The sequence below is a fragment of the Sminthopsis crassicaudata genome, chromosome 6 (genome assembly GCF_048593235.1).
Source record: "Sminthopsis crassicaudata isolate SCR6 chromosome 6, ASM4859323v1, whole genome shotgun sequence".
In the NCBI taxonomy this organism is placed as follows: domain Eukaryota; kingdom Metazoa; phylum Chordata; class Mammalia; order Dasyuromorphia; family Dasyuridae; genus Sminthopsis; species Sminthopsis crassicaudata.
The window spans coordinates 105,353,268-105,465,444 of record NC_133622.1 but is presented as its reverse complement, the minus strand read 5'-3'; the positions used below and the strand labels follow the sequence as shown (position 1 = coordinate 105,465,444).

Genomic DNA, 112,177 nt, shown 5'->3' with positions numbered 1-112,177 from the left:
ATAACCCTCTCCCCCCCAAAAAATCTAAAATTACCTTTAATCTCATGCAATCCCTGTTTACTTCTGCAATTGTGGGAAAGTATACAAAAGGTGTTAAGGATTATATGGGTTTTACCTGGAAAGACTTAAATGAACTGATGCAAAGTAATGTGAGCGGAACAAGGAGAATACCATACACAGTAATAGCACTGTTATATAAAGATCAATTATGAATGACATAGCTCCATTGAGACATACAATGATCCAAAGGACTCATAATGGAAAATGCTATCCATATCCAGAGAAAAAAATGATGGAGTTGGAATGCAGATGACAGCATACTATCTTTACTTTCTTTATCTTTTCCATGTCTTTTTTTTTTTCCTTTTGGTCTGTTTCTTTTTCCAGAACATTATGGAATGCAAAATGGATAATTTTGATTGTATTAAATTTAAAAGCTTTTGTACAAACAAAACCAACAGTAAAAATTAGAAGGGAAGCATAAAGCTGCCTTCCTAAGATATATAGATAATTGACTCAAATTTATAAGAATACAAGCCATTCCCCAATTAACAAATGGTCAGAGGGTATGGACAATTTTCAGATGAAGAAATTAAAGCCATTTCTAATCATATGAAAAATTCTCTAAATCACTATTGACTAGAGAAATGCAAATTAAGACAACTCTGAGGTACCACTTCACATCTCTCAAATTGGCTAAGATGACAGGAAAAGATAATGATAAATGTTGGAGGGGATGTGGGAAAACTAGGACACTGATGCATTGTTGGTGGAGTTGTGAACTGATTCAACTATTTTGGAGAGCCATTTGGAACTAAGCTGACTTTTTGATCCAGTAGTGTCCATGAGTAGTAAAGACACTGGATCTGTATCCCAAAGATGTCACAAAAAGGGGGAAAGGATCCACATGTGCAAAAATGTTTCTAGTATCCCTTTTTAGTAATGACAAGGAACTGGAAATTGAGTGGATTAGTTGGGGAATGGCTAAATAAGTTAAGGTATATGAATGTTATGGAAAATATCTATAAGAAAAGCAGGATAATTTCAGAAAAGCCTAAGAAAACTTACATGAACTGATGCTAAGTGAAGTGAGTAGAACCAATAGAACATTTTATACTGCAACAAGATTATGTAATTTTCAACTATGATGGACTTGGCTGGTTTTGACAAAGAGGTGATTCAAGGTAATTCCATGTTGTAAAGAGCCATCCACATCCTGAGAGAGGACTGAATATGTATCTCAGCATAGTATTTTCATCTTTTTTGTTGTTGTTGTTTACTTACTTTCCCCCCCCATTTTTCTCCCATTGAGCTGATTTTTCTTGTGTTTAGAAAAAAATGCACATGTTTAACCTATATAAGTTTACTTGCTCTCTTGAAGAGGTGGGGTGGGAGAGGAGGGAAGAAAAATTTGGAATACAAATTTTGCAAAAATGAATGTTGAAAATGGGCTTTACAACTTAGTTCTTCTCAGTGGTTCAGTGATCCAAGGCAATCTTAATAAACTTTGGATAGAAAATGCCATCTACATCCAGAGAAAAAACTATGGAGAATGAATATAAATCAACACATGCTATGTTCATGTTTTTTCTTTTTCTTCTGTTTTTTTCTCTTGTGGTTTTCCCCTTTTGTTCTGATTTTTCTCTCCCAACATGATTCATAAAGAAATGTGTATTTTTAAAAATTAATGTACATGTAAAACTAGAAAAAAGAAGACAATTTTTAAAAGTTAAAAAGAAAGAAAGAAAGAAATCTGTCTTTACATGCATTTGGAAAAATAAAATGCTAGTATGTGGCAAGTGTTTTAAGACTGGATTTGAACTCAGGTCCTCCTGATTTCAGGTCTGGTGCTCTCTGCTTCCCTTCTAATATTGGCTGCATTAATTTTGTTTGTGCAAACTCTTTAATTTAATAAAATCAAAATTATCCTTTTTGCATTTCATAATGTTCCCTAGTTCTTCTTTGGCCATAAATTCCTCTCTTTTCCACAGATCTGAGAGGTAAACTATCCCTTGTTCTCCTTATTGTCTTATAGTATCACCCTTTATGTCTAAATCATAAACCCATTTCAACTGGAGATGTTGGTCAATGTCTAGTTTCTGCCATACTATTTTCTAGTTTTCCCAGTAATTTTTGACAAAAATAGTGAATTCTTATTTCAGACGCTTGAGTCTTTGGGTATATCAAGCACTGGATTGCTATAATCATTGACTATTATAAATTATGAACCTAATTGATTCCACTGATCCACTACTTCATTTCTTAGCTAATATCAAATAGTTTTGATAACCACTGCTTTATAATACAGTTTTATGTCTGGTACAGCTTAGTTACTTTGTTTGTTTTTTTCCATTAATTCCTTTGAAATTCTTGATCTTTTTTTCTTCCAGATGACTTTTGTTATTATTTTATTTAGTTCTATAAAATGCTTTCTTGGCAGTTTGATTAATATGGCACTGAATAAGTAGATTAATTTAGGTAGAATTGTCATTTTTATTGGAGAGATACCATACCTAGTTCATTGATCTTTTGGTATGTTGTCTTATTATTGTCATTCTCTAGGTTGAAATTGTCAATTGTTTCTATGATTTGTGGTTTCACCTACTCATTCTTTATGATTAGATTACTTAGTTTCCAATGAGTTTTGGTTTATTTTTTTCATGGCTCTTTATTATGGGCAATTTTTATTGCAACATGATCTGAAAAGTTTACATTTACTATTTCTGCCTTTTTGCATTTGTTTATGAGGTTTTTATGCCCTAATACATGGTCAATTTTTGTATAAATGCTATGTTTCACTGAGAAAAGGTATATTCTTTTCTGTCCCCATTCAAATTTCTCCAAAGATCTATCATATCTAACTTTTCTAAAATTCTATTTACTTCCTTAACTTCTTATTTATTTTGTGGTTAGATTTATCGAGTTGTAGAATTCTGCTATCTGCTTCTGTTTTATGGAAGAATTCCTCCCATTCACATCCACAGTTAAGATTACTAATTACTATTTATAACATCCTATTTTTCCGAAGTTATACTTTTCTCTCCTTTTAGCTTTTCCCTTCTCACAAGTTTTTCTGCTTCTATCACCTCCCTCAATCTATTCTCACTTTTTTCAGCCCCATCCTTTCTTATTCCTTTCCCCTTCTACTTCTTCCCTCCCTTCTACTAGTCCTTTTCCCTTTTCCTTCCTACTTCCCTGTAGAGTGAGACAAATACTAAGTATGTTTGCCATTCTCTCTTTGAGCCAAATCCAATGAAATTAAGATTCAAACAATGCTCATCCCCCTTCTTTTTTTCTTCAACTATAATAGGTCTTTTGTGCCTCTTCATGTGATGAATTTACCTTTTTTTACCTTCCCTTTTCTCTTCTTCTAGCACAATTTTCTTTTCACCCCTAATTTCTTTTTTATATCATCAAATTAAAGTGAACTTATACTTACACTCTCTCTCCAAGTATACCCCTTCTAACTTATCAGATAAAAATATAGTTCTCAAGAGTTACAAGTAACATCTTCCCATGTAAGGATGTAAACATGTTAATCTTTAAAAATACTTCCCACCCCCCTTCCTTGTTGACCTTTTTATACTTTTCTTGAGTCTTGTATTTGAATATCAAGTTTTCTGTTCAGTTCTGGTCTTTTCATCAGAAATTTATTAAGTCCCAACTAGCTACCTGGAAGTCTCAGGATAAGTAAAAGTCCTTGGTCTTTACAGGGAGAAGTGAAAGAAACAGGCAAACTGCCAGGAGTTTTGCCAAAGATCTATTCTCGATTCTGGAGTCCAGAATCTCCACTTCTCTCTTCCTCTTCCTGCCACCAAGTGACTCTAGCCTGTCTCACCCCACCCTCTAATCTTTGCCTATGATTATCTCAACACCAAACATTGAGCCAGCATCAACGGTGAGAAGAGCCATTTATCCAAACATATGTTAATAGAGTCATTGCCTTATATTGAATAGGTAATTAGCCTTAAGTGCTCCATTATCTGATTCAAGTACACTTTTTCATAGTTTCAGGCCTTTACAGAAATTACTGAAAATTTCCTGTTTCAAAGGTTCTGACAAAGGTCTCATTTCCAAAATATATAGAGAACTGACCATAATTTATAAGAAACCGAACCATTCTCCAATTGATAAATGGTCAAAGGATATGAACAGACAATTCTCAGAGGAAGAAATTGAAACTATATCCACTCACATGAAAGAGTGTTCCAAATCACTACTGATCAGAGAAATGCAAATTAAGACCACTCTGAGATACCACTACACACCTGTCAGATTGGCTAAGATGACAGGAACAAATAATGATAAATGTTGGAGGGGATGTGGGGAAATTGGGACACTAATACATTGCTGGTGGAGTTGTGAAAGAATCCAGCCATTCTGGAGAGCAATCTGGAATTATGCCCAAAAAGTTATCAAACTGTGCATACCCTTTGACCCAGCAGCGCTACTACTGGGATTATATCCCAAAGAAATACTAAAGAGCGGAAAGAGACATATATGTGCCAAAATGTTTGTGGCAGCTCTTTTTGTTGTAGCTAGAAACTGGAAGATGAATGGATGTCCATCAGTTGGAGAATGGTTGGGTAAATTGTGGTATATGAAGGTTATGGAATATTATTGCTCTGTAAGAAATGACCAGCAGGAGGAATACAGAGAGGGTTGGAGAGACTTAAATCAACTGATGCTGAGTGAAATGAGCAGAACCAGAAGATCACTGTATACTTCAACAACAATACTGTATGAGGATGTATTCTGATGGAAGTGGAAATCTTCAACATAAAGAAGATCCAACTCACTTCCAGTTGATCAATGATGGACAGAAATAACTATACCCAGAGAAGGAACACTGGGAAGCGAATGTAAATTGTTAGCACTAATATCTGTCTGCCCAGGTTGCATGTACCTTCGGATTCTAATGTTTATTGTGCAACAAGAAAATGATATTCACACACATGTATTGTACTTAGACTATATTGTAACACATGTAAAATGTATGGTATTGCCTGTCGTCGGGGGGAGGGAATAGAGGGAGGGGGGGCAATTTGGAAAAATGAATACAAGGGATAATATTATAAAATATATATATAATAAAAAAAAAAAAAAAAAAAAAAAAAGAAAATTTCCTGTTTCATTGAATGTTCATCTTTTACCCTGAAAAATAATACTTAATTTTGCTGGGTAGTGGATTCTTGGTTTTTAGTCTAAGATCCTTTGCCTTCTGGAATATCATATATCAAGTCCTCTAATCCTTTAATGTGGAAACTCCTAGATCTTGGGTAATTCTAATTATGGATCCTTGATATTTGAATTGTTTTCTTCTGGTTGCTTGCAGTATTTTCTTTTTAATCTCATAATTCTGGAATTTATTTGCTATATTCCTTGGAGTTTTTATTTTGGGGTCTCTTTGTGATCAGCGAATTCTTTCAATGACTATTTTACCTTCTATCAGGGAAGTTTTACTTGATGATTTTTTGAAAGGTGTTGCCCAGGCTCTTTTTTTTTTTTTTTTTTTTTTTTCCCCATCATGCCTTTCTGGTAGTCCAATTATTCTTATATTGTCTTTTCTTGATCTATTTTCTAGGTCAGATGTTTTTCCAATGAGGTATTCTAGATTTTCTTCTATTTTTTTTTTAATTTTGCATGTATCATTAAATCATTCACTTTCTTTTGTCCAATTCTAATTTTTATTGAATTATTTTCTTTAGTTAACTTTTTTTTTTAAATCTCCTTTTGTATCTGGCCAATTGTACTTTTAAAGAAGTTATTTTATTTAGTGGATTTTTTTTTCCCATTTCTCCAATTCTATTTTTTAAGGAATTGTTTTCTTTTTCCATTTCATCAAATCTACTTTTTAAAGAATTGGCTTTTCTTTCTCCTCTTTTTCTTCTGTTTTCTCTTTTAAGATTCTTTTTTGAACTCTTTTAAAATAACTTTTTGAGCTGGAGACAAGTTCATATCCCCCTTTGAGACTTCACCTGAAGGCTTTTTTTTTTTTTTTTTTTTTTTTTTTTGCTATCCTCTTCCAGGTTTGTGTTCTAATCTAAAGTATATTGCTAAAGTAATTCTTTATGAGCTTTTTTGCTTTTTTGCTCATTGCTAAAAGTTGAGGTCTGCTCCTAGGGCACAAGGAAGCCCTACTGAGCTTCCTCTGCAGGAGGACAGGGACTTCTCATGGACTGTACTGATGCCAGTGTTACTGCAGATTTCCCACTGTGCTGGATGAGCCTGGCCAAGTTCCTCATGTTATGTTGAGGATTGGGGGCTCACAATTTGCCTTCTGTAGTTTTATTAGTGGTTTCTCAACTGGGCTATTGATCCATTGGCATTCTGATTCAGGACAGAGTAGCCAACACTGCTGTAGCTTGGCTAAGAGCTTCTCATCAAATTCCCTGCAGTAGGCCTTCCTGCACTTTGCCTGTGCTGGCCCCTGTTCCTGCCTCCTCAGTGGAGGTAGACCTTTCTTGAAGTCTTTTCAAGATATCTTAAGCTGGAAAATTATCATACTCTGAATATTTGTGGGTTCTGTGATTCCAAAATCCATGTACAAGTTTGATCTACTGCTATTTCTAGGGAAAGCTGGGCAATATCCTATCTACTCTCTGATATCTTGCCTCTAAGTCACTATTGAAAAGAAAAATGCAAATTAAAACAACTTTGAGGTACCACTTCACATCTCTCAGTTTGGCTAAGATGACAGGAAAAGATAATGATAAATGTTGGAGGGGATGTGGGAAAACTGGGACTAATACATTGTTACTGGAGCCACAAACTGATTCAACCATTTTGGAGAATTTGGAACTATGTCCCAAGGGCAATCAACTGTTGATCCATTGTCTCTACTGGGTCTATATATGAAAGATATCATAAAAAGGGAAAAGGACCCAGAGGGCATCATTTTTGTAACAGCCCTTTGTGAAGTGGCAAAGAACTGGAACTTGAGTGGATGCCCATCAGTTGAGGAATGGCTGAATAAGTTATGGTATATGAATATAACATAATATTTTTCTATAAGAAATGATTAGCAGGATGATTTCAGAAAAGTATAGAAAAATTTACAAGAACTGATGCTTTGTGAAATGAGTAGAACCAAGAGAACATCGTACACAGTAACAAGTTATGTGATGATCAATTGTGATGGACTTGGCTCTTTTTTAAAATGTGGTGATGCAAAGAAATGACAATAGACTTGGTATGGAAAATGCATTTGCATCCAGAAAGATTATGAAGACTGAATGTAGATCCAAGCATAGTATTTTGACTTTTTTTTTTTAATATTGTTTTTTGTTTGCTTTTTTTTTCTTTCTTGTAGTTTTTTCCCTTTTGATCAGATTTTTCTTGCACAACCTGACAAATATGGAAACATGTTTAAAAGAATTACACTTTTAACCTATAGAAGTTTGTTTACTGTCTTGAGAAGTGAGGGTTGGGGAAAAAGGGAGAAAATTTTGGAATACTAATTTTGCAAAAATGAATATTGAAAATTGTCTTTACGTGTATTTGGAAAAATAAAATGCTATTTAAAAAGTTAAGACAAACAAATGATAATTACCAATCTGGGAATCATTTTGGAATAAACTGTATTTGAGTGTAAACATGACTTGGTTGAATAGGAAGGAAGGAAGGAATCAAAGATTTATTAAGTACCTCATGTGCCAGGCACTACTAAGAGCTTTACAAATGTTTATTCATTTTATCTTCACAACACAGCTGGGAAGTAGGTGCTATTATCATTCCCATTTTACAAATGAGAAAACTGAGACAGATTGAGAGAAGTTTAATTTCTTTAGAGATAACCAAATGAGGCCATTTTTGAACTCAGTTCTTCCTCACTTCAGGCCCAAGACTATGTCTACAGAACCATCTATCTATTTCCAGAGTAAAGATCAAAATCAACAATTAACTGACCATTCATCAAGCTGTTAATGCTTCATTATTGGAAAATTATAAAGAAACAAACATGGACATAGGCTATAACCTGCTAACCAAACTGATAATAAAACAATCTCCGTAACAAGGAAGGGTATAAGAGTCTGAAAACTTCCTCATTTAGCCAAAGACTGGATGGATCTCCTTGCCCAGAGAAGAAACTTGGCTGCCAAGGACAATACCAGTTTAGAATATGAACATAATTTTCAAAATCTTACAGAAATAACTGGCATTAAGTATTGAAAGCAAGCAAGAAAAATGGTGGAGGGAAAAATTAATTTGAAGAAAGCGTGTTATCTCCCAACCAGGAGCTCTTACAACTTCATTATTTTCCTTTTCAAGAAAAAGTTAAGTTAAACTCCCATGTAGCCACAACTCCCCCTTTTTCCCCCCTGATTTTTGATAACAAGGATGGCAAGACTGATTTCTCCAGCAAAATTTCCCTCACCATTTCTGTGTATTGTTCTTTTTTTCATGGTTTTTCAAGATAGAATAGTTTCAGCATACAAAACATATCTATTAAAAAGAAAAAGAGTTGAAATCAATGCAAAAATAATACAATCTAGAAGAAATAAATGGAGGGAGTCCCCTTTAAAATAACCACAAATTGCATAAAATAACTAGAAATCAATCTAGCAAAGTACATTTAAAACATATTTAAATGTAATTTTAAAATGCTCCTAAAAGTCAAAAAGAAAAAATAACTTAAATAACTAAAGATATATTCAATGGTATTGCTAAGCCATGCTAATATAACAAAAATGACAATCCTACCTAAGTTATTTCACAGACTTGATGCAATAACAATAAATTTGCCAATATGATCCTTGACTAAACTAGACAATTATGTCATATTAAATGAAAAAAACCTTAGGATCTAGAATATCAAGGAAAATAAATAATGAGGAAAAGTGAGGCTGAAAAGAGAATTAAGTAGTTTCAAACTTCATATTGTAAAGTCGTAATCATTAAAACAATTTGCCACTAATTAAATAATAAAACAATGGAACAAGTTATGTAAAGTAAGAATCATAAATAATTGAACTTAATGTAGTATTTGATAAATCTGAAAACATTTTGAAGAATTCTCTAATGAGAATTGTTGGGAATACTGGAAAGCAATTTTGAGAGAAATTAGACTTAGATAAATATTTTCATGCTCCACAATAAATTCAAAAATAGGTATGTGTTCTGAAATTAAAGGTCCTTTCATAAAAAAATTAGAAGTTAAGCAAATTAGATATCTTTTCACAAATATGGCTAAGGGGCAGATTCTTAGCCAAATAAGAAATAGAAGAGATAATAAAAAATAAATGATTTAAATTACATGATATTGCAACAGGAATGAAAGGAAAAAAGCAGAAGACTAAGGGAAAAAATCTTGATATTAAAATATCTCTGAATAAGGTTTGATATGAAAGATTTGTAGGCAACTAATAGAAATATATAAACCAAAAACCATAGACCAATATATAAGTGGTTACCAGATATGAACAAAAAATTGCAAGTGATTAACAATATGAAATCAATGCATCAATAAAAGAAATGCAAATAAAATAAATTGGAAACACAGTAGATATCTATCAGTTGAGAATGATTCAACAAATTATGGTACAGGAATGTAATAAATTATCATTGTCTTGTAGGAAACAATAATAAGATGACTATAGAAAAAGATGGAAATGCTTAGGTTCTTTCTGTAGCTACCAGAAAAGTTACAGTTTACATATTCTATTATAATCATTTTGGCAATAGGCAGCTCAGTGGATAGAGCACCAGGTTTGGAATCAGGAACATACATCTTCATGAGTTCAAATCTGACCTCAGACATTTAGTTTTGTGAATTTAGATAAGTCATGTAATCCTGTTTGCCTCAGTTTCTCATATATAAGATGAGCTAGAAGTAAATGGGAAAAACCTCTCTATTATCTTTGCCAAGAAAACCTGAAATGGGGTCATGAAGTCAGACACTTCTTAAATGACTGAATAACCACAACAAAAAATTATATTAATAAAATTTCCAGTAGAAAAAATGGATAATATTAATAGCAGACAGCTTCAATAAACAGTAAGAATTAGATTGTTTCTTTATGTTTTAAAAACTTTGTCAGAAGAAAGGAAGAAATAATGTACAATAATAAAGATGATCCTTTGATTTTTATGACATTCCTTTCCTTGAATTTTACTACATTTGTTGGAATACAGGACAAATTTGGCTTATATAAAACTTGAATGCAATTTTGCCATGGATATTTTATAATAATAATTTTAATTTTAAATGTACATCTATGAATTTTTGTCCCTTCAGTATTAGAAGATGGCTTATATTTGGATTAACTCATTGCTAAAGTACTGTTATCTAAATTTCTAATCTAACACATTTATTCAAAACTACAGTTAGAACAGGGACAATATTTTAATTAGCAAAAAGGAGGGTTGTCCCTGAGGATGAGAGAGGATGATTCATAGGAGTGAGGACCATATCAATGTGGTGTAGTGAAAAGACTGTTGCACTCTGTCAGAAGTAAATTCAAATGGGATGCCCATTCTTCTCTATGTGACCATGGGCAAGGGCTTGGGTTTTCTCATCTCTTGAATGAGAAAGATGGAGGATGATAGGTAGTTTGACCATTCTGTTACTATAAAATTTCCTGTATTTAGGGCCCAAGGCCCTAACATTCTGTGAATCCTATCTCTTCCTGCCAGGTTACCACCATTTTGTTTGTTTGTTCTAGTGAAATCAGGCTTAAAAATCACCAAAATAGAGAAAAAGATCATTGATCAATTTCCCTAGTGAATATTGATGCAAAAGTTTTAAATAAAATAATGTCAAAGAGATTATAGCAATTTATCCTCAAGATAATATGCTATGACTGGGTAGGATTTATGCCAGGAATACATAGCTGGTTCAATATTAGGAAATATCAGCTTAATGGACTATATTAATAACAAAACTAACAGAAATCACATGATTATCAGAAAAAATTGTTAAAATAAAGCACATATTCATATTAAAAACATTAGAGAGCATAGGAATAAATGGAGTTTTCCTTAAAAGAAATTACCATCAAGGGCATCTCTAAAGGAAAAAAAAAAAAAGGCACAATACAGTTTGTGGAAGAAAAAGGAACAGTGCTACTAGGTTTGCTTTAGTGAAAAGGAGGGAATTTATAATGGTTATAATTCTGTCTACATGTTTGAACTTTAGTTTGTTTTTTTTTTTGAAACACTGTTTGGTTTTATTCTTTCCTAGTCTCCTGGAATGAGCACTAAGTTGCTATCTATGCAACATTTAAGGATTCCCTGGAGGGCAAGGTATAAAAATCTTCAAGTTTATTTATCTGGGCACTTACTTGCTAACACACACACATATATATATAAGAAATATACAACTAATATATATTAATTAGCAATTAATATATAATGCATATTATAAAATACATATGCAATTAGCTACCTCAATAGATGTGTATGTTTATATATGCATACGAATGTGAGTATATACATTTTTTTCCTATCATTCAATTTTCTCCTCTCCATGCCTAGCACCACCAACTCATCTCTACCATTAGGTGTCACTACAGATTATAAGAATCATTGATTATGTGGGGGAATAGGGTATTGTTTTTGTTTTTTTAACACCATAATTATTCAAAGCACTTGTGGTTTATCACAAATTCCCAGATGATTATCACCATTTTACTTTGAAAAAACAGAGAAAGAGATTAAATGACTTTCTCAGGTTAACAGCTATTGTCTGAGGACACATTTTGAACTCATGTCTTCCTGATTTCAGGCCAAGATCTCTGTGTATTGAGCCATCTTTTTTTTCCGTCAAATAAAAACTCCCTTGTCATTGAAAAGCTTTCACAATCTGCTTCCAAGTTACCTTTTCAGATTGTTATCTTGCCACCCAAACAACCCTCTTTGCAGAGATTATTCCTCTTGCTCCAGCATATATCATTTCTTCATGTACTTGGTCTAGATGAGTCATTCTTTCCATCTTTATTTTCTGGGGTTTTTTTTTGTTGTTGTTTGTTTGTTTGTTTGTTTTTTGTTTGTTTGTTTGTTTCGTTTGGTTTGGTTTGGTTTGGTTTAGTTTTGTCCAACTCTTCATGACCCCATTTGGGATTTTTTGGGCAAAGATACCAGAATGGTTTGTCATTTCCTTCTCTAGTTAATTTTACAGATGAGGAAACTGAAGAAAACAGGAAGGAAACCCTAACTCTAATCCTAGGATTTGCCCAGGATTACATAGTAAACCCTCATGTCTTCTGACTCTATGTCCAGCATTCTATTCGTTACATTACCTAACTGCTTCATTTTTTGTATTGCTATTTCTAATTCACTGTGGAGCTCATTATAGACTGACATTACAATTAAATTCTGGTATTCCACTCTGATGGATGGAGAAAATAATTTGTTATAGAAATATGGACAGATATTTTCCATTTTTCTCCTTTTTGTTGTCCTTTCAGTTTCATCCTTAGATGGTCTCAAGATTACCTGACTTAATTGGGCCTCTTACCGAGCTTTCTCTAAAATTGTTTTTCTTCCTACTATTTATCTCTGTTTTGTGAAGCATTAAGATACAGAATCTTTAATGACTTTCCTCTATAAGATTTTATTAATACCTTTGTATGAATATTCCAGTAATTTCTGGATATTCTGTACTCCCCACCTACTCTTGGAATTGAGCCCCCTCTTATACCAATAAGAAAAAATTAAGTAAAATAACTGATACATTGTATATGACAATATATACAACACTGTCTTTACCAAGAGAATTCAAGGATGCAACCAAGATTAGTTATTGCAATTATTCAGTGTTCAGTTTCCTTTTAATATTCTGTTTAATTGTATTATTAAAATAAAATTGTGTATGTTGTTTTTATATTTTTACTCATACCATTCTGCATCAGTTCATACAAATCTTCCCACATTTTTCTGAATTCTTGTTAATTTATTGTAGCACCCAAGGCAAAAATGATTTGAAAATGGAAATCATGCCCTGTTTTTATAGATGAATTTCATAATAAGAGAAGACAGTCCTATAGGAACACATTTCTAAAAAGGAATGAGTTTATAATCCTGTTAGATGCACATTTTAAAAACAGTATCAAAGCACATGCAGCTGCCCTTTTCTACAACCTGGCTGGCATTTACTGTGGTCACTTCTTACAGGAGAGCTGACACCTTTGATGAGGAAACCCCAAAATTCTTAAAACCTCCTTGGACTCTGCCTCAGGGAGGGGACACCACCCTAAACACAAACAGTTTTCATCTTTGTTATCTGGCTCAGTCCAGAAACCCATGGAATTCTATTCAAATTCTAACCCTGGGTGAAACCCAGCCTGAAGCCAACATGGGACTCCACCCATGAGCCCTTCAGCTTGTCCAAAGCCCCCTATTATAAAAGAGCCAAACTGGAGCCCTCTCTTTGCAGAGGTCCCAAACATGGCAGCCTTATGCCTGCCATGTCAAAGGATTTCTGCCCACTGGAACTCTGGTTCTGGTGCTTTTATCTCTACCTTCAACTTTACTAACTAGACTTTACTTCCAAACCCCACAATAAACCTCTTTTATCAATCTAGGTTTTGGGGTATGTAAATTCCTTTAAAGGGGACTCTTGGGCTGCTACTAGACCTCATTTAACTCTATAACCTTGTGCCGAATCCAAAGGGGTTGCAGGGAAGCTCCATTTGACTTCCTGTACCCTGAACCTGCCACTAGACCTCAATTAAACCTAATTTCATTTAGGTACCCCTTATCTAGTTCTCATTATCTTTACCTAGGAAAAACAGATGGGAAATCATAATTTGACTTTAATTAACTTGGTAGTAGTGGCTAAGTTCTTTAAAACCATTTTTGCAGTTCTTCCAACATTGACTATTGCTGTATTTTGTCATATTTTCCAATTTGTTGTGTTTCAGGTGAAATCTCAGAGTTTTTTGGAACCAATTATTCAGAGCATTATTTCATATGGTTGTCAATGATGTATTATTATTTACAAGTTATTTTTTAATTAATAAATAGTTAAAAGATATAAATAGGCAGTTTCAAGATGAACAAACTATCTGTATTAATATGAAAAAATGTTCCCAATTACTATTGATTAAATAAATGCAAATTAAAACAACTCTAAGCCTCATATTCATAGATTGGTTAATATAGAAGAAAAAGGAAATGATAAATATTGAAGAGGATGTAGGAAAACTGGAACATCAATGCACTGCTGGCAAAGTTGTAAACTGGTCCAACAATTCTGCAGAGCAATTTGGAACTATAAACTATGCATGTTATTTGATCTAGTAATAACACTATTCTAGATCTATATCCTAAAGAGATTTTTTTAAAAGAGAAAATAATCTATTTATAAAAAAATATTTAGAAGAGCTCTTTTTGTGGTGGCAAAGAAGTAGAAATTAAGGGGATATTCATCATTTGGGTGAACTAGTTATGGTCTGTGATTGTAATGGACTACTATTGTACTATAAGAAATGAAGAGCAGGATGCTCTCAGAAAAACCTGGACTTAAATGACTTGATGCAAAGTAAAATGAGCAGAACCAGGAGAACATTATGCACAGTAACAGCAATATTGTATAATGATTAACTATGAATGACTTAACTATTCTCAGTAATAGCTGAGATCCAAATAATCCCAAAGGTTCATGATGAAAAATGCTGTCAATCTTCAGAGAAAGAACTGATGAGGTCTAAATGAAGACTGGAGCATACTCTTATTACTTTATCTTTTTTCTGTGTTTTTTTTGGAGAGGCCCTATATTTTCTTTTACAACATGACTAATATAAAAATATGTTTGTATGACATGTATAACATCAATTTTCAGAAGGTAATGAAGGAAGGAAGGGAGAGAATTTGGAGCTCAAAATTTTTAAAAATGAATATTAAAAACTTGGTTATATTTAGAGAATGAAAGAGTGAAAAAGAAATGTCTTGAAAAAAGAATGTTTTAAATCCCAGCTTCTAATAAACTGTGATTTGTGACCCCATATTGGGGTCTCATAACTGAATGTGGAGGTTACAAAATTATGATTATCAACAAATGTTTGATTTGTATATATATTTTATACACTTATGTAGCTGGGGTCATGTAAAAATTTCTCAGGTGAAAAGAGGTCACAAGTGGGAAAAGTTTAAGAATTCCTATTTTTAAACCATCCTTTCTTTGTAAGCCTGAAGTTCCAAAAGGCTGTCCCTTTATTCAGTTTTAATTCTCTGTTAAATAAATAACATAGCCATCAGGTGCCACTGTGTGTATAGTTAATAATATAAGCCGATCTGCTTGGAAAAAAATTAAAGTAGAGAAAAAAAGCAACAGCAGGATGCAGGATGGAAGTGGGTGTATGAATCTCTAGATGGAATTCTTATTTAGTAGCCAGCAAATATCAGTGTGGAGAGCAGTTTGATCGAGGAACATTTTTCTCTCTTCCCTTTCAGGTATTTAGTGAAATTGATTCTTTTCTGGTGGTTGGCCACTACGAATATCTGGGGTTGTAAAATTTCTTAAGTTCCCTACCTTTACTTCATCTGGCCCCCATCTTGAGGCACAAGGGTATTTTAGACAAAGCTCAAAGGCTTTTCCAAGTGACCTATAGACAAAAATAACAACACCTATCACCTATCATTTTCAACTCAGCTCACACCTTTTTCAAATTACCCAAATAATGATGGTTAGGGTAGGTTAGGTTGCTATCCTTCATTTTCAGAGAGCACCAAAATGACATCATTATGTTAGAATCAAGTTACAGTGTGTCTGACTGTGGTTGATCAGATCAATACAAGCTCGGAATGCTCTACCACAGACTAGACACAAATAGTTCATATGAATCTTGGGGTAGCTTCTTTAATTTTGCACATCTCATGTTTCCTTTCGGGCTAATTCAATACTGTTTTTTGTTTGTTTGTTTTTATAGAGCACAGTACTTTCTCTGATGAGGGCACATCATACTGGGGAGTCCTGTGTCAGTGTCTCCCATGCCATACAACTAATTCTAAAGTTCTTAAGAGATATCTTGAGAGGATCTTTATATTGCTTTTTCTGACCACTTTGTGAGCACTTGTCCTATGTGAGTTCTCCATAAAATAATTTTTTTGGCAAGTGTATACTTAGCATTAGAACAATGTGGGCAGCCCAACAGAGTTATGCACTCTCATAAGAATACTGCTAATATTTCATATATATGAAATAAACATTGAGTCCCTTAAAAATGGTCTTTAATATTTATCTTATATTTCTCCTTGATGTTATATGTCAAAATTTCTTTAACTTCTGGGGGTTTTGTCACAAAAACCCGAAAAAAAAAACCCATCTTGAGATTCTACTCAATTTCTTTATCTTACTTAAGAATGCTCTCTTTCCTATTAGTTTTTAAACTAGTCCCTGGTACTGACCGTTGGAGTGTTCTCCCCACTCTGCTCCTATCCTAGGATCCTCTGGATCCTATCCTTTGCATCAATGGATGCAGATATACGACCTACACACACTACTTCTAATGGCATGTACCATGACCCTCTTATTTCCCACACTGCCTTTTGGCCATGCAATACATAGTATGCATAAAACATGAAAAACAAATTACATTTTCATCTATGCTAAGAATCATAGATTTAATAGATTTAATCCTTCTCTGGGAGGAGGTTTCTTTTCTGTAAATCCTTTTCTCTGTAAGCAGGTTTCTTGGGAGGTTTCTGGAGTCTCCAGCCAGAGTGAAGGTAGACTCTCGAATCTTCTTCTTCCTGAATCCTGGCTCTGAATCTCCTTCAGCTTCCCTGAAGTTCTTTGGAGAAGTTTTGTCCTTCCCCAATCCAGACTCCTCCTCCAGATTCAATGTTGCCTCTTTTTATCCTCCCAGAGAATGGGCTTGTGGGAATTACTTACAACCAATGAACTTGCTGCTTTTAAAGGTGTGTGAATTCTGAGCTAGAGTATTGTTAAGTACCAATTTAGCACCTAGTAAGAACCTAACATGGAATAGTTCTAGTTTGTCCCTATTACATGTAATTGCTTACTTATGGTTTTAAATAGATGCTATTAATTATTTTTTAAAAATTTCTTTACATTTTATTTTTGAAAGCTAAGTTGATTGTCACAAGTTTTAACTAACAAATGTTATGTTTGTTCAATGTATATATTTAAAAAAATAATTCAAGACAGATGTCAGGATTAAATTGTTCTCTAAGAACATACCTTTTAAAAATAGTTTTTATTTTTCAAAATACAGAGAGTTTTCAACATTCACTCTTGCAAAACCTTGTGTTCAAATTTTTCTCCCTCCCTTCCCCCACCAGCTCCTTCTAGACAATAAGTAATCCAATATATGTTAAAGTTGCACAATTCTTTCTAAGAACGTTCTAAAGTAATTCTGAAATAGTCTCAAAGACTATTTCAAAGACAGATCTCAAGGGTTCTACTGTCATGGAAAACATTTGAATATTGGCTGCATCTTCTATTTTAAAAAAAACAACAAAAACTAAAAATGGTTATGATCGCTTTTATGAACATCTCCTGATTAATTTTTTATTTACGTTAATCACTAAACAAAAGCTTTCTAAATCCTTCCTTTTCTTTTCTTTTTAAAGCTTTTTATTTTCAAAACATATGCACAGATAATTTTTCAACATTGACCCTCGCATAGCTTTGTGTTTTAGATTTTCCGCTCCTCCCCACCTATAAAGGGCTAGAACTGAGCAATGCACTTGGATAATGAAGCACGTGAGACTAATTGCCAATTGGACAGTTCCCCATTAACTTGTTTGAAGGTTGACCCTCCCCAGCTGTTCTGTGCTGGCTTGATTGGTGGGACAAAGGGGGGAGTGACGTGTTTGGGAGGAGAAGGAGGAGGAAGAGGAAGTGAGACGAAGAAGCTGACTCAGTCTCTCCTGGCGTTTGAGGGAGGAAGGTGTGTGTGAGGCAGCTAGGCCTAACCCCCTGAACTTGACTGTAAAAGATCAAGAATAAAGAAGTTTAGTGATCCTGACTCCAGCTGATTTCTGGGAAGACAGAGTTCCATCACCCACCCCTTCCCCTAGATGGCAAGCAATCCAATACATTTTATATATGTTAAATCCAGTAAACATATTTATATAATTCTCTTGTTGCACAAGAAGAATCAGATCAAAAAGGAAAGTAAACGAGTAAGAAAACAAAATGCAAGCAAACAACAAGAAAATGAGTGAGAATGTTATGTTGTGATCCACATTCAGTTCCCATAATCTTCTCTCTGGGTTCAGATGGCTCTCTTAATCACAAGATCATTGGTACTGGCATCAGTCATCTCATTGCTGGAAAGAGTCACTGTTCATCAGAATTGATCATCATATAATATTGATATTGCCATGGTTCTGCTCATTTCACTTAGCATCAAGTTAATATAAGTCTCTTCAGGCCTCTCTGAAATCACCCTCCTGATCATTTCTTATAGAACAATAATATTCCATAACATTCATATACCATAAACTTATTCAGCCATTCTCCAACTGATGGGCATCCACTCCGTTTCCAATTTCTTGCCACTACAAAAAGGGCTGCCACAAACATTTTTGCACATGTGGGTCCCTTTCCTTCCTTAAAGATCTCTTTGGGATATAAGCCTAGTAGTAGCACTGCTGGATCAAAGGGTATGCACAGTTTGATAACTTTTTGAGCATAGTTCCAAATTACTCTCCAGAGTAGCTGGATCCATTCACAGTTCCACCAACAATGTATTCCCACATCTCCTCCAACATTCATCATTATCTTTTCCTGTCATCTTTTCAATCTGAGAGGTGTGTAATGGTATTTCAGAGTTGTCTTAATTTGCATTTCTCTTATCAATAATGATTTAGAGCACTTTTTCATATGACTAGAAATGGTTTTAATTTCTTCATCTGAAAAGTGTCTGTTCATATCTTTTGACCATTTATCAATTGGAGAATGGCTTGAAGTCTTATAAATTTGAGTCAATTCTCTATATATTTTAGAAATGAGGCCTTTATCAGTACCCTTAAATGTAAAATGATTTCCCAATTAATTCTGATCTTGTCTGCATTAGTTTTGTTTGTACAAAAACTTTTTCACTTAATATAAACAAAATTATCTATTTTGTGTTCAATAATGATCTCCAGTTCTTCTTTGGACACAAATTCCATCTGAGGGGTAAATTATCCTATGTTCTTCTGATTTGCTTATAATATCATTCTTTTGTCTAAATCATGAACTCATTTTGACCATTTTGGAGTTAGATATTAGATGTGGCTAGTTTCCAATTTTCCCAGAAGTTTTTGTGAAACAGTTCTTATCCCAAAAGCAGGGTTTGTCAAACACTACATTGCTATAGTTGTTGACTATTTAGTCCTGTGATCCTAACCTATTCCACTGATTGACTACTCTTATTTATAGTCAGTACCAAACGGTTTTGATGACTGCTGCTTTATAATCTAGTTTTAAGTCTGAAACAGATAGGCTACCTTCATTGGCATTTTTTTTTTCATTAATTCCCTTGAAATTCTTAACTTTTTGTTCTTCCAGATGAACTTTTTTTATTATTTTTTCTAGATCTGTAAAATAATTTCTTGGGAATTTGATTGGTATATCACCAAATAAGTAGATTAATTGAGGTAGTATTTTCATTTTTATTATATCCTCTTACCTACACAAGAGCGCTTGATATTCTTCCAATTGTTTAGATCTGACTTTGTGTGGAAGGTGTTTTGTAGTTGTGTTCATATAGTTCCTGACTTTTCTTTGGCAGATAGATTTGCAGATAGTATTGACAGTTATTTTGAATGGAATTTCTTTTTGTATCTCTTGCTGCTGGACATTGTTGGTAATATATAAAATTGCTGATGACTTATGTGGATTTATTTTGTATCCTGGAACTTTGCTAAAGTTGTGAATTATTTCTAGTAGTTTTTCAGTTGATTTTTAGGGTTCTTTAAGTATACCATCATATTATCGGCAAAGAGTGATAATTTGGTTTCCTCATTACCTATTCCAATTCCTTTAATTTCTTTTTCTTCTTTTATTGCCAAAGCTAACATTTCTAATACAATATTGGATAGTGGGCAACCTTGTTTCACTTCTGACCTTATTGGAAATGGTTCTAGTTTAACCTCATTACATATGATACTTGCTGATGATTTTAAATAAATGTTTAAGGAAAAAGTCCATTTATTTCTATACTCTACAGGGTTTTTAATAAGAATGGGTGTTGGGTTTTATCAAATGCTTTTTCTGCATCTATTGAAATAATCATATGACTTTTGTTAGTTTGGTTAGTTTGTTAGTTTGGTTAGTTTTGGTTAGTTGATATAGTAATTATGCTAATAGTTTTCCTAATATTAAACCAGCCCTGCATTCCTGGTATATATCCTACTTGGTCATGGTGTATTATCCTGGGGATGACTTTCTGTAATCTCGTTGCTAATATTTTATTTAAGATTTTTGCATCAATATTTATGAGGGAAATTGGTCTATAATTTTCTTTCTCTGTTGTCCCCCTATCTGGTTTAGGTATCAGCACCATATTTGCGTCATAAAAAGGATTTGATAGGACTCCTTCTTTCCCTATTTTTTTTTCAAATAGTTTGCATAATATTGGAACTAATTGTTCTTTGAATATTTGGTAGAATTCACATGTAAATCCATCTGGCCCTGAAGATTTTTTCTTAGGGTGTTGATTGTTCTTTTCTTTTTCTTGTTCCTTGTTTCTTGTTCTTTTGCTTGTTCTTTTCTTTTTCTAAAATGGTACTATTTAAGTAATTTATTTCCTCCTCTGTTAATCTGGACAATCTACATTTTTGTAGGTATTCCTTAATTTCACTTAGATTATTAAATTTATTGACATAAAGTTGGGCAAAATGACTCCTAATTATTGCTCTAATTTCCTCTTCATTAGTGGAAAATTCTCCCTTTTCATTTCAGACTAACAATCTGATTTTCTTCTTTCCTTTTTCTAATCAAATTAACTAAAGATTTATCTATTTTGTTGGTTTTTTTTTTTCATAAAATCAACTTTTAGGTTTTTATTTATTAATTCAAATAGATTTCTTACTTTCAATTTTATTGATCTACCCTTTTATTTTCAGAATTTCAAATTTAGTATTGGGAGTTTTAATTTGTTCTTTTTCCAGCTTTTTTAGTTGTAAGCCCAATTCATTGATCTTCTCTTTTTTTATTTTATGTAAGGAAGCATCTAGAGATATAAAATGTCCCCTTATAACCACTTTGGCTGCATCCACAAATTTTGATATGCTGTCTCATTTTTGTCACTCTCTTGGATGAAGTTGCTGATTGTGTCTATGATTTGTTGTTTCACCCATTCATTCTTTAGACAGGTTTATGTTCTTCCAAGGTATCTTCTTCTGGAAATGTGTTGTACTTCAAAGTAAGATTCCTTTCTGATTCCTATTCCCATGAATTCCAATGGGAAATATCTGGGTTCTCCCAGCTCCCATCGGATCTGAGCTAACTTGGGCTGTCCCAGCCCCCATTCTAATGAACTGCTCAGGTTTCCCAACTCCCACCCCAAGCACAAACAGCTTCTTCCTTATCTAAAAACCCATTGAATTCTATTCAAATTCTAACCCTGGCTGAAGCTTAGGCCAGAGGCCAACCTGGGACTCCACTCATGAGCCCCTTCAGATTACCAAAAGCCCCCCATTATAAAAGGGGGAACACCGGAGTCCACTCTTTGCAGAAGTCCCAAACATGGCATCCTTATGCCAGCCATGTCAAGGGTTTCTGCCCACCAGTGCCAGCCCTGGCCTTTGTGTCTTTCTACCTTTCAAACTTACTTCCAAACCCCACAATAAACTCTTTTATCAATCTAGGTTTTTGGGTCTGTAAATTCCTTTACAGAGGACTCTTGTGCTGCTACTAGACCTCATTTAACTCTGTATCCTTGCACTGAATCCAAAGGGGTTGCAGGAGAGCTCTATTTGACTCCCTGTACCCCGAACCTGCCACTAGACCTCAATTAAAACTAATTTCATTTAGATGCTCTTTATCTAGTTCTCATCACTAATATTGAACCAACCCTTCATTCCTGATATAAATCCTACTTGGTCATGGTGTAGTATCCTGTGGATGATTTTCTGTAATTGAATTGCTAATATTGTATTTAAGATTTTTGCATCAATATTCATGAGGGAAATTCATCTAATTTTCTTTCTCTGTTTTTGCCCTACCTGGTTTAGGTATCAGCACCATACCTGTGATATAAAAAGAATTTGGTAGGACTCCTTCTTTTCCTATTTTTTCAAATAGTTTACATAGTATTAGAATTCATTGTTCTTTAAATGTTTGGTAGAATTCACATGCAAATCCATCTGGCCTTGGAGATTTTTTCTTAGGGAGTTGATTAACAGCTTGTTCTATTTCTTTTTCTGAAATGGTAGGTACTATTTAAGTAATTTATTTCCTCTTCTATTAATCTGGACAATCTGTATTTTTGTAGATATTCCTCTATTTCACTTAGATTATTAAATTTATTGACATAAAGTTGGGCAAAGTAACTCCTAATTATTGCACTAATTTTCTCTTCATTGGTGGAAAGTTCTCCCTTTTCATTTTTGAGACTAACAATTTGATTTTCTTTTTCAACTAAACAAGTACTGTGTGTTCAGAATACCTGGATTTTTTTTCCTATACATATTTCTACTTTTATCATGCTGCACAAGAAAAATCAGATCAAAAAGGAAAAAAAAAATTAGAAAGAAAGAAAAACCAAGCAAACAACAAAAATGTTGAAAATACTATGTTGTCATAAAACTTGGATTTCTTAGGAAGAAAGATGCAATCCCATAGTTCCAGTGTGTATAGTGTTAAGAATATTAGACAAAGGAATCAGTAAAGCTGGTATCATGATCAACACCCAAGGACCAGCCTCAGAAAGGGAAAATATATAAACTACTACTGGGGGTTTCCTGTCCTCTATGTATTGAACTAAAAATAATATCTGTTAGGCATGGATTGCCTCACAGGTATTATGACAAAAATATACATAGTACTTTGAATACAATTTATATAGTGTTTTAAACCTTGCAAAGTACTTTAAAAATTCTCATTTCATCCTTGCTACTATAAGAGCTACGTGCTACTAATATACCCATTTTACAGATGAAGTAACTTAGACAAAAAAAATTTAAGTGGTTTGCCCTAGATCACAGAGCTAGTAAATGTCTTAAGACTGGATTTGAATTTAGACTTCCCTGACTCTAAGTCCAAAGCTCAATCTATTTCATCAACTATCTGCTTTGGGCCAAAGTACATCTGCAATCACTCTTTCTGATCATCATCTAGAGTCCAATTACTGGTCAAGGGATAAAACTTGGCAAAAGATTGATTTCTGTACTGGTGGTTATGTGTTGTTGGCAGGTAGCAAAGCTTTTTGCCATGTGGTTGACAGGTATAATTGCATAGGACCTTGGCCCCAGAAAAATAACTATTACTATAGTGGTGGGGCACTTAAGTTCTAGTAACTTAATTCTCTTTTGTTATTTGTGCTAATACTTCTGATGAATTGGTTTTTTTTGGTCCTGGATGGACAACAGTTATCTTATGTATGGTTCTATCTCTTGAGGATTCCAGGTTCTGTTGGTCTTTGTTTATTCAGGGTAGAAGTTCTTCAACTTTTTAGTCTCAGGGCACCTTGTTTATATGATTTAAATTTATCATATTAGGATTTAAAACTAATAAAAATTTAATGTATCTGTATATTTATTAATTTAAAAATAATATTTAATTAATCTACCACATATTAACATGAAACATTTTAATGAAAACAGAATAAATTAATGAGAGTAACATTGTTGTACATACTTTTACAAATCTTTTTAATGTCTGACAACAGAAAACAGACGAATTCTTAAATCTTCTTGTACATTCATTCTGCTGCAAGATGTTTTGGTAAATATAGGGAAAAAAATCTAATCTCACAGAAACATGGCTAGAAAAAGAAGTTGTATTTTCATAGGCAAATAATTTCTTAGTATTATTATGAAAATAATTTTGACCCCCAATCTCTATAACAGAATTTTAGGGACTCCCAGAAGTCTACAGACAATATTTTGAGAAACACTCATGTATATATCTACATGTATTTGTGGATTAATGCAAATACACAAACAGATATATATATATATACATATATATATATACATATGCACATGTATAAATATAAGTATGTATTCATGTGTATGCATGAACACATATATGTTATATAAGTATATGTATTTATACCCTCTGCTCCCCATTTATTTGTTTCACCTGCAAAATGGTAATAATAATTTGCCTTATTGTCTTCCCAGGGCTGCTGTGACAACCAACAAGAAAAGAGATATGAAAGTACTTTTGAAGGTATAACATTCTGTAAAAAAAAAAGTCAGCTCTTTTTATGGTTTTAACAAAAATCTAATTATGTACATTTAGGTTGTTTACACTGCAAATTATCTATGTATATCAGAAAACATCCAGTGCTGCCCAGAAACCCTCCCATCTGGGTCATGTGCCCACTTCCTATAGCAAGTTTCCTTATTATAGAAAACATGGTCTAAGCCCTGCTTAGCTAGGCAGATTATTCATAGTCATCAATGATATGTTATTACTAATTACTCTTTACTAATATGAGTAATTTAGAGATATGTACTTATTGATCTTATTAATCACTACATGACTAATTATAGAATCATTAATAAATAACACCTATTAATAATTTTTCTTTTTAAAATTTCAACAGCATTTTATTTTTCTAAATACTTGTAAAGACAGTTTTCAACATTCATTTGTGTAAGACTTTGTGTTCCAAATTTTTTTCCTCCTTCCTTTCCCTCCTCACTTCCCAAGATAGAAAGTTATTTGATATAAATTAAATATGTGCAATTCTTTTAAACATGTTCCCATATTTGTTATGTTGTGCCAGAAAAATCAGATAAAAAAAAAAAACTATGAGAAAGAAAACAATAAGAGTGAAAATATTAGGCTTCAATCCATACTCTCCCTCCATAATTCTCTGGATGTGGATGGCAGTTTCCATCCCAAGTCTATTGGAATTGCCTTGAATCACCACATTGTTAAGGAGAGTCAAGTCCATCACAGCTGATCATCACACAATTTTATTGTTACCATTATACAGTGTTTCCTGAGGTAGGGCAAGGATTATTATTTCTTAATGAAAAATGAGAAGTTATAGCAATGACTTACCCAAGGTCACACAGCTAGGAAGTGTCAGAGCCAGAAGAAGAACTCAGAGTCTCACCAAAACAAGCAGAACACACTTTACATGAATGAATGAATAAAGCATTAAAAAACCAAAACATTTATTAAACACTTACTTTATGCAAAGGACTTTGTTAAGGTTTGGGTACTGCTTCTGCAATTAACCTGTATGTGCTGATTCAGAGCAGCCTATGCTCTGGACCCCCTGCTAGTTAAATGAGATTCCTTTAACATTAATTGCTCCTATCAGTTAACAGAATGGCTTATGTTTGCACAGTGTTAATAACTGAATTTTTTTTAAGTTTATGGCTGTTTTAAGGCAAAGTCATTTGTGATGCAGTGTCAAAAATTCTATTGCTTATCAATGCAAGAAACTTTTAAGAGATTTGTTAGAACTACAAATTCTCTGAAAATGATTACATCTACCAAGGGCTCCATCTGTCTTCAGCAAAATTATTTAATATTTATTTAAGTGTATAATGGTCACCTTGTTTAATGAATATGATGACAAATATGTTCTATAACTTTCTTGAAGTACCATTTGTATATATACACACATATGTGTGTGTGTGTGTGTGTGTGTGTGTATAGATCTGAAGCGTCTGATTGATGAAACTTCAGATAAAATCTATTCAGATAAAATCTCTTGGGATTATAACTAATATTGTTTTGAGTTTTGAATTTGGAGACGATTGTCTAATAAATTATTAAATCAGTAACTCACCACTTGAGGAAATTATCATAAGCTACAAAGAGAAATGTGACCCTGAATTGTTATAGATGGAAGTCTGTATCTGCACAAGAATTGGGAAAACAACCTTGGCCTCTGCTCAAAGTGGAATCCTTTTGACTCAATTTTCTAGTAATGTCTCTTTGAAAAAGAGCCTACCTAATTATTCCTGAGGCTGGCTATAAGGTGGAATTGTTATAATTGGTTATCAAACTGAGTTAAAGATATTTTATTCTGTCATTTGTATGCTCTTAGCCTGAGGACTGAAGAATCAGTTTTGATGATATAATCATGCCCCTGTTTTTTTCTTCCCATGGCAAATTTCTATCATTCGAGCAAATGGTCAATAAGAACTATGTGCACAATTCAATTATGTAATATCTTGCTGTTTTCAATCGAAAATATGTAGTCATTATCTCCTAAATAATTAGATTATTGAGTATTTGGCCTCATTATCTATCTGATACTAAATGTTTGTGTCTATATGAAATAAGGTCCTTAAAGGTTTCCACAACAATATAAGAACAATTAACATGATTGTCTGTGAGACAATTGTTTATTGAAACATCTTTAATATTTGTCTAAACGGTATGTCCTGTGACACAAATATGTTTTTTTACATGAAAAGTTGGTGGCTAGTCTATATTGGCTTCCCTAAATCTTATAGCAGTCCTTGTGGGCTTGTCTTTTTATCTCAGACTATCCTAACCTCTATCTGTTAGATTTGGTTTTTTATTCTAGATTTTGGTCAGTTATAGCTGCATTGACTAGCTTCAAGGAGCTGAATCAACCCATGGATACTTCAATCAGTCCCAGCTTACCACCCCCTCCAAAAAATGGGACCCTGCAGGATGAGTCAGCTCTACACCCATTCTCAACAGGAAGTAGTCACAAAAGATCAGATCATCTCTCCTGTCCCCAAAGGACTTTGAGCCCTATTGATTTGGGGAGAAACTAGAATTGGTTGGAGAACAGACCCTAAATTATACAGTATTTGGATGGGTCCCCTGTTATAATGTATTTGGGACTTAGGATGGGAAACTCTGGGTTTAGATATAGGTAAATATCACTGAAAAAGAATACACAACTAACAATTCAGTTTGATGTTTGTCAAATTTTATAATGTATGTGGATGTGACTAGATACAGACAAATAATTACAATGAGTATTTGTGCCCTGATGGACAAAGAGATTTTATAGAACTGTCCGTACAATATAGAATAATGCCTATGTTAAGGTATTGGACATCTAAAATAAATCAGCAAATTAATGAATGAATAAATAAATAAATAAACAAACAAACAAATAAATAAATAAATAGATGCAGATCAAGTTAAACATATGGTTGGAGAATAGGTGTAATAAGTATAGGTTCTTAAACCATGAGGAAAGTCAAGAATTTATGATAAATAACTGACACCAATGTCTAAGCAGAATTGATAAAGTACTCTGTAAAGTGTCTGAATAAAAGACGTTTGGGCATTGAGATGCCTATGCTACTGGTTGCCCCATCACCCAAATGGTACCATTTCTTTGGCTATGGAATATCTGAGAACTAAGGGGACACCTGAGCACTGATTAAATCTGGTTATTTCTTTTACCTTGACATTTGAAGAAGAATGCAAGACCAAATTGAGAAGAATTAAGTCAAGGGTAATACCTGGTAGATTCAAGACTAGAAATCCAATTAGTTCTAGCTCTAAGTCATTCCTATTCTGGCAGGTAACTATTATTGAACAAATTATACTACAAAGGAAGTAAAGGATATTGCTGACTACTGGAATACTACAAGCAAGATATATAAACTATGAAAATGTTTTAACCAATTTAACTGCTACTACTGAATAGCTTGCAGATGAAATTGCCTAAAGTTTACAGAACTTCCAAGAACCCCTAGATTCCTTAGCTTATGTCATCCTTAACAATCGAATCTTATTACTTATTAGCTGCAGAAGGAAGAATGTGCATGATCATAAATACCCCATGTTGTGTTTACAGTAATAAATCAGGTGCCATTGAAACTAATATACATAATATTTATGATATTGCATATTGGATGCATGAGATCCAAGAGCAATTATTTTCCTATATATCAAGATGGGACTCACTATGGAAATACTTGCCAAACCCATACCCTATCATTTTGGAATGTTTGTTTTATGCTTTATATCTTGCATTATGAATTGCCTTTCAACTATGGTTTCTTCTAGATTACAAGCTTTGACTATCTATAAATGACTGTGTCATTTATAGACTGTATCTATAAAGCCCTGTTGTTTTATTTGACCAAATTGGGGACATGCCCAATCCTAGGGCCGAATTGTAGAGAATCCTAGAGAGGAGTCCCAGTGAGTGTCAGGTATGCCTTTGTGTAAATTTGTTTGTTGACAACTTTAGAACATGCTCCCGGTTATCTAATAGGTCTCAGGAAGCATTAGGAAGATTGGTCATCTTTCTGGTACCTTGATTAATAAACATCCTTTATGGTAGGGCTGTATATATTTTGGAAACCTGGCCAGTTCCTGGAGTAAACATAATCTCCTAAAGGAATAAAGATGGACCTTTAATGGACCTTTTGTGATAAAACATCTCTGTACCTGAAGGGGGCTATTCTGTCTCAAGGGTCACATATCAAATGAAATATCTAGCATAGTGCCTTCTTTGTCCTCAGCCTACAAAATCCCTTAGTGGAAAGGGACTTTGAGACCTCAATTAGGAGGATTGGTACTACTTGTCTAACACTGGTTCCCACTTGAGACTCTGGATAGCTGTGACCCAGGGTTCTCCCAGTTGCTGAAATTCAGATGTTAGCATTTCCTCATAGTGGTGATAATATGTGTTGTATGTTGTCTGTTATCAGCTTGTTTCTTGTATTGATGATCACCGTGTTTGTTAATTGCATATTACTTTCACGCTATAAGTTTCCTCTTCTCTTATATCTTGTGTAAATCAAGGTTCTGATATGCTCAAAAAGTCATCAAACTATGCATACCTATTGACCCAGGACTGTTACTACTGGGCTTATATCCCAAAGAGATCTTAAAGAAGAGAAAGGGACCCATATGTGGCAGCCCTTTTTGTAGTGGCTAGAAACTAGAAACTGAATGGAGGCCCATCAATTGGAGAATGGCTGAATAGCAATTAATAAGTTATGGTATATGAATATTATGGGATATTATTGCTCTGTAAGAAACAACCAACAGGATGATTTCAGAGAAGCTTGGAGAGACTTACAGGAACTGATGCTAAGTGAAATGAACAGAACCAGGAGATCATTATACACGGCAACAAGAAGACTATACAATGTTCAATTCTGATGGACATGACTCTCTTCAACAATGAAATGATTCAAACCAGTTCCAATCGTTCAGTGATGAAGAGAGCCATCTACACCCAGGGAGAAGATTGTGGAAGCTGAGTGTGGACCACAACATAGCATTTTCACTCTTTCTGTTGTTGTTTGCTTGCATTTTATTTTCTTTCTCATTTTTTTCTTCCTTCTTGATCTGATTTTTCTTGTGCAGCAAGATAACTGTATAATTATGTATACATATGTTGGATTTAACATATACTTTAACATATTTAACATGTATTGGACTATCTGTCATCTAGGGGAGGGAGTGAGGGGAAGGATGGAAAAATTTGGAACAGATGGTTTTGTAAGGCTCAATATTGAAAAATTACCCATGCATATGTCTTATAAATAAAAAGCTTTAACAAAATAAAATAAAATAATAAAAAAAATCAAAATTCTGAGCAGTAATGAACTTGTATCCACTCTCTTTAAGACTATTCTTGTTGAATGCAAATTTTGAATCTAGATTAATCCTACTTGCCTCAGTTTCTCATCTGTGAAAAGAGTTGGAGAAAGAAATCACAACCTACTCCATTATCTTTGCCAAGAAAACACCAAATGGGGTCACCAAGAATTAGACATTATTAAAACATAACAAAAATAAAAATGGAAAATTAATCCCTCTTGAAGAGAAATGGGTGAATTCTTAGTGTTAGTGAAGAAGACTTGATTGAAAGTCTTTCATTCCATTAAAGTTTGTTTCATATATAGAATTATACTCAAAATTTTCCACTTCTTTCCTCCTAAGGATTCCCTCCATGTTTGCTAGTCTATGCCTTCTCTGGTGTTGAAGTCATTCAGAATTACAAGTTGATCCTTTCTTTTTTTTTTTTTTTTTGGCATATTGACAAAAGGGGTATACAGGATTTTTCTTTATCCTCATCAGAGTTTACCATGATAGAAATATATGCACTGATGATGTTGGCAATGGTGCTTTCCTGTAAGTGAAAATCACATTGTCTTAAGTCCATCATTCACTCCTTTTATGAGACAAACCAATTTGTTGATTAGATTGCCAAACCTATCCCAGCTTCATGACACATCATTGTGGCCACTCCAGAAAAACATACATTTAGCTCCAATTTAGGTAAGCTAGCCTTCATTTGTTGGCCTTATTTTATTTAGGACTACTATTTGAATAGTATATCCACTGAGTTTTCACACAAGAACTGTTTGTCTTTCAGGTCTACTGAAATTCATGGTGTCCATAAACATATCCACAAAGTTTTTTGTATTTTCTATGTATTTTGACTACAGCATAGGATTCCTTCCTGCTGTGGTAAGTTGGGTTAAGTGAAGTGGACCATTTTGGGAATATCTTTTCTAGCCCCTTCCTCATGCCAGGTGGTAAGCAGGTGATTCTTAAAAAAGGCTACTCAATACCCAAAAGATTGTTGAATCCTACTGCTGTTTCAGTCCACTGAGAAGACAATCCTAATGTCCTGGGACAACTTGTACAACCTGTGCATAGTTATGACTGTAGTTGCCAGAGTATCCACATCTGCTGCTTTGTCACTTGTCTGTCACGACAGACTTTGAGGTAAATAAGAATGGAAAAACAGTATTGATGAGTCTCACACATAAACTGTATTTAAGTGAGAAAGAGTTGCACAAAGTTTTGGGGCTCATTTTGTCTTCCAGAGTCATTGAAGTCCAGTGACAAAAGTGAAGACAATGGTTATAGCTTGGTATCTTCTATGTCTGACCAAGGTCTAAGTGCTTCACAGTGCCTGCTTCAATGTCTTTATGGTCATTGGAACAAATTGTTCTCCTCTGCCCATTGTGCAGGGAGGAGTTTCATGTACTCAGAATAGATACCACACCTCCTCCCCCCAGTTTACCAATGGGTTTGTGATTCCTTGCTACCTCGAACCTAGTAGCCCATCTGCTGAAATGGTTTACTGGGATGTTGCCACTGTGCATGCTACAGCTTTTTGGAGCCACAGGTGAGTAGTGGGTGAATCAGTTGGACACCAAAGTTGAATGAGAAATCCTTAAAAAGACTTAACAGTCCTCACACTGGAGGAACTAGTTTTTCCAAACGCCTTTCATACCCTACCACTCTATTACCAATAGAATCAAAAATAAAATCTTGTTTGGCTTTTACATCCTGGGTGCCTTTTCAGTTTTGATAAACTTTATTCCTCTCTTCTGATCCGGGGGCATTGAACTTATTACTGTTCCTCTCACAACAGCCTTTCAGTGGCCATCATGTCATGCTTGGGATGCTCTCTCTCAATTCTGTCTCCTGGTTTCCCTTGTTTGTTTCATGCATCAGACTGAATTCTACTTTCTACAAGCTGCCCTCATTCTTGCTACAATTATGGTCTTCCATCTGAGATTTCCTTCCATCTCTTCATATAGAATTGTTTACATGTGATCTCTACCATTAAGCCATGAATTCCTTGATGGCTGGGACCATGTGCTTGTCTTTCTTTGTATCCCCATCACTTATATTGTGCCTGGCATATAATAAGAGCTTAATAAATGCAAAGTTGATTGGTTCTTGACATCCCTCAGAGCCCATTGACACTTGCATTGGCTGAGTCTGAACATAGCTGCTTTTGAACTACACTACTATTCTCCAGGGTTTCCAGTGTGTCACCGCTTGACTCCAGAGGGCAAGATCAACAAATGAAATGGAATTTACAGAAAGGTCAATTTCCACTGGATGTTAATGAGAAACTTTTCAATAATTTGAAGCATTTAAAAGTAAAGTAGAGACTGCCTTGAAAGGTGAGAGAATCCTTCTTATTGGTTATTTCTTTAGTTTTTTAGCAGAGGCTGTGTGGCCACTTATTGGTAAGTTTTAGAAAAGGTACATATTTCAGAAACAAGAAAAGAAGGAACGTTAGAAAGAAGCACAGACAAGCAGGACAGTTTTTAAAATCACTAGTTGAATTTATATTCTTAAAAAGAAAAATAATCTTGATGCAATAGAGATCTGTAGTTTCATCTGCAATCTTTTTCTTTTCTACTATGTATATGGAAATTGTTCAGTCACTTCAGTCACAATCAGCTTTTTGTTTACACATTTGGAGTTTTCTTGGCAAAGATGCTGGAATAGCTTTCCATTTCCTTCTCCAGTTCATTTGACAGAAAAAGCAATTGAGGCAAACAGGGTTAAATAATTTGCCCAAAGCCAGACTGAGGCCAAATTGGAACTCAGGAAGAGGAGACTTCCTGACTCTGGAAACAGCATGCTATCTGTTGCCCATATTACTGCCTGTGTATATGGAAATGCCCTTTAAAAATGAATTTTAAAAATTCATAATACAAATAAATTTATATTTAAATTAGAAGTTTCTCTTGGATTAAATGAAGTTCATGTATGCTTTGGAGTGCTATAATTCTGTGATTTTATTTTCTTTTTTAAAAATTTATTTTATTATAGCTTTTTATTTACAAAACATATACATGAGTAATCTTTCAACACTGACCCTTGAAAAACCTTCTGTTCCAAATTTTCCCCTCCCCTAACCCCCTCCCCAGATGGCAGGTAGTCCAATATATGTTAAATACATTAAATCCAATATATGTATATATATTTATACAGTTATCTCGCTGCACAAGAAAAATAGGATCTAGAAAGTAAAAAAAAACCTGAGAAGGAAAACAAAAATTCAAGCAAACAATAACAGAAAGAGTGAAAATGCTATATTGTGGTTCACATTCTTTTCCCATAGTCCTCTCTCTGGGTGTAGATGACTCTCTTCATTACTGATTTATTAGAACTGGTTTGTATCATCTCATTGTTGAAGAGAGCCATGATCATCAAAATTGATCATTATATAGTCCTGTTGTTGCTGTGTATAATGATCTCTTGGTTCTACTCATTTCACTAAGCATCAGTTCATGTAAGTCCTTCCAGGCCTCTTAGAAAATATCTTGCTGATCATTTCTTTTTTTTTTTTTTTTTTTTTTTTTTTTTTTGAGGTTGGGGTTAAGTGATTTGCCCAGGGTCACACAGCTAGGAAGTGTTAAGTGTCTGAGACCAGATTTGAACTCAGGTCCTCCTGAATTCAAGGCTGTTGCTCTATCTATTGCACCACCTAGCTGCCCCCTGATCATTTCTTACAGAACAATAATATTCTATAAAATTCATATGCCATAATTTATTCAGCCATTCTCCAATTGATGGGCATCCACTCAATTTCCAGTTTCTTGCCACTACAAAAAAGGCTGCCACAAACATTTTTGCACATCTGTGTCCCTTTCTTTCCTTTAAGATTTCTTTGGGATATAAGTTCAGTAGAAATACTGCTGGGTTAAAGGTGTGCACAGTTTGATAACTCTTTAGGCATAGTTCCAAATTGTTCTCCAGAAGAGTTGTATTAGTGCAAAGTTCCACCGACAATGTATCAGTGTCCCAGTTTTCCCACATCTCCTCCAACATTCGTCATTATCTTTTCCTGTCATCTTAGCCAATCTGAGAGGTATGTAGTGGTTCCTTAGAGTTGTCTTAATTTGCATTTCTCTGATCAATAGTGATTTGGAGCACCTTTTCACATGACTAGAAATAGTTTCAATTTCTTCATTTGAAAATTGTCTGTTCATATCCTTTGACCATTTATCAATTGGAGAATGGCTTGATTTATTACAAATTTGAGTCAATTCCATATATATTTTAGAAATGAGACTTTTATTAGAACTTTTGAATGTAAAATGTTTTCCCAGTTTATTGCTTCCCTTCTAATCTTGTCTGTATTAGTTTTGTTTGTACAAAACCTTTTTAACTTAATATAATCAAAATTATCTATTTTGTGATCAATAATGATCTCTAGTTCTTCTTTGGTCACAAATTCCTTCCTCTTCTACAGGTCTGAGAGGTAAACTATCCTATGTTCTTCTAATTTATTTATAATATCATACTTTATGTCTAGATCATGAACCCATTTTTGACTTTATCTTGGTATATGGTGTTAGGTGTGGGTCAATGCCTAGTTTCTGTCATAGTAGTTTCCAATTTTCCCAGCAGTTTTGGTCAAATAGTGTAATTCTGTGATTTTCTTCTTTATAAACATGAACTCAGAAGGAAAAAAGGAAGTTAAAACTAATAAGGAAAACAGCTCAAACAATTTACCACTCCTAATAACATTACCTAGACCATTTGTTGCTGTAAAAGGCATTATTGTGGTTTGGAACAAACTTATCAGATAATGTCTGAGGGTTTGTAAATTTATTATACCATTAACTTGCCTCCAGGTAAAGTTCAACCTATCAGACTCATATAAAACAGCAATAACTCAGGAAAAGGTAAAAACAAAGATGCAGATTTCTATGACCAGATTTAACAAAATCTTGTTTAGTTTGTGGACCTATAAGTAAATTCTGAGCTCTATTATGGAGATTAACTAATTTAATGATGCATTTTGTTCAGATGGATGTGAGACACGAGCTTTAGAAGAAAGTAATATTTCTCAAACTGTGGGTCACAACGCTCTCAAAATGAGGTAGAACAAAAAGGGGGGGGGGAAATCAGAACCCACACCTTCTTTGATGTGGGTACACATGGAATGCTACATGCCAGATGAAAAGCAGAGGCTGTTTGGTGGAATGTTGAAATGCTAAACTCTACTGGGTCTAGACATTAAAGTCCTTTCTTGTAGAGGGCCAGAAATCTGAAAAAGTATGCATAAGGCTCGGTATGATTGATGAGATAATGATTCTCTAGCTAATCACATACTTAGTGTGGTATTTAATGTGATGTAATGATGTAATGTTCTACAACTAGCACGTGCTCAGTATGGTGTAGTGATGTAATCATGTTGAAGTATTTAAGTGTTGGAACAACTGAGAATGCTCTCTCAGCCACAGACACTGGAGAAGATGCCAGACTCCATTTCTGACCAGCCATGTGGTAGCTCTCCTGCCTCCTTCACTCCTCCTACTAAGACCAAGGACTCAGGCTAATCCTGAGGTCCTCCAGAGAGCTAGTCTGGACATTACATTCTCTTTCTCAGTCCTGTCCAGGAGTTCAATGTCTTTCTTATGGCATACTTTCTAGTCCCTGTCCCCTCAATTTCCAGTTTATCCTGAGGTCCCTGTAGTAACCACAATGATCTTATGACTGTTTGTTTTCATCATTGCATATGGCCCTGGGGCAATACAGGAATAGGCTTTTTAATTTAAAGGATTGTTGAAATACTGGTTTTCATGATCACTATGGAAAATTGTGAATGGGGGTGAGGAGGAATCAGGGTTTATAGGATGCCTCTTGGAATGAAGCCATATTTGAACTCAGATTTTCCTGACTCTATCCACCAGGCCAACATTTCTGAAGCAAGCAAGTCATTCAAAGGGCTAATATTATTGTGATAGGTAGTTCTTTCCCCTTTATATCCTTCCAAAAAAAAAATCTAGAGGCTCAAAATATTCAAAAGAATGTTCAAATTGTGTGATAAAAAGCAGAAGAATCCTTATTTTTCCTCATTTCCTCATTCTTCCATAATCTGTATCTAATTATATGCCTTCTGAAATGCTTTCATATCCATTATATTTATTTAGTCCAAATTATTAATGTTGGAAGGGCTTTAAGACTCCCTTAATCTCCCATCCTAACTCAAGATTCTCCCCTATAACATCCCAAACAGATAGAAATCCACACCCTGTTCAAATTAAACTCTCCAGAGGGGAAAGCTCATGACCTTAGAAGATACACCATTCCACTGCAGAGCAGCTCAAAGTGCAGGAAAAGAACTGTTCGTTCTAGTTCTGTCTTTTTAGACACTCAATGTTTGATCATTCCTTTATATCAACTCTTAAAATCACTGAAGTCAGCTATTATGCCTTCTCCCATTCTCACTTCCTGTCACCTCAAATTTCTCTTTCTTCACCATTTTGGCCACATTTCTCTATGTGGCAAGGTATCAATTTTCCTTTCTAAATATATTCCAAGAAAGCACTATTCCAGAGTCTGTCCAGAGCAAAATTTGGTGAAATTATAATATCTCTTGTAATATCTCTTGAGAGAGTATGTTTCTATTAATATAACATCTGGTGGCATTATTCTCCTATGTCACACTTCTGTAGTAGACTGAACCTCTCAGGGCCTTTGCTTTCCCATCTGTAAAGGGAAGAGTTTAAATTTGATGACTTGCAAATTCTCTTTTATTGCTTAATCTATGATTCTAAAACCTCTAACTCTATTTGCACTTGAACTTCTTTCAAACCAGGTTTCCCAAACTTTATACTCAAGCTTTTGATTTCTTGAGCCTAAGTGAAGGACTTGGCATTTATTCATATTATAATGTGGCTTATCTTCCCCCAGGGGTTGCTATGAGAGCAATCTGTCTATTCTTTAGTCAGGATCTCAAGTAGTTAGTATGTTTCATTTTTACCCCCCCTGCTTTTATGTGAATGGCCTATTCTCTCACCTACCTTGGCAGGAGAAAATGAATGCATTTATTTTCATCAATCAGATTGCTCAGCTTATTACTCCCATCTATTTATTCTTTGCCATTTGTCACATCACTGGTTGTGACATTGATGATTCATCTCTTGCTGAACTATTTATTTGTAAAAATTTAATCAGATTAGATAAGAGGTAATAAAAATAAAAAAAATTATTTATCTATAAAATAGCCTATACATTTCATTTGATTCACAGACTCTAACAAAGTCAAAAACCCCTTTCCTAGATGAATTCTTTGTCAGTCTCCAAATCCCAGTGATGAACTCAGATGATAGGGATCAATTTCAGTTCATAATATACCATATTCTAAAATTCAAGTATATGGTTAATTAGTTCTAAATTTATAGAGATAGAGAAACTTGAGATAACTCTCCTGGTCATAACTTCATGGACAAACAGGATATGGGATGTAAGGGAATTTGAAGATAATGGTATTATGTCTTTTACACAAAAATTCTTTGCCTCAGTCTCTAGCTATTTGACAGCTATACCTGTTAAAAAACTATTAATTTACATTGTGTTTGTTTTAGCCTTAGATTCCAATTCATCAAGATATCTGGAGTTATGACATTTCAGTAGAGAGAACTTTGGAATCTATAAAATGTGAAAAGATTTACAAAAGTCTATAAAGTTACATGAATTACTGAATTAATCCAAAATATATGTTGCTCCTGAAGCTAGATCCCTAAAATAAGATTTTTCTGGAAAGAAGAAAGGGATATACAATGTATAAATATGTATATAATAGTATACATATTATATAAAATGTAAAATAGGGATACAATGTAAAATAAACTAATTTGAGGCATGTTCAAGTTGTATGTGAGATAGATTTTTGTGAGGAGGAAGGTGTATGCACTGTATTTAGCCCAATCAGTAATTTGTTCAGTCATCAATAGAGAAATATGTTCTATAATTCTGCTTTTAGAAGACATAGCATAGTTTATAATGTCCTTACATATATACCTATTATATTCTGACCAAACCTATTGTATTGTCCAGCATGTCATATTTCCTTTGAACACAAACCTTCTTGTGGCCAAGCTGTCTAGTGGTGCTTCAAGCCTCTCTCTCAGCATGAAAAAGTTAAAAATCTCAAAAGCAAGGATAGTATAGTGGGATAGAGCACAGGATGAGGTCAAGAGACCTGAGTTTGGACCATACCTCAGATACTATTATCTTTGATAATGGGCCAATCAATCCTTGAGCTTCCATCTGGTATATTCTCTTCAATATCAATCCATTCTTTACCAAATCCTCAATGTCTTCTAACCAGTCATTAGCAGCCCTGATATCAATTTGTCCATTGATATATCGTTTACAAGTGTTAAGGACCATGCCTAAGTATGAAACCCAGAAAGCCTGTAAAAGGTTATGGGAATTGTACCATTAAAGGATGGTTCTCTGAAAGTCCCCTTAGCTGTGAATTCATAAGGAATTGCAAATCAGTCTTTACTGACACAGATGTTGCTTGTGAATTGGGAATGAAATAAATCTGAGACAAGAGGTAAGAAGATAGAGGTCAGAGAATGCAACTGCCTCTAAGTCTTCTTCTATCATTATCATGCTCTCACATGAAGGGATTTATTCTGCGGGACAGAATTAGATCCCCAACAGCCACTAGCAGGTTGCTGTAACAGACAAGTAACATTAATTAAATTTACAAGGGTATATTTACTGATAAGACAAAACTCATGTTTGTGTGTATTCCAAAAATGAGCACATACTATCCTCTACCATGTTGGTCCTGGGAAGAATAAGTTCAAATTTAGCAGTTGCTACAAAATTTCTTTCATCATATTTACCTCTAGATATGGCCCAGCCACTAGAAAAGTCATCTCTCTGCTTGGAATACACCATATCTCTGCTTCTGGGTTAATTCACTGCTGAGCTGATGAGGTCCTAGGTTACTAAGTAGGATTGGCAGAGAGAGTTCAAAGTACTGGTAAAAATTACTCCCTGAGGAAATCACAGAAGAGCACTGATGGGGATCAGTTTAATTTCTATGGAGGTCTTGAATAGTCCCATCTTGCTATGTCCAGTCAAAAATCCAAGTTATGTCAACCCCCAAGATTAAATTCTCCTTATAAATCTATCTGTGGCCTATGACATTTTGGCTGAACTCCTTTTGGGTTAAGCCTGCCACAGTGTTCTGACTCATGGTGTTTTTCCTCTCTCCTACATCATACCTCATGGTGTTTTTCTCCTTCCTATAGCTAACTCTTTTAGGATACTAAATACCTCTATGGATTTAGCTTGGCAGTTCCCACCTCAAGGAGTATTCCTTTTTTGCTAGTTAATTGTGAGTTCCACTAAGGAACTTGTCCTTTCCAGTTAATTTTTGCTTATCTAGTCTTTGACAAACCCAAAGATACCAACATTAGGGATAAAAATTCATTATTTGGAAAAAACTGTTGGGAAAACTGGAAATTAGTATGGCAGAAATTAGATATGGATCCACACTTAACACCATATACCAAGATAAGATCAAAATGGGTCCATGATTTAGGCATAAAGAGTGAGATAATAAATAGATTAGAGGAACAGAGGATAGTCTACCTCTCAGGCCTGTGGAGGAGGAAGGAATTTATGACCAGAGGAGAACTAGAGATCATTATTGATCACAAAATAGAAGATTTTGAGTACATCAAACTAAAAAGTTTCTGTACAAACAATACTAATGCAAACAAGATTAGAAGGGAAGTAACAAATTGGGAAAATATTTTTAAAGTTAAAGGTTCTGATAAAGGTCTCATTTCCAAAATATATAGAGAATTGATCCTAATTTATAAGAAATCAAACCATTCTCCAATTGATAAATGGTCAAATGATATGAATAGACAATTCTCAAATGATGAAATTGAAATTATATCCACTCATATGAAAGAGTGTTCCAAATCACTACTGATCAGAGAAATGCAAATTAAGACAACTCTGCGATACTACTACACACCTGTCAGATTGGCTAAGATGACAGGAACAAATAATGATGAATGTTGGAGGGGATGTGGGAAAACTGGGACACTAATACATTGTTGGTAGAGTTGTGAAAGAATCCAGCCATTCTGGAGAGCAATTTGGAACTATGCCCAAAAAGTTATCAAACTGTGCATACCCTTTGATCCAGCATTGCTGCTACTGGGCTTATATCCCAAAGAAATACTAAAGAGCGGAAAGGGACCTGTATGTGCCAAAATGTTTGTGGCAGCTCTTTTTGTAGTAGCTAGAAACTGGAAGATGAATGGATGTCCATCAATTGGAGAATGGTTGGGTAAATTATGGTATATGAAGGTTATGGAATATTATTGCTCTGTAAGAAATGACCAGCAGGAGGAATACAGAGAGGCTTGGAGAGACTTACATCAACTGATGCTGTGTGAAATGAATAGAACCAGAAGATCACTGTACACTTCAATGCTGTATGAAGATGTATTCTGATGGAAGTGGATATCTTTAACATAAAGAAGATCCAACTCACTTCCAGTTGATCAATGATGGACAAAAATAACTACACCCAGAGAAGGAACACTGGGAAGTGAATGTAAAATATTAGCACTACTGTCTATCTACCCAGGATACTTATACCTTCGGAATCTAATACTTAATGTGCAACAAGAAAATGGTATTTACACACATATATTGTATCTAGGTTATACTGTAACATATGTAAAATGTATGGGATTGCCTGTCATCAAGGGGAAGGAGTAGAGGGAGGGAGGGGATAATTTGGAAAAATGAATACAAGGGATAATGTTATTTAAAAAAATACTCATGCATATATGCTGTGAAAAAAATTATAAAAAAATCCCTTTGCTTTCTAACTATATCCTTTCCTAAATATATTTCATATTTACCATTCCTGGTGTTTATTGTATCTCTTCATTTTGTTTACAAATAAATAAATCTTTTGCCAAAGAGAATAGCCATTGTGATTCTTCACATGTCCAAACCCCAACATTTGTTGCAATTATTTTCCTAAATCACATCAGAGCTTTTAAAATTGAAATTAAAATTTAAAATTTAAATTAATATTAAAATTAACAATTGTCAGCTAAAGCAGACAAGCCTCTTTTTGTCTTCACATAGAAGTGTTTTTTTTTTTTTTTGGTACTTTTTTTAAACTTTCTCATCAAGTTCTAGAAGTTTTACTTTAGATCTTCAGGTGATTTCTAACTACTGGGATAAGGAATTACTATTTGACAATTTGCCTATTTGGGAAATCTGGACAGTAGGACAGAAGAAATTAGATAGGACCGATATCTCACACTTTATACAAAGATTAGTTCCAAATGGATATGGAGATATAAAAAGTTACATTATAAACACATGCAAAAAATTGTTCCTGATTGGAAGGTAGGAGAAAAACTCATGACCAAACAGAAGATATATTGGGCAATTTTGATTACATAAAATGAAAAAAAGGTTTTGCACAAACATATCTAGTAACATTAATAAAAGGGAATTAATTGATTAGGGGAAATATTTGCAGCAAGCTTGATAAAAGTCCTACTTCTAAGATACATGAGGAACTTAAACAAATTTATAGGAAAAAGCCATTTCTTAATCTGTAAATAATTTCAGGAGAAAAACAGGCAGTTCTCGAGAGAAAGAAATCCAGGATACCTACAAATATATGAAAAAAATTCTCCATATCACTAGTAACTAAGAGAAATTCCTATTAAAGTAATTCTGAGATTCCATCTTAATACTTATCAGAGTGCAAGATTTGGGGCTTAAGAGTCCCAAAGATCAAAAAACAAAAAATGAAAAAGTTGGAGAGGCTATGGGAAAACAGGCACATTGATGATTGCTAATGGATTTGTGAAAGGATATTCTTTTTTTTTCCCAGAGTAGATAATTTTTTAAATTTTTAAAAAAGCTTTTTATTTTTAAAACATATGCATGGATAATAGTTTAGCATTAACCCTTACAAAATCTTGTGTTACAATTCCACACCCCCTTCCGTAATCCCTTCCCTTAGATGGCAAATAGTCCAATATATGTCAAACATGGTAGAAATATATGTTAAATCCAATAGATGCATACATATTTATACAATTATCTTGCTGCACAAGAAAAATTGAATCAAACAAGGAAAAAAAAATAAAATGTAAGCAAACAATAACAAAAAGAGTGAAAATATTATGTCGTGATCATGTTCTGTTCCCACAGTCTTCTCTCTGAGTATAGATCATTGAAACTGGTATAGATCACAAGATCATTGAAACTGGTCTGAATCATCTCATTGTTGAAGAGAAATGTCCATCAGAATTGATCATTATATAATCTTGTTGTTACTGTGCACAATAATCTCCTGGCTCTGCTCATTTCACTTAATATCAGTTCATGTAAATCTCTCCAGGTCTCTCTGAAATTGTCTTGTTGATGGTTTCTTAGACAACAATAATATTTCATTTCTTATACCATATATATCATATACTATATATATATATATATATATATATATATATATATATATATATATATATATATATATATATATATATACCCATACTTTATTCAGCTATTTTCCAATTGATGGGCATCCATTCAGTTTCCAGTTTCTTGGCACTACAAAAAGGGCTGCCATAAACATTTTTGCACATGTGGGTCCTTTTCCCTCCTTATGATCTCTTTGGGATACAAGCTCAGTAGAAATACTGCTGGATCAAAGGGTATTCACAGTTTGATAGACCTTTGCACATAGTTCCAAATTGCTCTCCAGAATGCTCTCCACTAACAATGTGTCAGTGTTCTAGTTTTTCCACATCCTTCCAACATTCATCATTATCTTTTCCTGTCATCTTTCCAATCTGAGAAGTGTGTAGTATTATCTCAGAGTTTTCTTAATTCACATTTCTCTGATCAATAGAGACTTAAAGCACTTTTTCATATGACTAGAAATGGTTTTAATTTCTTCATCTGAAAAGTGTCTGTTCATATCTTTTGACCATTTATCAATTGGAGAATGGCTTGAAGTCTTATAAATTTGAGTCAATTCTCTATATATTTTAGAAATGAGGCCTTTATCAGAATCTTTGAATGTAAAAATGTTTTCCCAGTTTATTGCTTCCCTTCTCATCTTGTCTGCATTAGTTTTGTTTATACAAAAACTTTTTAACTTAATATAATCAAAATTACCTATTTTGTGATCAATAATGATCTCCAGTTCTTCTTTGGTCACAAATTTCTTCCTTCTCCAAGATCTGAAAGGTAAAGTATCCTATGTTCTTCTAATTTGCTTATAATATCACTTTTTATGCCTAAATCATGGATCCATTTCGATATTATCTTGGTATATGGTTTTAGATGTGGGTAAATGCCTAGTTTTTGTCATACTAGTTTCCACTTTTCCCCGCAGTTTTTGTCAAATAGTGAGTTCTTATCCCAAAAGCTGGGGGCTTTAGGTTTGTCGAACACTAGATTATTATAGTCATGGACCATTTTGTCCTGTGAACCTAACCTATTCCACTGCTTTACTACTTAGCCAGTACTGAATGTTTTTGATGACTGCTGCTTTATAATATAGTTTAAGATCATATTCATTGGCAATTTTTTAATTAATTTCCTTGAAATTTTTGACCTTTCCTTCTTCCAGATCAACTTTGTTATTATTTTTTCTAGATCTGTAAAATAATTTCTTAGGAGTTTGATTGGTACTAAATAATATGGCATTAAAAATAGATAAATGTAGGTAGTATTGTCATTTTTATTATATCCTCTCACCTACACAAGAGCACTTGATAGTCTTCCAATTGTTTAGATCTGATTTTATTTGTGTAAAAAGTGTTTTGTAGTTGTGTTCATATAGTTCCTGACTTTGCCTTGTCAGGTAGACTCTCAAATATTTTATATTATCCACATTTATTTTAAATGGGATTTCTCTTTGTATCTCTTGCTACTAGACTTTGTTGGTAATATATAAAAATGCTAATGATTTCTGTGGATTTATTTTGAGATACAACCATTCTGAAAAGATTTACTTGACAGTGACCTTTGATCCAGCCATACCCTGCAAATCTAATACCCAAAAAAGATAAAAGAAAAAAGAAAATGGGGGAGGGGAGGGTTGGAAGGCAGAGCTTAGATAGCAGAGAGTAGATAGGACTTTGCTTGGGTTTTTCTGGCTTCCCTCAGAATAAACAACAGATCAAACCTCTGAATGGATTTTGGAGTGACAGAATCCACAAATATTTGAGGTGTAACAAATTTCCAGCAGAAAATATCTTGGAAGGACTTCAGGAAAGATCTGTCTTTTGGGCTGGGGGGCCAGGTTGTGTGTGTGACATAGCTCAGAACAGGTGAAGTGTAGGCAGGCCCAGTGCAGGGAATCTAGTGGGAGGATTTTAGTCAAAATATAACAGAGTTGACTATTATGTCCTGGATCAGTAGACTAGCTGAAAAACTTCCAACAGAATTACAGAAGGCAAATAGTGAGCCCCTGAACATAACAAGTGGGACTTGGCCATGCCCAATCAGCACAGGAAGGAAGCAACAGTCCTAGGGAAGTGGGACTTGGGACAATCTCCCTTTTCCTAGGAGCAGACTTCAACTTTTAAAAATTTGCAAAAAAGACAAAAAAGTTCTGACCATAGATAGCTATTATAAAAACGTAAAGAATAGACCACAGACCTTTAGAACACTAAAGGCAAAATGCCTACAAATGAAGTGTTAAAGGGTGATATGAGTTGGTCTCCAACTCAAAAGGCTCTCTTAGAAGAATTTTTAAAAGATCTTAAAAGAAAGTGAGAAACATCAGGAAAGGAAATGAGAACTTTGCGGGAGAGTCTTTAAAAGGAAACAAATGTGGCAAAATGGAAAAAGAAAACAAGTACTTGAAAAACAGAATTGGTGAAATGGAAAAAAAAATCCAATGAACAAAATAACTCATTTAAAAGTGCAATTGGTCAAATGTAAAAGAAGGTAAAAAAGCTAACTGAAGAAAACAATTCACTAAAAATTAGAATTGAACAAATGGAAGTGAATGACTCAATGAGACATCAAGAATCAGTGAAACAAAACCAAATAATGAAAAAAAAATTAGAAGAAAATATAAAATACTTCATTGGAAAAACAAATGATCTGGAAAATAGATCTAGGAGAGACAATCTAAAAAATATTACAGTACTTGGAAACTATGATGACAAAAAGAGCCTAGACAGCATCTTTCAAGAAATCATCAAAGAAAACTTGCCTAACATTCTAGAAACAGAGAGTAAAATAGCCATTGAAAGAATCCAAGAAAGGGACCCCAAAATGAAAACTCCAAAAAAAAGGATAATATAGGACCAAAATTTAGAGGTCCAAAAATAAAACATATTACCCATTACAGACAGCTGATTGATTTGGGGTACAGAATAAAACATGTTTTTTATTATGCATTTTTTATTTAAAATGTATTTCTCCATTGAGTTGGAGGAAGAAAAAATAGATTTCTAGAAATTTTATTAAATCAAGAGGTGGATGCTATAGGTATCAAATATTACATATACTTCCACTTGGGGTCACTGTGTTATTAGTTTTACTAGCTATTTATCTTTATTAGAAGAGAACTCTCACTATGCAAAAGTAATTTGTAAAGTTTTGTTAAACAACAACAACAACAACAACAACAACAACCAAGAAAGAAAGCCTCAGTAAAATGTGGAATGAAGAAAAGATAAATCTATGACTACTAAATCACTAAGGTGAGCTAAGGAATTATCAACTGCTCAGTTTTATGGCAGAGATAGAAAGACAGAGAGTAAAAAAAAAAAAAAAAGAGTATAAAAAGAAAGAAAGAAAGAAAGAAAGAAAGAAAGAGTGATTCAAAAGATGCAATATAACCCAAATCCCCCAATTACAAAGATGTCTGTCTTTGAATTTCTTATTTCCTGACACTAGAATTAATTAAAATATCATTTGCTTTTGTCCCTTCGAGTGAAGAAACAATATTTATCACATAATAAAGTATCTTGGTGGGCAGCTAAAGCTCTTGTGGATTTTCAAAACACCTCACTTAGGAGGGTCGTTATTGTTATTTCCTCCTTTTAAAAGCTGCTAAGTGGTCCTTCATTTATTTCTCTTCCTTCTTTCCTGGTGTAACCTTTTAGAAGCTTTGATAAAGCTGTGATTTCCTTGGTAAAGTTCTCACTTTCTTGCCTTCCTGCTCTGTGAGATTCTTATCCTTGTTTTCCCTTAAATTCTACAGAAGATCCACCTAATACATTGGGGGCCTTCCTCTATTATTTTTTAATGTCTCAAAAGCATCTCACTGTTCCGCCTCTCATTTTCATTATGTCCATCTCCTTAATAAGACACACCTGTTCTTGATGTTATCTTTTAAATCCCTTGATTAGTACAAGTTGCACTGTCCCCAGCTTTTTAAACTTGCTACATCCTCCTTAGACCCATGCTATTTCTTTCTTCTGCTTTTATATAAAACAAAGAATAGCAAAAACTGTTTTCATTCCCTCTTTTCATCTTTCTTCAGTAATTTTTTGCTTATCTTCTTTGTTTTTCAGTATTTCCATTTACAGTGAATAGGGACATTTACCAATGATCTCAAGGAAAATGGGGGAAGAGAAGGAAAAGGGGATAGAACCTTAAAATTTCATCTATTCATAATCCCTTAATGCTACTTTTGCATTTACAATTTTACTTTTTGGTCTCTTACTACAAGGCCCTTCTCCTTGCCAAGGCAAGTCCCTCTACATGCACAAGTGATTATCTCACTTATCTTCAATCTCTCCCTGTTTACTAGCTGCTTCTCTACTATATATAAAGATGCCCATGTTACCCCATCCTTAAAAACATTCACTTGATCTATTTAATCTCTATTAGCTAGTCTCTTGTGTTTTAACAACTTAAAAAAATGTCTATAATCTGTGCCCCTGTATCCACTCCTATCACACTCTTAGAAACTCTTTATAGTTTCATTATTCCACTGAAACTGCTCTCTCCAAAGATCTCTTGCCAACTTTAATGACTTTTTCTCAATCTTCATCTTTTTTGACCTCTATTCAAAATCTATTAAAATCAGGTCTTTAAAAAAAGTTAGCTATTTATTACTACTATTTTGTTTGATAGTCCTACAAAATTATATTAATATTCTACTCTATGGAATTTTAAAAACTTATGATTAAGGTTTCTTTTTATCTTTTTCTTTTTATCTTAATCATTCTTTTTATCTTAATCTAATAAGATGACATGAAAGAAAAATTGTGTAGAACATATAGAACCTGTGAGCAGTTTTTGTAATTTGCTACCAATGTTACTTTTTTTTCTTCCTACCATTTCAGTAGCATCATCAGGGACAATTCCTCCTTCACTTTTTAAAAAAAAATTTGTTATTTTTTTATTTTATAATTATAACATTTTTGACAGTACATATGCATAGATGATTTTTTACATTATCCCTTGCACTCACTTCTGTTCCGAATTTTCCCCTCCTTCCCCCCACCCCCTCCCCTAGATGACAGGCAGTCTAATACATGTTAAATATGTTATAGTATATCCTAGGTACAATATTTGTGTGCAGAATAGAATTTCTTGTTGCACAGGAAGAATTGGATTCAGAAGGTAAAAATAACCTGTGAAGAAAAACAAAAATGCAAACCGTTTACACTCATTTCCCAGTGTTTCTTCTCTTCGTGTAACTGATTCTGTCCATCATTGATCAATTGGAACTGAATTAGATCTTCTCTTTGTAAAAGATATCCACTTCCTTCATAATACATCCTCATACAAGTATTGTTGAAGTGTCTAGTGATCTCCTGGTTTTGCTCAAAATCAGGTCTTCTTGATTCCAGGCTTAGTATTCTATCCAATAAACTATATAGCTGGCCCAATAAAAAAACCATGAAATAACTGTGTCCCATAAAATTTTGTTGTTGGGCTCATGACAAAGCCAATAAGACCAACTCCTTTTTTTCTTTTCTAAGAACCACCTGCAACCTTTCCTCCCATGTGGGTGCCATATCTTAATGTCTTTTAATTTTTAGCTAGAATGTTAAAATGGATGTGGTTCATTTCTCCTACAATTATATGAATTTGTTGGTCATTGGAAAAGGACCTCATATTTAAAGTATCAAATGTCTTAAAGTTTTTAGCACCTTCTGCTCTCCTTTTCTAAACTCTGCTATTATTTTATATCCAATTAGTTTCCCAATAACCTCTTAACATTTGAACCAAATAACAATAAAAAAACCAACATCCTGGCCTGTCTCATATGTGTCTCATCTTTACCAACAGTACATAACTTCTCTAACAAGAAAATGAATAATTACATTATTTCATACATATTTCTTCTGAGGTCTATAAATCAATTAACCCTTTATCAAATGCCTACAGGCACTGTGTTAGGTATTTGGAATATGAAGACAAAAATGAAGCATTCATTACTCTTAAGTTTATATTCTACAGAAGAAGACATATGTTGATAAATAATATATACAAAAATACATTTAAAATAAACATAAAGTAAATTTTTGGAGAAGAGAGCATTAAGCACTTGGGAAGATCCAGAAAGACTTTACAAGATGGCATCTAAGAAAAATTTTGAAGGGAGAAAGCGTTCTAAGAGCTTTAAAAAACTTTCTAAAGCTGCACAATGATTAGCACATAGTATTTAGAATTCCTTTTTCTTTCTTTTTTTTTTTTTTTTTTTTTTTTTGCTGAGGCAATTGGGGTTAAGTGACTTGCCCAGGGTCACACAGGTAGGAAGTATTAAGTGTCTGAGGTCATATTTGAATTCAGGTCCTCCTGATTTCAGGGCTAGTGCTCTATCCACTGCACCCCCTAGCTGCCCTGGCACATAGTATTTAGTAAATGCTTATTAACTTGTCTCAGCTTGACCTAGTTATACCAAGTCCCTCCTTTTACCTTGAAACCTTTTATAGTCAGATTGTGTAACCATTGTGGATTATATTGACCAATGGCATAATACATTTCTCTGAGTCTATGTTCTAACAAAATGTTTTCTAGTCTTCATAGTAATTTTTGACACATTGGGAAATCTTCCTCTAGTAGCTTGTATTCCTGAGTTTACTAAACATTAAGCTAAAATATTTGATAATTCCAAGATTTTGCTTGTCTAGTGTATTCTTTTCGCCAGATCTTCTATTTTTAACCGGTAACAAATAATTTTATGATTAACTTTGCTTTATGATATATTTTGATAGGTAGTAATAATAGAATCTTTTCATTTCTACTGTTTTTATTCTCTTGATATTCTTCAGTTTCTTTTATTCCTCCAGATGCTTTTTTATCTTATTTAATTCTATAAAATAGTCTATTGTTTAACTGAGGCCTGAGGATTATTTTATATTCTTATTTATATCATGGTTTACCATTGCCAAAGAATTCCTTAGGTAGCACCCAAGCTATAGTTGATGAGCCTCTCTGAAATTCATTAAACTGCTCTGTAGAAACCAGAATCAAACTATTGCTAGAATGTATTCAAAATCTTTCCAGCTGGCAGAATCAAGTTTATATTCTGTTGGTATAGCTATTGGCAACCTGTAATGAAGTATTGAAGTATGTGAAAGAGTTTTGGATATAATTTTGTGTATCTAATTGCATTGAAATTTTCAGTTTCTCTTAAAATATATAATTGAGTGTCATTTTCTGACAATTCTCTTTATCTTCTCTTTGTTAGGAATGCCTCCTTTTCATTCAAAATTCTTTTTTTTTTTTTTTTGGCAATTTGATTTTTATCTCTTTTAAAAATTAGTGATTTACAATTTTCTTTTTTTTTTTTAAAGTCAGGTTTATATCAGACTTAGTTTTTTCTAACTTTGAAAATTATTTATCTAAGAATGATTTTCCCCCTAAGAACTGTTTTGACTATATCCAAATAAATTCTTATCATTTTCTTCATATAATTATTATTTTTATGATTGCTCTCTGATTACTTATTCTTCAGGATTACATTGTTTCTAAATTTAAATGCTTTTTTCTCATTTCCCTCAGTAATTATAATTTTTGAACTATGCTTTGTAAAGAATGTTTTAATTATTTTAGAAACATTTCTGCCTTTCTACATTTATGTTTGTTATGTCCTAGGAAAGGGTCAATTTTTGTAAAGTGCTATGGGAAGCAGCTATTTGCATCAGTCTGGTTGACTCCTTTCTACAAATCTTGTCAAAAACTTTGAAAATGTGGCTATATAAGATGATGGTAGCCCACGAGCACTAACTCCATCTTCTATATAATGTAATCTTCTGTAATGAAGGAAGGGTTGAGATGACCCTAATCCGATCTCTTCATTTGAAACACTGACTAATTAAGATTGTCTTTCTACTATATGGAAATTGCTTACTTCTCTCTATAGAAGGTAGAATTCAAAAGATTGAATCCTGGCTGACCAATCAATAGGTGCTGTGTTGGTGTGTTAATAAATTACTTTTGTTTTACTTCCTGAGTTTGCCTTCATTGATCAGGGTGCGATAGTAACCTAGATGTCTTTTAACAAATCAGACAGGAGTTTAGGGCCTCTTAGCCTATGCAGCTATTACTGAGAAAGTCCATTCTGGTTTGCAACTAATACCAAAGCTTTTGTCTGATCCAGACTCTCCCCTGGTGGTTAGCTAACCATGAAGTAGTTACAGAATTAAACTCTCCAGACTCTGAAAGGATAAGAAAAATTAAATCCCATATTCAAAATTTGATTTTTTTTTTCTTATTTGTGCACAAAGAAACTGAAGCTGAACACGTAAGAGGAGGCAGGATGACTATGAGTCCTTACCCAGTACTGGGTTGTCCAGGAACAGAAAAGTCAGAGGGGTATTAGTACCAATGTTATGCCACAGTCTCCTTGAGCTGTTCTACCTCAGTTTCCCTGCACTAGTTTCCCTTGTTGTCCTGACTGAGTTTCCCTGAATTGTTCTATCTCAGTTTCCTTAACTGTTCTGTCTCAGTCCACTTAAGTTGTAAACCCCCCCATCCCCCCCACCCCCCGGTTCATTAAGACTGAGGACCATTTGCTCTAAGGGTATAAATTGTCAATGGGAGATGAGGAGCAGATCAGACATTCTGGCTCCTAGCTCGCTCTGCTTTCAAAGAATTTTTAACACCGTCCCTCTAAGAGATAAGATCATCCCGGATACTTCAATTGGCATCCTTACTTCTGTTTATTCAAACATGACTCTGGTTTTCAGTAAGATTTTATTGCTTTCCCCATTCTAACAGAACCAAAAGGTTCTGTTTGGATACTTTGAGACAAGAGTCCTGTCCAGTCAATTAAACTCTCCAATTAATAAAATATTAAAAACTCTCTGATCTCTATCTTGCCTCAGTTTCTCCAGTATTACACCAATATGGGAACACAGAGTAAGAAGATTGATGATTCCTGCTTAGGCTTAAAAAAAAAGGCTTAAAAGCTTGGATAAAGGAAAAGACTACAAAACCAGGAACTGGTTGTCCAGCATAGATTGGACTTGGTAATTGACGTTTATGATTGTGGAAACAAATTTGACCAGATAAATGTGATTGCTAGCTGAACATATTAAAAACCAGACTTGAAAAACTAGAGCCTAGGAGGAAAAAAAAAAAAAAAAAAAAAAAGGAAAAAGCAAAGACCATAGCTTAGAAACTTAAGAAAATACTTTTGTAGGAAATAATCAGGAAAAGAAGAGTTTAATGGGCTCCATGAAGAAGATTAAACAGGAAGTGGGATGGGTTTGATAGGCTTCCATTTATATTCAAAGATTTTTTTACCTTGGAGAAGTTTGAAGATGAACACTTTTAAAATTTTTTTTATTTTAGCTTTTTATTTACAAAATATATGCATAAGTAATTTTTCAACATTGACCCTTGCAAAACATTCTGTTCCAACTTTTCCCCTTCTTCCCCCCACCTCCTCCCTTAGATGGCAGGTAGACCAATACATGTTAAATATGTTAAAGTATATGTTAAATACAATATATACATATTTATACAGTTATCTTGCTGCACAAGAAAAATCGGATTTAGAAATAAGGTAAAAATAACTTGAGAAGGAAAACAAAAATGCAAGTGGACAATAACAGAAGGAGTGAAAATGCTATGTGGTCCTCACTCTTTTCCCATAGTTCTTTTGCTGGATGTAGCTGATTCTCTTCATTACTAAGAATTGGAACTGATTTGATTCATCTCATTGTTGAAGAGAGCCACTTCCATCAGAATTGATCCTCATATAGTATTGTTATTGAAGTATATAATGCTCATTTCACTTAACATCAGTTCATCCTGCTGGTCATTTCTATTTTTTTTCTTTTTTTTATTTAATAGTTTATATAGATATATGCATGGGTAATTTTACAACATTGACAATTGCCAAACCTTTTATTCTAATTTTTCCCCTCCTTCCCCCGTCCCCCAGATGGCAGGTTGACAATACATGTTAAATATGTTCAAGTATAAATTAAATACAATATATGTATACATGTCCAGACAATTGTTTTGCTATACAAAAAGAATCGGACTTTGAAATAGTGTACAATTAGCCTGTGAAGGAAATCCAAAATGCAGGTGGACAAAAATACAGGGAATTCTATGTAGTGGTTCATAGTCATCTCCCAGAGTTCTTTCACTGGGTGTAGCTGGTTCATTTCATTACTGCTCTATTGGAACTGATTTGGTTCATCTCATTGTTGAAGATGGAATTCTGTCCATCAGAATTGAGCATCATATAGTATTGTTGTTGAAGTATACAATGATCTCCTGGTCCTGCTCATTTCACTCAGCATCAGTTCATGTAAGTCTCTCCAGGCCTTTCTGAAATCATCCTGCTGGTCATTTCTTACAGGACAATAATATTCCATAGCATTCATATACCACAGTTTACTCAGCCATTCTCCAATTGATGGGCATCCATTCATTTCCAGTTTCTAGCCACTACAAAGAGGGCTGCCACAAACATTCTTGCACATACAGGTCCCTTTCCCTTCTTTAAGATTTCTTTGGGATACAGGCCCAGTAGTAGCACTTCTGGGTCAAAGGGTATGCACAGTTTGATAACTTTTTGATCATAGTTCCAAATTGCTCTCCAGAATGGTTGGATACATTCACAATTCCACCAATAATGTATCATTGTCCCAGTTTGATGAACACTGTTGTTACCCATAAAAACTGTAGTGAGACAGCACTGAAAAAGGAGCTTTAGGATAAAAATAAAATAAGGTCTCCTACTAGTTTTTTTTTTTTTATTACACTTTCAGTGGGAAATAAGGAGGGAGAACTTCTGACATTAATGTCAACTGGATCGTAACCAATCTATAGAAAAGAATAGATGAGATGTTTACCCTCTTAAAGTATGGAGGAGGAGTTGGTTAGAACACAAAATTATTGATTTGGTCCACTGGGTAATTTTAAAGGAACCAAAAAGATTTATGGGGAGGTGGGAATGCCATCAGGAATTTTTGAACGTAAGATAACTGAAGGCAGTGGGCTCTAAATTTTGAAATGTTGGCACTTAATATCCCTTGGGAAAATTGTGATTCTGAATTGTTATTATTTGTGATTATAAATCCAGATTTGCTTTGGTTGAAATTTGTCCTGAAGCTAAATTATAATCTCATTGTAGAGATACACTTTCCTGTTAGGATAATTGTGATAATCAGAACTTAATGCAAAATACATTTGCTAGTTGGCAGTAAGGCATTCTGGGAAAATGCTGGGATCAGGAAAATCTGATCTCAGAATTTTATTAGCTGCATGACTTTTAACAAGTTGCTTTACTTCTGTTTACCAGTTTCCTAATCTATAAAAGGGATGATAATAGCACCTATTTCTCAAGCTCGTTGTGATGATCAAATGACATAGTTGTAAAATGTTTAGTGTAGTCCCTGCCATATGGTAAGCACTGTATCTGTGTTAGTAAATGTAAGTACTCTTACTAAAATGCTATCACTATGGAATGCCAAAGTTATAAAGTGAATAATTTTCTGTGTAAAATAATTTGGAATTGCATTCAACTGAAATGATGTCATTTGTTTTATGTCATATTTTATAGATATGATATTGTGTGTTATTACTGTGTTTCTAAATTTTTTAAATAAAAACTTTTTATGTTATAAAATTTAGGAAAAATAAAAATAAAATAAAAATAATCTAGATACTGTTAGATTATGAGTTGAGCTATTAAAAGAAGTGATCAAAAAATTTGAAAACAGTTAAATATTTAATGAGGTATATTTTGCTTTTAAATGGATAATAATGTCTTACTTTTGGGAAAAAAGCAACAAAAACTTCTTTAGTTATCCTCAACTGTACACTTTCTTGAGACTTTCTGTTTGGGCAAGGCCATAAAATCTTATCTGCTTTATGGATTGCATGTTATAAAATTCTAAGGTAATGAAGTATGAGAAACTAGGACCACTCTCAGCCAAAGTGAGGAAATTTACAAGTTTGCTCAAAGTAAATAATTCACTGAGTAAATAATTCACATATTCATCCTTTATGAAAATTATGAAATTATTTTTCTGCAGTCAATTTTTGAGCCTGACTCATGACTCCATTTGAAGTATTGCTTTTTTTTTTTTTTTGCAAAGATATTGGAGCAAGCTTGCTGTTTTCTTCTCCACCTGTTAATACGTAATATTAAAGTTACATCTTTGAACCAATTTAGAAAGAATAGACCTTAGATTCAAAGATATCATTTATGCCTTTGGGGATTAACAGGTATAAAGATATGTTAGTCTGGAGATTTATTGTAGTTAATGATTTTCTGGGGAGTTTGAGTAAGCTATCATTCACTATATTCACTATATGCATAAAACCCCAAATTGTGATTATTCATTATTTATAATTGAAGGATGAAAAAGATGTACTCATTGTCAACTGTTTCTGCAACATGAGAAAAATAATGACCTAATCCTAAATTCTGATTAGTAAAATCTGGTATTTGAGGTTAAAAGACAAACAAAAAAACTCTTGAGACCTTAATTTTACATGGTTCTATTTTTTTTTCTTTTTTGGCAAGTTGAAAATCTTCTGTTTATATTAACCCCATGTGACTAAAACCTAAATTATGGAATAATAATGTCAACTGTTTGACAAGAGAAAGTTTGAACTTTCTACAGTGACTTACTTTGTTTTGTTACTCTTAAGTAAATGTTTATCTGAATTGTCATTTAAGCCAGTAGTTCACCATTCAAGTGGAATATCATGTGCTGCTCAAAGGGAATGCTATCTGAGAATTGATATGCATAAGAAAATTGGGGGATTGACTATGCATAGGCAAAAGTAGGAACCTCAATTTCCCTGTTGTTCTATTTTCTTCCTGAACAGGAAATTTTCCACCTGGTAAATTCCATCTGGCTATGGAACCCTGTGAACAATGTAGAACTTTGTTGCAAAGATATAAAACTTTAAAAAATTTAAAGTAAACTTTGAGAAAGCAATAAGATTAGACGGTTTTCTCTAAGAATTGGGATGTGTGTGTGTGTATACATATACATATATATTTATATAACTGACTTCCAAATGTTTCTACTGGAATATGTAGACCTTGAATAATATTTTAGTAATAAGTTCTCAAAGTTGGAGTAAGGATTTTACATAAAATTGCATCAATAATTTTGAAGAATTTTCAAATCATCTTCCTTTCATTTTGAACTCTCTGATAACATTAATGGACTCATTTTACAAGTTACACCCTCATGGATTTTTTAAAAAGATTATTCTTTCAGCCTTTCAACAGTGTTGTCTGTATCAGGTACAAGATTTATGTAAAGATAGAAAAAATAAGTATTATGTAAAACCTGAAATTCTCTGAAGTTTTAGGATAATTATGGGTTCCTAATTTTATATTCTTCCTAATATTCTGTCATTAACAGAATTAAATCCATAAGATTTGAGATGTTTTATCATGTTTACTAGGAAAAAAAACATATTTAGAAAATTGTACTAAATTATGTTGTCTTCCTACTACTGGCAGATTTTAAAATTTCCTAGGGAATCTTTGCAAGTGACTTGGAATCAGAAGAGTGGATCTCTTATGAGGAGCCCCTTTCAAAGATACCCTGAGAACAAAGCCTATTCTAGAATGTCTGAATGTGAATTTCCATAATGATATGGAACATTTAAGAATCAAAATCTACTAACTGCATGGACGTTGGGAGTTACAAGGTAACTTTAGATTACTTAATATTGGTGATAATTGCATTACTTTGAGGATTTGCCCCCATAGTGTTTTGTCTAAAAGAGAGGCATGCCCTAATTCCTTTTATTTATTGATTGGGGATAAGGATCATTTCTCCAGTATGTTTTTGGCTAGTTCAAAGTCTTCTGTTTTACAATAACCTGACCAAAACTTTGAATTATGGAATGTCAACTGTTTAATAAATAGAGTTGAGCTTTCTAAAGTGACTTAATTTGTTTTCAACTACTAAATGGGAGTATGTGAAACTCTTATCTAAAATTAGGTCTTTAAATGTAGATTAATCTTTAACCTAACTTATATTTATCTATAGGACTTAACAAGGTTTGTTTCCTTAAGAGATGTATAGAACTATGATTCTACTTAACTATATTCAACTTTGAAATCATTAAAGGAAACATGGGTTATGGTTTTTGTGATAGTCGTGGCCACAGTGTTTCCTGTTGTAAATTTAAGTCCCCTATCTTATAGCCAGTAATATTTACTCAAATTGATTTGACAGAAGTGGCAGAAATTGTGTTACCACCAAAGGGGGATTGTGAAAAGTCAGTTATTTGTAATGAGTCACTCTGGATGACTCCTTTTAAAAAACTTTGTTTAAAACTTTTTAGTACATGGCAGTATAAGACAGTGATAGCAAATGCTCACTAATGCAGTCTTCCCAATGCACTGTAATAACGGAGGAGCTGGGGTGACTCTGAGCCCATCTCTTCACTTGAAATGTGGACAAATAAGATTATCTTTTTGTTATATGGAAATTGCTTACTCCTGTCTATAAAAAGTAGCATACAGATAAATCCTGACTGTCCACCAATGTGTGCAGCTTTGGTGAGTTTTTAATTTGTTCTTTTTCTAGTTTTTTAGATGTATGTCCAATTCATTGATTTCCTCTTTCTCTATTTTAGTCATATAATTATAGATATAAAATTTCCCCTAAGAATTGCTTTGGCTGCATCCCCTAGATTTTAGTATGTTGTCTCATTATTGTCAGTCTCTTGGATGAAACTATTGTTTCTGATTTGTTGTCTGACCCAGTCATTCTTTAGAATAAGATTATTTAATTTCCAACAGCTTTTTAGTCTATCTTTCCCTGGTCCCTTATTGAATATAATCTTTATTGCATTGTGATCCAAAAAGGAAGCATTTACTATTTCTGCTTCTCTGCATTTGATTGTGAAGTCTTTCTGCCCTATTACATGGTCAATTTTTGTGTAGGTGTAGTGTTTTGGTTGTTTTTTTGGAGGTCTCTGGACCAGCCTTTGTTTCAGCAGAGTAATCACCACAAGAATAGCCAGAGATAAAGTCCAAAAATCTTTATTGTCTCCTTCACAGTCTTGTCTTCTTGTCTGGGGCCCAGCCAGCTTTCTGGAGGTTCTCTGTAATGTGTCTTGGTTTCTGTGGGGGAGGCAGGAGGACCACCATGATGATCTCTGTCTTGAAGTCTCCCCGAGTCCAAAAGCTTGTGCTCCCACCTCTAGCCACCACAAAGGTGGGAGATGGAATGAATGTCCTGGCTGAGTTTGTCCCAGCTTATATACTCTATTATAATTATATCATTGTAGATGTGAATCTTGTAGAATAGGAATCTTGTAGAACTATATTAAGTACTAAGAACATGTATTGAACTAGAGAACTATTAATCACCATGCTAAACTAGATAGCCATTGTCTTTATCAATTCCACTGAGTTTAACACCTTTTTGTAAGAATCCTTAGTGTATTTCTCCAGAGTTCCGGCCCATTACATGTAGGTGCCATGTCTATCAAATCTAGGTTTTCTAGAATTCTATTAAGTTCCCTAGTTTTTTGTTTATTTTGTGGTTAGATTTATGTAATTCTGAGATGGGGAGGTTGAAGTCCCTCATTAGTATCGTGTTGCTATTTCTTCCTGTAACTGGCTTAACTTCTTCAATAATTTGGATGCTCTATCACTTGGTGCATATACATTTAGTATCAATACTACTTCATTGTCTATGGTTCCCTTTAACAAGATGCAATTTCCTTTCTTATCTATTTTAATTAGAGATCTTTTAATTATATCTATTGTTATTTTTTGTTTTATCTGAGATCAGAATTGCTACCTTTGCTTTTTTTTTTTTTTTTTTTTTTTGCTGAGGCAATTAGGGTTAAGTGACTTGTCCGGGGTTACACAGCTAGGAAGTGTTAAGTTCTGAGATCAAATTTGAACTCAGGTCCTTTTGACTTTAGGGCTGGTGCTCTAACTACTGCACCACCTAGCTGCCCCCTCTCTCTGCTTTTCTTTGCTTTAGCTGAATCATAATAAATTGTGCTCCAGCTTTTTACCCTTATTCTGTATGTAATTGTTTCTAATGTGTTTCTTATAAACAACATATTGTAGGATTCTGGTTTTTAATGTACTCCATTTGCTTATGTTTTATGGGAAAGTTTCCCATTCACATTGTTACGATTACCAGCTTTGTACTTCCCTCCATTTTATTTTCTTCCCTGTATTTACTTCTCTTTCCACTCTGTCCTTCCTTAATAGTGCTTTTTTTCTAATCCATTCTACTTCAACTTGCCCTCCTTGATCACCCCTCCTCCCTTTTATTTCTTTCTTCCAATTTCTGTCCTCCCTTGTATCCAACCCCTTCTTTTTTTTCCTTTCTCCTTCTCCTTTCTTATAAGGTAAGATAAATTTTTATGCCCAACTCTATTAATATTATTCTCTCTTTCAGCCAAAACTGATGATTTTAAGCTTCAGAACATGCTCATCTCCCTCTCTTCTTTCCCTCTATCATAATAGGTCTTTTGTGGCTCTTCTTGTTATTTAATCGGTCCCATTTTACCTCCACTTTCCTCTTCTCCCAGTACAAACCTTTTCTCCATCCTTTAATGTCCTTTTGTTTACTATCATTACATCAGACTCCAGTCATATCCACATCTTCCATCCATGTATGTCCCCTCTAAATGCCCCAATAAAATAAAAGTTCTCAAGAATTACTGATAACATTTTCCCATATAAACATATGTTTATATATATATATATACACACACATATATGTAATATGTGTATAAGTATATATATAAATCAATTGGAGTATGGCTGAATAAATTGTGGTATATGAATGTTATGGAATATTATTGTTCTGTAAAAAATGACCAACAGTATGATTTCAGAGGGGCTTGGAGATACTTACATGAACTGATGCTGAGTGAAATGAGCAGAACCAGGAGATCATTATACACAGACAAGACAACTACACAATGATCAATTCTTATGGATATGACTCTCTTCGTAAATGAGATGATTCAAACTAGTTCCAAATGTTCAGTGATAAAGAATGCCATATACACCCAGAGAGGCCTATGGGAACTGAGTGTGGACCACAACATAGCTTTTTCACACTTTCTGTTGTTGTTTGCTTGCATTCTGTTTTCCTTCTCAGGTTTTTTTCTTTTTAGATCCAATTTTTCTTGTGTAGCAAGATAACTATATAAATATGTCTACATATATTGAATTTAACATATATTTTAGTGTATTTAACATGTATTAGAGTACCTGCCATCCAGGGAAGGGGGTGGGGATAAGGAGGGGAAAATTTGGAACAGAAAATTTTGCAAGGGTCAATGTTGAAAAATTATTGTAAATAAAACGCTTTAATAAAAAATTATATATATATATATATTTTTTTTTTTTCTCTCCTGTTTACCTTTCTATGCTTCTCTTAAGTCCTGTGTTTGAAGATCAAAATTTCTTTTTAGTTCTGGTTTCTTTCAGTAGAAGTGAAGATCAATCTTCAGTGAAGACCATTTCCTTCTCTGAAAGATGATCCTCAGTCTCACCGAGTAGGTAGTTAATTCTTTATTGTAACCCCAAGTCCTTTGCCTTCTGGAATATGGTATTCCAGGACTTCTGATTCTTTATTATAGAAGCTGCCCAATGTTGGATAATCCTGACTGATTTTTCATGAAGTCCTTATAATCTAATGTGAAGTGGAGAATGGCTTCATTCTAGCAAACTCTGTTCAGAGACTTAGTTTCATGTGGTTTTCAAGGAAAACTGGGAAAACTTGAGTAGCTTTCTGATTTCACTTTAACATCTTGGCTCTACCTCCAAAACTCCCTTTGGTGTGATATTAAATTCCTTTGTCTTTTTTCCTGAGTTTGCCTTAATTGATTAGGGTAAGATATGCATATTCCTTATGATTCATATTTTGTTATCACCAAAGGTCTATCATATGTAGTTTTTCTAATGTTTTGGTTAGATCTTTACCATTTTCCATTTTTTCCTTTTCTGTTGTTTCTTGGATTTATAAGGGGCATATTGAAATCTCCAAAGATTATTGTTTTTCTATTTAGTTTCCCTTACAGTTTGGTTAGCTTTCTCTTTAAACATACCATTTGGTATATACATGTCTAAAAAATATATTGTTTTTATTTAGGATGCCTTCAAGCATAGTGTATTATTTTTAAATTTTCTCCTATCTATCTATAGTTTTACAACAATAAAACACTTGAAACAAGTTAGAAGTGAAGATGGAACAACTGATTCATTTAAGATTAGAAAAAGAGGTATAACAAGATTGTATATGGTCACTGAATTTATCTTATTAGCAGAATGTATCTTGTGAAATGTTAAGTTGGATGAATCAAAAACCAAAATTAAAGTTGGGAGAAATGTGAATAATCTCTGATGGCAGAAAGTGAAGAATGAAGAACCCTTTTACAAGGATAAAAGAGGAAAATGGCAAAAGCTTAACGTTGAAAAAAAAACTCAAAAAATTAAGATCATGGCAACTAGTTCCATCACTTTCTGGCAAAAAGAGGGAGAAAAAATGGAAGTCATGTTAGATTTTATATTCTTGGGCTTAAAGATCACTGTAGATAGTGACTACAGCCAGGAAATTAAAAGATACTTCCTATCCGGAAGAAAAACTATGGCAAATATGGATAGTGTCTAAAAGGCAGAAATATCACCTTGCTGACAAATGCCTATATAATCAAAGCTATGATTTTTTTTTCAGTAGTAGTGAAGGATTATGAGAATTGGATTGTAAGAAAGTCGAACAATCTCAAATTGTGGTGAAGCACACCACTGTCAATACTAAAAGTAATTAATTCAGACTATTCTTTGAAAGGACAAGTCCTCCAGCTTAAAATACACAGCTTAAATACTGTGGCAACATAAGAAGCTAAGATTCATTGATATTGGGAAAGATTGAAGGCAACTGAAGAAAAGGAAAGCAAATGATAAGAGGATAGATTTGTTCTTGTTCAGTCACATATGTCTATTTATGATTTTTGAGGTTTTCTTGGCAAAGATACTAGAGTAGTTTGCCATATTCTTCTCCAGCTCATTTTAAAAATGAGGAAATTGTGATGAATAGGGCTAAGTTACTTGCACAGGTCACACAGCTAATAAGTGTCTAAGATTGGATATGAACTCTAGTCTTTCTGACTCTAGGCCTGACATTCTATCCACTATACTACCTTAAGCTATCTAGACTGATAGATGTCATGAAAGTAATGAACATGAGCTTGGACAGATTTCATAAGATAATGAAGGACAGAAAGGCCTAGAGTGCTACAGTCCATGGATTCAAGAAGAATTAGACACAGGATTGAACAACCAAGCTTTAAGGAATTTTCTGAGACTGGAGGTTAGGGCCATAAAGAGTCAAGATAATGAAGAAAAGCTTGATCCCCTCTTTAGAAGGGAGACTCTCCTAGGACTGAATCTGATCTTTTTGTGAGCTCAGAATTTATAACCCTTAGTGGGAGAAAGTCTCTGAAGTCCTCCCATACCCATTGGTTCTATTCATATATTTGCATGACTATGAAGACTGCATTAAGCCCAAAAACAAACTAGGAAACCTGTAGGCTTAAAACAGATTTTAGCTAAGGTGATTGGGTGACTAGGCATAATTATGTTCATGCTTCTGGGAGCAGAGTTCTTACTAAATGAAATGTTGAGAATTTGATTCTTCTCTTGATTGCTTCTAGTAACTTCAATGTCTTCCTCTTTCTCTAAGTTCTTTTGTTTCCTCTTCATTGCATTCACTGTAGGCTCAAATCAGTTTTGGGATAATCAAGGATTCCTGTGGCATTTCTGATGAAAGTGATAGAAGCTTTGACTACTATGATCTTAGCACTGGGATATAAAAAAGCTACAAGGTAGAAAAGTCTGAAAAACACCATTGTAGACTATAGGGTAGGGTGGGAAAGGAACTGGTTTCGAAGGTAAAAGATTATAGATTTGTAGCTAGAAGGGACCTCAAAGGCCTTCTAGTCTAAGCCCCTTATTTTTCAGATGGTGAAACTGAGGCCCACAGTGGAAATAACTTTTCCACAGCCACATAAGCAGGAAGTGTCAGAGGAAGACAGATTTTCTGAATGCAACATACACACTTTCTATGGCACTACATTGCCTTGGAATCTTTATCATGGCTCTGCTACTTACTTATTCTGTTACCTTGGGTAAATCAGATATTTCTTTTGGGCTTCAGTTTCTTCATCTTCAAAATAATGAGGCTAGATCAGATGAACTCTTAAGATTTTTGCCAGCTCTCATTTCTAGGGTTGTACTGGTCAGGGATATTGTCTTCAAATTAAAATATGATACATTTTACTGAAAAATCTTAAGTTAGAATGACTAGATTGTCCTAATTTGAGAATAATGGTCCATATCAGGATATTTTATTTTTATTGCCAGCCAGACTTGGGTATTTTCTCTCCACATAAGACGTATGTTAAGAATACATCTTGTATCATTTATCTCTTTTTTAATCCTTGCTTTCCCTTAGCATTCTGAATATGAACAAGATTTGGTTTGTATGTAATGGCTGTTGAGCAAATTTGAAAATAAGTGGGTTTGCAGCAGTCAGAATGAGAGGAGTAGCAGGGTTAGAAAATAGAGTGGGAAGCTAACGAGCCATGGAACGGATGAGTCATCACAGTTCAATGTTTCAGAAACAGCTCAGCCTGGCCAGCTGTGTACACAGGCCCCACCATGCCAGAAAACTAATCAATGCAAGGTCCTAGTATATTCCTGAAGAGGTGAGAGATGGGCAGTTCTGATATGAAAACCCATCTAAGGACCATGTCTCTGTGGCAGATGCCTACTCAAGGACTCAAGGATGGAGAAGTAGGTTAAGGTTGTAGGAAAAACATAGAACAAGTCAATATTTTAAAAATTTGATAACTTTCAGAGAAAGTAAGCTAAATGATTTCTTATGTTTCAGATTCAAAGGTGGATCTTTAAGTTTAATCATTTCTCACAATAGAGTATGCAAAGTGCTTATGTCACACATGTGCCAGCCAAATCAACTCCATGTGAAGTGTGTTTTCCATTAAGTATAATTCAAATTCTCAAGCCTTCACCCCAGGATGAACTGAGGACCTCTGACATCAATCAATAGAAGTCTAGATATGCCTATTGCCATGATAATAAGACTCTGAGGAAAAAGTCCTAGACTTAGCAAAAACATTTAAATGGAAAGAAAAAGAAAATTTTAAAGATCCCAAACCAATTAACACTATAAGCATCAATATCATCCCTTTCCCAAATGAGTGTGCTCCCAGGAGAAACCAGTATACAATAAAAGCACCCATAGAATAAAAATAAGGTAAATACAAATAAATACAAGGTAGTTGGAAGGGAAAACACTAGCAATTAATTGATATAGGAGATTGAAGAGCAAATACATTCTAGGTATGTATAATGGTCAGTGCAATGACAGAGACTGGAGATGGAGTGTTCTGTGTGGGGAACAGAAAGCAAGCCAGTTTGACACAGAGTAGGACAAATCATATAGCCTTCTAGTCTTAGTTTCTTCATCCGTAAAATGATTTTAAAATTCCTTTCTATTTCTAATCTATGCTTTTCATCAATCTTTGACATCAAGCAACCTTCAAGAATTGGAATCTCTGGCCATCTCCTTGTTTGCCTTCAGTTTAACTTCTTTTTTTTTTTTTTTTCTCTTCATCATTATAACATTCCTTAAATACTCACATAGCATCTCTTGGGAATTCAGTATTGACCCTCTGCCAAAAAACCTCAATCCTGGTTTCTGGGCCTCATAGAAAATGCAGTTACTTCTAGATGGGCCTGTACCTGTTACATAGCATAATGGGAATTGTAGGCTGCTTCTCATTTGCCTCTCTTCCTTTAAAAAATTTAGGTCTGTGATTTCATCACTGTAGAGAACTTATAATGTAGAGACTTCCTGTACCCATGCAAATTGGTAACGAATTCTAATTTTTAGGCTTAGAGAGTTTCCATGGGATGCTAAGAGAGCAATTTTCTATGGCCACACAACTAGTATATATCAAAGCAGGGCTTGAACTCAGAGCTTTCTCATGCCTCTATCTACCTTGTCATGCTACATCATAGATGAATTAAAATGAGTTAACAAGAAGAATAGACTGAAAAAAAAATAATGTTGCTTTATTTGGCTAAAACTACCATCTAAGGCAAAATTTCTTAACATTGTATCCATGGACCAGATTTTAGGAGGTCTGTGAACTTAGATGGAAAAAAGCTACATCTTTATTTTCACTAAGTTCTAATTAAAATAGAGCATTTCCTTCTATTATGAATGTAAGCAATGAATCATTATTTACCATGTTTTCAAAAAGATCAAAGTCCCCCAAAGTTAAGGATTCAAAATAATAATGTTATCAGAAGAGATTTAGGTCATGAGCCAGAAAGAAGGAAAATAATATGATTATAAGTAGGTTTCAATATCTACACATTAAAGAAGTCTTTCCATAGCCTAACTTGCTATAATGTTCTAGAATCTTAACCAAGGACAAGCTTTGGAAATCCATAGTTCTTTAGAGGAAGTCCTACTGATCTACTACTATTGTCAAATTAAGTTGTTTCTAAATAGGAAGACCTCTAAATTACATAAGGCATCTAATTAGTCAAAAATTGGTTACCAAATGCCTCTTTGTCCTTGATGCCCATCCAAGCTTGTTGGGGGTATTGGAACAAGTTTGCCAATTAAAAAATTAACATCTAAAAACAGCTGGGCTGGTGCTACACATCTGTAATCCCAGTCCCAGAGAAGCTGAGGGGAGTTCAGGAATTCTGAGCTACCATCAGATTGAGCCAATCAGATGTCTACTCTATTGACATTAATATTGAGAGTCTTTGGGAGCAAGGGACCATCAGGGTACCTAAAGAGAGGTAAATTTACCCAGATTAGCACTTCTCAGCTCCCATGCTTATCAGCTGTAGAATTGGCTCCATGCACAGCCCTTATACCACCATCCTTGGTAAAATGAGGAGATCCAGTCTTAAAAAAATCAAAATCAAAGCAACCAATCAACCAACCAACCAATACTACCACCACCAAAAAAACAACCAAACCCTTTCAATTAGAGGGTTACAAAAGCCAGTCAAATCATGTAAAAAAAAAAAAAAAAAAAAAAAAAAAAAAAAAAAAAAAAAGCTACCTCACAAATGATAAATTCAGAGTACACCACCCAACCTGTATTAGAAATTCTGGATGACATTTGTTCTTCTGCTTCTTTGGAATAGCATGGCAATATTTTACATATATAAGTATTCTCATCTCTCAATATAGTTAGTATAGATATGGAATCAGGAAGACTCATGTTCAAATTTAGCCTCAGATACTTAGCTGTGAATTTAATCTGTCTGACTTAATTTCATCATCAGCAAAATGGAAATAAGAGCACTTGCCTCTTAAGTTGTTAAGAGGATTAAACAAGATAATATTTTTAAATGTTTTGTGCACTTTAAAGTGTCAAATGCTAATTAGTAGTAGTAGTATTGCCCAGTACTTACAAGGGAAAAAAGAAAATGTAATTTTTTTACTTTTGTGAAATTTGTTGCCTGCAACATTTATGCTAATACTTTAGTAATGAAGGATATGGTGTTACGAAAATCCATTTTCTTCTTCATCTCTTCATCAGGCTGCAGCAGACTTAATAAAGGATAGGAAGAAGGAGTAGGTGGCCACTATTAATTGCCTGCCCTGAAGGCTTTTGGGACATTCACTTATCATGGGTCCCAAGGGCTAGCAGGTCAAGGAAATTTCAAATTCTCTGAAAAAGTGAAAGGTTTCCTCAAAACTTAATGTAAACCATGAACTGATGCTGAGTGAAATGAGCAGGACCAGGATATCATTATATATTTCAACAACAATACTATACAATGATCAATTCTGATGGATGTGGCCACCAACAGAGCAGTAATGAAATGAACCAGCTACACTCAGCAAAAGAGCTCTGGGAGATGACTATGAACCAATACATAGAATTCCCAATCCCTCTATTTTTGTCCACCTGCATTTTTTTATTTCCTTCACAGGCTAATTGTACGCTATTTCAAAGTCTGATTCCTTTTGTACAGCAAAACAACTGTTCGGACATGTATACATATGTTGTATTTAATTTATACTTTATCATATGTAACATGTATTGGTCAACCTGCCATCTGGGGGAAGGAGTGGGGGGAAGAAGGGGAAAAGTTGGAACAAAAGGTTTTGCAATTGTCAATGCTGAAAAATTACCCATGCATATATCTTGTAAATAAAAAGCTATAATAAAAAAAGAAAGAAAGAAAAAAGCTTAATGTACACTTTTGGATAAGAATGTCATTGAAATAATGCAGGTTGACAGGATCATTTGCTATCTAGATATGTCTAAAAAGGGCACACTGAGCTGAAATTCATTTCTCTGTTCTATATTTCATAATGACTTTAAGGGGTTAAAGGATGAGTTGAAGGGAACATATCTGTGCCTATTTTCTTCTTGTTCACTTATCACAAGTTCTCTTCTACAAGTTGTGTCTCACACTCAACTGACTTCTTTTGCCTCACACTTAGTGTTGAGGGGATCTGAGGAAAACAACTAGTAACAACCTTACTAATTTTAACATTGTGAACCAATAAAATTTGAAAACAAAACAAAACATGGTAGTCAGCATCAAGCACAAGCAGTCACTGATATGCACAGATGAAAATGAATGTACCTCATGTTGTAGAATAACAACACACAGAGATTTAAATAAAATTTTGCTCTTTGAGAAATTCCTGTAGTTGTCTATCAGTTGTCATAGAAGAAACCATTTTCTGTATTCAAGTTTATGGTTTGAGCCAGCCCTGTTGGAATTCTCTGGGAAACAAGTCTTAATATCACAAGTGAGAGATACTATATATGAGTCTGTTGTTCAGTATTCTGAGAACCGTGACAGTTTGGTAAGAAAGGTGGGGGGGAAAAGTGATTCCACCTCCCCCCACACCTATTTTGATTGTAAGAAATGGAGACTCACTGCACCAACAGGTGCAGATGTTTCCTGATTCAAAATAATGGCAGGAGGCTATTGTTTCTTGAGAATCTTGTTAGGGTGAAGGGAAAGGTTGCTTGGAAATAATGGAGTTCTAAGATCCTAGATCTAGATTAAAAGGGAGTTTACAGTTCATCTGGTCCAACTCCTTTATTTTTACTGATGAGGAAACCAAGTCCCAGAGAATTAAAGTGACTTGCTGTAATTATGAAGCACAGAGGGACCAGATGAATCTCCTTTCAGGCATCACAAAAGACAAAGGGATCCTTATTCTTTTGTCCCCAAGAAAAGCTGTGATTTTATTTGGTACAATGAAAAAATAAATGAAGCATTTATTATGCTTGCATTTACTATATGCAAAAGACAGTGCTAAGCACTGGAGATTCAATTAGAAAAGTAACATAGTCCCTAGGACTCATATCTCAACAAGGAAATAGAAGACAGAAGCTTTCAACTGCAACTGAGATGGAGACATCCCCATGGTCCTTAAGCAGATATTAATGCCTCTTCTTTTATTTAATGTTATTATTAAATGTTATCAGGGTCTGAGGGGAGATGCAGTTAAGGTGGTGAAACTGGTTTGACTTAACTGGCACAGGATTCCTATGTCTCATGCTGCTCAGTATTACCTGTTCTGTGTGGGATGATAACCAAAAAAGGCCAAAAACCAAGTGAATTAATACATCCTCTTGCTTTTTAACTGTGGATTACATCCATATTTTCTCGTATAAGAACAACATGGCATAGCGCCTGAAGGGAGAATCTTGAGTTTGAAAATCTGGTTGCAAATCATGCCTCTGTCACATATTAAACTCTGTGTCCCTTGGCACACCATTAAACCTCTCAGCCTCAATTTCCTCAACTGAGGAAACCCACCTCATTGAGTTGTTGTCAGGCTCAAATGGGACAGATAGTGGATCTAAATTATTTTCCAAACTTTAAACCACTATATGAATTTTAATTATTCTTCCCAAGCCCTTTTAATACACTTGCAGATCATTGGCAGATCCAAAGTATAGGCATGAGAGAAAGGGAAAAAACAAGAAATGAGGAAAAAATATACAGAAAGGGATAAGGAAGATATGAAGTGAAAAGAAAAGAAATTTGTATATATGTTGATGAGTGGAAAAGTGCTACCATGACTTTACTAAAGTATAAAGCCATTAGGTTGTTGACTTCAGTGAAGATCTAACCTTGAAAGCAGGAACACTATGACCTCCTTGATCAATTCCAGTCCACATGGAGTCTTGGGAAGCCTATGTCTGTCATGCATAATGGAAGGGCCCTCCCTTCCATTTCAGAGAACATACTAGTGTCCTCTGACAATTTCCTGTCAGCTTACCTCATGGAGATGAAAAATCTTTTAATTGGCTGCTGAGCCAGAACTAAGAGTGCAGAAAAATGGCACAGGCAGACCTCTCACTCCCTTCCCTGTGGGTTGCTGGGTGATGGTGGTGATGGATCCCCACCAAAGCACACAGAGGGAAGCCCTATCTCTGCTCAGCTGCTATGTGCTTTCCTGATTCAATAAATTCTACAGATATGTTGTCAGACAAAGTGCTAAGTGCTGGGGATACGAAATGAGGAAAGACCAGGTTAGTAGCTTTAAAAGATCAGAAGTACTTTTAGAGATCTAGCAACTAGAATTGCTAACACAAGTCTTGCTAGGAGCCCTAGCAGGCGAATCTGTTGAAGTGCCAGTTCTAAGAAGTAATCTGCTTGATTTAAGAATCTACAACCAATGTGTATCCCAAAGAGATCATAAAAGTGGGAAAAGGATCCACATGTTCAAAATGTTGGTAGCAGCCTTTTTTTGTAGTGGCAAGGAACTAGAAACTGAATGGATGCCCATCAGTTGGAGAATAGCTGAATAAGTTAGGGTATATGAATATTATAGAAGAATATTATTATTCTATAAGAAATGATGAGCAAACTGATTTCAGAAAAACCTGCAAAGACTTACATGAACTGATACTGAGTAAAGTGAGCAAAACCAAGAGAACATTGTACATAGACACAACAAGACAGTATGATGGAGTTGGTTGTTTTCAACAATATGCTGATTCAAGGCAATTCTAATATATTTGGGATGGAAAATGCCATCTGCATCTAGAGAGAGAACTATTGAGACTGAATGTAGATCAAAGTATAGTATTTTCACTTTTTGTCATTTGTTTGCTTGGTTTATTTTTTCCTCATGGTTTTTTCCCTTTTAATCTGATTTTTCTTGCACAACATGACCAATATGGACATTTTTTTAAAAAAAGAATTACATATTTAACCTATATCATATTGCTTGTTATCTGAGGGAGAGGAGAAGAGGAAGAAGAAAAATTTAGAACAGAAAGTATTCTCAGAATGAAGAATGTTGAAAACTATCTGTACATGTATTTGAAAAACTAAAATACTAATAAAAACTGGGGGAAAAAGAAATCCACAGCCAAGACACCTGCAAACAAGAGGATGACTCATCTTTTTGCTAAGCCCAGTCCAAATACGAGCTCTATGGGGCACTGTACTGTGGGGGGGAAAAAAGCCAAGAGGGCCTCTTTGGCCACAAGTGACATTAACATCTTAATTTAATATCTTTGTACTTTAAGTGTGCGCTCACCAAGAAGCTTCTGTATGTGGTACAGCTGTGGGGCAGAATGTTATGAACTCATCACTTTAAGTCTGAGCCCACTCCACAGTCAATAAATGATTATTAAGTATCACTCTGTGCCAGGTGCTGTGCTAAGCCATGGGGCCACAAAGACACGCAAAAGATAGTCCTGACCCTAAAAGAGCTCATAAGCTAATAGGGAAGATGATAGAGAAAGAGAAGTTGAAAGAAAAAGAGAAGAAGGAGTGAAGAGTACTCTGTGTGTGGATATGGTGAAGTCTGGAAACCCGGTGGGAAATGATGAGGTATCGCCCTGGGCTGAGTCTTTATGGAAAGGATCAGAGAAAAGACTTTTAATATCAAATAAGCTTGAAAGCATGGTATTTATAAGGGGACAACTATCATAAAGATAGTTGCATCCCAAATCAAAAAGGAATTTCCCAATAGATAATAAGATAGTGCAGATACTTTTGTTTCCCAGTAATAGTGTGCTAATTGCAAAAAAAACAAAATACCAAAGCACATTGTATTTTCTTAAATGAGATACATAATCACTTTAAAGAATTTGGTCTCATTATCTACCTAAGAAAACCAAGTGAATAAATAGCATCCGGACTCTGATGTGCAATCATTACTTATTGAACTTTACATCATTCACATATGCATGTATGTGTATATAGATATATATGTTCATATATAGAAAATGTATATCTGGGGGCAGCTAGGTGGCGCAACAGATAGAGCATCAGCCTTGAATTCAGGAGGACCAGAGTTCAAATCTGGTCTCAGACACTTAACACTTCCTAGCTGTGTGACTCTGGGCAAGTCACTTAACCCCAGCCTCAAAAAAAAAAAAAAAAAAAAAAAGGAAATGTATATCTAAACATATTCAGATAATCTATATCAAGATATGAGATTTTTGCATCTATTTCATATTATGTGTAGATATGAGATTTGGATATCACATAGAACATTTTTATGTTATATATCTATACTAAACATCCATTATATATTTAGATGTACTATTCTGACATTTATATTACATATGTGCATTTATATATATCAAATATATATATATATACATATCTAAATATATGAAGACATATCTAGGTATGTGATATATTTAGGGATATTTAAAAATAAATTTATATATTTTGATATGAACATCTAGAGTTGTTAGGATTCTTACAAAGTGCTAAATTACTGGAATGGATAAGAGAAAATAATTTATCTAATTTAGTATGGTTCAGTATGACTGATCTGATCCTACAAGGAGATGTTATGGGCCAGAACTTGAGACAAGGCAATGTACTTAGTTCACAACTTTAAAGGAGTTCACTCATTAGTTCACACATCAGACTTCACACCTTTAGAGAGCATATAGAGGAGGAAAGGAAAAGCCTGCTCATGGACTTCCAGGAGATTCACAACTAGAATTGACTTCCGGGAGATTCACAAGCCCACCCACAAGCCCACTCTCTGGGAGGAGGAGTCAAGAGTCATTCCAACTTCCACTTTTGTGCTGGCTGGAGACATTCGGAGAGAACTCTGGGAACCAAGGAGAGAGATAGGCCTCTACTAAAGCTAACCAGGCACAGGGAAAGACTCAGGACTTTGAAGGAGAAAATAAAGGATCCGGACTAACTCCTGGCTGCATTTGGGATTATTGAACTGAACTGAAACTAAGGCTACCTCCAGAAGCTCCCCAAGAAACCTGCTCCAAGAGAACTTTATAATTTAGAGAAGAGAACATTACATAGAGAGCTAGATATACATAAAACATACCTCTACATAGTCTATATATCTATGTAAATATAGTTATAAATATTTATATTCTATATGCAAATATCTATATGTGGATTTTTATATAAATGCAGATGAAGGGAAAAGATATCCTACACTCCCCAAAATACCCCAAAAGTCTTAGTGCGGCTTTAAGCTTTAGGATATGTTTAATAGCATTTAAACATGTATATAAATCAATTATATTTAGATATTAGTAGGATCTCCCTTTTTAGAGTCAAAAGGCTTTTCCCCTCTAATGACCTCATCTCCTTTTATATACACAATTAAATATGCATAGATATGCATAACTATGTAGTAGATACCTAGATATCTCTCTATTTCCATATATAAACATTCACACAGTAAAGGCAGCTAGATGGTCTGAGGGCTTGGAGTCAGAAGACTTGAGGTCAAAATTGGGCCTCACACACTTGTGTGACCCTGGCCGAATCACTTAACCTGTTTGAAGGAAATGGCAAACCACTCCAGTATCTTTGGCAAGAAAAACCTATGGAGCAATGGGGTCTCAAAGAGTTGGACACAGCTGAATGTATCTAGGTTTGTGTGTGTGTGTGTGTGTGTGTGTGTGTGTGCATACAAATAATATACCTAAATATATAATGGATATATAGAATATATTATCAAATAGAATAAATTTACATATGTATATGCATATTATATCTAATTTACATATGCATAAACATATATCTAAATATATAGAACAGTTCATATGAATTTGTATATACATGTACACATAAGTACATGCATACACATATCTAAATATATAGGACAGTTCATATAAATTTGCATATTCATGTATACATAAGTACATGCGTAAACATATCATATCTAAATATGTATGAATATGCAATGCCTGTGTGTCTGAATTTCTAACAAGGCAGGCAGGCCAGTGCTGAAGAGGAAGAGTGGAGGGGACCAGGTTTCGGAAATCAGACAGTATTTTTGATGATCCTAAGATTCTCCCGGAAACAAAAGCTCATTGCGGGGGGGAGGGGGGGAAGAACTGTTGATTCTTCACAAGTGTTATGAACAGAACACATAAGAAAATAAAAACCGGAGTTTTTCTAAGGCCAACAAAACTGACAAAGAGGGAGAAAAACCGAAATCCGCAGAATTTAGTTAAGCCCCACATTTGCCGGGCCCCACTGCGCAAGGTTCTCCCAGGCCGGGGACTCTGGGACTCCAGAAGTAGCCAAGCTTCAGGTTCCAGTCGCACCGGGTCTGCAGTGCAAGAGCGGACTCCGAGAGGATCTGCGTGCTCACTTGTCGTAACGTAGGCCGGCGGAGCGCACGCACGCACGCACGCGCACGCACGCACGCGCACGCTCACATACTTTCCTGCGAACGGGCACACAAGGCTGCCGGAAGGGAAAGTGGGCGTCTCCCCAGGGGAGGGCTGCTGCTTGCGCCTCTGGGTCCCTTAGGGGGCGTCTCGGGCTTCGGCCAGTTGAGGAGCCAGGGCCCGGATGGAGCGGGGCTATGGTTGGGAAAGGCTGTGAGGCCCTTGCTGGCGTGACTGATGGAACCGCGGCTGCAGCCCTGGGCGTGCGGAGTGCTTTTCGCCGAATGCTGCTCCTCCGGGGGATGGGGGTGGGGAGCGGAAGAGGATGGACTAAAATCTGGGATGCGGAGGTTCCGTGGAAGAGTTCTTCCAGGGCGGGAGTGTAGAAGAGGACGGATTCATCATAAAGATGGGGAGCCAAAAAAGAGGGGCTCCACATTGGCATGGGAGGCAGAAGTGGACGAGAAGGGGTTAGAGTTCATCAGACTGAGGGGGGACTGGAAAAGGAAGAGCTTATCAGATGGGGGTGGAAAAGAAAAAGATGGACTCATCGCAGGCTTCTGGAGCCAAAAAAGAATGAGCCCTTTATTGGGCCAGAAGTGAATGAGTTCATCCGAGGTGTGGGGGAGGGGTGGCATTTATATAGGAATTGGGGCTAGAAAAGGATGAACTTGTCAGAAAGATGGGGGATGGGAGGGACAGAAAAGGATGCTCTTATCTTAGGGATGAGGAGTATGTGCAGAAGAATGTGGGCCCATCATAGTATTGGGGGGCAGAAAAATAGGTGGGTTAAGGGTGGGATTTTCCCGTCTTTTTTTCTTCCCTTTTTTTTCTTTTCCTTTTCTTTTTTGTTCTCTTCAATTTTCTTTCCCTTCCCCCTTTGGTTTTCTTCTGTTTTTTCTTTCTTTGATTTTTTTTCCCTCTAGTTTTCTAAATAAACTATATTATTTGTATATAAGAATATTTAACAGTTATGTAACTCCTTAAGGTTATTTATGTAACTTTATTTTCATAGATGTAGCCACATATATACATATATATGTATACACATACAAGTATATATATATATATATATATACACACATATGTTTCAATATCAAGTAATATCTGTAAAATAGAGACAGTTTGCAGAATTCTGATTTTCAGATGAGAATAGACATAAAGTGTTAGCAGAGTTTAAAGAGCATATGTAAATGCTAATTTAATTTAATTTATATATAATTTAATTAATACACTGCACATATATGTTTATTTGATCCTCACAAAAGCTCTGGAAAATAGAGGCTATTATTCCTATTTTAGAGATGAAACAAGGTAAAGAAAATAAAAGACTTCTCCAGGATTCAGTGTTTGAGTGATTTGAACTTAGGTTTGAACTGACTCTCAAATCAGAACTCTATTCAATTACCTAGCTGACTTTATACCTCCAAAATAATAGATATTTAGGTCTATTCCTTGTCTATATTCTCTTAATTTTAAAAAAAAACTGTCTAATATTTATAAAACTGAGTTAATGATGGTGATAGTATATTATCTTTGCTTTAGCCCTGTTCATAGTTGGAGAACTTCTAATATTTGTCATCACAAGTACTGCTAGAGCTTTTGTTATTTTTCTTGAAGATTTTGTTTTGTTTTTGGCTTATTTTTTTCTTTCATAATGTGGCTGCTGGTATTTTTTTTTGTATGACTACAGCTAACCCTACATCAGATAGCTTGCCTTCTTTTTTTTTTCCTGAAGCTGGGGTTAAGTGATTTGCCCAGGGACACACAGCTAGGAAGTGTTAAGTGTCTGAGATCAGATTTGAACTTGGGTCCTCCTGAATTCAGGGCTGGTGCTCTATCCACTGCGCCACCTAGCTGCCCCTAGCTTGCCTTCTTGATGAGGGATAGGTGAGGAAAGAATTTAGAACTCAAGATTTTTAAAATGAATGTTAAAAAATTAATTGTACATGTAATTAGGGGAAAATAAAATATCAAATAAAAATTTTTAAGGTAAACATAATGCTAGCTTTTGGAGTCAAATACTTGCTTTAAAAATCTGAAAAATTTTATCAGTGGATGATGTATCTTGAGCTTTTTCTGTTTATAATAACATTGATTTCATATTGGTATTGTAAAGTTTTTTTAGTAAAATAAATGTGTACTTCTAATATGAATTCTACTTAATGATATACATCGTTATACTTTATATTACATTATTTTCATATTTTTACATTATTTTACATATTTTTAGTGATAAAAGCCTTTAGTTTTTTCATTGCTGTCTCTTTATTAGGTTGGGAATCAGGACTGTATTTACCTTCCTAAAATAAACAGTTAAAATGTCACCTTTATTTTATTTTATTTATTAATTTTTTATTTAATAGTTTTTATTTACCAGATATATGCATGAGTTGTCACCTTTATTTTTAAAAATTTACATGGTATATTTTAAAAAAATTCTTTGAAGGATAAAATTAACTTATGAAGATACATCCTGATATATAGTATATAAATATTAATATTATTATTTAAATATTTAAAAGTATATGAGTACTATTTTGGCTGTATTCTATAATTATGCACTTAACTTTATTACTGTAACTTCATAACTTTATAAATATGTATATATGTATAAATATAATAAATAAATTTCTGTAATTTGCTCTCTTAAGCAAACTCTTGTTTTCACATAGTGTACTTAAGCCTGCATTTTTTGGTTCTATTTTTCTTATATTAATCAGTTTTTATTTCTTTTTAAACTGATATTAGAGCAATTAAGAGAACTAACATAACCAGGAAGACCTAGATTCTGGTCCTACCTCTGACATATATCTGATTATGTGACCCTAAGTAAGTTACTTAATATATTTGATCTAGTCACTTCTTCTCTAAGACTGTAAGTAGAAAAGGTGCTAAATAGAAAACATTCTGCCTTGTCACTTATTTGTATCCTACTACATCATTGAATTTTTGTCAATGTTCCATGATTATCTGAAAAAATATGTATGTTTTCCATATTCCTGCTATAAATATATGTCAAATTCAATATCTTGAGCTCTCTATTCAAGATTGCAAATTATTATCTTTTTGTTTGATTTATCATACCTTTTGTACAGTGGCATTTGAGAAAATTTGGAATCATTGGAATGGAGAAGAAAGTATAGTGGAGTTGGAGGTATGATGGGGAAAAAAATTTGAAATGGAGAAACTTGGGGATTTATCCATTTGAATCCCATCTCTCATGATAACAATTGGTTCTGCATTGAATGCAGTGTAGTAATAATAGCAAGCACAATATGAGCTTGCCTTTTGTGATATAAAAAGAATCACTCAGGGTTTTGTTACAGAATTTTTGCTTTATAGTTTTCTCTTCATTCATTCCCATGCTTGTTCAAGTTTTGAAACATTCCAGGAGAGGATCCTATTTAATTTTCTAGCCAGAAATCCTTCCTCATCTTCTGAAGTCATTATAATTATAGAATCATAGGATTGAAATGGAATTTAAGAGATCATCTACTTCTAAGAAAGGGATTTATCTGTAATCCTAGAAAGTTTTAGGCTTAAATGAGGCAATTCTTACTAGAGTTCATAAGATCATAGATGTTAGAGCTATAAAAGACCTTAGAATTTATATTAAGAAAGCAGATTTAGGGAGAATGAAGGGATTTACTTAAGGTTGTATTGGCAGAAAGTGGTAAAACAGATTGAAACCAACATCCTGATTTTTTACCCTATCCCCTCATTTCTTTCTACAGTGCCATGTGACTGCTATGCATTCTCAAACTTTTTTTTTAAATTGATGCATAACACACAGCCCGATAGAATTTTGAATATTTGCTGATATCAACTCTTACCCCTCAAATTCTAGAATGTCCATCGAAAAAGACTTAGTTCAGATGTTGACACATGAATGGTGTCAGAAGGCAGATTTTAAACTAAGGAGTGGCTGACTCTAGACCCAACTCTATTCACTGAGCCTATACATCTAGCTGCTTCTTTAAAGACTTCTTTTAGTAATACTAGGCAAGAGTGATCTTGCCTTCATCTTAACTTCTGGACCTTTTTTGGAGATTTTTCTTATATACTTAGCACATTCAAATATGTATCAAAATTATGTTTTATTACTTACATGAGAGGTAGTTATAGAGAAAAACAACAGGTTAAAAAAACTGAGACATGATACCTTGTCCATAAGAAAAGCATTGTGATTGTAATGGATAGAAAGTTGGTCTTGTAAAGTTTTGCCTCCCAGCATATCACTTTTGAACTTGGGGAATTTAGCATCTCAGTGATTTAGGTAATTCCATAAGTCTATTGCAAGGGGTGATACAGATTGGCACCTGTGGAGAGAATTGCTTCACTGGAAGTTCACATGAAGTCACAAATCTGCCACAAACATTTCTTTTTTGTTTTTTTATTCATATTTAACTTAAATACAAAAAGACCAAAAAAAATTTCCATATGCACACCACAACACAAGAAGGGGATTTAATATTAAATCAAGAATCTTTACTTCAGCTTACTTGCACAAGAAAAGGCCAGTTGGCACACCTGTATATAGGGTTTATGTGTGTGTTGTATGTATATAGTATGTAGATGTGTATATAAATGTGTATATGTATACACATATGTATTCACACATACATATATAAAACCTTACCACACATATTTCTGTTTCTTCGTTCTGTCTCAGAAGATGAAAAACATCTTCCTTCACAGGTCTCTTGTATTTAATTTAAGTATTTATAATACTAAGAATAACTTAGCTGTTCACAATTCTTGTATTCTTGGAACAATACTGCTATTACTATATATACATTGTTTTGTTGGTCCTGCTCACTTCACTCTTTATTATTTCATGTAAATCTTTCCATGTTTTTCTAAAACCTGCCATTTCTTATAGAACAGTTGTATTCTATCACAATCACATACCACAACTTGTTTAGCCATTCCCCGATTAATGGGCATCCCCTCAATTTCTAGTTTTTTTTTTTTTTTTTTTTTTTTTTTGCCACCAAAAAGAAACCTGCTATAAATACTTTAGGACATAAGGGTTCTTTTCCTTTTTCTCTGATTACTCTGGGAAATGGACCTAATAGTAGTATTGTTGAGTCAAAGGGTATAAACAGTTTTGTAACTCTTTGGGTATAATTCCAGATTGTTCTCCAAAGTGGTTAGATCAGTACGTAGTTCTACCAACAGTGTATTAATGTCGCACTTTTTTCATATCCTCTTCAGCATTTATTGTTTTCCCCTTCTTAACGTCTTAAAATTGTTATAATTTATATTTATCTCATCAATAATGACTTAGAGCATTTTTACTTGAATATATAGTCTTGACTTCTTCATTAACCATTTATCAATTGGAGAATGATTTATAGATTATAGATTTGTCTCAGTTCACTATATATTTGAGATGTGAAACCTTTATCCAAGAAACTGTCTATAAAAATTCTCGTTGCCCCTGCCTTCTGCTTTTCTTCTGACTTTGGCTACATTGATTTTATTTTTATAAAATTTTTTAAATTTAATATAATCAAAATAATCTGTTTTATACTTCACAATGCTCTTTGTTTATTCATAAATTCATCAATACATAATGTATTTCATGTTCTTCTAGTTTTCTTATATTATCTCCTTTTATATCTAGGTAATATAACTTACTTTAGTTTGGTAAATGGTGAAAGATGTATACTCATATACTCAATTTCTGCCAGATTGCTTTCCAGTTTTCTCAATAGTTTCAACTAGTTCTCAACTATTTTAACCCAAATAGTGTATTCTTATCCCTGAAGCTTAAATCTTTAAATTTGTCAACTACAAGGTTAGTATAGTAATTTACCATCATATGTTTGTTGTATGTCTACTCTGGTCCACTGATTCACCTTTGCATTTCTTATTTTTAGTACCAGTTAGTTTTGATAATTACTATGTTGTAATATAGTTTGAGATCTAGTACTGCCAGGCCTCCTTCCTTTATATTTTTTCATTAATTCCTTTGCTATTCTTGAACTTTTGTTCTTTCAAATGATTTTTTCCCTAGCTCAATAAAATAACTTTTTGTAATTTATTTTAGATAGCATTGAATAAGTAGATTAGATAGAACTGTCATTTTTATTATATTGGCTCAGCCTGTCCATGGACAATTAATATTTTTCTAATTATTTAAATCTGACTTTATTTGTATAAAAATATTTTATAATTATGTTCATGTAGTTCCTGGTTATGTCAGTCATATTCTTAGATATCTTATACTATCTATAATTATTTTATTTTATTTTTTTGGCTGAGGAAATTGGGGTTAGGTGACTTAGTCAGGGTCACACAACTAGGAAGTTTTAAGTGTCTGAGGCCAGATTTAAACTTAGGTCCTCCTGACTTCAGGGCTGGTACTCTCTCCACTGTACCACTTAGTTGCCCCTCTACAATTATTTTAAATAAAATATCTCTTACTACCCTTCTTGCAAGGTTTGTTGGTGGTTATATAGAAATGCTAATTAATGATTTATGTAGGTTTATTTTATTTCCTGCTCCTTTGCTAAAATTATTGTTTCAACTAACTTTTAGTTAAATTCTATTATTTTCCAAACATATCATTATATTGTTTACAAAAAGAGATAATGTTATTACCTTATTGCCCATTCTGATTCCTTCAGTTTTTTTTTCTTATTATTGCTAATATAGTATTGAATAGTATTAATGTTTATGGGCATTCTTGTCACTCCTGAGTTTTGAAAGGCTTCTAGTTTATCCCCATTAGACATTTGTTTGCTGGTGATTTTAGGTAGATACTTCTTATTTGAAAAAAGAATCCTTTTATATCTATGCTTTCAAGTGTTTTTAATAGGAATGAATATTACATTTTCTCAAAAGCTTTTTTTACATCCATTGCTTTTTGCAATCTACTGTATAATCATGATTTTTATTATTTTTCTTATTGATGTAACAAATTATATTAATAGTTTTCCTTATGATAAATCAGTCCTGCATTCCTGATATAAATACAGTGTATAATCTTTGTGATATTTTGTTGTAGTTTCAGTATTTTATTTAGAATTTTTGCAATTATATCCCATTTTCTGTAATTTTCTTTATTTTTTCTTCCTGTTTTAGAAATGAACACTTTCACAAAAGAATCTCTATTTTTGTTCTTCCTATTTTAGATATGAACACTATATTTCATAAAAGAATTCTTTGCCTATTATTCCAAATGACTTATTTAACATTGGAATTAGTTGTTCTTTACTTATTTGGGGAATAGGTAGGAAGCAGTCAGGGGCTTGCCCAGGGTCACATAACTAATAAGTGTCTGAGACTGGATTTGAACTCAGGTTCTCTTGACTTCAGGGCCAAATTAGTTGATCTTTAAATATTTGATAAAATATATATGTAAATCTATCTGGTCCTAATGCTTTTTTCTAAAGAAGCACATTTATGGCCTGTTCAATTTCTTTTTCTTAAATAGGTTTATTTAATTATTTTATTTCAACTTCTGTTAATCTGTGCATTTTATATTTTTGGAAATATTCTTCCATTTCACTCAAATTATTAAATTTATTGGTATGTAATTAGGCAAAATAAGTGCTAATAGTTGCTGTTATTTCACCTTTTAGTGGTATATTCACTCTTTTCATTTTCGATACTAGTGATTTGGTTTTCTTCTCTTTTAGTCATATTAACCATGATTTTATTTTAGTCTTCCCTCCCCCCATAAAACCAGCTCCTAGTTTTATTTATTAATTTTTTTTAAACTTTCAGTTTCATTAATTTTAACTTTAGTTTTTAGGATTTCCAATTTGGTGTTTAATTGGGAATTTTTAATTTGTTCTTTTCTAAGTTTTTTTTCTCCCAATTTAATGATCTGCTCCCTTTCTATGATTTATTTTTCAAACCACTCATTCTTTTTTATTAGGTTGTTTATTCTATTAATTTTTAATCTGTGTTTCTATGGTCCCTTATCAAATATATTTTTATTTATTATGATTTAAAAAGGACACATATTTTTCCTTCAAAATATTTCTTATCAACTTTAAGCATGGTACAGTAGATTAAGTACTAGAATGGAAGTTGAATAAACCTGGCTTCCAATCTTATCCCTGAAGCTTACTGGCTTTGTGATTGTGAGCAAATGACTTACCTTCTCTGAAACTCAGTTTCCTCATCAGACTTATAATGAATGGACTTGCCAACTCATTACGCCAGATGTGGGACCATTTAACATAACTCCAACATTATTTCCACAAAAGCAGCTCTCACTAGGATCTCCTTAACAATACACCTTCAGAACTTACAAGTCTCTTCCTTACTACTAGATCTTTCCATCCATACTTTAGCCATATCTGTCTTCTAAAGGATTGTTTTGTTTTTTACATATAATCTTTTACCACTTAACAAAATTAGATTTTTATTTTTACACATACATACAAAGATAATTTTCAGTATTCACTTTTGCAAAAACTTTTGTTCCAAATTTTTCTCTCTCCTCCTCTAGACAGCAAGCAATCTAATATAGGTTAAATGTGCAATTCTAAACATTCCCATATTTGTCATGCTGTGCAAGAAAAATCAGATCAAAAGGAAAAAAAAATCAAGCAAGCAACAACAAAAGGTGAAAAATACTCTGTTTTGATTCACATTCAGTCTCCATAGTTCTCTCTGGATGTGAATGGCTCTTTCCATCATAAGTCTAAGAATTGCTTTGAATACCTCATTGTTAAAAAAAGCCAAGTCCATCACAATTGATCATCACATAATCTTGTTGCTGTGTATATTGTTCTCTTGGTTCTACTCACTTCACTTCATATCAGTCTTTCCAGGCTTTTCTTTTTCTTTTTTTTTTTTTTAAATAACTTTCTATTGACAGTACATATGCATGGGTAATTTTTTACAACATTGTCCCTTGCACACACTTCTGTTCCAACTTTTCCTTCCCTCCCTCCATCCCGTCCCCTAGATGGCAGGCAGTCCTATACATGTTAAATATGTTATAATATATCATATCTACAATATATGTGTGCAGAACCTATCAGTTCTCTTGTTGCACAGGAAAAATTGGTTAGAAGGTAAAAATAACCTGAGAAGAAAAACAAAAATGCAAACAGTTCACACTCATTTCCCAGTGTTCCTTCTCTGGGTGTAGCTGATTCTGTCCATCATTGATCACTTGGCACTGAATTAGATCTTCTCTTTGTTGAATATATCCACTTCCATCAGAGTATATCCTCAAACAATATTGTTGAAGTGTATAATGATCTCCTGGTTCTGCTCATTTCACTCAGCATCAGTTCATAGAAGTCTTTCCAAGCCTCTCTATATTTATCCTGCTGGTCATTTCTTACAGAACAATAATATTCCATAGCATCCATATACCACAATTTACCCAACTATTCTCCAATTGATGGGCATACATTCATTTTCCAGTTTCTAGCCACACAAAAAATGGCTGCCACAAACATTTTGGCACGTACAGGTTCTTTCCCTTCTTTAGTATCTCTTTGGGATATAAGCCTAATAGTAACACTACTAGATTAAAGGGTATGCACACTTTGATAACTTTTGGGGCATAATTCCAGATTGCTCTCCAGAATGGTTGGATTCGTTCACAACTCCACCGGCTGCATCAGTGTCCCAGTTTTCCCGTCTCCCCTCCAATATTCATCATTATCTTTTCCTGTCATCTTAGCGAATCTGTTAGGTGTGTAGTGGTATCTCAGAGTTGTCTTAATTTGCATTTCTCTAATCAATAGTGATTTGGAACACTTTCATATGAGTGGAAATAGTTTCATTTTCATCATCTGAAAATTGTCTGTTTATACTTTGACCATTTATTAATTGGAAAATGGCTTAATTTCTTATAGAGTCAATTCTCTATGTATTTTGGAAATGAGACCTTTATCAGAACCTTTAACTGTAAAAATGTTTTCCCAGTTTGTTTCTTCCCTTCTAATCTTGTTTGCATTAGTTGTGTTTGTACAAAGGCTTTTTAAATTGGATATAATAAAAATTTTCTATTTTGTGATCAATAATGATCCCTAGTTCGTCTTTGGTCACAAATTCCTTCCTTCTCCACAAGTCTGAGAGGTAAGCTATACTATGTTTCTCTAATTTATTTATAATCTTGTTCTTTATGCCTAAATAATGGACCCATTTTGATCTTATCTTGGTGTATGGTATTAAGTGTGGGTCCATGCCTAATTTCTGCCAAACTAGTTTCCAGTTTTCCCAGAAGTTTTTGTCAAATAGTGATTTCTTATCCCAAAAGTTGGGATCTTAGGATTTGTCAGACACTGGATAGTTATTGACTATTTTTGTCCTGTGAAACTAACCTATTCCACTGATCAAGTAATCTATTGCTTAGCCAGTACGGAATGATTTTGGTGACTGCTACTTTATAATATAGTTTTAGATCAAGTATAGCTAGGCCACCTTCATTTGATTTTTTTTCCATTAATTCCCTTGAAATTCTCGACCTTGTGTTCTCCTGTTAGGTTCTTACTAAGTACTAAGTCGGTACTTAACAGTTCTCTAGTCCACACCTTTTGGTTCTGGCCTTTAAGGAGAATTTTACCCCTTTGAACTTCTGGGGAGGAGCTTACATGTTTAAGAGGAGCAAGTTCATTGGTAGAAGTAATTTTCCCACAAGCCCTTGTGGTCTCACATGCCCATTCTCTGGGAGGATAAAAGAAGACACCATTGAGCAAGGAGTGAGTCTACTCTAGGACAGAGTCTGGCTGGGAGATTGAGGTGAGACAGCAGATCTCCTCCCAGAGAGTTTCTGGAGACAACAGAACATTACATTTTGGCGCCCAATGTGGGGCAAGGACTTTTGCTTATCCTGACAAGGACTGATTCTGAGCCCTTCAGAGGAGCTAGCTGGGACCTTCACAATTTGGCGCCCAAACAGGGACTGTTCAGGAAGGCTGATTCACCAGTTTGGGTAGAAGAGTGGCCCTTAAGAAGTAATAAAATTCAGGCCTTATTAGACATAGTGCGAGAACATCTTGACCAAGGACACTTGCAGCCTTCTTTAAGTCCTTGGAATTCCCCAGTATTTGTGGTGAGAAAGAAATCCGGAAAATGGAGAATGTTAACTGATCTAAGAAGAGTAAATGAACAGATGGAAACTATGGGAACTCTTCAGCCCAGACTTCCATCTCCTACTCAGTTGCCAAGAGAATGGCCTCTTTGGGTTATAGACATTAAGGATTGTTTCTATTCTATGCCTCTAGATAAGGAGGATATGAAAAGATTTGCTTTTTCAGTGCCTAGTGTTAATTTGGCTGAGCCTTATAAAAGATATGAATGGACAGTTTTGCCACAGGGAATGAAAAGCAGCCCTACTATGTGCCAAATGTATGTTGCTGCTGGTCTTGCTCCAGTAAGAAAAGCATTTCCAAAAGTAATATTGTTACATTATATGGATGATATTTTGGGATGTACACCTGAGGAACAAATGTTAGAAGCATGTCTACAAAAGACCATGGAAACACTAAAGTACTATAAACTGCATATAGCTACTGAAAAAATTCAAAGACATGCTCCTTTTCAATATTTAGGATATGAAGTATATCCTAAGATACTCACAGTACAAAAGCTTTCTTTAAGAATAGAGAAGTTGGACACCTTAAATGATTTCCAAAAATTAATAGGAGGTATCCAATGGATGCATCCAGTGTTAGGCTTAATTACCAATCAACTGCAACCTCTATATGACATTTTAAGGGGAGACAGTGCTCTAAATTTACCATGCCAGCTTACAAAAGAAGCACAAGAGGCTTTGAGAGAAGTTGAACTGGCTTTATCTAATGTGGTTAAGTCACTCAAAAACCCTTGGAAATATCAGTTTTTGCTACAAAAGAGCCACCCACAGTAGTCCTTCATCAAGGAGACAGTGTGATTGAGTGTGTGAACCTCCCAGCACAACCAGAACAAAGCTTTACTCCTTACCCAGTGCTTGTGGCTAGAATTTTATTAAAGGCCATTAAGAGAGTAGTACAGTTATCTAGGATAAGACCTGAAAAATATACACATTCTATACTAACACACAAATTAATGTATGCTATGAGAACATCCCAGAATGGCAAATTTTATTGGCCACAGCTCCAAATTTTGCACATGGGTCTCCATTAAAGATAACCCGGCTACTACATAATTGGCAATGGATTTTTGAAGAAAAGGTTTCTAAGGTTACTCTTAAAGGACCAACAATCTTTACAGATGCCTCCAAAGAAATATTTGTGCTGTGTACTCTCATGATTTAACCATAAAGAGAGAAGTCAGGACTACTTTTCAGTCCACTCAGCAGAATGAATTGTTTGCTATCATGCTAGCTCTTATTACCCAGGAGACGTAAATATAATTACTGATTCAGCCTATTCAGTAGGTGTAAAACAAAGAATTGCCACAGCCCAAATAAAATTTGCAGCCTCTAATATTTATCAGCTCTTTAAGGAACTTCAAGAGCAAGTGAGAAAGCATCCAGGCAAGATTTATATCTTGCATGTCCACTCACATAGTGGACTTCTAGGTCCTATTTTTGATGGAAATTCAAAGGCAGGTAGCCTTTTAACTATGTTAGCCAGTACTCCTTTATTTCAGGAAGCACAAGAATTTCATTCTAAATATCTTCAGGCTGCTCGAGCTTTACGTTTACAATTTGGAATAATAAGAGAGGAAGCTAGGAGCATAGTAAAAAGCTGTACAGCTTCCCTTCCTTTCCATGCTCCTACATTCCCTCCAGGGAAGAATCCTCGTGATTTGAGACCCAATGAAATCTGGCAAATGGATGTGACCCACTATAAATCTTTTGGTCATCTGTCTTTTATCCACATGGTTGTAGATACCTTTTCAGGATTCACTTTTGCAGTGCCAACGTCAAAAGAGACAGCATGAATGGTCATTGAATTCCTTATCCAAGAATTTGCAATTATGGGTGTGCTACAAGAAATAAAAACAGATAATGGACCTGCATATTCTTCTAAACATTTTGCACACTTTTGTGTGCAGTATAAGATTTTACACACCACTGGAATACCTTTTAATCCACAAGGTCAGGCGATAGTAGAGAGAAGAAATAGAGACATTAAGACACTCCTCCAAAAAAAAAAAAAAGGAAAGGGGGAGCCACAGGTAACCCTAGAGAACTTCTAAATTTAGTTCTATACCATTAATTTTCTAATTTCTGACAAAGATGCACTGGCTCCAGCAGACAGGTTTTATAACCCACCAGAAGGGCAGTGTCCAGTGCGAGCAGCTCCACTGTCCTTAGATAATTGCCAGGTGATGTTGAGAGATCCAGAAAGTGGTGAATGGAAGGGACTAGATAGGTTAACTGCCTGGGGGAAAGGGTTTGCTTGTATTTCTTCAGATGGAGAAGGAATCAGATGGGTGCCAACGAGTCATATTCGCCTTGTCCATCAGAAGGAGACAGAAAAAGAGAAAGACCTCAAAACAATGGAGAAGATCTAAAAAACATCTGACACTGAAAGATCATGGCTAATAAAAAGACTGTTAAAGAACTTTAAAACCAGCAGGAATCATTGGATTTCCTAACACAAGATGAGATTAATGGACAATGGATTTATGGACATTTATAAATTCTCAATTTATGATTTTTTGATCATGTTATTTGTTACATACTTCTAGCATGAATTATGTTACTATGTGTTTATGTAATCATGTAATTATGTGTAATACCTCCCATATTGATAGATTTATGTTTCAAGGTCATGACCATCCTATGTTCTAAATCAAAAGAAAGGGGGAGATGTTAGGTTCTTACTAAGTGCTAAGTTGGTACTTAACAATTCTCTAGTTCACACCTTTTGGTTCTGGCCTTTAAGGAGAGTTTTACCCCTTTGAACTTCTGTGGAGGAGCTTACATGTTTAAGAGGAGCAAGTTCATTGGTAGAAGTAATTTTCCCACAAGCCCTTGCATTCTCACATGCCCATTCTCTGGGAGGATAAAAGAAGACACCATTGAGCAAGGAACGAGTCTACTTTAGGACAGAGTCTGGCTGGGAAATTGAGTTGAGACAGCAGATCTCCTCCCAGAGAGCGATGGGCAGTTTCTGGAGACAACAGAACATTACATTCTTCCATATGAATTTTATTTTTTCTAGATTATTAAAATAGTTTCTTGGGAATCTGATTGGTATAGTGCTAAATAAATAGATTAGGGAATATTGTCATCTTTATTATATTCGCTCAGCCTATCCAATAGTATTTAATATTTTCCCAATTACTTAAATCTGACTTTATTCGTGTGGACAGCATTTTATAATTTTGCTCATATAATTCCTGACTTTCCTTTGGTAGATAGATTCCCAAATATTTTATGGTATCAACAGTATTTTGAATGGAATTTCTCTTTGTATCTCTGTTGGATTTTGTTAATGATATATAAGAATGCTGATGATTTATGTGGATTTATTTTGTATCCAGCAACTTTGCTAAAGGTGTGGATTATTGCTAATAGCTTTTTAGTAGAATCTCTTGGTTCTCTAAGTATACCATCATATCATCTGCAAAGAGTGATAATTTGGTTTCCTCATTACCTACTCTAATTCCTCTAATCTCTTTCTCAACTCTTATTGCCAACGCTAGCATTTCTAATACAATATTGAATAATAATGGTGATATAGGCAACCTTGTTTCATTCCTGATCTTACTGTTTATCCCTATTACATATGATGCTTGCTGACGGTTTTAAATATATGCTCCTGACTATTTTAAAGAAAAGTGCATTTATTCCTATTTTTATTAGGAATGGATGTTGGATTTTATCAAATGCTTTTTTCTGCATCTATTGAGATGGTCATATGGTTTTTGCTAATTTGGTTATTGATATAGTCAGTTATGCTAATAGTTTTCCTAATAATGAACAAGCCCTGCATTCCTGGTATAAATCCTACTTGGTCACAGAGTATTGTCCTGGGAATGATTTTCTGTAATCTTTTTGCTAATATTTTATTTAAGATTTTAGCATCAATATTCATTAGGGAGATTGGTCTATGATTTATTTTCTCTGTTTTCAACCTACCTGGTTTAGGTATCAGTACCATGTCTGTGTCATAAAAGGAATTTGGTAGGACTCCTTCAATCCCTATTTTTTCAGATAATTAATATAGTATTCTTTATTGTTTGGTAGAATTCACATGTAAATCCATCTGATCCTGGGGGGTTTTTTCTTAGGGAGTTGATTAATAGCTTGTTCTATTTCTTTTTCTAAGATGGGAGTGTTTAATCAATTTACTTCTTCCTCTGTTAATCTGGACAAGCTATAGTTTTGAAGGTATTCTTCATTTTCATTTAAGTTATCAAATTTATTGGCATAAAGCTGGGCAAAGTAATTCCTAATTATTGCTCTAATTTCCTCTTCATTAGTGGCGAGTTCTCCCTTTTTATTTTTAAGACTAACAATTAGATTTTCCTCTTTCCTTTTTAAAATCAGATTTACTAAGTGTTTGTAATGTTCTGTTGTCTCTATATTGTGATCGTTCTCTGGGAGGTAGGTTTCTTGTGGAGCTTCTGGGGAGGCAGCTTTGGCTTCAGTTTCAGTTCAATAATCCCAAAATGCAGCCAGGAGTTACAGTCCTTTACTGCCTCTTTCCAAGTCTTATCTCCAGATCCTTCATTTTCTCTTTCAAGTCTTGTCTCCTTCACTTGGGGCTCAGCTAGTTTTCTGTTGAGGCCTAGCTCTCTTGTTAGTCCCAGAGCTCTCTCCGAATGTCTCCAGCCAGCATGAAAGTCTAAGTGGGAATGAAATCTGACTCTGCCTCCAAGAGTGTGGGATTGTGGATTTCTGTGTTGTGAATCTCCCGGAAGTCCATGAGCAGGCTTTTCCTTTAGACTTGTGAATCTGCTGGGCTTGTAAATCCACTGAATCCTGGCTCTGAATCTCCTTGAGCTTCCCTGAAATTCTCCTCTTGACTATCTCCTGACTCCCAGAGAGTAAGCTTTTATATCTTCCCAGAAAATGGGCTTGTAAGTACTCCCTGGGCTTGTGGGAGCTCCTTAAAAGTATGCTCTCTTAAAGGTGTGAAGTCTAATGTGTGAACCAATGAGCAAACTCCTTTAAAGTTTTGAACTCCTTTAAAGGTGTGAACTTAGTACATAAGTACCTTGTAAAAATCCTAACAAGGGTTTATCTATTTTGTTGGTTTTTCCATAGAACCAACTCTTAGTTTTATTAATTAATTCAATAGTTTTTTTAATGTTCAATTTTATTAATCTCTCCTTTTATTTTTTAGAATTTTAAGTTTAGTGTTTGACTAGGGGTTTTTAATTTGTTCCTTTTCTAGCATTTTTAGTTGCAAGCACAATTCATTGACCTTTTCTTTCTCTATTTTATGCAAGTAGGCCTGTAGAGATATAAAGTTTCCCCTTATTACCGCTTTGGCTGCATCTCACACATTTTGGTATGATGTCTCATTATTGTCATTTTCTTGGATGAAGTTATTAATTATGTCTATGATTTTTTGTTTCACCCAATCATTCTTTAGTATGAGATTATTTAGTTTCCAATTTTTTTTTTTTGGTTTATTTTCTGCTGGCTTTTTATTGAATGTAATTTTCATTGCATCATCGTCTGAAAAGGATGCATTTACTATTTCTGCCTTACTGCCTTTGAGTTTGAGGTTTTTATGTCCTAATATATGGTCAATTTTTGTACAGGCTCCATGAACTGCTGAGAAGAAAGTGTACTCCTTTCTGCCTCCATTTAGTTTTCTCCAAAGGTCTATCATATCTAACTTTTCTAGTATTCTATTTACCTCTTTGACTTCTTTCTTCTTTATTTTGTGGTTTGATTTATCTAATTCTGAGAGTGCAAGGTTGAGATCTCCTACTATTATAGTTTTGCTGTCTATTTCTTCTTGCAGCACTCTTAAGTTCTCTTTTAAGAATTTAGATGCTACACCACTTGGTGTGCATATGTTTAATATTGATACTGCTTCATTATCTATGCTACCCTTTAGCAAGATAGTGCCCTTCCTTATTATCTCTTTTAATTAGATCAATTTTTAGTTTTGCTTGATCTGAGATCAGGATGGCTACTCCTGCTTTTTTTACTTTCCCTGAAGCATAGTTGGTTCTGCTCCACTCTTTTACTTTTACACTGTATGTATCTCCCTGCTTCAAGTGTGTTTCCTGTAAACAACATATTGTAGGATTCTGGCTTTTAATCCAGTCTTGCTAACCGCTTCCTCTTTATGGGGGAGTTTACCCCATTCATATTTATGGTTAAAATGACCAATTCTGAATTATTGCCATCTTATTAACCTCTGCTTATGCTTTTCTCCTTTCCTTTCTTCTTAACTCTCTCCCCAGTATTAAATTTGTGAGCACCACTTGATTCTCACAGCCCTCTCTTTTTTAGTATCCCTCTCTCTTACCTTTGAGTTCCTTCCCCTTTCTTACCCCCTTTCCTCTCAATTTCTGTATTCCCTTCCCCTTAGCTTACTTGTTCCCTTTTCATTTTTCACTTTTCCCCTCCCACTTTTCAATAAGGTGGGGGAAGTTTCACCATAAATCGAATATGTCTAATATTTTTCTCTTTAAGCCAATTCTATAAGATACACACTATGTTCATCCCCCTCCTTTCTTTCTCTCAGATATAATAGGTTTCCTTTGCCTCTTCATGAGATGTAGTACCCCACTTTACCCTTTTCTGGGTACAATTTCCTTTCCATCTCTAGTTTCTAGAATAAAGTACACATGTGTTCTTTATATATCTTTATAGAAGAAATATAATTCCCAAGATTTCTTTTTTTTTTCTTTTCTTTTGAGCCTGAGATTAAGTGACTTGCCTAGGGTCACACAGCTAGGAAGTGTTAAGTGTCTGAGACCAGATTTGAACTTGGATCCTCCTGAATTCAGGGCTGGTGCTCTATCCACTGCGCCACCTAGCTGCCCCCTATAATTTTATTCACCTAGATGCCCCTCCAAGATTTCTTTTTACCTTTTTAGGTTTCTCTTGAGTTCTATATTTGTAGATCAAACTTTTTCTTTAGTTCCTTTTTTTTTTTTTTTTTTTTTTTTTAGGCTTTTATCAATACATAACATATTTTCAGTGCTCGGTGAAGTGCTTGACACAGAGTGTTTAATAAATGTTATTTTGTTCCACAGTGTATTCTGTTCTGGTTCTTGATCCCAGGTCATCTGAAAGCATTCTTTGCGCTCTTTTTTGTAACCTTGCATTGCCCCTCTCATTTTATCCTCACAACTCTGGAAGGTAGGTGTTATTATTATCCCTATTTTAGAAATGAAGAAAATGAGGTAGAGAAAAGGTTAAATGATTTCCCCAGGGATACACTATCTCATTAGTGCCTCTGGCACTTGAACTAGGGTCTTTCTGAATCATTGTCCAGCCTTTTCCAAGTAAGAGTCTGTCTCTATCCCTGGGCTATTGTTTTCTCCAAGTTAAAATCCCTACTTTTTTCATCAAATAAAATGATCTCCATTTCTTTTACAGTCCCAGAGTCTTTCTTCTGGAAACATTCCCACTTGTCTCTGTTCTAAAATGGGGTGCTTAGAACTAACAATACTCTAGCTATATTTTTAACAAGGGCTGAATCTTAAGGGACATTTACTTCACTTATTAGGGACACTATGACTCAGAGAATCACTCAATATACCTGGAGGATACTATTAGATAAGACATGTTGTCCTGTTGAGTGGAAGAGAATGGAATAAGCACTATGATGCTACCATGGCCAATGTATGCCAAGAATTATGCTAAGCACTTCACAAATATTATCTTATTCTTTCAGGATAATGGCAGTGGGAACAGAGAGGTAGAGAGAACAAGACAGTGCAGGTGTACAATCAACAGAACTTAGTAACTGTCTGGCTGTGAGAAAGAAGGGAGAGTTAAGGGCCTCTGTAAGTTCATGAATTGAGAAAACAGGGTGAATAGTGGTATCTACACAGAAATGGTGAACTTAGAGTGTGGAATAAATTTTTGGTAAATAAATAATAAGCCATATTTAAATAAGCATCCAGGTGGGATTTTTCTACATTGGCATCACTCTGGAATGAAGAGAATACTTATCCTTAGGGGGAAGTGTTAAACTTCCTCTTTCTAGTAGGAATTTATATGAAAAATTATATTTTAAAAGTCATATATATTCATATCTCACATATTGCTTATATTGGTGCTTAATAAAGATACAATGGAAAGAATGCTGGATTTGGATCTTTTTATGAATCCTGGCTCTGCTACTTACTACTTATGTGATCTTGACCAAGTGGTTAAACTCTCTGGGCTTCATTTTCCCCATCTATCAAATGATAGAATTGGCCTTAGTGATTTCTGAAGTCTCTTTCCAGTTCTTAATCTATTATTCCATGCAACTCAGAAACTAGTTTGGGAATAATGTGTGGTCCTTAACCTATATTAGAATGTTTGCTGTTTTGGGGAGAGAAAAAATTTGGAACCCAAAGTCTAACAAAAATGATTGTTGAAAATTATTTTTACATGCATTTGGAAAAATAAAATACTATTGGGAATGATGTGATCTAGAAGAAAGAGTTGGATTTGCTACCTGTGATCTTGGGAAAATCAGTTAATTCTCCTGAGTCTCACTTTGCTTACCTTCATCTTAGTTCTAATTCTTTATTCTGTTTATTATATATTTGGCCTATATATAGCTAACGTGTATATAGTTGTTTGTATGTTGTTTCTTCCTTTAGACTATGTCTAAAGCTCAGAGAACATCTTTTTTTTAGCCTTTCATTGTGTTCTCAGCTCTTTGTATTATCACTGAACTCAGAGTTCCTGACACATAGTAGTCACTTTGTTCAATTGTTTTTCAGTGGTTTCAGCCATGCTCAATTCTTCATGATCTTGATGAGTTAAATAAGACCCCAATAAATAGATTCCAGTTCCTTGATAGCTTTGTGGATCATAGGGAGGGGCAACAGGAGAGGGCCTGAATTTTAATATTTAAGCTACAAGCTGAAGCAAGCAGAGAGGAGCACTGACAAAATAAGTGGATTTTTATAGAAGTAGGCCCTGGTTGAATACTTTGTCAAATGCCTTGCATTGACTTGTCCTCACAGTTTCAGTATCCAACCAGAAGGCCAAGTTATAATTTCATCCCCTGAGGTTTATTTTCCTTCTATAAAAGACCATACTTATATTCCAATTACTTACTGTCACAGTGGCTAATTCCTTTTAGGAACTAACCTGCTAACAAGGGTCACCACAGTGAAGAAAATGTCACAATAGGTTGTTCGTTGGGACTTAGCTTATCTTATTAATGTCTTCCTCCTTGTTAATGGCAAGTTCTGCTAGGTAACTTGACCTCTGTCTTTTCCTTTGTTAATTGCCAACTTCTCTTTTGGAACTTAGCACACCAGTCAATGATATAATAATAAAATGTTTGCCTCTTCATTCAGAGATGCCCCAAGTCTACAAATTCTCTGACACTTTGCAACACTAGTTCCAAACCCCAGTTACATGTCAAGAAAATTTTTAGCATTCATTTTTACAAGATTTTGAGTTCCAATTTTGATATAGCTTATACATTGCTATCATGTAAAATATTTCCAGTGTTGTGAAAGAATAAATAGATCCAAAGGGAGGGAAAACTGTAAGTGTAAGTGAAAAAAAAAAAAAAGCTTCAATATACATTCAGAAGTCCATTAGTTCTTTTTCTGGTTATGGCTAGCTTTCCATAGTGAATCCTTTATACATATGTTGGATCATTGTGTTGTTGAGAAGACCTGAGTCAGTCATAGTTGATCATACAATGTTGCTGAAACTGTGTACAATGCATTAGCTTGTATAAGTCATTTTGCTAATGAAAAGTAATTTAGAATACTTGTATGTCTATAGATAGCTTTGATTCCTTTATCTAAAAATTTCCTGTTCATATTCTTTGACCATTTATTAATTGGGGAATGACTTGCATTCTTATAAATTTGACTCAGTTCTTTATAGATTTGAGGGATGAGATCTTATTTGAAGGACTTAATGTAAAAATTGTTTCCCAGCGTTCTGCTTTCCTTTTAATCTTTGTTTTGTTTTTACCAAAGCTTTTTTTAATCTTAAAATGATAAAAATTATTTATTTTGCATTTTGTAATATCCTCTGTTTTTTATTTGGTCATGAATTCTTCCATTCCCATAAATCTGATAGGTGATCTATTCCTTATTCTACTAACTTATGATGGCTAATATTCTGTTTACCTCCTTAGGGTTGTGTGTGTGTGTGTGTGTGTGTGTGTGTGTGTTTATTTTTTGGTTGAATTTGACAAGTTCTGAGGAGAGACAGTTGAGGTCACTAGTACAGTTTTGCTGTCTGTTTCTTCGTATAACTCACTTCACTTTTTTAAAAGTCTGGATGCCATGCCATTTAGTATATCTATGTGTAGTATTGATATTGCTTTATTGTCTATGGTACCTTTTAGCAAAATGTAGTTTCTTTCCTTATCTTTTTTTAATTAGGTCTGTTTTTGCTTTTTCTATGTCTGAGATCAGGATTGCTATTTGCTTTATATACCTTCAGCTTAAACATAATAGATTCTCTTTAATCTCTTACTTTTACTCTTTTATCTCTTTACTTTAATCTCTTAATCTCTGTGTCTCTGCTTCAAATTTCTTTTAAACAACATATTGTAGGATTCTGCTTTTTGATCCAATCTGTTATCTGCTTCTATTGTATGGGAATTATGATTACTACTTATGTATTTCTTTCCATTCTCTTCTTCCTCCTGTTCTCTTTCCTTTCACCCCTTCCCCCCTCACCAGTGTTTTACTTCTACCACCTCTCTTGATATGCCCTCTCTTTTCTTACTTTTTCTCTTCCATCAACACCTTTCCCTTCCTGCTTTCCTTAACCATCTCCTCTCCTATTTCCCTGTCAATAGATAGATTTCTATTGATTGTATATATTATACATTCTTTGAGACAATACTAATGAGAGTAAGATTCAACACCATTTTAACTTCCCCTTCCTTCTTCACCCAATGTATTCTTCTTTCTCATACCTTAATTTCTTGTGTGTCATTTATTCAAATTCACCTTATACTTATACCCATTGTCTATGTAAATTCTACCTAATTATACTATTAGTGATACAGTTTCCCCCCGCCCCCAGGCTGGGGTTAAGTGACTTGCCCAGGGTCACACAGCTAGGAAGTGTTAAGTGTCTGAGACCACATTTGAACTCGGGTCCTCCTGAATTCAGAGCTGGTGCTCTATCCACTTTGCCACCTAGCTGCCCCAGTGATACAGTTTTTAAGAATTATAAGTATCATCTTCCTATGTGTAGATGTAAACAGTTTAGCTCTGTTGAATTCTTTATGTTTTATTTTCCCTTTTTACCTGTTTATGCTTCTTTTGGGTCTTGATATTGGAAGTCAAGTTGTTTATTTAATTTTGGTCTTTTTCTTATGAAAGCTTGAAATACTTCTACTTCTTTCTTTTTTTCTATTTGTTTGTATGACCTTTTTTTTCTTTGATATATTACATACTTCATTTTGCTGGGTAAGTGATTCTTGTTTGTAGTGCTAGCTCCTTTGCCTTCCAGAATATCATGTTCCATGACCTTCAATTCTTTAAGGATGCAGCTGTGTAATCCTGTTTGTGATTTCCTGATGTTTGAATTGTTTCTTTCTGGCAACTTGTAGTATTTTTTCCCTTGACCTTATGGCTTTTAAATTTGGCTACAATGGTCCTTGGAGTTTTTTTTGGGGATCTCTTTTTTAAGGTGATCTTTGGATTCTTTTAATACCCACTTTGCCCTCAGGTTCCAGAATATCAGAACAGTTTTCCTTGAAAATGTTTTGAAAGATGGTGTCTAGTCCTTTCTTTTGATTACAACTTTTAGGTAGCCCAATGATTCTGATATTGTCTCACCTGGATCTATTTTCCAGATTAGTTGTATTTCCCATGAGGTATTTTACATTTATTTGCATTTTTTCATTCTTTTGAATTTGTTTGATTGATTCTTGATATTTCAATAAGTCATTAGTTTCCATTTGCCTAGTTCTAACTTTCAAGCTGTGGTTTTCCTCAACTGGCTTTTGTACTTTCTTTTCCATATGGCCAGTTGTACTCTTTAAGAAGTTGTTTTCTTCCGTGGATTTTTGCATCTCTTTTTCCATTTGGTCATTTCTAATTTTAAAACAATTTTCCAAGCTATTGACTCTTTTTTTCCCCCAATAATTCTCTTACATCGCTTTTATTTCTTTTCCCAATTTTTCTTCTGTCTCACTTAATCTGATTTTTAAGTTCCTTTTTTTTGAGCTCTTCCAAGAGTTCTTTCTGGGCTTGAGACTACTTCCTGTGTATCCATAGATATTTTGACATTTTTTTCCTCTTCTGTGTTTGTATCTTGGTCTTCCCTGTATCCAAAATAACTTTCCATGGTCAGATTCTTTGTTGTTGTTGTTGTTTTGTATTTCTCTTCATGTTTTGTTTAATTATTTCTCTTTTTCCTTTCTTTTAAATTTGAGTTCTGCTCCCAGTGTGGAAGGATTACTATCTCAGGCTTCTTGTGCCAGTGGCTGTAGGTTCTGGCCACGGGAGACCCTTATGTCTGGTGCTGTACTGAGAGAGCATTGGTGGAGGCTGTAGGTGTCTGGCAGCTTATCTGGTATGGAGCTGGGATTCTAGTAGTGTGCTAGTGGTGTGTGCTGAGACCTGATGGAGTGTTTCTGCATTTTCTTAGGGCTAACTGTTTTGAGTTGAAACTATTAAGAGGACTAGAAACTATTATAGGGTCAATATAGAACACCAAGAGTGGTTTGTATTCTAGCCAAATGGCTAAATTCTTGTTCCCATACATGGCATCCACTTATTGTCTCTGCCTTTGCAAGGCTCTTCCTCAAGCCTGGAATATACTTCTGTCTGTGTCTTAGAATGAATTCATAGCTTCCTTCAGGGCTCAACTTAAGCGACACATCTAAAAGAGGCCTTTACTAATCCTACCTTCTCCACCTCCCTAGTTTTGTTTTGTTTTTGTTTTTTAATACTTTTTATTTACCAGATAAGTGCATGGGTAATTTTACATTGACAATTGCCAAACCTTTTGCTCTAATTTTTCCCCTCCTTCCCCCCACCCCAGATGGCAGGTTGACCAACACATGTTCAATATGTTAAAGCATAAATTAAATACAATATATGTATACATATCCAAACAGTTGTTTTGCTGTACAAAAAGAATTGGACTTTGAAATAGTGTACAATTAGCCGTGAAGTAAATAAAAAATGCAGGTGGACGAAATTAGAGGGATTGGAAATTCTATGTAGTGGTTCATATTCATCTCCTAGAGTTCTTTTGCTGAGTGTAGGGTTCAGTTCATTACTGCTCTGTGGGAACTGATTTGGTTCATCTCACTGTTGAAAATGGCCACGTCAGAATTGATCATCATATAGTTTTGTTGTTGAAATAAACAATGATCTCCTGGTCTTACTCATTTCACTCAGCATCAGTTCATGTAAGTCTCTCCAGGCCTTTCTGAAATCATCCTGTTGATCATTTCTTACAGAACAATAATATTCCATAATATTCATATACTACAATTTATTCAGCAATTCTCCAATTGATGGGCATCCACGTAGTTTCCAGTTTCTAGCCACTACAAAGAGGGCTGCCACAAACATTCCTGCACATACATGTCCCTTTCCCTTCCCCAAGATCTCTTTGGGATATAAGTCCAGTAGTAACACTGCTGGGTCAAAGAGTATGCACAGTTAGACAACTTTTTGAGCATAGCTCCAAATTGCTCTACAGAATGACTAGAAGCATTCACAATTCTACCAACAATGTATCAGTGTCCCTGTTTTTCCACATCCCCTCCAACATTCTGCATTATCTTTCCCTGTCATTCTAGCCAATCTGACAGGTGTGCAGTGGTATCTCAGAGTTGCCTTAATTACATTTCTCTGCTTAATAATTACTTGGAGCATCTTTTCATATGACTAGAAATAGTTTCAATTTCTTCATCTGAGAATTGTCTGTTCATATCCTTTGACCATTTATCAATTGGAGATTGGCTTGATTTCTTATAAATTAGAGTCAATTCTCTATATATTTTGGAAACGCACCTCCCTAGTTTTTAATGTACTCTACAATTTTGACATTCATTTGTTTTAGCCATGTCTCTGACTTCTTATGACCTACTTGGGATTTTCTTGGCAGAGATATTATAGTGGCTTGCCATTTCCTTCTCCAGCTCATTTTACAGATGAGATAACTGAGGCAAAGAAGGTTAAATGACTTGTCCGATATCACACAGCTTGGAAGTATCAGAGGTTAGATTTGAACCCTGAAAGAGAAGTTCTTCTGATTCCAGGTTGTCACCCTATGCACTAAGATGCCACCTAGCTGCCTCTTGTTGGTACTTTGTATTTATTTTATATCATAGAAGCTGGAATTGATTTTCTCTCTCTTTTTTTTTTATCCCTGATGTTTGGCACATTGCATGCCCTCAACAAATACATACTGATGATAATTGATTGAGAGCTAGCCTTAGAATCAGAAGTACTCAGGTTCAGTCCTTCCTCTGAAGCATACTGGCTTTGTGATCTTGGGCAAGCATTTAACTTCAGCATGCTAAGCTAGGGGGCACAGCAAATAGCATGCTAGGCCGACATCAGGAAGACTTGTCTCCCTGAGTTCAACTCTGATTTCCAACACTTCCTAGCTGTGTGACCCTGTGCAAGTTACTTAATCCTGTCTCAGTTTCTTCATCCATAAAATGAGTTGGAGAAGAAAATGGCAAACAACTCTAGTATTTCTACCAAGAAAACCTCAAATGAAGTCACAGAGTTGGCACAATTGAAACAAGTGAAGAACAACCTAAGCCTTTCTAAATTGAAGAACAGTTGCCAATCTGCATTGGTAAAGAGTGTTTCCTATTCCAACAGAGTAACAGGTGCAGACCAAAAAAACCCTTATCTTTATAAGACAGATAAATGTATCATAGTGGCCATTTGTCTAAATCTTAAGTATAATTCAAGGGCATTTTCTTTTTTTTTTAATTATAGCTTTTTATTGACACATATATGCATGGGTAATTTTTACAACATTGTCCCTTGCACTCACTTCTGTTCCAACTTTTCCCTTCCCTCCCTCCACCCCCTCCCCTAGATGGCAGGCAGTCTTATACATGATAAACATGTTAAAGTATATCCTAGATAGAATATATATGTGAAGAACTATATAGTTTTCTTGTTGCACAAGAAGAATTGGATTCAGAAGGTAAAAATAACCTGGGAAGAAAAACAAAAATGCAAGTAGTTTACATTCATTTCTCATTTCTCTGGCGGTAGCTGATTCTGTCCGTTATTGATCAATTAGAACTGAATTAGATCTTCTCTTTGTCAAAGATATCCACTTCCATCAAAATACATATTCATACAGTATTGTTGAAGTGTATAATGATCTGGTTCTGCTCATTTCACTCAGCATCAGTTCATGTAAGTCTCTCCAAGCCTCTCTGTATTCATTCTGCTGGTCATTTCTTACAGAGCAATAATATTTCATATTATTCATATACCACAATTTACCCAACCATTCTCCAATTCATGGGCATCCATTCATTTTCCAGGTTCTAGCCACTACAAAAAGGACTGCCACAAACATTTAGACACATACAGGACCCTTTCCCCTTCTTTAATATCTCTTTGGAATATAAGCCCAGTAAAAACACTGCTGGATCAAAGGGTATGCACAGTTTGATTACTTTTTGGGCATAATTCCAAATTTCTCTCCAGAATGGTTGGATTCATTCACAATTCCACCAACAATGCATCAGTGTCCCAGTTTTCCTGCTTCCCCTCCAACATTCATCATTATCTTTTCCTGTCATCTTAGCCAATCTGAGAGGTTCCTCAGAGTTGTCTTAATTTGCAGTTCTCTGATCAATAGTGATTTGGAGCACCTCTTCATATGACTAGAAATAGTTTCAATTTCTTCATTTGAAAATTAGATGTTCATATCTTTTGACCATTTATCAATTGGATAATGGCTTGATTTCTTACAAATTTGAGTCAATTTTCTATATATTTTGGAAATGAGGCTTTTATCAGAACCTTTGAATGTAAAAATGTTTTCCCAGTTTATTGCTTCTTTTCTAACTTTGTCCTCATTAGTTTTGTTTGTACAGAATCTTTTTAACTTAATATAATCAAAATTATCTATTTTGTGATCAATAATGATCTCTAGTTCTTCTTTGGTCACAAATTCCTTCCTCCTCTATAGGTCTGAAAAGTAAACTATCTTATGTTCTTCTAATTTATTTATAATATCATACTTTATGTCTAGATCATGAACCCATTTTGAACTTATCTTTGTATATGGTGTTAGGTGTAGATCAATGCCTAGTTTCTGCCATCCTAATTTCCAATTTTCCCAGCAGTTTTTGTAAAGCAATGAATTCTTATCCCAAAAGTTGGGATCTTAGGGTTTATCAAACACTAGATTGCTATAGTTATTGACTATTTTGTCTTGTGAACCTAACCTATTCCACTGATCAACTAATCTATTTTTTAGCCAAGGGTATTGTCTTTTTTGACAAACAATCAAGAAGATGCTTCTTGAACCCTTCCTTAATGGGAAATTAGTAACATTATGTTTCAAACAATTAATAACAAGGTAGCATAAATGCTACAAAAAGGTGGACACGATTGAAAATGACTGAACAACAAATAGGGGGTTATAGGATCAGAGTTGGAAAGTATTTTGGAGATGTTATAGTTCAAATGAGAACCCAATTATCAACAAGGAAACTGAGTTCCAGAGTGGTTTAGTGAATTTTCTAAGGTCACAAGTTAATATCATAGTTTAAATCTAAACCCAGATGTTCTTAGATTGTATATTCTTTCCATTACTCACTGTCTCTTTCACTAAGCTTTGAGTCGTTGAGAACTGAACAAGAAGAAGAATTGATATTAACAAAAATAAGAAAATATGGGAAACTGTAACTATTTAAGATACACTATATTTCATATCTATATGTTCAAATTCTAAGAATAAATTAGTATTACTACTACTGATAGTTATGTGGATGTGGATATATCAAATGCATGTCTCATTTTCCTGGATTTTTCAATTTCAACAAAACAGAGTGCTTTTAAAGAGGTTTTGCAAGTGAAACAGTCTTTTTTAAACCATGTGTTCCAATTTTTGGTTTTGAAAACATGATCACCAAACATAGTTACTTACACTATTAACTTTGATACTTTGAAGGATGGATGATTTAATCAGCATTTTATTCCCTTTGTTGATATAGAATGTATACATTTCCAATCTCAATAGACAGCCTTTATAAATTAGGGTGACCACAAGAATTAATCACTTGAAAGCCAGTTACTATTGAACAATTTAAAATACTATTAGACTCATTACAAATTGAAATTTATGAATAAAAATATCAAAGGAAATGTTTCAATGAATAAGAAACAAACATGTTATTAGTTAATAGAACTTCATATCTTTTGTTTTCTTCAGTTATAACTTTCATTTTTAGAACAGTTATCTGGCAGGTTTCCTTCAATTGTCAATGCTTGTTATCACACTTAGCACTCTCAACCTTTATATCTTTCTTTAAAAGTTGGATACATTGTTTTATTAATTACCTCAGAGTCCTCTTCTGTTGTCTCCTTATGGAGAGGACTGTAGGTTCTTAAAGACTTTGCCACAGAAATACAAGTTTTGGCAGAACCTATTCTACTGAAAAGGTGCGGAGGATGATTTGCCAAAGGACCATCCTAAGCCAAGATTGGGAAGGCCTTCAGGAGATAATTATTTTTCGCTAAAATTCACAATCTTTATAGGGGAGAAATTATTTTGTTTCTGCCTTTCTCAGACCAAGGTAAATTTCTCTATCAGGGTCCTCTGTCAGCTTAAAGCGACATTCTATTGTGTTCCTCTCACTGTTCATTTCCAACAATTAATTATCTACTTCCATTTAATCCTAATGAGCTTTTATTTTGAAGGTAAAGCAAACACAAGCATACAAATATTTCATGTCTTCTTCCCTCCCCACCACCCCCTGCAATATTTCAGGAGCACACTCTTCTCTCTGCCACCTTGCTTCCCAGGGAGAGTGAGCTAAACTTCATGTAGTTTGTACATAGTTTTAGTCCGAATGAGTTTATGTCCAAATGAGACTGCGTTACTGGATAAATCCTTATTCCAATGAGATTACTAGTAATTGACTACTGTCAATTACACTTTTCTTAAAGTGCTTTATTAACCTTAAACCACTATATAAATTCTAGCTATTATTTTAATGCAACTAATATTTTAAAGCACCTACCTTACTCAAGACACTACTTGGTATAGGGGGTATACTTATTTAATGCTTTAAATGGACATGTGAACCCAGTGATAATAATAGCTAATATTTATGTAGTGCTTTATATAGCACTCAGTCCTGTTGGTAATCTTATAGATTTTTTATGCATGTTTTTCTTTTTTTCTTAACTTTTTTTTGGGGGGAGGGGCAGTTTACATTTCGACTTCTAAGCTGTATCTCTTCCTCCCTCCCAACCCTGTACAGATATGTAAGTAAAACACATATCAGGTTCTTTTCTGGAAGTGGATAGCATTTTCCTACATAAGTCCTTTATAGTTAATTTGAATATTCATATTCTGAATATTCAATATTCAGAATACTTTAATCATTCACTGTTATTTTTTGAACAATATTGCTATTAATGTATACAACCTTCTCTTATTCTGCTACTTTGCCAAAATTATTTCAACTAATTGCAAAAATAAATAGTTTTATTATTGATTCTGATTAACTCAATTTTTTCCTAACATTTCTAGTATAATATTGAATAATATTGGTGATATTTCATTCCTGATTTTACTGGGGAGGATTCTATTACAGATAATGCTTGCTGGTGGTTTCAGATTTTCTTAAAACTCGAAAGAAAAATCCATGTATTCCTGGAATATGTATTCTTATGCTTCCATTAAAAAAAATAAGAATGAATGTTATATTTTGTCAAAAAGTTTTCCAGCATCTGTTGACATAATCCTATGATTTTTGATGATTTTATTTTTTAGCTTTTTATTTTCAAAATATATGAATAGTTTTTAACATTCACCCTTGTGTTCCAAATTTTTTCTCCCTGTCTCCTACCTTTGCCCTAGCAGCCAAGTAATCCAATATGTTAAATATGTGCAATTCTTCTGCATATATTTCCACAATTATCATGCTGCACAAGAAAAATGAGATCATAAAGGAAAAAAATGAGAAAGAAAAAAAAGTAAGCAAATAATAGCAAACAGGTGAAAACACTATGTTGTGATCCACATTTACTCCCCACAGTCCTCTTTCTGAATACAGATAAGCTCTCTGCATTACAAGCCTATGGAATTAGTCTGAATCACCTTATTGTTGAAAAGAACCTCATCCAACAGACTTGATCATTGTGTAATCTTGTTTTTACTGTGTACAGTGTTCTCTTGATTCTACTCAGTTCATTTAGCATCAGTTCATTTAAGTCTTTCAAGACCTTTCAGAAATCATCCTGCTGATAATTATTATAGAATAATGTTCATATAACAGAACTTATTCAGCCATCCTTCAGCTGATGGGCATCCACTCAGTTTCCAGTTCCTTGCCACTACAAAAAGGTCTGCTACAAATATTTTTATACATGCGGATCCTTTTCCCTTTTCATGATCTCTTTGGGACACAGACCTAGTAATGGCACTATCGAATCAAAGGGCAGGCACAGTTTGATGGCCTATTGAACAGAGTTCCAAATTGCTCTCCAGAATGGTTAGATCAGTTTACAACTCTATCAACAATGTATTAATGTCCCAGTTTTCCCACATCCCCTCCAACATTTATCATTACTTTTTCCTTTCATCTTAGCCAATCTGAGAGGTGTATAGTGGTACCTCAGTTGTCTTAATTTACATTTCTCTAATCAATAGTTATTTAGAGCATTTTTTCATATGACTAAAAACAGTTTTAATTTCTTCATCCAAAAATTCCTGTTCATAGCCTTTTTATTATATCAATTGGATAATGGAATATTCTTATAAATTTGAGTCACTTCTCTATATTTTGTTTATTGCTTCATTTTCTTACTTTCAATTTTATTAATATCCCCTTTTATTTTCAGAATTTCAAATTTGGTATTTAATTGGGGGATTTTAATTTGTTCTTTTTCCAGGTTTTTTTTTAGTTGCATGATCAATTCGTCTATCTTTTTTGTCTCTATTTTATGCAAGTAAGTATCTAGATGTATAAAATTTCCACTAAGAACCCTTTGGTTGCATCCCATAAGTTTTGATATGTTGCCTCATTATTGTCATTCTCTTGGATGAAATTATCAATTGTATCTATGATTTGTTGTTTTACCTACTCATTCTTTAGGATTATTTAGTTTCCAATTAATTTGTAGTCTATTTTTTTTTTGTAAATTTCATGTAATTTTTATTGCATCATGATCTGAATTTACTATTTCTGTCTTTCTAGTATTTGATTTTGAGCTTTATACATGGTCAATTTTTGTGTAGGTTCCAGGTATCACCAAGAAAAAAGTATATTCTTTATACCAATTCAATTTTCTTCCAAGTTATATGACATCTAACTTTTCTAAAATTTCTATTTGTAATTGTGTTCATATAATTCCTGACTATTCTGAGTGGAATTTCTCTGTATGTCTCTTGCTGCTGGAGTTTTTTGGTAACATATAGAAATGTCAGTGATTTATTCTCTTCTATTTTTTCATTTTTTTTTGGTTTTGTTTGACTGCTTTTTGATGTCTCATTGAGTCATTCACTTCCATTTGTTCAATTCAAAATTTTAGTGAACTATTTTCCTCAGTTAGCTTTTTTACCTCCTTTTGCATTTGGCCAATTGAACTTTTTAATGAGTTATTTTGTTTATTGGATTTTTTTTTCTAATTTCAGCAATGCTATTTTTAAGGAATTGTTCTCTTTTTCCATTTTGCTCGATCTACCTTTTAAAGAGTTGTATTCTTTTTTCATTTTGCCAAAACTAATTTTTAAGGAGTTTTCTTCAGATAATTTCTGTATTTCCTTTTCTAAATTTTCCCACAAAACTCTCATTTCCTTTCTCCATTTTTTTAACTCTCTTTTAAGATCTTTTTTGAATTCTTCCAAGAGAGCCATTTGAGTTGGAGACCAACTTATATAACTCTTTAAGGCTTCATCTGGAGATTGTTGGGTTTGAGATCTGTTCCTCTCTGTCTCAATAGCAGTTATCTGTGGTCTTTATGCTTTTTTGCTCATATTTTTAAATCTTGAAGTCTGCTGTTAGGACAAAGGGTAGATTGTCCCAAGCTTCTTCTACAGGTAACTGGCTTCACACTTCCCTTGGGCCAGTGATGAGGGCTTCCTTCTTGTGCTGAGTGGGTGTGGTCAAGTCCAACATTATATTGGGGTTCAAGGGCTCACTATTTGCCTTCTATAGTTGCATTGGAAATCTCACAGCTGGTCTGCTGATCCACTGGCTTTTGAATCAAGATAGAGTAGCCAATACTGTTGTATTTTCTGGATTCTCCCAGGGCATGGAGGCCTCTCTGCCCTGGGTCCCTGTTCTGTATTTGCACTGGGACACCTCCTCCCCTGCTTAATTGAGACACATCTTTCCTGAATATCTTCTGCTGGAAATTTGTCACCAAATTTATGTGGATTCTGTCACTACAAAACCCATTTGGAACCTTGATCTGAGGGAAGCCAGGAAAAGCTCAAAGACTTGTCTATTCTCTGCCACCAATGATTTTGTTATTGATGTAATCAATTATGTTAATAGTTTTCCTAATATTGAACCATCCTTACATTCTTGGTATAAATCTCACTTGGTCACAATATATATAATCTTTGTGACATACTGTTATAGTCTCCTACTTAGTATTTTATGTAGAATTTTTGTATACATTTTCATTGTATAATTAAATTTCTTTTCTCTGATTTTGTGCTTCCTGGTTTAGCACCATATTTGTTTCATAAAAGGTTTGGTAGGACTCTTTTGTCTATTACTTCAATTACTTTAATATTGGAATTGATTGATCTTTAAATGTTTGATAGAATTCATTTGTAAATCCACCTTGTCCTGATTTTTTTTTTTTTTTTTAGGAAGCTCATTTATGGCCTATTCAATATCCTTCTTTAAGATAGGTTTAAGATATTCTCTTTCTGCTTCCGTTAATCTGGGCAGTTTATTCTTCCATTTCACTTGGATTATTAAATTTATTAGCATATAATTTCATCTTCATTAGTGGTATATTAACATTACCTTTTTATTTTTATTTTAGTGCTTTTCTTCCTTTTAAAACTCATATTATTGACATCTACTTTATTTTTTTTCTCATAAAATTAGCTCTTGATTTAATTTATTAATTCAGTGGTTTTCTTACATTAAGTTTTATTAAAATCATTTTTAATTTTCAGTATTTCCAATTTGGTGTTAACTAGGGATTTAAAATTTCTTCTTCTTTTTCTTTTTTTTAATTACAGAGGCAACTAGATGGCATTGAAGAAAGAGCTCCAACCCCCTGGAGGCAGTAGTATCTGAGTTGAAATCCAACCACAGCCACTTAACACTTCTTAGCTATGTGATCTGGACAAATCACTTAACCCCGATTTCCTCACAAATAAATAAATAAAATTAAATATCAATTTTTTTGATGTGCTCTTTCTCAATTTTAATGATATAAGCATTTAGAAAAATACATTTCCCTCTGATGATGCTTTTTCTGCATCCTTTATGTTTTGGCATGTTGTTTCTTTATTATCATTCTCTTTAATAAAAATTATTTATTGTTTCTATGACTTCTTTCTTAGCCCACTCATTCTTTAAGATTGGTTTGTTTACTTTCCAATTAATTTTTAATTTCTTTCTATGGCTTTTTGTTGAATGAAACTGTTACTACATTTGGCCTGGAAAGGATTTAATATTTCTGCTTTTCTGCATTTGAATATAAAATCTTTATGCTCTAATATATAGTCAGTTTTTGCAAAGATGTAATGTACCACTGAAGAAAAACAAGTATATTCCTATCTATTCCCATTCAGTTCTCTCTAGAAGTCTATCATATCTAGATTATTTAAAATTCTGTTAATCATTCTAAGCTCTTATTTATTTTTCAAATATCTAATTCTGAGAGGAAAAGGTTGAAGTCCCCCATTTTTATAGTTTTGCTTTCTCTTTCCATCTTTAATTCATTTACCTTTTCCTTTGTAAATTCAGAAGCTACAGTTTTTGGTATATATATACATATATATTTACTATTCATATTATTTCATCATATATGGTACAACTGCAACAACTACTGTATTATTACTACAATGTAGTTTCCCTGCTTATTTCTTTTAATTAAAAAATCTTTTTTGGTTTTAACTTTGTCTGCTTTTTTAATACTAGCTAAAGAACAATAAATTTTGACTCCAGCCCTTTATTGTTTACACTCTGTGTAAACATATAGTGTAAATAGTTGTGTTTCGTGTAAACAGCATACTGTTGGGTTCTGGTTTTTGATCCATTTACATTTCATGGGTGAATTTTTCTCACTCACATTCATAGTTATAATGATTAGTTGTGAATTTCCCTCCATTCTATCATCCTATCTCCTTTATCCTTTTTGTTATCTTTTTACTCTTTCCCTCCAAAGAACTCTAATTTACTTCTGATCACTGTCTCCCTAATCTCCTTCTAAGAGTTCCTCACTTATCCTATGTCCTTTCTCTCCTATTTCTTTATAAGTTAAGAAGACTTTTATATTCAACTAGATGTATGTTATTCCTTCTTTAATCCAGTTCACAAATGTTACTGTACTCTCTTCACCCTATTCTTCCCTTCACTGTAAACTTTATTCCATTTATATCTCCTATTATATAAAATAATTTGCTCCCTTTTACTTCTCCCTACACAATTTTATTTTTTAAGATCATCTCATCATAATCAATTCAACCCCAAGTCTTCTACTATGTATATTTTTCTAATTACCTTAGTAATGACACCATTCTTTTTTTTTTTTTAATTCATTTTTCCAAATTATCCCCTCCCTCCCTCCACTCCCTCCCCCCGATGGCAGGTAATCCCATACATTTTACATGTGTTACAATATAACCTAGATACAATATATGTGTGTAAATACCATTTTATTGTTGCACATTAATTATTAGCTTCCGAAGGTATAAGTAACCTGTGTAGATAGACAGTAGTGCTAACAATTTACATTCACTTCCCAGTGTTCCTTCTCTGGGTGTAGTTATTTCTGTCCATCATTGATCAACTGGAAGTGAGTTGGATCTTCTTTATGTTGAAGATTTCCACTTCCATCAGAATACATCCTCATACAGTATTGTTGTTGAAGTGTATAGTGATCTTCTGGTTCTGCTCATTTCACTCAGCAACAGTTGATTCAAGTCTCTCCAAACCTCTCTATTCCTCCTGCTGGTCATTTCTTACAGAGAAATAATATTCCATAACCTTCATATACCACAATTTACCCAACCATTCTCCAATTGATGGACATCCATTCAACTTCCAGTTTCTAGCTACAACAAAAAGAGCTGCCACAAACATTTTGGCACATACAGGTCCCTTTCCACTCTTTAGTATTTCTTTGGGATATAATCCCAATAACAGCAATGCTGGGTCAAAGGGTATGCACAGTTTGACAACCTTTTGGGCATAGTTCCAAATTGCTCTCCAGAATGGCTGGATTCTTTCACAACTCCACCAACAATGTATCAGTGTCCCAGTTTTCCCACATCCCCTCCAACATTCATCATTATTTGTTCCTGTCATTTTAGCCAATCTGACAGGTGTGTAGTGGTATCTCAGAGTTGTCTTAATTTGCATTTCTCTGATCAGTAGTGATTTGGAACACTCTTTCATATGAGTGGAAATAGTTTCAATTTCATCATCTGAGAATTCTCTGTTCATATCCCTTGACCATTTATCAATTGGAGAATGGTTTGGTTTCCTATAAATCAGGATCAGTTCTCTATATATTTTGGAAATGAGACCTTTGTCAGAACCTTTCCTTTTAAAAATATTTTCCCAATTTGTTACTTCCCTTCTAATCTTGTTTGCATTAGTATTGTTTGTACAGAAACTTTTTAGTTTGATGTAATCAAAATCTTCTATTTTGTGATCAATAATGATCTCTAATTCTCCTCTGGTCATAAATTCCTTCCTCCTCCACAGGTCTGAGAGGTAGACTATTCTCTGTTCCTCTAATCTATTTATGACACCATTCTTTTTTAAAGAAGAATTTTATTTTTCCAAATACATTTAAAGATAGTTTTCAGCATTCACCTTTGCAAATTGTTCCAAATTTCTCTCATTCTTCCCTCTTCCCCAAGACAGCAAGCAATCTGATATAGGTTTAAGCATGTACAGTTCTTCTAAACATATTTCCATTTGTGTCATGCTGCCCCCAAATTTTTAAAAAAGACTTATTAATATCACTTTCCCATCTAAGAAGTAAATAGCTCAACTTTGTTAGGTTTTTTATAATTAGTATTTTATGTTTATCTTACGTTTCTCTGGATTTTTGTATTTCTAAATAAAATTTTCTATTCAGTTCTGGTCTTTTCCTTAAGAATGCCTGAAAACATCTCAAATAATTAAATATCCATTTTTTCCCCTTGCAAGATTATATTCAGCTTTACTGAGTAGGTTATTCTTGGTTGCTAAACCTGATCAGTCTCTTAAGGTAGAAGATGCTAAATATTGGGTTTTCTGACCATAGCTCCACAGTATTTGAATTGTTTCTTTCTAGTTTCTTTCTTGTAATATTTTCTCCTTGACCTGGGAGCTTTGAAACTTAGCTACAACATTCCTGTTAGTTTTCATTTTGGGAACTCTTTTACGCAGTGGTCATTGGATATTTTTTTCAATTTTTACTTTATACTCTACTTCTATAACTTCAGGATAATTTTCGTTAATTTCTTGAATCATAACATCTAGGCTCTTTTTTTGATCATGATTTTCATGTAGTCCAACAATTCTCATATTATCTCTCTTTCATCTGGTCCATTTTAAAATAATGAAATATTTCATGATCTCTTCTATTTTTATTTATTATTATTTCTTGATGTTTTATAAAGTCATTAACTTTTCTTTGTCCAATTCTAATTTTTAAGGAGTCATTTTCTTCAGTAAGAGGATCTCTTTTTCCAATTGATTGACTTTATTTATATAATTGTCTTTTTTTTTCTTGCATTAATTTGATTTTCCCCAACTTTGTGGGCTTGTCACCATCAAAAACTTTTCTTTGAAGCTTTATAAATAGCTGTTCTGACTTCATTGTCTTCTGAGTTTGAACCCCAATCTTCTGTGTCACTCTGGTAATTATCTATGGTCAAGTTCTTTATTGTTTACTCTTTTTTTTTTTTTTTTTTTTTAATAATGGCCCATTTTTTGGCTGTTAAGTTTATGTTATGGTTGTGCTCTGCTCCTCGAATGTAGGGAATGCTGCCTCAAGCTTCAGGGTTTTTTATGCTATTGTTTTCAGAACTCTATTTGGAGGGCTTTTGCCTCTTTGGCTTTTCAGTACTATGAGGCACAGGAAGCCTGGTATGGTCACTACTCTTTTAGCACATGCTCTGGTTTATGAATGGCCTCAACATATTTTTCTTTCCCCTGAGCCATGGGCAGAGCTCCCAGCATAGGTATCACCATAAACACATATATTCCCTGTAATCCTTCAGGTGACTTTGTTTTGGAACTGAAATCAAGGATTCCTCTTTCCTGGAAGTGACCATACCGAGTAGGGCCCTTCCCTCTTTGTGATGGACTCAGTGGTATATGCTCACTCCTCTTAACCCACAGTCAACTCTGGGACTATGTTTGACCAATACCTCTCAACTCCAATGGAGGTCTCCCTCCCTCTCATTCTCTACATCATAATTTCCCCCTGATCACCACTGGATTCCTACACCCTGTGGGGAGAAAGTTACTCCCATCCAGGAGTCAGACCTTTCCTAATGTCCTCCCCAGTTGTCCTAATCTGCTTTATCCCAATTTAAAATTATTATTATTTTTTGCCACTTTAAAACTCATTTTGAGGATTTTATTTTAAGTTATTTGGATGCAATTTGTCTTATTCTACCATCTTCCCATAATTATGGGAATAATGGGAATTATTCTTCCCATCTTCCCTATTTACATTTTCTATGCATGTTTTCTCCATAGATAACTCCATAACTACCCCCCATAACCATCTTTTTTTTTTTTTTTTTTTTTTTTTTTTTTGGTGAGGCAATTGGGGCCAAGTGACTTACCCAGGGACACACGGCTAGTAAGAGTATTTGAGGCCGGAGTTTAACTGAGGTTCTCCTGATTCCAAGGTTGGTGTTCTATCTACTGCACCATGTAGCTGCCTTTATCCCTATCCTTAATAAAGATAATTTTAGCTTTACCTAAGTAGGCCAATCTGCAGACCTCTAAGTAAAAAGATTTTTAGGAAATGCAAATTTAGCTGTGGACATGGGGAAGGGAGGCAAGAAAGGAACTATGTGCTTGTGGAGGAAGGGAGCCAGCACACATGGGAGCCAGGAATAGAGAAGCGAAAATAGGAGGAGGGACACAATAGGGCTGAGGCCAGCCATTTGGAGCCCTCACTGAAAGGAAGAACACATTGGGAGCAGTCACAAGGGGTCAGACTCAGAACCTATCTGTAATGGACAATTACAGACTGGAAGGGGAAGGAAATATAGCCTGCCTGGTCTTATCTCCAAAATGGAAGCCTTGGAAAGAACTAACTAGTGGAAGAAGGTGTCAGGATAGTGAAATGATGTTAAGGGACTTATAGGGTGCTTTAAAAAAAAATTAAGAGAAGACTAGTGATGAATAAACCAATTAATCCTTTTATGATCCTTTTAATCCATAAAAGGGAAGGCTCAGAACCTAAAGCAAAAAAAAAAAAAAAAAAAAAAAAAAAAAAAAAAAAAAAAAAAAAAAAGGGGGGGTGAAAGATGAAAGAACAGAGGCTGCAGGGGAAACAACAATGGCAAAGACAGAAAGATTAAACTATGTAATATGTTGGACTTCAAAAACAGGAGGAGTTGTAGGTTACTCATCAGTGGTCCCTCAGAGAGGCTGCATTTGAACAGTACATCCAGCTCCTCTAAACTATTTCTCTTGGTCTATGCAGGTCTTACTGCCTGAGTTGCAATCACTTTAGGTAGCTCCCTGAGGCAGCTGAAGTTTCTGGGTTTTAGAGGGAGGGGACAGATTCTTGCTTAGTCAAATTTGTTTGATTCCCCATTTTTGAAATCACAGTCAGAGAGGTGCCAAGAAAAGGCCTTCTGAATCAAAGAGGAAGCATGAGCATTTGGCAAGGAAATTTTTAGGGCCTGGAAGGATGTGAACATTAGAAAAAGAAGACATTCCCAATGTCTAGTGCTGAGGCAGTCTTTCTTATATGAGACTATGGGTTTCACAGAGGTCTATAAGCTGTACCTCATTTTGAATTATGATATGACCTATTTTGTTGGTG

The 112,177-nt window shown here is 34.3% G+C and overlaps 1 long non-coding RNA gene across 1 annotated transcript; it reads left to right on the top strand.

Annotated features, from left to right (window-relative positions):
- Nucleotides 1-31,071: 31,071 nt before the first annotated feature.
- LOC141546023 (uncharacterized) lies at nucleotides 31,072-106,504 on the top strand. Its single transcript, XR_012483213.1, has 3 exons — nucleotides 31,072-31,181; nucleotides 31,824-31,971; nucleotides 106,182-106,504. It is a non-coding gene; the product is annotated as an uncharacterized LOC141546023 (long non-coding RNA).
- The last annotated feature ends 5,673 nt before the right edge of the window (nucleotides 106,505-112,177 follow it).